The 138,553-nt window shown below is 40.1% G+C and overlaps 5 protein-coding genes across 9 annotated transcripts in view; 2 read left to right on the top strand and 3 right to left on the bottom strand.

Moving 5' to 3' along the window:
- The window catches only part of si:dkey-206f10.1 (adenylate cyclase type 8), a 14,664-nt gene extending 1,365 nt beyond the window's left edge, over window positions 1-13,299 (bottom strand). The window contains exons 1-22 of the mRNA XM_029279979.2: window positions 13,110-13,299; window positions 12,896-13,010; window positions 11,312-11,523; window positions 9,831-10,574; window positions 8,342-8,491; window positions 8,031-8,161; window positions 7,748-7,859; window positions 7,531-7,658; window positions 7,144-7,302; window positions 6,195-6,429; window positions 5,846-6,016; window positions 5,633-5,733; window positions 4,512-4,713; window positions 4,046-4,138; window positions 3,687-3,847; window positions 3,429-3,510; window positions 3,108-3,266; window positions 2,641-2,787; window positions 2,287-2,379; window positions 1,974-2,088; window positions 1,571-1,773; window positions 1-359 (exon numbers count right to left, since the gene is read on the bottom strand). The exon at window positions 1-359 is cut by the window's left edge and continues 1,365 nt beyond it. Of these exons, the coding sequence (XP_029135812.2) occupies window positions 144-359; window positions 1,571-1,773; window positions 1,974-2,088; window positions 2,287-2,379; window positions 2,641-2,787; window positions 3,108-3,266; window positions 3,429-3,510; window positions 3,687-3,847; window positions 4,046-4,138; window positions 4,512-4,713; window positions 5,633-5,733; window positions 5,846-6,016; window positions 6,195-6,429; window positions 7,144-7,302; window positions 7,531-7,658; window positions 7,748-7,859; window positions 8,031-8,161; window positions 8,342-8,491; window positions 9,831-10,574; window positions 11,312-11,491 (3,582 nt within the window). The 5' untranslated portion in view covers window positions 11,492-11,523; window positions 12,896-13,010; window positions 13,110-13,299 and the 3' untranslated portion in view covers window positions 1-143. The remainder of the gene's footprint in view (window positions 360-1,570; window positions 1,774-1,973; window positions 2,089-2,286; window positions 2,380-2,640; window positions 2,788-3,107; window positions 3,267-3,428; window positions 3,511-3,686; window positions 3,848-4,045; window positions 4,139-4,511; window positions 4,714-5,632; window positions 5,734-5,845; window positions 6,017-6,194; window positions 6,430-7,143; window positions 7,303-7,530; window positions 7,659-7,747; window positions 7,860-8,030; window positions 8,162-8,341; window positions 8,492-9,830; window positions 10,575-11,311; window positions 11,524-12,895; window positions 13,011-13,109) is intronic.
- Window positions 13,300-18,019: 4,720 nt separating this feature from the next.
- Window positions 18,020-49,654, top strand: LOC109994188 (protein EFR3 homolog B). 5 transcript variants are annotated; one of them, XM_065963765.1, is made up of 24 exons: window positions 18,020-18,181; window positions 18,641-18,784; window positions 29,454-29,530; window positions 32,313-32,440; window positions 33,267-33,417; window positions 35,565-35,686; window positions 36,026-36,175; window positions 40,646-40,780; window positions 42,285-42,363; window positions 42,749-42,884; window positions 43,023-43,184; window positions 43,388-43,499; window positions 43,617-43,668; window positions 44,135-44,307; window positions 44,442-44,517; window positions 44,706-44,867; window positions 45,225-45,356; window positions 45,443-45,510; window positions 45,641-45,768; window positions 46,210-46,301; window positions 46,424-46,472; window positions 46,750-46,856; window positions 46,964-47,013; window positions 47,099-49,654. In XM_065963765.1, the coding sequence occupies exons 2-24, from the start codon at window positions 18,778-18,780 to the stop codon at window positions 47,202-47,204; spliced, it is 2,454 nt and encodes an 817-aa protein (XP_065819837.1). In that variant the 5' UTR covers window positions 18,020-18,181; window positions 18,641-18,777; the 3' UTR covers window positions 47,205-49,654. The 5 variants fall into 5 exon arrangements, with proteins under 5 accessions (XP_065819837.1, XP_065819838.1, XP_020503063.2 ...); XM_065963766.1 differs by lacking the exon at window positions 18,020-18,181 and adding an exon at window positions 18,275-18,347; XM_020647407.3 differs by lacking the exons at window positions 18,020-18,181; window positions 18,641-18,784 and adding an exon at window positions 19,238-19,817.
- Window positions 49,655-50,802: 1,148 nt separating this feature from the next.
- Window positions 50,803-54,705, bottom strand: LOC109994176 (pro-opiomelanocortin). The gene is made up of 3 exons (XM_020647384.2): window positions 54,530-54,705; window positions 51,956-52,082; window positions 50,803-51,591 (listed from the first exon to the last, which is right to left on the bottom strand). Exons 2-3 carry the CDS (start codon window positions 52,073-52,075, stop codon window positions 51,007-51,009), a joined length of 705 nt encoding a protein of 234 aa, XP_020503040.2. The 5' UTR covers window positions 52,076-52,082; window positions 54,530-54,705; the 3' UTR covers window positions 50,803-51,006.
- Window positions 54,706-68,002: 13,297 nt separating this feature from the next.
- Window positions 68,003-111,231, top strand: LOC109994197 (protein tyrosine phosphatase non-receptor type 14). The gene is made up of 20 exons (XM_020647426.3): window positions 68,003-68,417; window positions 82,405-82,811; window positions 85,291-85,466; window positions 93,323-93,420; window positions 95,159-95,226; window positions 95,614-95,684; window positions 95,796-95,883; window positions 95,977-96,065; window positions 96,236-96,323; window positions 96,505-96,587; window positions 96,814-96,874; window positions 97,553-97,631; window positions 99,094-99,563; window positions 99,657-100,958; window positions 102,864-103,004; window positions 104,116-104,334; window positions 106,415-106,543; window positions 106,794-107,028; window positions 107,746-107,909; window positions 109,330-111,231. The coding sequence occupies exons 2-20, from the start codon at window positions 82,638-82,640 to the stop codon at window positions 109,456-109,458; spliced, it is 3,864 nt and encodes a 1,287-aa protein (XP_020503082.1). The 5' UTR covers window positions 68,003-68,417; window positions 82,405-82,637; the 3' UTR covers window positions 109,459-111,231.
- A 274-nt stretch (window positions 111,232-111,505) lies between these two features.
- Window positions 111,506-121,479, bottom strand: smyd2b (SET and MYND domain containing 2b). The gene is made up of 12 exons (XM_020647425.3): window positions 121,219-121,479; window positions 120,375-120,438; window positions 119,394-119,504; window positions 119,230-119,290; window positions 116,989-117,113; window positions 116,674-116,741; window positions 116,059-116,161; window positions 113,966-114,076; window positions 113,759-113,879; window positions 112,824-112,998; window positions 112,299-112,407; window positions 111,506-111,908 (listed from the first exon to the last, which is right to left on the bottom strand). Exons 1-12 carry the CDS (start codon window positions 121,392-121,394, stop codon window positions 111,828-111,830), a joined length of 1,305 nt encoding a protein of 434 aa, XP_020503081.1. The 5' UTR covers window positions 121,395-121,479; the 3' UTR covers window positions 111,506-111,827.
- Between the last annotated feature and the right edge of the window lie 17,074 nt (window positions 121,480-138,553).

Consider the following 138,553-nt stretch of genomic DNA (forward strand, 5'->3'; position numbering starts at 1 on the left):
GGGGGGAGGGCGGGGGGACACAGCTGTGGAGGAAACAGCCTAACTCTTCTGTGTCTGTGCAGCTATGCTATTTGGGGAAAGTGTAAGGTACAGTATAGGTCTTCCTCTATCCTGTTGTCATGTGACCTTAAACACCCCCTCCATCAGCACTGCATGGAGCAGGGAGCCAGACTGAACCCCGTGTTGGACTCTCTTATCTTTTCCTTGTTTCTGGCCTGGACCAGACCAAACACCACCCCTGCGAGCGTCATGCGTCCTCCCGTCCGACCCCCCGTGCGACCATCTGTCACCACATTGGCCCGCTTGCTGCGCATGGTGCTGATGAAGTACGTGCGGACTTTTCCCTGAGTCTCGCTCACCTGCAATGACAGCAGAGTTCACATAGGTTGGTTATCCATCGTCAAGGTGTTTTATTGTCAACAGTTTTTCATAAATGTGGCAACAAGGCATTAATAAGTTCACATTCAATGCACTAAGGTGCCTTCCTGGAACAACTGTTGTTTCTTTTCACCTTTAGATGTCACTCTTGTCCCCTTTTGCTGTGTTCATGTGCTGAGTAGAGCTTATTCCTACACAAATCATCGATTTAAAAAAAATATTATCTGGTGGCCCCTCCCTCCCTGGTCCCCCTTACTAACACCTTCTCTCCCTCCCCTTCTCTCTCTCTCTCTCTCTCTCTCTCTCTCTCTCTCGCTTCTTTCACTTTTTGTATCCTTTCTTAGGTATTTCATATAGTTTTGTAGCTTTTCTGTTCGTAGTATGATGTGTGTCTATTAATGTCTTATTTTGCTGTCTTTATTTATCTTATTTATTTTTATATTTTTTTACTGTATTTTGGAGTCGTTGTCCTGACCTTGTCTGTTTGTGCCTCATTTGTATATCACCAGTTTGTCACTTTATTGCACCTAATAAATTTTTTTAAATAAAAGTAAAACATGCTAAGTCACGTCAACGGATTACCAGGATACTTTAAACTGAACAGAGGTGGATCTGTAATATTTCCAGCTATGACATGAAAATCTGAACAGTGGAGCTGTCCAATCCAACCCTTACAAAAGAACACACATGTGTATTAGAATAGACCTTTTGTCACAGAGGACAGCACCCTGAAACTAAAGCAGCAAAATGGAATTCAGCCATCACTTCTTTTGATATTTGAATCTGTGCATTAGGGTCACTACTGTGACATGTGGAAATGTCCTCTATGAGAATGAGCGGTACAAAAACTAAACCTTTCAACAGATGCAGCCATGTAATTTGCAAGTTGTTAAATATGACACCATTGTTAGACAGCTGGCAAAAACAGGAGTATTGCAGGTGTTCTCAATGTTACTATAGGGTCCATGAATAACATAAAAGATGGAAATGACCCATCCTGATCTCAGGGGCATTAACTATTTTTGCTTCTTTCCTAGCCCTCTGTTTAAAAATGTAACCCATAAATATGCAGAATCAATTACCCCTCAGCTAGCCCGGGCATGGGATCGTTCAATAATAGAATTAATTAAACACAGAATATCAACATCACAGGTAACGGCAACAAAATCATCCTCGTCCTTCAGTCACTCACGCCTTTGACAAAGATTTCTCCTCTTAGCTCTAAGATGAAACCCCACTCGGCCAGGATCTTGCGTGTGGCCTCGGGTACCTGGATCCGTCCGCTCACACCTGTGCTGTCCATACGGCTGGCCAGGTTCACCGTTGACCCCCAGATGTCGTACTGCGGCTTTGTGGCACCTATCACCCCCGCAACCACCGGACCATGGGCTATACCTGTAAACAATGCAACACAGTTACATTCATCATCCACTTCAGACAAATCACTAAGACACAAAAGATGCTTGATCAGAGTGGTTTACAGCACTTTTCCATCGCTCGTGTGTGTGTGTGTGTGTGTGTGTGTGTGTGTGTGTGTGTGTGTGTGTGTGTGTGTGTGTGTGTGTGTGTGTGTTGGAGCCAGACACGGCACTTACCCACACGCAGCTTAAAGTTTTTGGCAGACAGCCTGTTTATTTCTCTAAGGGTCTCTTGCATTGCCAACGCAAACAAAACCAGCTCACTCAAGTGATTCCATTGATCCATAGATGCCTGAGAGAGAGAGAGAGAGAGAGAGAGAAAGAGAGAGAGATGGATGTTAGATACAGAGAGAGAGAGAGAGAGAGAGAGAGAGAGAGATGGATGTTAGATACAGAGAGAGAGAGAGAGGCAGGGTGGAGAATGAATGATGGGAGGGCAAATGAAGTCAAAACAAAGTAATAGCTGAGTGTGCAACAGAAGATCTCCCACCTGTCTGTCTGGAGCTAAGCCAGACGCTGCCATGTAGCAGCTCCCAATGGTCTTTATCTTCTCCACAAAGTGAAAGTAAGACTCCTCTAGTAACTGAGAGAGAGACAATACCACACATCAAAGTCATATATTGCTTTCAGCTAAAAAGGCAGCAATGTAACGGAATAACACATTCATATAGCACATACAAATAAAATATGTAGATGAACTTTTATAGCCTTTATACAGTTGATTAATCTTTATCCCGTTTGCAGAAATGATCCTGTATTCAGATTCTATTTTCTAGTTAAGAGTCGATACATGTTCTAGATCTACTACACTGGTCACACTTTGATTTTCTGTTCTCGTTCGTACCTCATCAAAGCCAGCAATGATCTCATTCAGCAGCCGAAGACAGTCCACTCCCTCGTGTTTGATCTCTTTCTGCTCAAAATACTCGTTGAATCCAGCGATGGAGGCAAACATGACACCTACTTCGTCATAGGACTGTGAGTAAAGCTCCTGATATGAAAATGGGGTCAAGAAATGTCCTTGTTTATACAGTTTATGGACTGAGTAGTCAGTATGCCTTAAAGGTAAGAAGGTAAGAGGTCAGCTGTTCCCACAGATTCGCTGTTAGGTTAATGAAAATACATTTCAAAAATATGAAACACCCAATGCATAGCACTTAAAAATGTCCACACACACACATCTGAAATGAATAAAATGTGTTCTCATGAAAAATGTCTTAGTCATGGCTTTGGTTACCTTCAATTTGACTCAAGTCTTTTGTCATTTGCTTTTCAAGTACACACAATATAGGACGAAAAACTTTTTTTCACCTCATCGTATTTGCTCCTGTCAAGAAAATGTCGTGCCACATGCAAAGGCAGGATGTTGTGCAACAGACACTCGTTGTGTTCCCGCAATTCCATCATGTCTTCCACTTCCTGTTGGGCCTGCAGACGCCACAGGAAGTCCAGCCTGGCAGTGGCCTCCCACTATACAGTAAAGGACAGGTAAGAGGACACACACCTTTACCCAACTACTTAGGCAAGGTTCTCAAACGATATGGTCTCAACAATGCAGGATCATATTTCGAGCCTGCATTAAAATACTGAACTTGACAGCAGCGTAATGAAATCTGTGGCATTTGTCATTACCTGCCGTCCGTTGTAGAAGACAGCGACAATAAACATGAGCATGAGAAGGATAGAAATTGCTTTTCTCCTGAAGTAGTGAGACCTGTGCAGTAGTTAATGAAGAAAAGAGGACTTTAGAGGCGTAACATGAATATGTGATCAACAGTACAAAAACAATACATACAGGATACTATCCACACCAACAGTTTGAATTTGTTTTCATGTCAAAGCAAAACAATGAATTAAAATTGTTTTTCAATAGCCTGAGCTGAATCTGACCCGTGCAGCACATCGTGGCGCGTGAGTGAGAGGAAGGCCAGATGGATGAGGTAGGAGTAGACGGCCACCACCAGCAGCAACACAGTCAGCTTCAGCAGAGAGTTTAGACGCAGGAACACAGCACAGGTCACCATGGCAATCACGCCGCTCAGTACAAACACCTGAGGAGACAGATTTGTTTTCATTGCATTATCACTTTCTCAAAGTTAAAAGTCCAAAAAAATATACATGATAACTTTGTGTCAAGAATGTGTGATGACAATATTCAGTTTCATGAATACTAAACTTTTTTTTTTTTTTTGTAGTATCGAATAATTCTGTTGCATTTTGTTAAAGAAGATCTTTAAAGCGTTGCATACCTCGGGATGATTGCAGAGGGTGAATGGACGTGAGGCTGTATTCATCCTGTCTATTATATCAGCTTCTCCTGCGCCTGTGAGGATGCACCACACCTGGAAATAACAAAAGAACACACAAATCACACAAAACCTACAACCAAAATACTGAAATATTTACATATATTCATTGTTTTAACTGTTTTGTGTAAATTATTAGAATCCGATTCTAGAAGTGTGGTGTAATTTTCAAAGCTAACACGTTAGTAGGTTTTTTTTCTCTATGTGCATTAACATTAAAGGGCAGATTATTCCAGTAACGTGAGGACGTATGGTAGGAGTGCCTTGATTTACTGAAACGCCTATTTCAATATGTAGGACTTCACATCTATGACATCAGGCACAAATTATAAAGCTGTATAAAGAGGAAAATATGTCAAGAAAAAATAAACTTTCATCAACATTTTCAAGCACATAAATCTTTGATCACCATGTCAGTGGAGACTAAGCCAAAGTTAATTAAGATGGCGGTGAGGGTGAGGAGGTTACGGGCACTGTTGTTTTCGTGGATCCAGCAGCAGAACCGCTGCAGCGCTGCAGGAGCACACTTGAACTCCTCAGCCAGAGCTACAAGTAGAAGCAGCATGTAGGCAAGCAGGAAGACTGAGAACTGAAGCACAGCTGGAAACAGCCTGCAGCGAGGGAAGAAGAGAGGGGAATTAAGTTAAGTAGAAAATAGGAGGGTGAACTCAAGAACCAACATGTGAAAAGAAAAACTGGTGTGAGAAAGTGTGAAGTTCATTTAAGAGGAGATAGCAGCATTATTTCATTCCTCCTCAAGATGGCAGCAAAGCTAAATAAAAAAAAAAGTTCAGATCCTACACACAGAAGTTTCAAAGGGAGAGTCACAGTGTTATCAGTTCATGTAGGGTTATGACATGGACCCTCAACAGGAAATGGCCGTGTCATCGGATTCTAAAAACATGACATCAATGCAGAAGTGCCTGAATAGCACCAGAAGCTGCTCTAAATGGTAATTGTATGAGAAAAACCAAACGTTGTTTTCATAACAGCATGTTCATTTGGTGACAAATCAAACCCATTTAGAGTACCATAACAATAAACAATGCTTTTAGGGCATGGCTACTTTGTAATCGACAAGATGCTACCACAAGAACTTGAAAAATGTCAGGCGACAAAAAGAGTCTCCAAGGAGTTAAGTGTACTTTGTTTTAAGCTTGCTTTTTTGCTTTGGAAAAATAGCATTCTTATTATATCACGGTTACCATGAAGTTTCTCGTAACCCAGCTACTTTTAGTGTTAGCTGATTGCTAAGCCCTCGCTCCTCTACAGCTCCACCGTCCTTTTCCAATTGAGGCACCCTGGGAAACCAAGATGGTGACTTTAACAGACCAAAATCAAAGCCTGAAAACAGTTGACTGGTCACACCTTCTTATTGAGTCTATGGGTTTAACCAATGAGTGCCAGAGAGCTTTTTTTGGTTGGAAGCGCTTGGTTTTGTATGTTTTAGTATCATTAAATAAAACGCATGAAAATAAAATTCACTGTATATTTTGGCTTCAATCTAAAAAGATTGCTGAGGGTGCCTACCTGGGTGCAGGAACGAGGGCCTGCGTAGCCATGAGGAAGAGCAGCAAGATGAAGGAGCAGACCAGGTTGGAGTTGAACATTTCATCTCTCATCTGGCAGAACTGGAACAACCAAACAACGTCAAAAAAAAAAAGAAATGATAACAGACCACATCAAACCCTCCGACACGATAATTTATTAATGCCTACCACCGCATCCTGATAACCTGCTTACCTTGTCCTCTATGTGAGTGTCTTTGAACACCAGGGTCAGTGGAGTGATGTGCTCCCTGTGCATCCGCTCACTGCTCTGAACCTCAATCGCTTGTTTGATGCGTTTGTTGATCTCCTTGGAGGAAGACTGCCATATGTTGGGCAGCGAGCCGTTTGTAAATGAGGCAAGAATCTGCAACACAAGAAAAAGATGTAAAAATAAATCAGGTTGGTGTCAGTGAAATCTGTCTTTTGTGGTTAAAGCGTCTATGATATGCCCTTGTGCCAAAGGTATCAGGAGTGAAACATCTTAACAGAAAGAAAATAAATGCTTTTTTTTTTTTCCATTTTGTATCCCAGCAAGCACCTACACTGTTCATGTCCATGATGTTTCCAAATGGCATGTCTTGGTGCCAGGTCCGATTTGTTTTCTGCACTTTGAGGGGCTCGACATGTTCAACCTTGTTTTTTTCCTCCTGAGCGCAGATGAGGAACGTGTCGATGTTGTGCTTCTGCAGAAACTCATTCCTGTCCCGCCCATGACCATCTTCTGTCTTGTACATGCCCCCAAGACAGTCCAGTGTGGCCCTTGAGATGTGGATGCGTCTGTATGAGAGAGCATAAAAGCATTGCAAATCATTAGTGCTGTACAAAGAAACATTCTCTCATCGTAATGGTTCAACTAATAATCAGACATTAACCAAGGGAAATAGTCCAACTAACTTTGATATCAAAATCGGCAACCAATATTCACGACAAGATGTATTTCTAATAATATATGAATTGAATTTGGTCAATATTAATGATCCTGAGAGTTAGTTATGCTCCTGACATCAAAATGAAAAATAGATGTATGTTTTCCAGGGGGGTGGGGGGAAGTAAAGGGGGAACATTTTGTAATATATGATGTAATTTCTTTGTACATTTCTAAATAAATAATTGATCACAAAAAAAGAAAAGAAAACTGGATCAGGAGTTGTCCTGTTATCCTGCTGAAAAACAAATCAAATGACGAGAAATAGTCGAGAAAAAGTAGAGAAGATTACACTATTTAACTTTTATTTATGGAAGAAAGCCCAAAGTTGACAAGCCAAAAGTCTGTCAAGTATCAGCTAACATGTTGTATACACACATTAGGGATTGTTGTCCAATCAGGGGACTGTCTATGACTTCTGGACTTCAAAAAAATATTTTATGTGTTTACTAGTTTTAGCTTTGTTGTCAACACCACAACCACATTAATATGAAACTCAAAAGGAAAATACATGACAGAAGAACAAACACGGTATGTGCTGTTGGTTGACACTAGAATAGGCTCACCCTGGTATACCCCCAGCCTCCAGCATGTTGGCAATGCCCACGTCCCATGACCAGACATCAAACTGCCATTTCTGCAGGCCCAGCACCCCACACAGGACAGAGCCCGAGTGGATCCCAATCCTCATGTCCATGTCAAAGTTCAGCTGCTGCCTCACATACCTAGATTTGAGCGGTAGTAAAGTGGCTGTGTTAGAATACTACGCGCCAGACATTAAACTCGGTCATCTTTTACTGTGAGCTTTCGAGTCAGGATTCAAGAGACCAACAGAATTTCTCATGTGATTTTCTTCTAGCACATATGCAACCGCACATGGTTTATTGTCCTGACTCGGAGTTGTATCTGTTAGGAGATTTTCTTTCATACCATTCCTGCCTATCGGGACTTACTGTATGGTGCTGATCATAGCCAGGCCCAACTCAACACAATGACGGGCATGTGCACGCTGTGGCTCAGGAACCCCTGACACACAGTAGTAACAGTCTCCCAGTATCTTTATCCGAAGGCAGTGGTGCTCCTTTCACACAAGACACAGAGGCAGAGCGAAATGAAGTTGCTGATGGATAAGAAGTTGTGTAAAAAAAGAAAAGACATTTAGATTCTTACTTCTGCCAGTCGGTCAAAGCGTCCAAAGAGCTCGTTGAGGGTTCTGACAAGATCCTGAGCTGACAGGTTCATGGACAACAGAGTGAAGCCTTTTATGTCCGCAAAAAGGATGCTGCAAAGAGAAGAACTGAAAATGTAAAGCTCTGAGCAGCTAGACGGAATATAAAGGGTTTTCAATTTGAAAAGGACAACACCAAACCCGTGAAATCAAATTTTAAAGAAGAGACATCCAATTCCTTTGAAAATGGCTCTGTAAATACTCACAAACTAACATAATGTTTACCTGACATCTTTGTACTGGTGGATATAAATCTTGTGAAACTCATGAGGATTGAGTTCATCTTCCAAAGAGCTCATGTCAGCAATCATCTCCAAGGCAACAAAGCGAGGCAGGATCGACAGCACAAGACGCTCCTGTGTACCAAGATAAAAAAAAAAGTCTATCTTCCATTGTATAGAATAACTTGCAAGACCCTAAGTTAAGGTCTGTAACAAAGTTAAATCAGTGAACAGTGGTTATATTGTGTTTCCCCCCCCTCAGTTCAGATACCTCCAACTCCAAACTTTAGCCCAACACAGCAGCAGTCACTGTACCTGTCTTTGGTTCTCTTGCTCTAGTTTGACACGACCTTCGATGCAGCGCCTCGTCTCAAGAAAAACTTGTCTCTGGGCATGGTCTGTGAGGTAATGAATGAACAAACCAGCTGTGTTCATACCCAGGTAAAGCAGACCTTTTGCAAACACCTGCATCCAAGAGAAATTTTGCATTTAAACAACAAATTTCAACCATGAAAAGCCAATATGTGTAGGCTGAAATAAAAAAATAAAAATGGAGATTAGTCGTGTTGGCATTACCTTGGCCTGTTGTTTTGTGTAATAATTGCAAATTAAAAAAAAAAGACCAGTTGGCACTCATCAACATAAAATACAGGCTGAAAGTATCTTTTGTCGATATAACCCTTAAAGGAAAACTTTTACACTTTGAAAAATTCAAAGTTTGTGACAGTTAAAACGCTAACACGCTTACATTCTGTTAGACGTTTAAAAGCAAAGTAGAACCTGTGATGATGTTAAAAGATTGTACATTCTGGTGGACTGATTCAAAGTAATACAAACTGTAATGATAGTCTTAAAATGGTTAAAAACTGTTAAAACAGTTGTATGCTCCAAAAGGGTTAAAATGACGTTTATTCACATTCCTAACTTTAACTTTAATGTTAATTGAGCTACCTGCAATAGAGTTGATCTGTGATCTGCAAGGTGGTCTTAATCTGAGTTGGATTGCTTTTGTCTTCTACTACATACTTGGGAAAATCATTGACTTAAATTGTTCAGGAAAACATTCGTTTTTCACATTCGGGATTATTTCTCCAAATTTTTCTGGTTTGCTAAAATTTTAAACTGAGTAACTGAGCGATAGCAACTTCCTTATATGTCAAGATTTTTTAAGAGTGTGTTTGGATTACATTTTTAAAACTTAGCAAAGAGTAGTAAAGCAGGAGTGTGTGCAAGTGTGGAGCCCCTGCCTGGTTGCTGAGGTAAACCTGTAGCTGAGACAGGTGCACTAACGTTTCCTTTTGAGGGTGAATATACCTTTCACATAATATAGACTTACCATATTTTGCCCCTTAGTAGTAGTTGTGTTAGTTTTAATTGTGTTTAGGCCACATAAGGCTTTGTATGTAAAAAAATGTGATATATGTATTTGGTAAATTTTGTGTGTCCGAATTTAGGTGTGAACTAAATATTCTCACTACCTTATTTTACATTTTTAATGAGGCCTATGTGACTATTCATTTTACTGAGAACCCACGAGCCTATCAATAATTTCCCCATTTTCAGAACTGTAATATAGGCGAATATTAAATTATCCTTTAAATGAAACCTTGAGCACTGCGGGTAGCTCTAGCATAGCAAGATAAAGGTACAACCCAGAAAGCTAAGAAAGTATCACTGTAATGAATCTGATAAAATTAACTGTATAGTTACCTTGACAGTAATATAATCTTGTTAAGAGATCTTTTTTTGTTTCATTGTGATACATTTATAGGAATTTCACGACACAAACAGCTGATTTTCTCACCGTTCTCAAAAGCAGCGCATCATTGTAGTAGTGCACTATCTCCACCAGAAGGTGAAGTATTGAGGTGAGGGAGCCAGCGCACATGGCCCACAGCAGAGGTAACGGCAGCAGGGTGTATGTGGCGAATAACGTGTACAGAACATACCACGAAGGGTCTTTTTCCAGTCCATATACCAGTCCTCCCAGCACCTGTGTGGTCTGTGACAACCAGCTAGCCAGGCCAGCGAAGTGAAGCCACCGTGGGGAAATGGAGTCTTTGCAGGTTAGCACTATGTTGCACAGTGCTATAGCTAACACCATGAACACTCCGGTGAGACAGCCACGCAGAGTGTCAGTGACCGGCTCAGGGGTCAGCCCCAGGTACAGCACCAGTACATGTAGCTTTGCCACTGCGTCAATAACATTACTGATGGCCAGAGAGTTGCGCCGTTGGTGGGAATAATGTTGCTGGTAAAGTTTCTCCAGGTCACGAGACTTGAAGGTGTGCCTCAGGGTGGGTATGTAGACTCCTCGAATTGTGTGGCCCCAGTGCAGGAAGAAGTCGGCATCGCTGGCGTAGTCATGAAAAGACGCTCTGACGCTGTTTTGTGTGCTGGTGGAACCACGGGGATGGGATGAGTGCATCCTGAAGGTGGAGGAGCGACGTTTTGTGACCCCGCGTGAGGCCTTGTTGCGGATTTGCTTGTTGATTTCCTCCATGTAGGCATCCGTCACAAAGATCTTTTGTGCCGGCTCCACTCCCACCTATCAAATAGCAAACAAAATGTTTTGGACAGGAATGGCTTTATTGTTGAAAGCAAACTGATTATGACAACAAATAGTTCCCTATTTTAGCTTAGTTTAGTTAACTACCTGCTTAGTTTTACATCACTTAACTGGTTCTTTTTGGCCACTGATCCTTGGGCAGTGTGGGCTGGCCCCCTTTTAAAGGCTTGGATCCGTGTAGTAGTGTAGGGTTATTTTGCTCAGATTTTGTGAAGACTTTTCATATATCTAAATGTCTGATTTTGGCCTTGCAATTAGAGAATTAATGAATTTTTAGAGCATTAAACAAAATTCGATTAACTTGTATTAAACTGAAGTTATGGCAGGCAACTCAAAACACTTGAAAAACAATGAAATATGAATCCAAAAAAGATATCTGTATGAATGGATACTGGTGTTCAGTATTTTCTTCTGCTTATTTGGATGAACTTAATTAATTAGCAACATTTCTTTGGTGTACAGGCGGTGTTGACTCCTGCCTCAGTGGCCTAAAAGTTCATGTTGATGCTGTCATCGCACACATTGTCCTATTAAGGCATCAGACATGAGTTCCAGCTTATTACAATTTTCTCAGTTTTGTGTAACAAGGAATGTTCAGAGTGTAAAGTGTTACTGCACGTACAGTCATAATAATCCTGCAGAGGTTTTCAAATAAAACAGCTATTTTCATCTGGGTACAACACATCTGCTGATTACTATGGGATACATCTTTTTACCTGGGCGCTGAGCTCCTGCTGGATCATGATGTGTTTCACAGCATTCTGCCACAGCATTTTTTTCCTCCGCAGCCCGGGGGACAGGGCTGCCGTCATGCAGGGTGGCTCGCAGAGCTCCATCGGGGAGACTTGCGTTGTCTCAGAAAAGGTCACCATGGTGATGACCTCTACTGACCTCATCCGCTGGGGCCAGATCAGGAGGAGGCCAAAGCCTGGACATATGGTTGAGGGGGGAAATAAAAGAGGAAAACATGTTGATGAGTCACAGTTACGCCACACCACAATGTGTTTTTCTGACAATACAAACATTAAGAACATTCACTCCGTCAAATCATAGATAAAATAGTCAGGGTTAGAACAAGTCAGCCTGTATTAACAGCTTGTATGTCTCCTCTGCCTCTAAAGGACCTTGGTCAAGAAAATAACCCAGATGATATCACAGCTGTGTCATCAGGCTTGTCAGAGCTTGAACTCATATTTATAGACTTTCAAGGTCATGTATAGAAGATGTGGGTGTTGTGGGAGGAATGGTGAATGACACATTTAAGTTGCATTATGGGAAATCTGGAGCATGTCTCATAGTAGAGAATATAAGGTTGGGATTTCTCAGCCTCTACCCCTACCATTTGTTTAAAATATGACTCGTGAATCCCTAAGGATTCCCTGTTCCTTGTTTTTTTGTTTTTTTGCAAATTCTGTATTATTTAGATCTTCAATTCCCAAAAATATAGAAAAGAAAGAACCTAAACATACAAGTTTTACAACTCTGGGATTTATTGTTTATATTGCTTTGTGTTTAATTCTTGATGATTGCTTGTTTGACATAATAGTGAATTCTTTTTTAGAATTTTAAATGCACCAACCCCACATCTATCAATCTGTTCCAAATGACTGCACTGTATATTGGATTGAAATGCTAAATCCTAATTGTTGTAATTGAATGTGTTATTTAACACAAATTGATTTTAGGGCCCATTTGGCCTTTTATATGATCAAATAGGAACGTTTCCAAATAAATATTTCGTAAAATTCAAAAATTTGTTGTATAACTTAACATTCATATAAAAACATGATGAGGCTTATTTATGGTTATGGAGCCTTTTCCTGCACATGCTCAGCACGTTGGAAAGAGCCACCTGCTAAGCTCCACGTGTTGACACTGTGTGTGCCAGAAGAAAGGCGGCTTTCCAACAAATTATCTAGTGGACAGATTTAGACCTGAGCTGGTTAATGCGTTAAAGTCTTCCAGGTCCTTCTGGCTCTGGCTGTGGACCATCCTACTCGCAGCCACGTCGCTTTACATTCTCTCCATATTATTGTATCCACAGAGGACAGGTGAGAAAAACTCAATCATAACAAGTTAACCTATCAGAATAAAATACAAATACATGCAATTTGTGATTTTAATCTTGAGGTGGATTACAGATTTACAGCAAAACCATCTGCTGTTAAGATTTAATGAGGGTGGATAACGCATTAAGAAGTCAATATGGAGTAGACATAAACCATATTGTTCTGGTGGACTTTATCAGCATCATACTGAAACACAATAGTCTGACAATTGTCTAGGTTTCCAAAACTAACCTGTTTTGTTTTACATATTTTGCATCTTCTCCTCGTGTCCAGTATGTGCCGTAGGATACATTCAGCCAGCCCCTCATAATCCACTTTTTCCATCGCACTGGAATTGTACGCAGGTCTGAAAGTTAAGGCATAATCCATGAAAAGGGAAAAAAGAAAACAAGATATAGTCCCCAATGTGATGAAACATCTAAAAATAAGGAGCAGAAGGGATTACAATTTCCAGCCAAAATGTGGGAAGTCGTCTCGGCTGGATTGTAGGTCATCCCCACCTCGTCTGTTTAAAAAGAGCGTAAACTACAGCCGTGAAGGAGCAGATCTACAGAAGCAAGGAGTGCAAAGAGGATTAGTTAGTCAGCAGCCACTCTCACTGGCCTGTAAATCTCAGATCATTGGCATCAACACAATGGAAATATGAATGCAATGCTCCCATCCTTTGGCCACATCAGCCATGGGTTTTGAGAGCTGGGGTTTATGCGGTTACATCATGATCAATGCTTTTAGTTGCAAAAAGAGACATATGGTTGAACAGTAAGAAGCATTGCCTAAAAAGCCTACAAGTCCCCAGACCAGTAGGGGGCCCCCAGAGGGCTCACAAACTTAAACCAAAGCAGTGGCCCAAAATGTGCAAATTTCGCAGTGACAGTAGGAAACCTCCCTAAGGGCCCCCCCCCCCCCCCCCCCATCTGACAGCACTCCCTCTCGTTGCCCTGCTATTCGTCACGTGCATTTATTGCCATGAAAACCAAAGTTTGTCAATGACTGTCACCGAAGAAAATCAAAGAGGACTTTGCTGTCTATGGTAGAGAAAAAGAAACAGGAAAAAACTGGAGGAGGAAGGAAGCGTCGGCTGGCAGACATGATGGTGATGAACACTGGTTGGAGGGCCCCCCAATTTATTTTTGCCTGGGGCCCCGACAGGATCTAGAATCACCACTGATCAAGCCATAGAAAGAAGCTGCAAAGCATTACAGTCTTTTTAATGATGGAATTTCTCTGTAATATATACAAACTCTAACTTGTTAAAGTAAAGTTATGTAAACCATCTTTTATCTTACCTCTTGAGAAAAAAAAATGAGGAAGCAAAGTGATGATAACTTCTCATGTGGACTTAGAGTTGTTTTTGCTTTCTCAGGCTGTTGTTGTCATGTCTGTATTGTTTTCTAGAAGCATTATAGAATGAACTTAAATTTGCTGTCACACTTAGTTGTTTGTTCATGTTGATATTCTTTCAACAAGTTATACTAAGCTATTAAACTAGTCCAGATACAGTTAAGAATCATATGTTTATAAAAAATATGATGTACTTTAACAAGAAAAATTGTAGTCCCCTACAATTCTAACTTTCATTAAATGGACGATTTTATCCAAAGGGACGTCCATCAGAGAGCAAGTCACACAAGAAAGGATCTCGATAGGAGGAACCAACGTCAGTAATTGAAAACAAACAGCTTTAAGTCTGATCAGACACACAGGGGCTGAAAGGCACAGAGGCAAAGCAAAACACTGACAGCGTTATAATCAGCATCAAAACTATAGATATCGTCATTGTCATTAACAAACAAAACCATCATCATCATCATCAATGTCGCCATCATCAATATCATTAAGTGCACAAGTGTTCATGAAGTGTTCATCAATTCTCAATTCCCCCCAGTTAACTTCATCATTAATTTTGTTCTTGTATATACCCCCTGTTTTTATTTGTATTTTTACTTATCTTATCTATTCTGTTTAATGTGTATTTGAGCTTTCTTGTCTGTGCTGCCGTAACGCCCGAATTTCCCCTCTGGGGATCAATAAAATATTATCCTATCCTATCCTATCCTATGAAAGAGCTGGGTCTTCAGCTTTTTATTAAAAGGTGCGGTTCTCATCAACCACGCAAAAAATAAGACACAGACCAACAACAGAAATAGCGAGAAGAACAGACACAGACCTAGGTATTGTTTATGATGAACACTGGGCTGAAAGCGTCAGCAGGCCTACGCTTCCTTTGGTCGTAAGCTGGTTTAATGTTTTGAGACGTGCTTTGCTAATTGTGTCCAGGCAGAGCACAGGGCTTGTAAAGCTGATCTCATGAGTTCCCATATGTGCAACCGTGACTACGGCTCAGACCTTTCTTGCTGATTAGTGAGCATCTAAAAATAGTGGCCAGGTCTAAGGCAATTAGATCTACTATTACTGCCACCACATCAGCATAGCTCACTGACACTTGGCAAGCATGGAATAAAGCACCTTTGAGTACATTTAATGAGATACCACTGTTAAAAGCCATGGGAGAGGATGAGTAAATAACACAGGCTATCAAATTCTGATTGCCTTTTTGTTCATTAAAAGCAAATTAAGCGAATGCCTGGGAATGAACGTCTGTCTGTCATTTCGCCATCACATGCAATCTGTAATTTTATTAAGTGTCTCCATTCTGAGTTTGAACTGTTGTCCACCTGAGGGAGTAGTTAGGATGAATTAGTCTGCCGAGGGCAAAACCCCAGAAGCTAATTAGTATTAAGGCTAACCTCTTCGGCTGTCCACTCATCAGCTGATTCTTGTATGCACTCAAGCCAAAACCAACAGCAATACTGACCTTGTGGCCTACGTGCTCTTCAAACATTTCACTTATGGCAGACACAGAGATCTATTTCTGTCTGTGGTGTGTATGGTATGTCAGTCTGCAGTAGGACTATGACAGTCTGCCAGCTTTTGTTGTGGCAACCACATGAAACTATTTAAAGTGAACACGAACACAGGTCAGTAAGGGTCAAGTGTAACAAAGATGCTAATCAAGGCAGCTATTGTGCTCAAACATTTAAATATTGTTGATTTAGCATTTGAATTCAACAATGTGGTTGAGTTAACGTGACTTGGCATTTAAACCAATCATTAAATGCTTCCCTTGAAAGTTTTTCTTTGCTAAGAAACTGTCTTTAATGATTATCTCTCAGAATGGCACACAATTTTGCTTAAAATCTTCTATCAGTTTACCATACGGACTTTCCAGACTCACTGCTGCCACCTACTGGTAGAAAAAAAACTATACAACAACAATAAAGTTCCATCCGTAAATATAGGCTAAAGAATACTTATGCAAAAAAATATATAGGTTATATTGTTGCATGATACTTATATACTCCCCTTTATCATAGTCATTTATTTTGCATCGCTGAACTAATCTGATATGTGGGTTGCAATTAATGTGTCTATGACTATTCTATATGTTTGATTCAGCATAAAATAGGACATATAGTACATTAAATTAAATGAGAATAGACTATTAACAGGATAACATGTTATGCCCTTGACCCAAATAAGCGATGCTGCAGGGGGAACAAATATAGGCCGATTAATAATACTTTATGAATAAATACACAAGCTGTGAGTGAAATTGCCCTGAAAGCAATACATTACCAACACAACATTATAATAATAATAATAATAACTTTATTTATATAGCACCTTTTAAAAACACAGGTTTACAAAGTGCTTTGACAAACAAGAACAAAGCAAACTAAACCAAACACAGAAGAACATTAACAACAGCAAGAACATAACAAATGCAAAATACTAAAAATAATTAAATACAATTCAACAGAAAAGAACCCAAAAGTGCACAGTACCCAACAGACATATATAACCCGACCATCACAAGAACCATGATAAGAACCCAGGCAACACAAGAACCCAACAACACGAGCTGAGACCAAGAGGAACCAAAGATTTAAAAATATGTAAGAAACTAAAAGAGCTGAAATAACATAAAAAGATAACAGCAAGAAGAAGGTAAGAGCAGTAAAAGAAATAGAAACAAGTGGTTAAAGGATCAAAAAACCCAAAACTATAATATTAATAAAAATAAAAAGTAAATATAAATATGAAACATAAATAGACAAAGTAAGTAAGATAAGAAATTACCAAGTTAAAACATAAGAGGAGTTAAGATATGAGCATAAATAACACATCAATGAAACAAACACTTTTCGTTGTTTAGAAATTAACGTCACATCTCGTAAATTTAAAATGTTTGTTGCCTTTACACACTTTCTAATTTAACGCAAAAATAATCATGATCAACCAAACAACTGTTATATAATAAAGTTAGTTAAAATAACATTGAACACAGGAGATTTTTTTTAAAATAGTTTGTAAAGTGCACTATCACTCATACTGCTTTAATTAAACCATTAGATTCAAGATTTTTATTTGTCACATGCTCATACAGATGTGCAGTGAAATGTAAGGGCTGTTCCGCAAGGCCATGCAATAAACACTCAAATTACTAATACACATATATACAGTAAAATAGAATATAATGTAAAAAATAAAAAAAGAATTATTTGAATGTACAAAATATAAAATATAGAGTAATGTAAACAGTGTAACATGTCAGTGTGTAAAGTGTCCAGGGTGTCCAGGGTCCAGTAAAATAGAACATAATGTAAAAATAAAAAATAAAAATTATTTGAATGTACAAAATATAAAATACAGAGTAATATAAACAGTGTAAAGTGTCAGTGTGTAAAGTGTCCAAGGTCCAGTAAAATAGAATATAATGTAAAAATAAAAAATAAAAATTATTTGAATGTACAAAATATAAAATATAGAGTAATGTAAACAGTGTAAAGTGTCAATGTGTAAAGTGTCCAGGGTGTCCAGGGTCCAGTAAAATAGAATATAATGTAAAAATAAAAAATAAAAATTATTTGAATGTACAAAATATAAAATATAGAGTAATATAAACAGTGTAAAGTGTCAGTGTGTAAATTGTCCAAGGTCCAGTAAAATAGAATACAATGTAAAAAATTAAAAAAAGAAGTATTTGAATGTACAAAATATAAAATATAGAGTTATGTAAACAGTGTAAAGTGTCAGTGTGTAAAGTGTCCAGGGTGTTCAGGGTCCAGTAAAATAGAATATAATGTAAAAATAAAAAAAGAATTATTTGAATGTACAAAATATAAAAAAAAAAAAAAATATATATATATATATATATATATATATATATATATATTGTTAGATATAACATTATCTGGTCAACATCTAGTATTTTAGTGGTAGTCTTTCCTATATTTATTCAGACAACAACATGACTACATGATCCATGACTGGACTTGATGTGTGATAACATGAGAAGCAGACACTGTCACAGATCTCATCATTACAGCTGGTCTGCGGGCACACTGAAGCTACCTCTATGTTGTCCTGGCATAGCTGAACTTTAGACAAATTGTTCTGACGTTAACGTTCATTATGCGGCACGTTTAAAGGATTCTTCACTATGTTTTTTTCGTGGTAAGTGAAAATGGGCGTTGACACTAATTGTACGCTGTCCAGGAAAAACACAGGCAGAGATTTCCCTTAAACAAACAGGTTAGCTCGCCAGCGGTAGCATGCTTAGCTTGTATACTAGCTGTGGGAAATATTTATTATCGTAGCATATTTGATTTAATAACCCGAGGTATTTGTTTAAACCTTATCGAAACCAGTTGAATAATAATACATATAAATTAATAATAATAAATTTAAAAAATGAGGAAGCTAGCATTGCTAACATTAATTCACTTGCTTCTTTTGACTTAGAGTTTGTATTGCCATGTGGGTAATGACATGTTAAATTGCTCTATTCGCTTGCTACTGGTTTTGTCAGCGGGTGACGCCGGGTTTTGACTTATTTTCATAGGTTCACACGTGTAGAAATACCTGCAATGTTCATTAGCTCATTGGCTAATTTAGCGCTCTTAACTTTTACAGGCCGAACACAATCCAGCGGTTTTCCTGATTCGCAGAGCCCCCGTTGAAGAACCTCTTTTCCGCGCTGAAGTGCCGACGGTGTGTCCCTGCTCCTGTGAACCTGGAACAGCAGCGCCGCCTTGTGAATAGCATCCAACATGACAGGTGGGCAACACCCCACATTTGCACCTGTTAAATGTCTGAAGTTATGGTTAAGATGTTCTTAAAACCAGGACAATATATACATATAAAAAAAAGGGATTAATTGTGGAATTTGGATTCGTTTTAGAAACTGTCTGAACCAAATCCTCTCTGCAACTCCTCGCTTCCTTAGAAAGTGTTTTGTGTCTCAGTGTGTGTGCACTGTAAGTGTGTGTGATGTGAATATTCTGTGTATGAATTTGCAATAATCACCTACCAGACGTTTTCCCCGTGTTGGCATCTGCTGACGGCCACATTCCTTGAACCTCAAACCCACTGACTGAATATTTGTCCCACGATGCCCCTCTCTCCCTGCCTCTCTCACCTCCTCTCTCTCTCTCTCTCTCTCTCTCTTGCCCAGACAGAGACTTTGGATGGATAGGGAGTTTCATTGTGCCACTTAGACATTTACTTCCGAGAGAGACGCACACAGAGGGCAGAGCTTCTATTGGAGGAATTATTGCTAATCACTTGTTTAATAGGATCATTTCTGTATGATATAAAGCTCCAAGACAGGGACATGCCAGTTGGTTTGTAGCAGGGACTCTTAGTGAATTGTGACTTGTTTAAGTACTTCAAGAGTTTTTGTTTTATTTTGTTTTCAGGCTTGACTTGAGCAAAGTGTACTTTTGCACAAGTATATGTATTGCAGGCAAACTGGGCAGCTGTGGATGCATGTGAGCTGTAAATATTGTCAATTGTGAACCTTTAGTTTTTCATCTTTTGAGTGTTGGAAGGCTAAATTGGCCAGTTTTTAAAATAGTTGTTAGCAAAAATTTACAGGTGAAATCTGCCTCTTGACTGTGTTTCATGCATTTTTTGGCTTTGGTTCCGAGGTTTTCTGTGTCTTTGAAAGAAGTAGTTTGCGTTTGAGTGTGTGGCTGTTGGCTGTTGTGTGTATATTTGCCCGCCATGCCCTTACCAGCGCCTGATGTCCCGGCCTCTCAGAGGCTGGCACTGGACTGTCGTACTCTTTTGGACCATCGCATTAGCAAGGGTAAGTGACAACAGCATCTCTTCTGTTCTCTGTTCGCTCCTGCTCAGTTTCACACTGAGATTTGACTCTCTATGAGCTGTCTCCTATTCAATACAATTGATTCAGCTTATTTCACAGTTTGTAGAGGAGTTTGTAGAGGCACTCGAGTACTCCATGATCAAAAGGAGAATTGGCTTTGATTGGTACATGGAGGCGTTTTCTGCAGAACATTGTTGATTGAAAGGGACATATCCATATCATATTCTTACATTAATAAATTAACTTTGTTAGATTGGAATGTGTTCATCTATCAGAAAGAAGAGGCTTATAGCTTCACAGGGAGTTCTGCTGATCATCCCAAACAGAGTTGGTGCTATGGTAGAGCGAGGAACACAAAGCTTGATTGTGGATTGTTCAAGCACTGATATCACAAAAGGCGATTGTTACTAAACCAAGTAAAAGAAGCAGATTCTTAGTGAATATATGGAGGATTTTCTCACAAAAGAGTTTTCAGTTGGTGTGAAAATCAGTGGATAATAGCATCAATCAGTTTAAATATCCAACCCGAAGAAGCACAGCTATTTCTTGATCTTGTATTATTAGAATTTAGCTGAAAACAACTGCATCTTTAACTCTGTAAAACACTTCTGATGAAGTCCACTCTCCTCCCCTTATGCAATCAGTTTGAACAAAGCACTTTTGGTAATTGCACAACCTTGATTTATAATGGATCTTTGGTTCCTTTCGCAGTGTATGCTGGCACTATCTGATGTGTTTCCAAAAACTCTTGGAGTAAAATGCTGATAGGTAGGGGCCCCAGATTACTTGGTGGTTATGCTGCACGCCCCATGTACAGAGGCTGTAGTCATTGTCGCAGTGGCCGTGGGTTTGAATCTGACCTCGGCCCTTTGCTGCATATCTTCCCCCACTCTCTCCTCCCTATCAGACGGCTATCATACACAACCTCACGATTCAATTACATTTCAATTCCTAGGGTCAACAATTCGATTTGATATTAATCAATATGCTTCGATATCGATTTAATTATATGCATAGATGACAGAAATACCCAGATAACTAATCACAATACCTTCTGATATTTGTTAAATAGTAATGTGTCTATTATTTGTATAAGTTTCGAACAAACTGACTCAAAAATGTATTTTATCGTTGCATTATTCTTTGATAAACAAAGAATAAAACATTAAAGTACAGTATGCGGCAGTACGGTTGCAATCCACAGTGCCCCCACTGGAGTGGGGCGTCATTGCAACGGAAATAATCAATATCAAGATTTCCCTGTACCCCTGATCCCTATATTTTCAGTCTCTCTTTATATATCCTAACTTATTTAGGGAAAAAAGCCTTCCCCCAAAAAAAATAAATAAAATAAAAAAATAAAATAAAACACATTATATAGATAATGCTGATAGGGGAAGATAAGTAAAGTGTAAATGTATAACTGATGTTTGAAATAATGCAAAATGTCAGCCAGAATAGCTGTGTTGTCAAACAATCATTTTCAAGCACCTTATACTGAATAAGAGGGATGCTGCAGCAACATCAGGATTGAACTTGAAGACTTTCTATTAGAGCTTAAAATCACATTTCATTTTTCACATTTTTGGTTGTGTGTGATGTTTCTATTTTTTTCAGCCTTTGAAAATACAAGTAAACAAGTGCATATAGTAATATAAACACATTTTCTAAAAATTATTTGCATACAAAAGTAGCTGATTAAAATCAATCTAACCCTAAAAAAAACAAAGAAAGGGGGAAAAAAAAGTGGAATTGAGTTTAAGACTTGAAAATATTGAAGGAAGTTGCATAAGCATGGAAGGAAAAACTGTCAGTCAGTAAAGCAGCAGGCAAGGGAAGATTAATGACGGAGAGGAGGGAGAGAGTGATGCTGGCAGGGGGTGGAGAGAGAGGGAGAAGAGGAGATTGCGTGGGTGGGAGGTCTTCTCCCTTTCTATCCCCTTGGTGCACATTTCTGTATTATTCTCTCTCACTCCCCCTGCTTCCTTCTCTGCCACTGAGAGAAATGATTAGAAAGAAGGTTGTGTTGCGTGTTTGTATGTGAGCTGCCTGCATGTGAACGCTGCAGTGCTCCCTTGAGGAGGAGCACTGTTGCAGAAGACGAACGGGAAAATCCAAGGTCATCACAGCACGCTTCTCTCTGACGTTTACCTTCCCTTTCTCAGCCCCCTTTTTGTGCGCGTGTGTACATGCCTGTTCGTGTGTGTGTGTCTGCACAGCATTGGAGAGTGTGTGTAATTCATTGCATCAAGCCAGGCTCTGCACCAATCACGGTGCGCATTTTAGCTCCAAGCACACGTGCAGGCATCCATGCCAGAGAGAGTGGTGTGACTGTGTGTATTTGTGTCTGCTTCCAGTGCCTCTTGGCACAGCAGTTTGTCTGTTTAAGAGACTGAAGCTGCACTTAGGAAACAAAAACGTCTGTAGTGAGGGACTCCAACACCAGGAGTGATGTACGGTAAGAAAAACCGTCACTCTGTTTGTGTATTTTTGTGTGTGTGTGTGTATGTTTAGGCTGTGTAAGCATGCTAGTTATGTCAAACATGCAGCGTTCAGCCAGTTTTCCTGCATTCTACAAACATCTTTGCTTTTAGCTCTCATGTAGTAGTCTCCTGCTGTCACTAGTGTTGGATCTCCTATCATCACGTTATGGGAACATGGACTCTTGAAAGGATACTTGTCAGCTGAATTTGATTCACTAACATGGATGACCTGCTTTGAAGATGTTTTTCTTTGGTAATTTAGTCCAACACTTCGAACACAGACTGTTTCCTTCTGTTAGATTTTACATGCTACCATTTAAGCGTTCTCTGCACTTATAACATCTAGCCAACTGTTAACTCCGAGAGGTCGTGAAGCTTACTGTGCAGAGTCTAAATTTGTATATTTAAATTCCTGCTTCCTTAAAAAAAATAATTTGGATATTTTCGCTTAGGTTTTCAGATCTCGAGAAAACACCTTTAATGTTATTGTCTTTTTTACTCTGGTGTTACTGGGACATGTTGATATTTGGTTCAATGATTAGGGCTAATTACAAATGATGCTATCTTTGCTTTGGGTTTGGACTATTGATGGAAAAATCTTTGGTTTGAGGGCTAATGAACTATCGAAGTAGAGGCAAGCGCTTGTTGAGTTTCTGTATAGAATATGTGCTTTGGGTTTGAGTCCCTCATAGCTCAGTTTCAGTGCCTGTTTGACTAGTCTTCGCAGTGTGTCGCATCTGCCTTGTGTCATGAGATTTGAAGGCAGCTGGGTCTGTTCATCCATATTTTGGCCGCATTAAAGCAACCACTCCCATCGGATCAAGTGTGTGCTTTGAATGTTAGATATAACATGTGGATTGATGGCTAAAAAAGATGTATGTATGTCTCTGCAAGGTGTGTGCACTGTATGTTTGTTTGTAAAAAGCCTTAAGACACTGAATAGATATGGCTCCTCAGAAGACAAGTGGGAGATAGAGTCAAGTTGTCGTTATATGTGCAACAAATTTGAACAGCTGTCATGCACTCCTCGGTGCTGAAAATATTTCTTACTCTTCAGCTTTTCGTAATGCGATAAGCCTCTTCTCTTCTTTACTCTCCTCCTCTCTTTGGCTCATTCAGTGGCAGCTTCTGTGCATATTGGTCGGCCGTTGAATCAGCCTTCCTCATAATTCGTTATTTGCTTACACTCTCCATTCCCCTGGTCTTGTTCGCTCTGCGTGTTTCCAACTCTGCTGTGTGTCTTTGCATTTAAATGCGAGAAACAACCGTTTAAAGATGTTTCATCCTTCCTTGTTTGGCTGATGTGAAAATAGCAAGGCTTGGTATGCACACACACCCCCCCCCCCCCTCCCCACCCCCCCTTATGTAATGACACCCCTGAAGGACAACATGCTTGGTATCCATCCTGAAAATTGTCATGTATTTTGTGCAGTTCTATCAGCATGTGTTTGCTTTTGGGTGTTTGTATGTTCTTCTAAGTGCAGACTGTGAAACCAATGCTTTGCATGACCTCAGGTGAAGGTGAGGTCTAAGTGTGTATTAAAGGTTATGCCTGCAGACACAACCACTCAAATATACTAACACTCAAGCACACATCTCCAAAGTGTATTTAATACTCTCCTTGCAGGGAGACAGGACTATATTTACTCCTTCTTGTCAGCCACGTGACTGTGGGTACAACAGAGCAGCTTTGGACAGCAGGTGCAGATATGACACTGCAAGAAGCAATGGGCTACTTGTCACACACTTGTTTTGTGTGTGTATGTGTAATTAGTTATCCTAGTTTATTCCATTATATAATATGCTATGTCTCTGATGATATCACAGGCGTTTGTGTTGTGTAGTTGTCAAGTGGTAATACAGAGCAGTACTCTTCATCAACACTTTAGCATGTTTGAAAGTGCGTTTAGGATATTTTGAAATGCTTTCATACACAAATATTTATTTTAAAGCTTTGCTATTTTGTTCGCACCTTTATTTCTCACTTCTTATTTTAGATATATGTTTGGGCTTTGATGTCTTCATTTAATAGGACAGTAGGAAATACGGCTGCATAAAAATCATAAAAAAAACACAGGATCTCGATTCATGCACACGTGCAATGTCATTTTTTAATGATGGCTACTGCTGTATTTCCCTATGCATTCAGAAAAAATCTTGTGTTCTCTTATTTGCTCACTCTACTTACACATCGTAAAGCAAAACACACATTTAATTCATTAACCAGGCCTTAGATTTGTGTGTTTTTAATTTGAGTTCATGAAATGTTTAGTAAAAGAAAACAAAATAATCGTGTGAGAGAATCATGACCTAAATACTCAGGAAGAAATCGTGCAGCCCTAGTAGAAAACCAGGGAAAGAGTGGGAAAGGAGCTGCGGGTCAAATCTAAATCAGGGACACCCATTTTAAAGGATGATATCCTATGTACATAGGGCGCGACCAAACTAGGCTATCGGCTGCTGCATGCAGTTTTGTCCCTTCCCTCTAATTCTTTCTCCCTCACCCCAAAGTAAAAATGACAAGCCAACATTGTGAGGGAAATGGAGAGTGTAATCTGTTTATTTACCAAACCACTGGTACATGGATTTAAAAAAAAAAAAAGCATTGTGATTGGCTGTGGTGTTTCCAGAGATGTTCACATATTCATCTATGTTGATTTTGCAGCTAGGTGTAGCATTGCATCCAAACAATAAAATGAGAAATTACACAGGGCAAAGTTCCAAAACTCCAGTAGAGATGGCTGCCTTTTCTGTAGTGTCTACCAACAACCTATAATTTGTTGTTCCTCTGTTTCATGCTCCTCTGTGCATGTGCACAAGCATGCTTGTGTGTGGGTTTATTTATGTTGCTGCATGAGCTGGCTGTGCAGCCCCTAAATGTGTTGTCAGCTTGCCATGCAGAGTGGGTGGATGTCGTGAGACCCCCTGTGTGTGCTTTTTCACCGCTGTCATCTAAATTCTTCTTGTACACCTACCTGGATGCTCTCAGTTAGCTTTTTTCACACTAACCCATCATTGCCAACACTAGAGACACAATACAGCTCTTTTATTGTTGAGGCAGCTGGAGCAATTCCCAACACAAACATGGTATTGCAGAACCTTTTTGAGGCACGATGGAAGTATATATAAATGAGTATACCCCCTGAGCTATTAGGTTTTTGCCACTGCTTTTTCTTTAAAAACAACTTTTCCTGTTTATATCTCTCTTCCCCTTCCCAAAAAAATCTCCTCCCTCTTCTGGCGACAGAGAGGACAGGACAGATTTGTGCTGGACAGAGAAGATGCAATAAGTAGCACTAATCTATGACTCACTATGTGCATCATAGTCCACCTCCCCCATCACACTACCATCTCTGTCTCTTTTTCCGCCTGTGTCCCTATCACTCTTTGTCCTCCACCTTTTTTTTTTTTCCTCTCCACACATGGGACCCCGCTGCTTCATTTTCATTAACTCATTGGCGAGTCCTACACGCAGGCCCCAGGCCAGTACAGCAAGGATGAGAAAAGGTGGAGGAGGGAGGTTGGATGGTTGCAGAAGGAAGGGACAGAGGGATAAAAGGAGGGGAGGGAAAAGAGGGGTGCAGAGGTCTCATTTGTGTTTGAAGTGATGGAGGAGCAGCACTATGAATAGACACACAGCTCTCAGAGATAAGCCTGCGCTCCAGCAGAGCTCCTGCTGTGGACTTCAACACAAGTTTTAAGAGAGCAGAGAGAGGCTTGGAAACACACGGGCCTTTAAGTGGTTTAAACACTAAAGATGCCTTTCACTAAAAGGCTTTTCAAAGACATCCTGCATTGGCTGAGCGTCCTCCTCCCAGGTGTAGCTCTATGACTGCAAACCAGAAAGCTGTTGAATATAGGAATGCATCCCACGAGAGAGTTTTTGTCAATACTCAACTCCTCCTGCCTACCTGTTTGTGCTCTTGGACAGGACAGTGACCCCCCAAAAGCTTGTTCAAGACTCATTGCTTTGGTATAAAGATTCAACAAGTACCTAAACTGTACAAATCTGATCTAAAAGCCTTATTGTCCTCTGTTTTGAGTACATATGTTTTTGCTCACATTTGTTGTGTTCAGACCAAATGATACTCGGGACTCTCTTTTAGAGCTGGGTTTTTCCTCCATAGACAATCTTTTGCCATTCCCAAAGAGGTTTGAGCCAGCACAGGAGGAAAATGACCAGGGCCTAAATTTGAACTGAGAATTTCCAATAATGCTATAGTGTTACCGTTTAGCTGCATTGTTCTGACTTGGCCTTTATGTTTGCTCTTGACTAACATGCTCATGGAATAGAAATTAAGTGAGCAGGTTTACATTGCTTATTTAGTCTCTTTACTCTGATTTCATAATGGATGTCACATTTAAAATGTTGTCTCAACAGTATTTTCATTAAACCTAGCAGCAGGCAAAGAGGTCTTAAGCCTCCTAGGAAACCTCTACAATGTTCCTGCTTCTAGTCATATCAGTCACGCCCCTAATTATGCAAGATTCTTATCCTTCATAAAAGGAAAACTTTGTGATCTATTTGGACTGAAATAATTTTTTGAACCAGGCAATGAACACGTTTATTTCTGCTGTCAAAATGGGCATTATAACGGCTGTATGGGGCTTTTGGAGCCAGCCTCCAAAGTTTGAATAAGTTATTTTTTAAGCAAAAGTGCCTTAAAAAAACAAGTGTCCCCTCTTTTTATAACTCTTTCTGAAAGTGAAAGGACTCGAGATCTGTACGTTTTGGAAGGACTTATTTCTGACATTGAATCGACTTGAAGATTTAAAGATTAATGAAGAGAGTTGTCGACAGATGACTTGATACTTATGGTTGTAAGTTGCAGTCTTTTGTTTGGGGTCTTGTAGTGCAGTTACTCATCATCCTTAGCAGCTTTCCATTTTATGGCTGTTTATCACTTGAGAATCAGTTTTGTCAGCACAAGATTCTTGTTTATGTGTCTCGCAAAGTGTAGCCTCAATTTGCCCATTTGCGTTTGTGAGGGTGGCACTTGGCAGCTGATTGCCTGAGAAAATTAAATTTGTGATTATTTTTTGGGACATGTAATCAAACTTGATAGCCTGGCTGGGGCAACCTGGCTCTCTGTAGGAGGCTTGGTGTCATTGTTGGAACAGTGGTAATCACAAGGCACGTGGCATGTAGCTGTCGCCTGTTTGTGTTGGTTCCAGTTCTCTTACATTACATCTCTTACACACTGGTGTTGCATTAGAAAGATTTAGTGTGAATCTACTGTATGTTGGCTACAATAAATGTAAAGGGAGGTAGGGTAAGGCAATTGGACAGTTCAGCAAAAAAACAAGGCTGCAATCTGTGCAACAGCGAAGTAAAACAATGAATAATGAAACATTTTTCCTTTGGGAGAGTATCAGGAAAGAAAATGACATTAGGAGGGACGCAAGGACAGAAGAAAAGCTGTTCCCTTACAGATTGTTTTGCTTTTGTGTAACATTTGTTGGAGTGTCATGTCATTTCATTCTTCATTAAACTTGACTGCAGTGCTTACAGCACAATGACCTACTTTTGCCCCCCCCCCCCCCCCCCCCCCCCCCACCCAAACTCATCCTTGTTTGATGTGAGCAGGAAGAAGATAATTGTTATGTAGAGCTGCAGGAAGGGTTAAAGGATTTATTTGGGATTTTTGGAGGTTATCCCTTCCTTCCTGTTTCTCCTTCTTTTCTTCTTTTCCCAAGTTCCCCTTATGACTCACCACTGCTGAATTCCCTCAACCAATCAGAGTCCATCTCTCTCTCTCTCTCTCTCTCTTTCTCTCTCTCTCGCTTCAATGCTTGCTAGTCTTGTAAATAAATAAAAAAAATCACTGTTCTGGACCGTGCAGTTTTCTATTCAAGGCTATCTTGATTTCACTTGCTGAGAGAATGTGTTTTTTGTTTCATATTATCAGTGAGGCTCGTTGTTTTGACTGTACAGTATTTGTCTTTGATCGAATTCTTCCCACATCAGGCTTTCAATAAATACATAATTACATTCACTTAATCAAGCTTATTTTACAAGAAAAAATCTCAATTTGTTTAGCTTCGACTTAGTGGTATGAGTGGAGGCATCACTTCAGTTCTGACACTAGTGAAATCAATGCAGCATTTGGTAACTTTTGAACTCCTGCAGGGTGTCGCCTACCCTATTTAAATGATGTTTGTTAATCTGTTTCTTGATGACCCTGATGAAGGCCACGAGCCGAAAACGCGTCGGTCTAAATCGTTAATAAAGTTGATCTTCTTACTACAAGTGTTGCTGGAGCATTTTGACCTCTTCTAAGCCTTTCATTCGTCATGCATCTTGTCAGTTGGTGAAGTTTGTGCCAGAAAATCCTCTTTTTCTCTGTACACCCAGCCAATTGTTTTTTGCCTGTCACAGCCAGCCAATCAACAAAGCACCTAATCAAATGAATGATGTGTGTTTATTTGTAAGTGTGCAGCTTAAACCAGGCCCTTAAAGGAGTCCATCAAAACTATTGTTAAGACCTGCTCATTCAGTGTTTATTGAATTACACAATAAGTTGTCGGTTTAACAGCTATTACAGGGAAGTAAACTTTTAAAAAATCTATATTCGATGTGACCTACTTTTATAACTCCTATTTCTACTCCTACTCCAGTGTTGGTGTATGCTGTGTTATTATTGGTAGCAGTCTTATTGAAAGTCACAGGTTATTGACTGTTAAGTATCACAATGAATTGAGTCATCAGCTTGTGTTAATAATTATTTTTAACTGTGCTCTCAGTTTTTAAAAGTCTCCAGATCCAGGTATAGGCTCTATTTTAGAATATGTTTCATGCACTTAATAAGACTTTTTAAATACGTAACCAAGGCTGACCACATTAAAAAAAAAAGTTCTCTTTGTTTACTGTGTGCATCATCACACCTAGAGAACTTTTCTTGTAAACTAAACATTACTCAAGGAAAATCTTTTTCTGACTCACATTTTAATCTGGACAAACTTTGTTATTGAAACAGTGTTCCTTTTTATTCTGTGCACAGGAAGGGGAAGTAGTATAACAGAAAAGAATAGATGAGAAAAAAAACATGTTTTTTTTCCTGCATATGTTTTATTGACTGTTTCTCTTTCTTTCTTTTTTCCTCCTGCCGCTCTCCTCATCCCTTGTTTTCTTCAGGGGTTTGCGGTTGTTGCGGGGCTCTCCGGCCTCGGTACAAGAGACTGGTAGACAACATCTTCCCAGAAGACCCCGAGGTGAGAAACTTGATACTTTGTGTCTTCTGTCTAAACTTGAAAACTATTCCTCTGTCTTCTGTATGATTTTGTGGATATTGCTAAAGCACTTATTCAAATGATGATAAGGCTGTTGTCACATCAAAATGAAATATTTTCTTCGTTGTTTGGATTAAAAGAGTGTACATTTTAAAACATTTAAGAGACGTGAGAAATAATGAGTTGTAGCCTAGGCAAGTCAATATAAACACAGTGTTGTGATGAGATGAAGAGTGGTGTAGAGATGATAACAAACTTTGTACCACCTATATATCTGCTTCAAAGCTGTTTGTGTCAAACCAAAGACATCATCTTTGCTCCTGTTTTCTCTGAGATCTGATACAGATGACGCATAAAGAGAATTAATTTGGGCTGAGAAAAAAGAGCTGAAACTTTTTTATGTGTCTCTGTGCTGCTGCAGTAACCCACTTTACCTGTCAGATCTTTGGCCAAATCTGCAATACACAGGACACACTAGTACATGCAGACCTTATTTCCATGCTTAAAGTTTGTTTATGTGTGTTGGGGCACCTGCTCATGGTGCTTCCAAAAGTTGTTTCTATGTTTGTCTCTTTACTGCTGTGGACGAGACTGTAAGTAATGGTATGGAATAATAAATCCTGTGCGTGCGTGTGTGCGTGTGTGCGTGTGTGCACATTTACTTTATTTCAGCACATTTACTTTTTCCCTGGTAATTGGTGCCAAGGGCCTAAAAAATAGGTGTGTGTGTGTGTGTCTCCTGCACACACCAAATGTTCCCTTAATAGTGTACATTCCCAGTTTAAACTGTGGAGGATATGATTGGAGCTTATATCAACAGGGAACATTTTTCAAAAAGTGTCTCAGACTCTCTTTTATCTACTCCACGGAAGCATGCACTGGGAGTCTACAGAGACACAAAGTGATTTACTTTAATGAACAAAAACAAAAATAAGCTTTTCAACTGTTGTTTTATAGCCAGAAGCCATCCTCCGTCGAGAGATCGATAATGGATTCTGCCCACAAGATGTTTTAGAGAAGCAGACATAAGCAGAGCTGTCGCCCTGTGCTGACTGCAAAAACATCCCAATAATGTGATGAGACAACCTCTTCCAAACAACAGGCCACAATTTTTTATTGCACAAAAGCAACAAATATTATAAGGGAAGCCTCTATTTTTTTAGGTGTGTCAGGAAGACATTCTATTGAGTGTATGCTCATTAGTGAGGACAAGAAACTATTTAATTAAATAAGACAGCCATTAAATGTCAAATATACCTGTGCTGCTGATGTTGAATATAAAAGATATGCTTTGAAATGTGTTAACACGGCCATGACAAAAGGTCAAACTGATTTTAGCAAGTTGTTGACAAGTTGTTCTGTCTTGGCAACACAAAGCGATACTTCTTTCTCTTTGCTGTTCTAATCCTGCGCATGTCTACGCGGACTGCAGCTTCCATTGTTGATCCGTCAGATATATAGGGCGCACTCACTCAAGGCCCAGTTGCTACGACTGTAGCCCCCCCCCCCCCCCCCTTTCCCCATCCACCCACTGGCCTGCACTTCTCCAGGACTAACCGGGCCTGAGCACTGTTACCTTTTGTACATAATGTCGTAATACAACACATGCATGGCTTTCTGTAATTATAAAGCATGTTTAGTTTACAACACAGGTGGACTGGAAAAAAAAAAAGGATGTACAGTTGAGTCCACGTCCACCAATAGGAGAACAGCACAGACCCTTTCTTGCTTATTTAACACTCCATAACACTCCAGGATTTCTCGATAATGGAGGCAAGAATGGATTGTACTTCATGCCCACATTGTGTACTTTTGCTTGTGCTTGTGCATGAGCAAAGCAAACACTCTTCCAACCGTGCCACGGATTGGAGCAATCACACTAGTCAAACGAAACTTTGATTCTGTTTAGAGAATAAAGCAAGCAGGATCCAACAATCAAAAACATAAATTATATATTTTTGTTTATACAACATGAAGTCCGGCTTGTCTACAATTGGGCTATTTTGACTTGTTTGAAAATTGAAAAAAAAAACAAAGCTTGTTTGATTGTTGTTGCTGGGTTTCTTTGTAAATGATAAATGATACTCTCCTGTTTCTCACAGTTAGTATTTTTAGAGTCGCTGTGCCCTGCATCACTGTGTAGAGGGTTCTTCGGGTTCAGTCTGTCTGTCCTCATACCCACCGAAGTACAGTCTCAACAAAACCTAACTGCAGTGCTTGCAAACAGTTTCTGCTTCTTTAACAGCATATTGTGGTTATCCTCTTAATGTAGAGATCCATGTACTAGATCTCAAAGGACTTGAAAATGTTTTTAGCTCTTTCCTCCCTCCTGATTGGCTGAAGGGCGCTGAAATGGGTCAAATGGGGAAAGTAGGCGACTGAAACTTCGTGATCTACAAACACCTTTTAGTTTGGGTTTCGAGGGGTAAGACACACTTTAGTACACTCACTGTTGCATTAGCTTTAAAGTTAATAGCTTTGAATACTAACCTAAGTTGCCGTCACCTATTTACTCTGTCAGTTAAATGTAAATTAGGTTTTTTCTCATTTGAAGCAAACCTAGCTTTTTGTTAGTCTTTACCAGCTCTGTCTTTGTTAAGCAAACACACCAGCCTTGTGTGTATCTCTCTGAACTGACAGTGACTGATTTCCATTTCTGTTAGATTACTCCTTGTTATTCTAAAAAATGTAAATAAGACCCTAAAACTTTCCTTTGTTCTTCTTTCCCCTTCTCTCTTTCTATCTTTGTCCATCACCCCCTAAGGATGGTCTGGTGAAGGCCAACATGGAAAAGCTGACATTTTACGCCCTGTCAGCTCCGGAGAAGCTCGACCGTATCGGAGCGTACCTGTCTGAGAGACTGTCGAGGGACGTGGCCCGACACAGATACGGGTGAGCATCACCTGTCACTCGCCACTCATCAAAAAAAAAACATTAAATCAGTCTCTGTACTGACAAATTCTCAAATGAATATTATATTTTACATTTTACATCTTATTCATTCTCAGCCAAACAGTTACCTAAACGCTTTAAAGTTAATTTAAGGCATTCAAGCTAATACATTTGAGCCATCTTGCTATTTGAAATTAGAAAAGTGCTGCCACCAGAAAACAGAAACCAATAGGTGATGTCACTAAGACTATGTCCAATGATTTCTAAAGCCTATAATTTCTCATGGTAAAGATCCCCCTTAAGCGTTCCAAAACAGTATGTGGCATATACTAACTGGATAATGTTTAAGGTATGCATTACACCCAGTTTGTTTGTCTTCTTGACACTTTTTTTCTGTGTAATGAAAAACAATGTATTGTGGGCTGGTGTAATGTAGCCATTAGACGGGAGTGGGAGGCAGGTGGGTCAGGTTGTCGATGTGATGTTTCTGTACGATCTGTACCAACTTTATAAGTCACAGAAGTTGTTGTCTTTTATGACTCATGCTTCGGTTGCACTGCGAGGGTTCTCGCCGATGCAAACAGCCTGTACAGATTACATTTACACTTGGCAGAGTCTTGCGGAAATCTGTTCTATAACCGCTTCTCCAGAGTTTGTCTGGCAGAGATGATCACATTATGATTTCTGTTGCTGTGAGCAGCAAGACATTCAGAATATAATGCCTTGATTTTACTCGCCACATTTGATATCCAGACATATTTGCCAACCAGATTACAGTGCTATTCAGATGTTTCATTAATCCCCCCCCACCCCCCCTACTCCTCAGGTATGTGTGCATAGCTATGGAAGCCCTGGACCAGCTGCTGATGGCCTGCCACTGTCAGAGCATCAACCTGTTTGTGGAGAGTTTCCTTAAGATGGTGCGCAAGCTATTGGAGTCAGACAAACCCAGCCTGCAGATCCTAGGAACCCATTCTGTGAGTTTGAAGAGTTTGAAGATTCCTTTAGTTGTGTTTGTACACAGAGTAAACCCTGCTTGTTATAAACAAGTGGCTTCAGTCCTGCTTTTGGATTGGCGTTTTTCTCAATGTTGAACTTTAATACTATGATACTAGGAGAAAAAAAGAGCAAGAGAGTATAAAGTATATGCATCAAAAGCTTTGTTCAGATTTGTTTACGGTAGCTTTCAAAGGATTATCAGTTTCAGTTTAATTCAGAAGCTCAAAACAAAAGGTTTTGTGTTGTAAATATGATTTAATAAGTTAAAACTTTCCCTGGCTGTACAGTTTTGGTAACAAGAGTCATAAAAAACCGAGGGCCCCTAGTTGTTTTTTATTCATTTAGCTGGATCCTCAAAAAAAAACATCCTCAAACCTTTGGTCACTAATGTGTTTCTAATGCGCCTCAGTTTCTAAGCTTTTCTGTCGCATCACGTTCTGTCCATTTGAGTGGATTTAGAGGTATTATCCAATCAAAAATTGACAGAGCCCATTTACTTCCCTGATGTGCTGGCGCAAATTAAAAAGATGTTAACCTTGAGAGGAACACTGCTTCAGTATTTGAGGAATATTAGAGCTCAGAGAGAGGGATTGGGAGGGATGAGTATCGTCTGATGTGGGGAGCAGCTTTCAGCGGCGGGTCAGCAGAGGCCGTATAAAAGAAATCAGATCAGCTGCACACCAAACTCTCTGCAAAGCTCCGCAGTCATCTACACAGATTGACGAGACACGTCAACCTCCCGCTCATAATCTTCATGTTATCAATCTCCCTCGCGCACTCTCACGGGTGTTTATGTAGGACAATTACAAAGCCATGTGTTTACCCAGTCACACATACAATTCAATCGCATTGCGGATTTGTGCAGTATATGCTAATTTAAAGCTTTTCACTTTATTGTAAATGTAGATGAACATTTTTATATAAACTGGGAGTTGTGTTGCTGTCAGGACAGAGTAAACCCTGGGCTTTCTCACGCATGCAAAAATTAATTAGCTTTAGTTTTCCATGCAAACAAATGCTGTGTGTTCCTGTTCAACATCCTCAAAGCAACTTTTCTACATAGTGTCAGCTGTTGGGCTCATTCGAAGCAGATCAGTGTCGGGGGGGAGAGGAGAAAGGAGCGGATTAGAGACACATGACTCAAGCTTGGCCAGGTTGCCTTGCACTACTTTTCCCCGACCTTAACCTTTCTGTGCTGCAGAACCCTCCTTAACACTCGGCAGCTCTTCAACACATCAGTGACTTGAGTTGGTCTTTCTGTCAGCTTGTCGTTACATGTATGGATGCCTCTGCGGTAGAAAAAGACCTAAGGACAGGGGGTTAGTTTCTCATGATGCACCCTTTGGTTGCAACAGAGAAACATTCATAATCTCAGCTCTCCATCACCTCAGGTTTTATACTCATTTTTAAAGCTTTAGAGGGTCAGTTTCAGCAGAGACAGATGTGAAAAATTGATGCCTTAAAGCTGCCTCGACTCACAGGCAGTAATATTGGGCAGCTTCCAGATATCAACTACTGCAGCAATTTAGCGGTGCAGCTTCACAAGAGCTTTTATGGCTTCACTTCATTTAATTTGCCTGAGGGTACATTATTAAATCTCAGCACCACTTCAAATATCCATTTTGCACTCAGGAAATAGAGCGTCTTTCGATGTTTGAGATTCTGTTTTTTTATCATTGGTTGTATTATGGTTTACTGCACGCATCTCGTCTGCTTTTTTAATGAAATTTAGAATAGAATTTATGTAACTGAATATATGCTATATAATTATCACTACAGGTGTCAGCCTTTTTTTTTTCTGGATTCTGAAGCAATACAGATCATGATTTATTAATTGGAGGGTGTTGTGAAGCTAAATGTCAGTGTGTTTAAATGGTGACATTTTGAGGCTCAGTAGGGGAGCCCTGTTACTGTCGCTCGTAATGAGCTGTTATGTCGCTGACTTTCATTGAGAAAATATTCAACATGGGGATTTAAGGTTTATTCTATTAAAGAGTATTTAATCAAGCTGAATTAAACTTTTAATCAACGTGTGCTGTCGGAGATCAGACTAATTAGTAGGAATCTCTGGAGTTTTTGAGTTTAGACATGAAATTTTAATTAAATTTCCTTTTTTCCCTCTCAGTTTGTGAAGTTTGCCAACATAGAGGAGGATACGCCTTCGTACCATCGCAGCTATGACTTCTTTGTTTCCCGCTTCAGTGAGATGTGCCACTCCAGCTATGAGGACCCTGACATCCGCACAAAGTGAGTTGATAGATGTTCGTTTGCACCAGAGACAGATTTTTATTTTAGTAACTGCTGTTTTTTTTAGAGAATTTCAAGGAGTCTTTTTTTTTTTTAAGACAGCGGCTGCCCATGGACTGCTTTTTTTGTCATGTTTCCTTTTGATCAAATAAAAATCCTTTTTTAAATTTTGTTGCCTTCTACTAAAAATAGACAAAGTTATATAAAGCTTTTCAATATTAAAAGTCAACTGCCAAATAATGAGGGATACAGATTAAAACAAGATACAAATATCATTTTCTAAATATAATGATTCATTTATAGAGTCAGTCAAAGGATGTCTGTGTCTGTTACTTCAAGGATACGCATGGCAGGTATCAAGGGTCTGCAGGGTGTGGTGAGGAAGACTGTGAATGATGAGCTGCAGGCCAACATCTGGGACCCTCAGCACATGGACAAGATCGTCCCCTCGCTGCTTTTCAACCTCCAGAGTGGAGAGCGGACAGAGAGGTGAGTGTTCACAAGGACAATGTCAGCTCATTACGTTCTGTTTGCTGCTGTTCATCAGACATGTTATCATTGTTTTTATTTGCTGTTCACTTTCATTGTGTGGCTTGCTAACAGCAAAGTAAAGCACTGAAAACTTAGTTTATATAGCATACACTTATATTGCAATCGATTTTTCTGAAAATTAGCTAAATGATGTGGTACAAATGGCCCTGTCTGGAGCTTCTGTGCCAGCACTGGTTTTTCAATAAAGGGGCTGAGCTAGCCATCATCTCCTGTGGCTGATACACTTATTGTTAACAAGAACCTCATACAGCCCCACTTGAAAATAAATATATTCCGTTCAGGACAAAGAGAAGTTTTTTATAGTTTGAAAACATTTATACATGTTGCACTTATGAGCATTACTAATTTGCGTTGAATTCAAGGCTTTCTACAGTTTTTATTTCACTCACTATTTCAAAAAAGGCTGACAGTTAATTTCTAGAAAGCAAGACCTACACACTATTTAGTCGGCTCTCCCTCCTGTTCTCCCTTACCTGTATTCAAAAACATTCTAAGAGTACTTACAGAGACCTCCTAACGCATCTTACCTTAGCTTAATTTAGCTGCTTACAGAGCTTAAATATTTCTAGTAAGTAGTCGTTGGTTAGGAATGATTAAGAAAGATTCTCAAGGCTAAGGAAGGGACAGAAACGTTTCAGGTGTGGTTGACCTCGTTGCTATGTATGAAATATTTTTCAAAAGCTGTGATTGTTTTTTTTCCCCAAAAAAGAGAGAAAAATAAACTAAAGTTCTCTCTCGCTCATAGAAGGGCAGTAAAAATCCGTTAGCCTCATCATATGAACAATATTTTATGTTGTGATTAGTGAACACTCTGTGAATAAATTATAAGCCTTATTTTAAAGGATATAGCCTAGAAGTTTTAGAAATCAAATGCCCACATGCAGTGCCCTCTTCACATGCTTATAGTGACATTTATTTACTCATGTTAATTCATCTTGCTGGTTATTTAGTATTTAATCTAATTGACATTAATATGGGGCTGTGACAGCCCTATAATTGTTTGTATGGTCACCCTGCTGATTGACAGTTGCTACAGACGATCACTTCATCAGGTCATCACTGCTGCACTTTTAAACTTGCCAAATAACTTAATGTCGTGACTCATGATCCCTTTCATTTTCAGCGATATTGTTTTGTTGTGTGGACATCTCTAAAGTAATCTACCACAAACATGATCCCTGCATGATCCAATCTGTAGCTTTGGCCAATGCACTGTTATTCAGTGTTCGGAGAATATTTCTACAATCTCTCTGTTTTTCTGCCATTGTCTCGTCACTACTCCTTACATGTTTTCACCTTAGGAGCCCTCCTAAGGGCTAAGATTCTTTTATTTTTACCCAGATTACTCTTAACTTTGAGGGGAAATTCTTAGAAAATGTCATGTATCGAGAAATATTCTTAGAATTCCATCAGTAGGAGCAACTCCTCAGTACTTTCTGAATATGGCCCCTGGAGTTTTTCCCCAATATGATAAAAATCCAATTTCTGGTCATCCAATGTATTTATTACACCTAGTATTATTGTGTTTGTGATGTGTTTTTCAATTTTCAGACTTTCAGACTTTCAACATATGTCATTCTTCTATTACTGCTGCACACACAAACCAGTATGGCAGGAAAGTGTAGTTATGTGGAATTGAATAGTCATCTGAAAGCTGTCTTATGGGGATATTAATATCCTATAACGTTTTATATTATAATGGTATTTTGCTTCCATTTTATTCTGTGTTGTGCCTTTTGTTAAAGAACCATTGACCTTCAAAATGACAGATAGTAAATGTGGCTTGAGTGTTTTTGTCCAGTGCTCACAGCACAGGCCAACAGACTGTGCCAGAGGTCTACGCAGACTGTGAAAGTTGACGACCTTAAATGGGTCACTTTTGACTCAGCCACATCAGCCCAGTGCCAGTGTATCATGGCCAAGTCCTTGTGTTGTGTTTGTCCTGCGTTAGGCTATATTTGTCCTGGCACCTATGTCATTCATCATCATTGTCATCACAGAGAGAACACAATGACAGCTCTTCAGCACTTACAGGCATCTGTTGGTCCACCTGCAGCAAGAAAGACAAAAACACCGGGAGAAAAGGGGGGATATTGAAGGAGAAAGATGGAGATTGTATGAAGGGAGAGTGTATAAAATGGGTGGTGAATAAAGGCATTGTAAGCATTGAGAGCTGGAGGTTTTCAGAGTGAGAGAGTGAGAGAACGCTGCAGAGTCTGAAGCCTCCCTATCTTGGCTGAATTCCACATACTGACATTCACTTTGACGTCAGTGCTGAGATCTGAAGGTTAGGGGGGAAAAGTGGGACAGCAGTGAGACGAACACTGTAATACTGGGCAGAGGGTGGATAATAGAGAGTAGAATGACAGAAATGTGGAGGTTATTATAAGAGTGAGACAGATGGACAGAGATACACATACACACTCAGCAGAGGCACATTTGCCTCTCAGCTTCCCTCCACTGTGTGTGTGTGTGTGTGTGTGTGTGATGAGCACTGCCCTTGCTGTGTGTCCTCCAATCCTCCCCTCACTGTGTGTAGCCAGACATTAGCCGCCATAAAACCCACAGCAGTCAGGAAAGAGTCTAATTAAACTCACAGATGGTGCATTTTTTTCTCTGCATTAATCCCCATGCACATGTACAATGTTCATTTAAAGATCAGCTTCAGACGCGCGCTAGTCTCTGTGGAAATTGTATTTCTGGAGATACTTAAATATCTGCTCATTGTTTGGTGTGCTAAAGAGAACACCTACCAGCCTGATTGATTGGTTTGAATGTGGTGTGAAGGTGCTTGCAGAGGCTTTATATTCCCAAAATGTTTTTTTTTTTCCTGCAGGTATCACCTCAGCAAAACATATTTAAAAGAAATGATCCTCGCCTTAAATATTCTCCTTTATGCTCTCCTCTGACTCACAAACAGCTTCTGTGAACCGTTTGATGAAAGCACATATGAGGTCAGATTGCTGTAGCTGTATGGTCTTTAAGATGATGGTAGTTCCTTGTGTCTAACATTGTTGTAATGATGATAAAGACTGCACACAAAGGCTATTAGGGTGCCTTTACAATGAGGTCTACTGCGGCTGCTTTCAGTGCACTTTTTTTGTAAAACAGGTGTTAGTGATAGTGGTTGGACAGATAATAAATCTTTCCATAGTAGGTTTTTATTTGACCTCAGTTTTTCCTTTTTTTGCAGCTCTTAATAAAAGTGACTTCTTATAAGTGTGATTTCCAGAATTTAAAGAATTGACTCTATTTTTTTTTTGCCTTCTTTCTTTTACATTAATTGAAATCTTAATGACTCAATTTGTAAGAGCTCCAGCAGATCACCTTTGCCTGCAACCCAGAACAGGCTGCCAATTGCATGAGATCAAAGCACCTCAACAAAAATCCATTTTTACCACTGAGGCTCAGATTGTTATTCTGTCTGCCAAGCCGTGCTTTCTAAACTCAAACACAACAAGATTCAAACTCTTACTGCGAGTCATGTTACCACCTTCATGTTGAAAGCAAGACTTTTATACTTACGTGAGACTTGTCAAGAAAATGGTTTGTATTCTTTAACCAAGAAGTCTCTTCATATATACTTTCAAGAAGTCTGAACCTTTAGTGGCAAATTCTTTTTTTCTTTTTTCAATTGTCCTCAAGACCTTAACTTTCAGCCTGTTTCATGGCCGGCAGCTGTTTCAAAACCTTTTTATCTAAAAGTCGTTTACATCCCGAGAAATCTCAAAATTGGAACCTGGTTTAAAAAAAGAGTAATCCTTTTAAGTTCTTCTTCTGAAGTCAAAGCAGTACAATAATCCTGCATCGAACTTCCATCTTTTTTTGGATTTGTCTGAAGTTAAAAATGAGCCACTGACAGGCAGGAAGCCACATTTCCACCACAGCGGCAGCAGTCACAGCAGGCAAGATGAGAGAGTTAGGCTGTTAATAAATAATGTCATCATTGGTGGACCACCCGAGGCCGGTCATGACCAAGATAGAGTTGTGGCGGAAGTTTTAACTATGCATGAGAACAAAGAAAGGCAGGACCCTATGTGAGTTCTCATACACTTTCACGCATGTTCAAATGTAGCCACGAATATGTATCCAGCAGTCAAAACAGATGTGTAATACACACATGTATACACACATGACACCTTACACGGTCACCTTGTTCTTACTGCAGACTCACTGCAGAGGGGGAAGGCTGATGTAATAAAAGCCTGCAGAGTGTTTTTGTGTTAAGAATTGAGCCTTTGTGGAGATGTTATTGAATCAATTTAAACTCATTCTCTCACTCTCTTCCTTTCTGTCTGCACCTCTCTCCCCCTTTCCGACTCGCCCTCCCCCTCCCTTGCCTCCTCCCTGCTCTTTCCCTCTCCTCTGCCTCTTTTCTGCCTCCTCACCTGCATCGCTCCCTACCAGCCGCTCCCCGTCTCCGCTGCAGGCGTCGGAGAAGGAGAAGGAAAGCCCAGTTGAGCTGACGGAGCGCTGCTTCAGGGAGCTGCTGGGACGAGCCGCCTATGGAAACATCAAGAACGCCGTCACGCCCGTGCTGATGTGAGACAAACCTCTAAACTCCTCCATGCATATGGTCTTACATGTTTTTAGGAATTGTTTCTGACTTAAGCTGAAGGGAAGATGCATGTTAGCGCGATGATGCAGTGTTTTTTTCTGCGCATTGATTGGCATGACAAATCAAACAAGGTCAATGCAAGGTTACAGAGTTGTTGTTGCCAAGACCCGAGTGCATGATTTGCAGTCTGAATATTTAGATAGTTTATTTCTGCTTTCACTTTGTCTGTTCTGCAAGGTTGTTATTACATTATGGTCAATGTTTTCTCGATCAGACAGACTCCCTGCTTTTCTTGCTGCCTTTTCCAGCTTCTATAATCTTATGCATGACACAATAATTAAATACATTCAATCAATCAAATCATCTTAGGTTATCATCATCTAACTTTTGCAGTCTCTATGACTCCCTCCAATGAGTGTTTTCTTTTTAGTTGTTTGTTTTTCTTTACATCTCGCCCTTTCTGCGTCACTCTATTACTTAAAATCAGTTCACCTCATTTGTTGTTATCTCAGCTGTGTGCGAATGTGTCTAAATCACTGTCCCCTATACATTTACACCCATTCCTTATGATTTTGTGTCTTTTGAATATCCACCTAATCTTTGCATCTCTTGGCCTCCTTGCATCCGAGTTAGTGTTTGCAATCATCCTGCTTTTTATTGCACAGAGACTCTGGGCATGTCTGAGTATCAGGCTGTCCTACAGTTTTGTTTTTCATAATAAGTCAAATTTTGTGAAGTTCAGAAATCTCCTATGGATGAAATATATAATGTATGCATGTGTCTTATAAATGCAGGAATGCATTTTAAGATAATAATATTTAAAGGCATTCAGATTTAGGGTATTCTCCCTCAAGCATTTCCCCAAAAACCTCATCAGAGTTGGATTAACACAATTTCAGAGTCTTGTAAGCCTCTAATGCCTTTATTGATTTTTTTTTGTACTCCCGAATCCATCTGAGTGCAAGTCTATTGAACATTTTCCTGTGCAGTTGTTTATAAGATGTGTGTTTCTTTTGAACACTCTCCGTTTTCAGTTTGCTCTGAATTTTCCCTTCAGTTCCCTCACTTGTGATGACTTGTTATGACTTGTGTAAGAACAGCTCTCATCCATCCATCACTGTTTCTTTTGACGGCTTAGATATTCATCGCAATCTTTCAGCTACTGTTGTATTTATCATGATTAATTTAGATTCTTAAGTATATATCTATTGCCCTTTTATTACACTAACTTTGCACCTTATACAAACATTTCCCACAATTGAAATGCTCACATGTCTCTAAGGTCTTGAGTTAGTGATGTGTTAACATTGCAACACATTCTAATACAAGTTATGTGTTATGTACCATTATTCTTAAAAGTTCAAAAGCACAGATGGAGTCCTATCGTAAGGGTTTTTTGATTATATAATAGTGTGTTTTTCTTCTGATCGCTGCTACATTATTACATCTTCTGTACCCCCCCTCCTCCTGTCTGTGTCTCTCCTTCAGGCACTTAGATAACCACTCTCTATGGGAGGGGAAGACCTTTGCAGTGCGTTGCTTCAAAATCATTATGTACTCCATACAGGTGAGTGATACATCGCCAACAAATCCATAAGAACTCTTCCTCGTCTTGTTTTTCCTCTCTCTTTCACTCAGGCAGCCAAACATCCAGGGATGAGATGGATTGACACAGTGCTGTGTATTTCAATTTGAAAGTGTTTTTCACAATTTGGTGCATAAAACAGAAACATGCTCATTTATTCATGATTTACAGCCAAAGCAACTGACAATGAAAGAGATTTCAAATGAAAAAAAAATGCGTCATTGGCATGTTTTATCTCAAATTTCTAGATTGTTTAAAAGACAAAATGTTATTTAGAAGCATTATACCACTCATACTTCTCTCTGTTTGCTCATGTGTTTTCTTTGGTTTGGTTGTAATCCTCTTTTTGTCTCTTCTTCCTCTTTAGTCCCAACACTCTCATCTGGTAATCCAGCAGCTTCTCGGTCACCTGGATGCAAACAGCAAGAATTCAGCCACAGTGCGAGCTGGGATAGTGGAAGTGTTGCTGGAGGCAGCAGCCATTGCAGCCAGCGGCTCTGTAGGTGAGAGGAATGACAAACACACACACGCACACACATACACACCAGCTGACTTGTTGTAGGAGGAATGGGATACGTGTGTCATCAGATTTTAGGATGCCTTCACTCCTGGGGTTTTGATTATTCACTGTTTGTATGCAGGTCCCACAGTACTGGAGGTGTTTAACACTCTGCTGCGGCAGCTCCGCCTGAGCGTCGATTACGAGCTCACCGGCTCTTATGATGGCAGCACCAACATCGGCACAAAGATCATCAAAGCCCACGAGGAGAGGCAGCTGCAGGAGGCTGTCATCAGAACCATTGGTAAGTCTGTGGGCGGTGTGTGTGTGCGTGTGTGTGACTCGTTGAGTTTGTCTGTTGGGCTTGTGTTTATCTCACTTGTGTCTCTATTACATTTTTATGTGTGAACTTGTGGGAGTTTTTATTTTTTTTTTACAGGCTTGTATTAATCTTCCTCCTTTCTGATGCTCATGTCTCACCCTACGCTCTGTTTCCGTCTTTTTCAGGTTCATTTGCAAACACTCTTCCAACATACCAGAGGTCAGAGGTCATGCTCTTCATCATGGGCAAGATCCCTGTGCCTGGGGTTCACCCAGCTCTGACCTCCACAAGCTCTGGGTAAGTTTTCTCACAAATCCAACAAACATGTTTCCTACCACATGTGCCATTTTATATTTATCAAACTACTGAAATAAAAAGGTTTCAATTTGTTTCTTTATTTCATTTTCACTCCAGGCCTGAAGGCACCAGGATGATTCAGGTTATGTTACTGAAGTCCTTGGTTCAGGTAAACCTTCATCCTTTTATTATTGTTAACTGATAATGTCGTTCTTTACATTGTTTTAAAGCAGAAGTTTCAGCTGCAGTCCATCAAACTTCATCAGAGCATACAGCTCTTGAGACAGCACATAAACATAAACATTGCAGTCCTCTTCTTTTTTCCTCCTTTTGATATTCTTTCATCTTTTGCTTTACCTGCGTAGCTCCACATTCATCTTCCCATTATCTAAGGAATGTTTTTACGCTACAAGGATAGGTGTAAATTAAACCAGCTGAGCTCATGAAAACACACATTCATCCATCCAGGTGGCAGTAAAGGCTTAACGTGACATACCAACAGTCAACAGTTACAAGTATCTCAATTAATGGAAAACACAAGAATTGTTGCAACTGGTTAAAACCACATTGCTGCTCAGTTAGTTCCTGAGAAAATTGTTCTTAGATATAAAATTAACTTTTCTTGAATCTCTCAGGTGACAGCAGGTTACCAGACCACCAACATGCTGACAGCACTGCCCAGCTCCTTCCTGGAGCCTCTGCTGTCCTTCTCTCTAACAGAGGATCCGGAGCTTCGGCTGCTGGTGCTCCAGATCCTTCTCAGTCTGATCGACAGGCACGAGAACACACCCAAGTTCTCCAATATCAGGTGTGTGGGGTGTGTCTGCAGGGACAGGATGGTTATGTGTATGTGTGTTTTAGAGATTTTTGTTTTTTTATTGTGTCTTGGACAAACTTCACTGAACTGAAGAGACGATTTGTATTTATCATGTTTCTACTCAGCATCCTCGCAGACATCTCTGTGCTCAAACTCAAAGTCGACAAATGTTCCAGGCAGGACAACTTGTTCATGAAAAAGGTGAAACTTCTACATTTAACTTGGACTACATGGTATTTAAAGTTGTGTATCACTGTATCAACCACTCTGCTTTGAAAACAGTCCTTCACTTACTAGCGATGGAGAAAAAAAACAATACAGCACTAGGAGGATATCTTGGCTCTCTGTCTGTTCTGCCTCATAATCGTTCTCTTGTTTCCTTCCCCCAGCATGGCCAGCAGCTGTATCGACACATCTACCTGGGTTGTAAGGACCAGAGCAGCGGTCGGCAGCATTACGAGACCCTGTTCACTCTGCTGGGTCTTCTGAGCGTGGAGCTGGCAGTCGAAGAGGTGGTGGTGGACCTCATTCGCCTGGCACTAGCCTTGCAGGTACTGATGCAAGTGAAAAATGACATTTACTTGTTTAATCGTTGTGGTAGGAGATTTTGTCATTGTTACATACTGTTGTTGAGCCCAGACCTAAATTGGTGCCTAATTTTTTTTTTTTTGAATCGGGTATGAAAAGGAAGTATTTTACATGAATCACAATAAATATATATCGAAAGTTTAAAGGATCAAAGGTAAATCTGACAAAAAAATAAAGGCAAGATTCTCAGATTCGGTCTAAAGCCTGCAGACTGATTGCATACTATAACTTAATTTGATAAGGAACTGAATTTTGAGCTCCTCAGTCAGTGTGTGTGTGACGAAGCTCTCCTTGATGATATTGCTCTGTGTTTTGTGCAGGACCTGGCGCTCTCCACAGACGAGGCTCTGCCTGTTTATAACCGCTGTGCTGTTCATGCTCTCGCCGCCGCCTACCTCAACCTCATCTGCCAGCTCACCACCGTGCCGGCCTTCTGCCAGCACATCCACGAGGTCTGACCCTACTCTACTCTGTGAATACGTCTGTGTGTCTCAATAACAAGAACCCCTTTTAATAAACCACTTCTTCTGCCCTCCAGGTAATCGAGGCGAGACAGAAAGAATGTCCCCATCTTTTGCCTGAAGACGTCTTCATTGACAATCCAAAGTATGTCCCAGAATTCAATGCTTCTTCCTCCAAAACTATACAAACAATACTTTTTTTTATGGTTTAAGTTTGCAACAGTTGCAGCCTTCTTTTTACTTTAATTAATTGACAACACTTCTTTTTTTCCAAGGCTGCCTTCTTCACTAGAGAAGGTGGAAGGGGATGTGTTGTTTCTCCAGTCGAAGATCACCGAGGTCCTGGGAGGCAGTGGCTATAACACGGAGAGACTGGCTACACCTTATGTCCCGCAGTTTACTGGTGAGGAGCTCAAACAAACGATCTCTTGTGTTGTGATGTAACGCTGAGTTCAGAAGTCTTAAAGCTGTGAGAAGTAAGTGGTGGAATTTCTGAAAGTGAGTAATGTTGTCCGCTCTCTAAGCGAATATTGATAATGTTCATTGACCTACCAGAGTGTAACAGCTTTTGCTTGGTACGTTATTGATCCCTGTTTGGAAATACAGAGCTAAAATACTTCCCCAGAGCTGGTGGGGATTTATTGTTTGTTTGAAGGGCACTTCATCACGGGGGGAACCTTGAGCCAAGATCACTGAGTTAGAGGACGATCCTTCCCTAACTTTGGCAGACATTTCTACGGCTGGCTTTTGTCAGATTGTTAAACCAACAAAGTCTCTCTGTTTCAAGTCACTAATTGTAAATTGTTGGTCAAGAAAATTAAAGAATAAGCCCTTTTGTTTCCAGATGAGGACCGACTGTCCAAGAGGAAGAGTATTGGGGAGACCATCTCACTACAAGTGGAAGTAGAGTCCCGAAACAGTCCAGAGAAAGAGGAGGTAAAGATGCAAAAAGCACTTACAACAATTTCACACACTATAAGGAAGTTTTACACTTCAGCAAATACAGCTCAGAGCTCTTAACAGCAGCACAGTGTTATTCATCTGTATTTGTTTTGCAGCGGACCCCAGCAGAGGAGATAACATTTGAAACCCTGAAAAATGCAATCGGTATGTTCTCTAACTTTTGTTGTTTGTGAAGTATTTATTCAGCGCACCCTTTATTAATCTTACCATTTATCTGTGTTATATAGGTCACCATACTAACTAAAGCCAAAGAAAATACATTTACTTATTACTTTTATACTACATGTGAAATCAGAAAATAAACTGCCTCAAAATAAAAAACATTCAGGGAAATAAATTGTTGATCTTCACATGCAAGAGACTAGTGCATCATGCATTATTGAAATGTAAACATTATAACCTTGTTTGTTTCTCCCTCTAGTGGACAGTGTGGGTATGGAGGAGCAGGAGAGGGAGCGGAGAAGACAAGTGGTGGAGAAGTTTCAGAAGGCCCCCTTCGAGGAGATAGCTGCCCACTGTGGTGCCAGGGTACATTATTGTATTAGCCTTTTGGCCGTTTTGTTTTCTTTCTATTATCATGTTAACACATTCAAGCTCACACTGTTTTCTATTATGATGTATTTTGTCCCTCCTAGGCTACACTACTGCAGAGCAAACTCAATCAGATCTTTGAGATTACAATCAGGTAAGGGATGTTACTTTGGACATTTATGATGGGCGTTAATGACACTGACTGCATTAATTGATTTCTGGTTCCTCTTCTCTGTCAGACCCCCGCCGAGCCCGTCTGGAACCATTTCATCAGGTTATGGCCAAACCCAGAGTCGATCTGTTCCCATCTACGAGATGAAGTTTCCTGACCTTTGTGTGTACTAGACCTGAAAATCCATTGCAAACCTACTGAACTGTTTTAGTATTAGAGGAAAGGAACAGGATTTGGGTGGGGGGGGGGGGGGGGCACACAGTTACTCACTGTAAAGGCATCCTGACCATTAAATAGAACAACAGCAGACTGAAGAACAAGCCCTGATTAACTTAGCGGAATGAAATAATGGCTAATCAATCTTCTGAATGCAGCCAAAAAAAGCTTGCCAGCTTAAGAAGAAAAGACAACAAAGCAGTAAAACATGCTTTCATTTTAACATTTTAACTCTTTCCTCATTAGATGTCTGTAGAAACTCCACTGGTTGGATTTTCAAATTAAAAGTTGCAGGGCAATGTGAGGATAAAATGAAGTGACAGAACTGGAAGTTACTTTTTTGCTTTTAGAAAGATACTTAAGATGCATGTTTTTTAACTGGACATTTTTTTATAGCTCTGCAACTTTCTGACATCCCCCCCCTTTAAGGTCTTTAAAAGGTTGCCATAGTAACACTTGATGAGAAACAAGATTGTCCATTCTATTAATTTATCTTTTTTTTATGCTAAACTATGTTCTATTGTTTGTTGACTTTATGACCGTAAAGAGAGTGTATGATTTAGGTGAATCTAAATGAACTTTTTGTGTACATTTAATTGAAATATTGATAGATATATTTAAATATGATGCTATTCCTTTCGTTCCCCGTGTTACCACACTCTAGAAAATATTTCTCCAGTGTTTTAATGCTTTCATGTTTTTCTGTTTTGCCTTTTTAGCATTAGCCAAAAGTGCTTTTTCTTTTATGACTGGTATTTATTTCTTGCACCTGTTTAGTTTTCTTTTAATTATTTATAGATTGCTAATTCAATGAGGGATAACCGTCAATCTGTGTGCTATCCTCCCAAAGTGAGTGTGCCTTACAGGTGACTCAAGTTAAAACAGTACCATACACTGCACCAGTCACGTTCGGTCACTAAACTTCTGAATCATGTTTACCAGAAACACTAGGAGACAATTAAGCATCCTTTATTTTTCTCCTTTCCATATAAATGTGTATATACAGAGAACTATATAAATCTTTAAGATGATGTACAGTGTAGGGTTGTGTTGGTGTGTATATATCCTGTATATGAATTCTAATTTTAGACTGCCACTGCACTGATTGTGTCCATGAATTATGAAAAAAACGTAGTTAGAATTCAGATGTGAAAATTTGTCGGCAAATAATTAACAAGCACCTCATGAATCAAAAGGTGAATTCTCAATGGTGTGAACAGCTCACAGCAGAGGCCTTAATCATCTCGAGGCCAGTAGATAACACTAGTGAAGGCTGAAAGCATCCTGCTCAACTATGAATTAACCAATCTTTGCAGAAAAAAGTTTTCTCTCGCAAATTCTAAGACAGCACCCACAGCCATGACTTTGATTGATGACATCACACCCTAAGTCCTGCTGCAACAACTTTGCACTCTTTTTACTCCACACTGCTACTGCTGCAGCCTCCGAACTGTCCATCTTTCTCATTCAGCAACATATAAATAAGTCTAAAAGCCATTCTGTGTGCATGTACACACACACACACATACACACAAACACAGATAAAGAGAAGTACCATGGCAATAATTTGGCACTAGCCTGGCTAATAGCCCAACCGTTAGTAGCAGATGCTTTTCTGTGTTTGAACTTGTACCTTCTGTGCTGTGACGGTTCGGTTTTGTTAAGTTGTGAGAAAAAGTCCCTCCTTCTTCGCTCCTGGGCTTCTGTGAAATAACTGCATTTCATGTGAAAGTGTCTCAAGCATCTTGTTTGAAGTACAAAGTCTGTCTGGTTTGTCCCTGATTGTCAAGTGTTGCAGTCCAGTTTGTTTTATTTTTATTCTTTCTTACAATGCGATTTCCCGTGTATGCATATTTATGTTCACACACATGCCGGTGTATCTGATCGTCTTCATGTTTACCCTTGTTGTCACTGCAGGTGTGTGTGTTCACATGTCCATTTGAAAAACTGTATCATCAATGTCCACGACCAAACTCTTCAAACACAGTTTACAGTTTTTTGTGCGGCCACATTTGTAAAGAGCGAGCTAAGTGAACGCAACATGCAGCTGTCTAAAACCTTCCAGTGACACCTTGTTTGTCAAATTGTCTTTTTCAGCATCTTGCGACTTGGCGGTGAAGACCTGTAAATCTACCAGTGTGCTCGTCGTCATTGCATAGCGTAATGTAATATTAACTGACAGTAATCCAATCTTACTTTTGTCATTACATGTCTGGTTAATAGATCTGTTTACAAAGTAGTGCTGTAGGTCAAATCTATTCATTCTGTGAACTTTGCACTTTAAAAACTGGATAACCTAGTGACAAAGGCAGCTTTTACATGGAGAAAATGCCTTATGAGTGCCATACCTGACTTTGCATGCTAGTAGTGTTGATGTATTGTACAATAAAATTGTCGGTAACCGTAAGCAATCTGATCTGTGTCTGGTTTTATTTTGTTTATGATGATGGATAAATATTATAATTATCTACCCTAATCAGTAAATTAGCTGAAATATCAGATGTCATTGTTTTGGTAGACTACGCTGAGAAGCCTTGAGTGCTATTCTTGATCTGCCTGTTACACTATACACTAGTGCTTGTTATTATATTTGTTCTCCAGTTAGAGGGTATGTAACCATATGGTATTTATTTAAGTAGTGTCATTGCTTTGCTTTGATTCAACAGAATACAGTAGCCACAAAATTTGTAATTAGCTGAACTAGAAACATTGAAATTAACCAATTATTCAACAAAAAAAATGGAAGGAATATATATTGTTCAATGAACAACTTGCTTTGTTCAGATGAATGTTGTGTTGTGCTTACTGCATTTACTGTAGGGATGGCTGTCTTTGAAAGAATGTCCATATTTTTCTATTCTGTGGTTTGTACCCAAAACATACAGTATCCCTGCAGTAATGCTCTGACATGCTTCTTCAGAGACCAGCTAACTCTGCTGCAGACTTTTTTTAGTCTGGTTGAAATGTTACTTTCACCGATTTGCTTTGCAAGATCTTTGAAAAGCATAGTTTTGGAGGAGCGGTAACTTCGGGTGGCTAAAAAATAAAACCAATATGAAAGAGCCGAAAGAACTGACTTGAGTAGCCACTTGAGGCTGGCTTTAAAACAGTGAACATTTCCATTGGTCTACAAGACATAATAAAACACATTTTAAAGCAGGCTGTTTAGTGGCAAATTGGCTTGTAGTTTGTAAATGGTGATGTTGGTGCCTTATGGTGTGGATATATTTTAATACAGATTTCGTAAAAAATTTGTTGATTCGTTATTTAAGGTGTTCCAGAGAGAGGTGAGACGGTGCCTTGCCCCCTCGCCTCCCTGCCACCCAATTTCAGGCTCCACCTCCAGATCCGGACCCCAGGTTGGTGGTTTATTGCACAAACAACTACCAAAAAATCTTTGACCCTTCTTCACAGTAGGTGAAATTCTAGAATTATATTATTGATATGTTACTGATATACACTAATTAGCAAATAACAATGTCTTTGGTGATTTGAAACACTAAGTTCCCCAAAAGAAAGCTTTCAAGTCATGCAAAGAAGACAAAGAAGTCAGTGTGTGCGTTGAGGTTTTTATTCAGCATAAAAGTGCCTTGTCTCTTATGTTCAGTTAATGTTTCATTGAGACAAACCTTTGGCTAAAAAACATTGAACTACATGCTAATGGTAATGACACATTTCTGTAAGTTAAGAGTAAGACCTGTGAGAACTAACATGCAACACCTACCACTTTGCACTACCCGGCCCCCCCCCCCCGCCAATTCATTGCATTGCTCTCTGTGCATTCTTGTTAAAAATGTTCCTGAAGAGCCCAGCAAGCTGCCCCTGAGGTTTCTTCCATGTCTTCATCAAGCTGCTGTTACGTTTAGAGGGAGGTGGGCTGCCCCATCTGAAGTGACTCATCCGATAGGTCCCATCTTTTCTGTGCTGGGCGCTCAACTGAGTCTGTGGTTTGGAGGCTACCCTCGCACTCAGCAATACCGGGTTTTGTTGACTTTCTCCATTAAGGCCGCCATTTGCTTCCTCCTCATTTATGCTCAGCTGCCTGCGGGCCTGAAAGGGAAACGTGTCCTCAAAAGAGCTTCCTCCTTCCAAAGAAGAGGCAAAAACCTTCACAGGCCGACGTTTACGGCCAGTGGGTTTGCCCCAGCGGAAATGCTCCATAGAATAGGAGCGTCGCTGGTTGCTGTGAGATTTTAGTATTGACTGTGAGATCTTGTCTTCAGAGACTATTTTGGACAGAATGATACTGAGTAAAAGGTCTTTATCGTTATTGCCCGGCATGCCCGATGCGTCAAGCTCTGGGAATTCAGTCTGGACCACAGACATGCAGAGGTGAATACAGTCCTGTGGGGGAAAAGACATATAGAAAACATTTAAAATGATCTGTTATCAGTAAGGCAATCGCAGCAAAAAGGCTCTAAGACAACACTCAAATGAGCTATCTACTGTAATTTTTCATAATGTCACTTATCTATTGAAGAAGATGCTTCTGTTAGCTGACTGCATGCCAACAAAAAAAAGAAAGTAAACTACTGTTTATGTCCTTGCCTTTTCTTTTTTTTTTTTGCTTTTAGTTTGCTGCCTTGGAATTTAACCACTTTGAATTACCCTGTGCAATAAAGTCAGTGTTTCCTTGCATTGTGCCAGAAGGAAGTGAGCAATAGAAAGAAGTCAACACGCAGAGTACGGACAAGAGATTTTGACCTACCATTATGTTCCCCTTGTTGCTGAGGTTGTTGCAGATAGAGCCATCCAAGCATAACGACCCAAAACCGGGGACGCACACGCATGCCATCAGCACCACGAAGAACCAACACACACACACCATCTTCAACCTGGTGTGGATGACAAAAAAAAAAGTGAGGCTGTGAGCGGAAAAAAAAGAATTTGAAAACACGAGAAAAAAAACCTGCAATGAAACGTAAGTCTCCACTGACTCAAGTATTCACTTAATCACAGCCAAACTGGATAAAGTTGGCACTTTGGTGAGGGAATACAGTAGGTGTCTCTCATTGTACTTGCATAACACTTCCTTCCTTCCTTATGTAACTTGTTATGTTTCAGCACCTCTGAGATAAGTTTTGTATTTGTAGCCCTGTGTGTCATGGCTGAATAACAACTGTGAGCTTACATACATCACATCTATAAATCTGGAAACCATGTATTTTAACAGGTGGTCTCGTTTTATTACAGACGTCCATCTCTATTAGAAGAGGCTGATTACAAATGGGCCGGGAATGTGACTCCCTCTTAAGAGTTCACAAAAGTGGGTTGTTGAAGATTCCTAGCTTTTTAAACGCTAAAGGACTGTATCCTAATGATTAACGAACAGACATGCATGTAGGCTTCAAAAAAGTACTCATTCAATGATTTGGGGAAAGTAGGTCAGGGACTTTATGATTTTCTCATCCATCCTCATCTGGAGTTAAGTTACACACACACACACACACATCACAGCTGTGTGATCTAGCTTCATTTATCTTACTTGCATCGGCCTTATTGTCTACTGTTCACTTATTTTGAGCCTTGGCTTAAGTTTATTAAGTTCTAATGCAAAGCTAGCATTACCTGCTATACATCACATTACAACGTATGTGTGTTCTGTGCCTGTATTTATTCACCTAACAACTTAACAAATGTATTTCTTTTTTGTGCACAGGGTATACCACAAGAAGACAAAAAAGCCACTGTGAACTGTTGAATAGAAACATATTTGTCCAGTGCCAAGCACGAGATCAAATAGTGGTTTTTCATGAAGTGATACAAAAAAAAAGGCTGATTTTTGACTAAGTTAATTGTTCAAACAATGTGATTTGGTTTGGCTGGTTTCCGAGAGAAATCAGCTGCTTTTCAGCTCTTCAGAGGACTGTTGTTGTAGTATAAAACATGCGATTCATCACAACAAATCCTGGTCTATTTATGTTAGTGTAGTAGAAATGAAACCAATGTGTGAAAGCTTATCATTCAGTAGCTCTGGGTTTATATTTAGAGAAGTTCTGAAAACAAGAAACACCATTTTCAGTTGATTATTGAATCATTTGTGATTTAGGCTGAATTGAGAATTCAGGGTGGAGGATGTTGCAGTTTTTTTTGTTTTTTTTAAAGTAAGCTACACAAGTCAAAATTTAAAAAAAATTGTTTAAGTTTAACAAAAAGCTCCCCATTCCTTTTCTGGCCACAATTGTTTGTATACAGTCCCTTAGCTGTGTTGTGGACACACTGTATTCCAGATATGTCAGAATTCAATGGCGTAAACTGATGTAAACAAGAATAACAGACAACAAAAGAAGAATGTAACAGTCTCTTTTCAAGGCCGAAATTCAGTTATGGTGGTGATGATTATTCTTGACGTCAGTGAATTTAGACTACAGATTTCCTCTCTTTTATTACCCTTTCAAACAGTAAAATTGATCTGCAGCCAAGAATCAAAGGGTCAGCGAGGTCACTGTGACTGCAGAGTCGCTTTGTGCTCCAAGTGTCCCTTGGTTCAGGGACAGTGATCAATACACAGCTATGAGTACACGCTGTAGGAAGTACACATTGAAGGAAAGATTCATAGCGGTCCCACACAGTTCAGAAACGCTTTATTCATTCTTAATTGAAGAAGGTGTACAAAGCAACTCTTTGAATAGATAAAACCACCTTTATGACAAGTTTCTACTTTGTTAACATCAGTAAATCACCTCCCGGTACCCTTTTCAAAACATTTTCCACATTAGAGCATTTATCATTTAACACAGGCTGAGATTGTGTTCTCTCCTTTGTTGGAACATCTTTGTTATATCTCCCTCCCTTCTTCATTATTATAAGGAGTGAGTCCTTGGTGGGCCATCGCTTTTGCAACTCTGTCAGAGACTTGTCTCCGCTCTCCCTCTTTGGGTATGACTCACTCAGCTGAGATCTGCTCTCCACAGAAACACTCACTGATAAAAAAGATGCCTGAGAGCTGCCATTAAAATAGACTGAAGCCTTATGTGTTGATAATATACAGAGATATTTAAAGGATCTGTTAAATAGATGAGTTTCTTCAGGTGTATGAAACCAGAAAGCAATGCAAATGTCACTGAAGAGAAACATGCTTTTTTTTTTCGAAGCTGTGTGGAAACTCAAAATAAATCAAATTTGAGGACAATTAAGAGCTGTAAATGTCAGAAAATGTCCAAAAAGCTTACAAACAGTCATCAATGCAATAGAGCTCATTCACACTGAAAACAAGACTCTCACAACAATTAGACACAATTTTCATGCAAGAAGCCCAACTTCAGGAATTTATTTTCCTTACCTTTCTCAATGGCTTGTTCTTTCCTCCTCTCGTTTTTTCTTCCTCCGTTTCTTCACAGACCTTCTTCACTGTGATCCCTCTCTTCCTCCTCTTCTGCCTTCTCTCTGCTCCTCTGTGAAAATGTTCAGCAGGAAAAAAAGGTCTCTCTGTTGCTTCCTCAGTGAAGGAGAGGCTCTTTTTATAGACATGTGAAGCTGGGAGTTTCAAGGCCTCAGGGTGTGATTAAGGTAAGGGGTCTCCTGCTCCTCTCTGAGTGGGGAGGTGTGTTGTGTTAAATGCTCGGAAAAAAGGCCACCCACACACTTTTTAATCAATGTGGCATGAGCTCACGTCAGCGGACAACAGGTGAAGCATTAGCAAAACTAGTAGTTAACTTGGTTTTCGTCTGGATCTCTATAGTATCACTAAATAAGTAGGCTAATTATTGGTTCTTTCAATGACGTACTGGTCCAAACAAGCACAGTTCATTAGCGTTATTTTGTCAATCCGGACTCTAAATCCGCGAAAGGTCAGTGAAAATTGCTAACATGTTAATGCTGGGAGCAATCTCCGCCAAAAGTGACTGAAGTGTGCAAATCAATTTGACTGATTGGATCCTTTTTCAGTGGTTCTGTTTTTACAAGGTGTGCATGTTTCCCCGCATGGAAACTTCATTAGAAAGATCTGACTCACCGGTGTGACGTCATGACAACACCTCGAATGGAGAAGACAAACACACCCAGAGCTCTATAAAAGGATACAGTTAGAGAAAATCACTCCCCTTTCACCTGTTTAAGGCCAGTACCGTAGACATTTCGCTTTGTGTTTGCGCCTTGAGGGTATAGATTTATTGCGAGAATGGAAGACAAGGACAATTATACAGAACAGATGAAACACTGTCCTGCTGTAAGAGACACTCATTCACTCGTTTCCTGGTATTGGTTTATTGGTTTAATAAACTACTCCTTTATATTAGTTTGTGTCTCTTTTTAAAGACTGGAAATGGGTCACTTTGCTGTTCTTTCATTCTTCAGTCACGTTGTCTTTGAAAGGACTAAATAACAGAATCAAATGTAAGAAAAGACCTTCACTAAGGTGCGCAGAGAGTGCTGGTGAAGTAATGAAGCAATTTTCCAGCAATTCATTCATGTTGCACACAAAAGCGTAGGGTTATGATATAAAAAATATAAATTATGAGTCACACTGTGATCATTTAATATAACTGCCCCATCTTCTCTATGAAGGGCGTTACTTGAAAAACACTTTCCTCTTTTTCTAATATGATGAAAGTTATGTTTCCATTTTCCAAGCAGCCCTAATGATGAAATTATTGTCTTTTTATTTTAATATAAATTTGCTATGAAACAAACAGCAATCAAACATTGACACTTTAAGTTTGGCTCCTGCACTGCAGATTCCCTGTATCTGTGGCTGCCATGCATAGCACTGCCATTGCATTGCTTACCCTAACCCCCTAACCCTAACCCTGACCCTAACCTAACCCTAGCCCTACCCTACCCTGACCCCCTAACCTAACCCTAACCCTATAAGCACAGAGGCTGAAAGACAAGTAAACAGTAGTTTAATCCAAAAATAGAGAACAGGTAAAAAAAACAAATTTCCACAGTGCAATAAGGAGAGTTAGCCCCTTCTACTCCGTCAAATGCTTTTTAAGCAGTGGAATACAATATCTTCAATAACCGAATGATGTAAAAGAAAATAACCTTTAAAAAAAAAACCCAGTTTGGCCAGGGATGGGAGGATATCCTCCAACCTGTAGGCCAGGGACTTTAGCAGGGATCTTCACATCTGTATATAATAATGATATTGGTATGGAAAATTTAGCTGCAGTTATTTCCTCTTGCTTCAGGATCATTCCACAAGTCTTGAGAGTCTTGAGGGTAAGACCATGTAGCTAAAATGCTTTTCATGACATTGGTACAGCCTGAGGTATAATAATATTAAGTTAGGAGTAAATCTGAACTTCAGTGTCATTGGTTGTTTGCTGATCTAATGGTACACATCTGTTGTCTGTCTGTACTCATGCACAGTGGTTCTCAACTGGACTAGCCTCAGGAACCACCAGCAACTCCTTCATTATGCTACCAAACATGTCACAGATCAAAGTAAGGAAACAATACAAATGCTTAAAAGTGCTTCACAGACTTATTTGACCTTTTTCCAGGTTCACTTTGCAACTTTGCCACTAAAAAACAGCTCCATGACCCACTTTTTGAACCACCATATGAGAACCCATGCTTTCACAGTGTTGACAGACCAGCTCCCTGTAGCTACGTGCATGTAGCTGTAAGTTCAAGGGTCAAGCTCCTTTCTTTTGTCACATGACGACGTGCTAATACACTAACTCGATTGTTTAAACAAAGGTCTTCTGTTAAGAACAAATGTGTGTTCTATTCTTTTTAGTTTTACATTTTTAAGGCTTTTTGTCCAGGTGGGCAGCAGGCTTGAATCCAAAACTGTGGCTCTTTTCCCGCACGTCGTTTCCCTCTCTCTTTACATGTTTTCCGACTCTGTCCGCTGTCCTGTCTCTACAATAAAGGAAAAGCCCAAAAATGCATCTAAAATAAATAAGGACTTAAGGACTATAGTCTCTGTGCATGGGGCGTGCAAGCTTATCACTTCACCACTATGGAACCACTATGTTGATTGACATTTTTGACCACTATGTTGATTGCCATCTCGGATAAGTGTCTTATATAGATGTGATCAAGAATTAAATAATTTGGATTCATGATTGTAAATAATAAGTTATCTTTTGGCTCCTTTCCCGTGTGTCGTTCCCCGCTCTCTCTCTCCACGGTTTATGGCTCTGTCCACTGTCCTGTGTCAAAAGTGGAGGCATAAGGTGCCCAGAAATAACCCTTTAAAGTATTATATTCAAATCCTGGCTTGAGGAAATGCCTCACCTTACAATCACATCTGGATGCCAAACGTGACTGATGAATTAAAGGCGAGCATCCACATTCCTTTGACTATTAAACCTTTAATCTGTAGGATGGTCAGGCAGCAGACATAACAAATAGCTCTGGTTATTGGTATAAAAGAAACAGTGTGTTTACAACATTCCTTCTATGTGACTTACAGAAGAAATGGGATATTTGGAAGAAGACACGAGAACACTGAATTCCTTTCTCCTTACAAAAGGATTTTGTTTTTACTGCTCTTCGGTTGTTGGTGCAAATCATCCTGTTTTTTATTAGGTCTAATGAGATTAGTCACTTCCATTAGGGTAACTGGTATTTGGGAATGTATAAATCAAACAGAAAAACACAATATAGTTCAAATGTTGTTGTGATTTGATAATGATCTCCATTTTAATGCCTATGACATAATGATTCATAGTAATTGATATCTTGTTGGAATGTTAAGGGAGGGACCATATAGTTTCCCCGGACAAACAATAATAATGAGAAATTCCCTGAAAAGGGTATTTTTCTCAAAAAGAGTTATTTCTTGCTCAACCCTTTGCCCTTATGTCATCGTTTGATGCACAAGCTGATGTAGATTAAACCACAAATTACCAATCAGACAGTTTGGAATGGTCCCGCTCCTCAGCCCTTCCTGTATAAATAATAATAATAATAATAATAATAATAATAATAATAAAAAGAATGCCTGACCTTAACAAAAACACACTTTGTCTTCACAGCAGGAAAGTCCCTCAAGTTATGATTTCATAGTCTGGGAGGTTTAAAGTTTTCTTTAAAACCTTGTCATGTCTTGCTGTTTTGCATGCTACGAAAAATAAAAAATATGGTTTCTCTGGCATGTCAGTGTTACGTTCCCAGGATTGCTAGGAGATTCGGGGAGCAACAATTAATAATAATAAACCCGGGATGAAAAAGTAGAGACCAGGATTTTTTAACCAAAAGTTGTAAGGATTTAATTCCAAAAAGAACAAACTCCTTTAAATGTATAACCGGAAAACAATTATAAGCCGATGGATATGTTGCTACATATAGGAATAAAGAAACTCTCAACATCAATTTACTCTTTCACTAGAGGGATAATATTGCACTCCTTCAGCCTGAAGGTCCAGCACACGAATGAACCCCTTCACAAACACTGGCCACACTGCATTTAATCCCTCCTGCTGCATGCAGCACTTTATTGCCAACCATAGTCAGATGAGCCCAATCTGCCACTCTTCCAGAGAGATGGGCGGAGCCTCTACCTGTAAACCACACGAGGAAAAGAGAGGGAGGGGAGAGACAACACAGGACAACACACCACAGCCCATAACAGTCAGTGTTTTCTATTTAACTGATTAACATGATATAGCTGCATAGATTTAGAACTCACGTTTAATTCATAATTTACTACTACATATTACCTTATTATTAATACCTTATTATTATTTTGAATTTTTAACAAATAATAAAAATATACTCAAAAAGATTGGATGCAAAGAGATCACATAAATGATAGAGGAAACCATTTGTTAATGCAGACTCACTTAAAAGATGCAATGTCATATAAAAAATGTATTTTCTTCTTTATGGGAGGGAAAGTCATTAGAGCCTTGTCCTGTCTTATGTGATCCAATTATCTAATAGCTGCTGCAGATATTTTATTTTAAATTAATATGGCTCTCACTCTGCATCACCACTTTATGACTCCTTACAGTGGTGTTTATAACATGAATGATGGTAACATGAACATAAGTCAATTGGCTGAAGAAGTTGAAATCAGGTTAAAAGAAGAAGAAGAAGAAGACAGCAGGATAATGTTAGACAGCAGTGAGAAGACGTTACTGTAAGAAAAGAAGTGATTGAAGTGAAACAACACATTCCTCCTTCACTTTGTCTTTTAGGGGCAATTCATATTCTTCAGTTTACCTGAAATCATGTTGCAGATTATATTATTGTCTTTTTATGTATTATTACTGCAGAATTGCTGCATCATACAACCATGGTCTTGGGCCACCTTAGTTATCCTGCCATTCACACCCCTAATACAGATTATATAAATAACAGAGATCAAAATGCACCTGCCTCCATGCATTGAGAAAAAAGGGAAATGCATATAAGAAAGGCATAAAGAAAATCAGAACAAGAATATACAGCCAAATGCTACCAGCTATACATAGTAATCATGTTTGTTTGCCTTGTCGCTGTTTGATCTTTGGTCTTTTGTTGCCTTTAAAACAACAGGCATCAGTTACAGCATTAGAAGAAGCAATCCAATGTCTTCAAGAACACGAGTGGTAAATCCAATACCTGGGAAGATGACGGTCATGGATTTAAGATGGTTAAGAAATTAAAGGAGAAATAAGATTTAACACTTGAACATGGACAGTCCCAAGTGGGAGAATAATTCTGTTTTCTCCTCAAGGATACGTGCCAGAGTCCCTCTTAACCCACTTAACCTCCACATGGCCTCTGGGCTGCAGGAAGTGTTTGTTCTGTTCTGCCAAAATAAAACCAAAATGCTTGCTCAGCCTCCTCTTCAATGGATAAATAAAGATTTAAAGCAAATAGAGATGATGCATTTTTGTGACACATCAAAGTGTAATTCATGCCCCTGCCTATGTTACTTACTTCCACCACTTGATAATAACAATAATAATTCCCCGCCCAGACAAATCTGTGCAGGGTGTGAATCACTGCTTAATAAAGCCTCTGCCATTTAACCAACTGCCATGTAAACGAGAATTATCCACTGATCAATCTGTGGAGGTTTAAGAGTCTATGGAGGAAACGTTTTTTTATCACGCCTACTTGTTGCACTGAGCTGTAAATGTGACGGCTAAAACAAAGCAAACCAACACTGAAATGTTACGGAAAGTCAAAAACAAAAAGGTAGACCCAAGTGCAGATTCATAGGAAAGATTTAGAGTCCAAAACCCATCTTCAGCAAAAGTCCAAAGAAAATCCACAAACGGTTAAACAAATAACAGGGAGGCACCGGAAAAATCAACATTAAGAAATCACAACAACAAGAAAAACACAAACTAAAGAACAGTAAACCATGAAAAAAGACACACACATTGAAATTACAAAATGGGACCTAATTCCTGCTGTCTCAATGTTGATAGCATGGAGCATAGATGCCCTAAGTATGATATGAATTTGTCTGTTGTATTTAAAGGACTATGATTCATTTTCATGGGGTTGTATAAGGTTCTTGTAATAAGTGTGCTCCCCTCAGCGGACACTGGTCAGCTCAGCTCCTTTATTGAGAAACTGGAAGCTAGGCTAGGAGAGACAGTTCATACTGTTTTTTCTACGGACTCAGTAAACTGTTGTCTTTGCCTTTTTGTTAGTTCCAATAAATGTCAAAATGTATTTGTCAATGCAACGTCAGTGTTCACACTATTATTTCACTGACGGCGATAACATTTCCGTTTGGCTAGACAGGCTTCACAGGCTTCACTTTATGAAACTTTTTTGGACAGTGTTTTGGTTATTGTTTGTTGACCTTGGCTGACTCAGTCTCTAGGCTGATCTTATGTTTGTCTTGTCTGGAATGTGGCTGTAGAGGAAAAACTCCAATCCTCAAATAAATGTCCACAGTCTTTCACTGGCAATCAAGAAAGATGGGGAAAATACGTCTTTTTAAGTTCCATTCACACATCAGCAATACAGATCATTTAAAGGTACTAGACTTATGCAGAGTTTTATCATTACCATGCAGCGCCACAAGTTTTATTGTATTCCAAACAGGGCCAGGGCCACAAACAAAATACCCACACGAGGGGCACTGACGGCCTGGTGGTTGGGTCGCACCCCATGTTCATGGTCCCCAGGGTGGTTGGCCCAGGTTTGGGTCCGGCCCGTGGCTCCTTTCCTGCATGTCATTTCCCACTCTCTCCCAATTTCCTGCTCTATCTAGTGTTCTGTCACGTGAAGGCAGGAAGCCCAAAAGCATTTTTACTGGTCTTGTATTTTTTCTTTCAGAGGCTGGGCGTGTCTTATAGGCTGCTGGAGCTCTCTGCAATCACACACCTGATCGTCATCAGTAATCACCAGCTGCTGCATTTATAACCTGGTTAACCTCTCCCAAGCTGCCGGAGTATTTCCACCTACTCCGTGGTAGATCGGACAGCTTTTCAGATTTAGTTAAACTTCTGTGCTTTGGAATTTTTACCTGTGACTAATTATTATTATTATGACTTTTTATCTCATAATTTTGAGTCAATATGGGCATAAAAAAAATCCCAACAAAGCCAAAATTTCAATTTAATTTTTTTAACTGGAGAATATGGGCATCCATGCTATTTAACACAAAGGGCAAGTAATTTGGAAACATGTTGCACATTAATGGACCAAGACAGCTACCTCCAGGCACTCCACAGCTTACTCAAGATCAGAATGACTCCCATTAAAAATATACCTTTTCCATCTTATTAGTTAAATTAATCTCAATCCATAGTAATGCAGACTCATCAAAGCCATAACATTGTAACTTTAAGTACTGTAATAACCTGTGATCAATTATGTCAAATGTTGCTGTGAAGTCCAGCAGGACAGTGTCTACATAGTCTCCTCTCTTCAGTTTCTCTCTGCCAGTCATTTGTCATCTGAGTCAGAGCACTAGTTATCGAGTGCCCCTAACTACATCAGATGTTTTCTGGGAGAATAACCTCAAATCTGTTCATATACAATACGCTCCAGTATTTTGTTAAAAGCAGAAAGAACAGCGTGTGAAAACAGGGACTGGAAGCTGCTGAAGAATGACCATCACTGTGCAATTGCTACACTAACAAACATCTGAAAAATCTGATTTATTTAGCTGAATGAGCCTCACATTCCTCAATTTTGTTCTGTTTTGGAGTCATTTGATGTTTGTGCAGGATAAAGGAACCATAAAAGTCAGCATCACTTTTCTACACTTGATCATTAGCCAGTAAGGCATCAGTCCAATTACTTCCCACCAAATCTGCCGAGTAGGAAAATATTTTGACTATTTGTGCTTTAATTGGCCATCTAAGCCTGAGGTGAATTGACTTACTGAACACTAACCTTTTACAAGCCAATTACAGACTTTATGTAAAGCATTTGCCGCTTCTCTTATCACCAGGAACAATCCATTACAAGCCTAAGTGTCATCTTATGTAACATCGTGCATCGTCAATAGGTTGATGTCACTTCAAAGTATTGCAGGAATGAGGAGGAATGTCCCATTTGGTAAATATGTGTTGCCTTGAATCCTCTCTTGGATTGTAGGAGGAGGAAACTGTGATCATAGAAACTGCAGTGAAAGGAGGAGAGAAATAACTTTGAAAAGCTAAATTTCCTCCAGCTAGTTTGAGGAGTTTTTAATTACAATATTTCCTTGGAAGGGCATTTTAGAAAAAGGTAAGTATTTTTGGATGGAAAAGGCTTAATGTGGTTGCAATAACCACAAAAGGTGAAGTTATATTGTCAATGAAGTTTCTCAGCTAGCAGACAGAACTTGTCCGTTTTGTGTCCCAATATGTATTTTTTCGAATTTTAAGAAACTCCGCACATTTACAAGAAGACATACTTTATTAATTCCAAAGGGGATTAATGAACACGCTACACACACAGTTCAAGAATACACAAACGTGCACAGCAGGTTGTTCAGTTATTATTTCCAGTTTTAAAGATGCATTTAGGTCATTCATTAAGATTTTTTGTGTTTTATTCATGACAACATTAACCAAAAAACAATGTGGGTTAAATTTCAACTCCTAATAAAACAATTTAAAGATTTCCTTTATGGCACAAGTCTTCCTTCCACCAATTGAAAAACATAATTGAAAACCAAATGATAATTGATGAATTAAGTTTGAAGCTAGATTTTGACATGGGACAGCAAAGGACGACAAGCTGACAAATGTCAATAATGTGAGACACAGCTAAGATGAAGTCCTTTTTATTCAATGTTGATTGAGTGATGAGATCACAGTGGACACACAGTGAATCGAAGGTTTTTGGGTGAACTCTGGGGCCAAAGAGAACATTGGCTTTCATAAATGTTGTCCTGATAAAACAGAGTTTGATCAAACAATGTTCCCATGTCAGGCTTGGATAAACAGAAAAGAGAAAAGAGAAATGCACTGGCTGTGTTGATCTTTATCTGCATGGGAACATGATTACAAATCATTTCTTATCTTTAAACCAGGTATTTGCGGTTTTTTTCTCCAAAAGTGAAGCGTTATCTTTATTACTCCTTCATTTATACCTAAGGCTTTTGGTGCTGTTTTTAAGAGTGTACTAATAATTTAAGTCATGGTAGCTGTAAACATTGTGTTCAGTTTGTACTCTTTATCTTAGTGATGGAAGGAACAACTCTTTATCACATTTTATGAACTTATCATGTTGACACAGAATACAAGGAAAAGTTACAAGGGTAATCCCGGTTCTCTGAAAACTGAGTTAGATATCTCACTATGGGAAGTGCCATCTGGTGCGACCAATAATGGAATCTACTCTACCACTACGTCGGTCAGGGGAAATCTTTGTTGCCTATCCCCCTTTTTTAACTGCCCATAACACTATACAAATAAAGAAAACGTGATTGATTGATTGATTGATTGATGGATTGATTGATAAACATAGGGCTAGTCTGCAGTTCTATGCAACTCTATGGACAGAGTGCACAACAGAAAGCTCTGCCACATCTAGATGGTAAAACCAAAAAAAATGTGGAGGGGGATGCCCAACTGACAGCAGTACATATATCACTCACTGAAATGCCCTTTTTAGTGGATTGAGCCTGTAGCCCCCCTGGGGACTACAGACACTGACTCATGTATGCCAACACAAAAAGCTGACTGCCCCCTCTAGACAAAACATCTCGACAAATCTAGTTCCGTCCAAATAGATGCATAATGCTCAAACAGGACAAAATATATCAAGTCGCCTCTCGCTCTTTTAACTCCCCGCCCTTTAAAAGCAAGCAGCTCCAATATGGGGCAGCTATCAGACCATTCACTAACCATGGGCACAAAAGCGAGGGTTAGAGTGCAATATCACTTTTTCATAGCCAGGAGAAAAATTGCAAACAGGATGAATACACATACAAGGGTTATAACTCACGTATCCGTTTTGTTTGGCTGAGGTCAGAGCCAGTAACCAGGATAGTTAGAGTCTGTTTAAATTCAAGTAAACAGACTCAAGTGGCTTCAAAGGCAACCCTTAGAGTGAATGCCTCCAAAACTGTAGGTATGAAGGCTGGAAGGGGAAATCCATGATAACTTGTTTTTCCTGGTCTAGCAGGCTAACCACAGTGATCTCTCCAATGCCACGGCTAAGCCCAATGATGGGGCCACAGCCCTGGAAGGCACCTCTAGAAACATGAAGGAACATGACCCCCCTCTTGGTGGCTCGTGATCCTAACTCTGGGAAGCACTGCTCGTTTAACAGTCAACTATTTGCCTTTCATGCTCTTCTTGCAGCTGCTTTAGGGCCCAATCATCTAATCGTCCATTTCAATTACACTTTTTAGCATTAAGGACACAATTTTGCTTTTTAACTATTTTTCACAGTGTCCTTACATGCCCCTAGAGATTTAGACACATGGGAGAGCCTCTGAATCCACCCTTGATGTCAGTAAACAAGTAACACTGAAGGGGTTCAAGTCTTGTAACAGCAATGCCTGTGTTTCAAACTCCCATAAAGGTCTTCCATGGGATTTCTTAAAAAATGCCCCAAGTCCCCAAGCCTTTTTCAGAATACCTCAAATAGAATATAAGAAACATATTGTTTCTCTTGGATCTTGGGCACAACCACCAGTACGAGTCAATAGATAAACCACTACCAAATGTTTTAGGTTTCAGATTTGGACAGAAGCTCAGCAGCTGCAAAGGCATGTATATTTTTCTCTATAAAAACAAAATGTTTTTTAGGAAACATAATTAGAACACACTTCCATCTTTGCCTCCTAATTTGTTATTTTCTTCATGCATGCAATGAAGAAATCCACAAGTTAATCTTCACTCCAATGTCCCTCCGCCCTTTGACCTTTTTGTGATGTCAATTTGTGCTTCTAATAGTGTAAAAGTTAAAAGTCATTTGTAAAGAAAAACCTACAAACATGCCAAGAGAAAGGCCCAAAATGCTATACTCAGTCTACAAGTTACATTATCAAATAATGTTTCTTTCAGCTTCTCAGCAAAATGCAGGATAATACAGAAGAGCTTTAATTATTATTCCCATTAAATGCTAGTAAGAATATACTTAAATAATGCCAATTATAATCATTTTGTGCTGTTTTGCTGCAGCTGTGACTGTCATGTCCACCACAAGAGGCTGCAATTTAGTTACAAATAAGGAGGGTTGTCTTAGCCTATATCTGCTGAGAGCTTATTTTTTTTACCCATGTTTTTTACATAGTGCTCAATCCTTGTGTATTATAGTGCATGGAAAAAAATGAATAGAATAACATTTAAAAGTTAAATCAAGGTGTTCCATTAGTGATTTTCACAGGAATAATCAAGAACAGTAATACACAACATTTTCATTTTCTCTTATGGAACACTTCTAAAGGGGAAAATTGAATATCTGTTGAGAAATTTCAAGGATCCTTGATGGTAACTACATTTTACCCTCTGATGCAATGAAATGTTCCTTTGTTGTTCTTGAGATATAAGATTTTTTTTGTGGAATGTCTTAAGTCTGCTGGATGTTATGAGATCCCTATGGACCTTAATCACCCGAGCTCATAGCAGCAGAACAGCGGGGAGTTGAAGGGATACTGGAGCAGCAGCAGCAGAAGAAGAAGCAGAAAGACAGTTAAAAAAAAAGACTAGTTAATATGTTTTATTGCATACATACACCATATCAATAGGCTAACTGTCTGAAGCTACAAATACTTAAAAAAACAAAAAAACAACAAATAAATTTAAACTACTCTTACCAAATGGGTTTTCTTTGCAATAATTATTAGAAGGCTTTAAACGAATGACTAGAGAGATGTAACTTTAGTTAGGCCTAAAACAGACTTTTGGACACTTTTTTTTTTTTTAAATTAAGGTACTTTAAAAAACAATGTATTCATTAATTAGTGAAATGTCTAGCATGGGCTAAGCACTATAAATGTCTTCCTTATATTTTTAAAATAATGTCTGAATTTGCCTAAATCCTAGGCTACATGTTGTAAAGATGTAGGTTATGCAAATAAATTGCCCCACTGAGGCTGTAACTCATCCCGGGCTAAAAGGCAAAAAAAGGGGGGGGGGGGACATAAATATGTGAGGGGACCTCCTTTGTTCGTCGTTTAGTCACCTCTGTGGCCCCTGGAAAACCATTAAACGAGCAGGACTTCTCCCAGGAGCCCGGAATTCCTTAGATTCCTCCGGTCTGATGTCAGAGCAGAGGGGACGGCATCTGGACCAAGTGATGCCTTCAAGGCCCCCGGCAAGGCTGCGAGATCTGAGCTTCACCGTGTGCAGGACTGGTAATCAGGAAGAGATCTTTATTTGTATTTCATTTGACTCGGTTTTTGTTGACCAATGCTTTTGACTCTGATGTCTGTCTGCAAAATACCAAATGACAGCCTCCAGCTGGTTAGCTTAACTTACAGAAAGACTCGGAACAACTAGCATAGTTATGACAAATCCACTCTTCAGCGCATGTCAAGTTCATTTAATCAACAAGTTACATCTTTTGGCTATATTTTGAGAAACTAAGGAATAAAGATGTATTGCTAAGGTAAGCTATTAGCTGCAAGTTGTGGATTCATTCCTAATCACTTCAAGTCACTCTTCTCGTTTAGGCCTTGCCAACAAAGTAGCCGATAGGATAAATCCCATAACATTACTTGCTGCTATTCATCATACCAAGTCACTTTAATCATCACTTGTCACTTTATCTTGTCATTCTCTGCAAATACTGTCTCAATTCCCTGCATAGTTAACTTCATCATTCATTTTGTACTGTATATACCCCCTGTTTTTATTTTTATTTATCTTATCTATTCTGTTTAATGTGTATTTTTGAGCTTTCTTGTCTGTGCTGCTGCAACGCCCAAATTTCCCCTCTGGGGATCAATAAAGTACTATCCTATCCTAATGTTGAACTAGCCTAGGCTACTTTAAAGAAGTTGCAGTGTAGTTGATTTGTTACTTTTACAATCAGCATTTGTTTTCTTTGCAACAATAGTTCCAACCTTTCCAGATTGGGACCTATTGCTAACAATTGCTGTTTATTCTTGCTGTACCTACAAACCCCTTGCCCTGATATAGCCTATAGGCATATATCATTAATTAATGATATAGCCTATAGGCATATATCATTAATTAATGGAGGGAAAATGTCATCCAGTCATTCACAAAATAAAGTTTTTTTAGAAAAGTGAAAATAAGCTTAATAACATAGCTTTTTATCTTTTCAATCCTATCATGACCTGTTGTAGTGATCTCGCGACCCTTTGCGAGGGTCTCGAACCAAGGCTTTATACCTCCTAATAGGACGTCCAAACTCAACTCTCGTGATTCCAATATTTTATGCAGTATGTGAATGCAGCATTTTGCTCCTCTCTCCCCTGTCCTGAACGCCTCCATTGGACCAGAGGGACCACTTCTATAAACATACCCAGAGTCCCAGCTAGAGAAGAAGACCACGTCGTAGTTTTTTTTTTTTTACGGCCAAGTTTGGGGACCTATGTGATATTTTTCATGCTTTTCCTGCCGAGTGGAAAAACTCCGTAAATTGACACAAAAAAAAAAAAAACTCGGCTGAAGCTGAAGAAGCAACAGGCACGACTGAGCTCACGACTTCTGAAAGTTACGCTCATATGAGTCCAGAGGCTCAGATTTTTTTTATTTTTAAAAAAAAATTTTTTTACAAAGGGAACATTAAAAGGGTAAAGTGAAGAAAAACTATACGAGGATTACCATTTTGCTTTGAGATTTAACGCCGTCGAGTACAGAGGAGTTTCTCCAGCGGGGAGCAGAAAGGCATGTAGCGCAGGATCGACGGTGAGTTCTCTTGCAGAAGAAAATAAAATATATTCTCAATAGGGCCCTATTGTGTGCTTTCTTATTGTTTCAAACCGCCTAGACATCACTGAATTGGGAGAAGACTGTCAAAAAGGGTCAGACAGCAGGGTTAAAATGTAGGCCAAATGGCTTGGCCACGTAGGGCAGACAGGGGATCCCAAAAAAAAAAAAAAAAGAAAAGAAAATCATGGTAACCCCCCCCCTCCCTCCTCCTCCACAAGATAAACATGTATTAAAAATACAGATCCCCAAATCCTCATTTACATTTCATGTGGCCTAATATCCGTTGGGTGCGATTTCGTATAGAGGTAAATAGTTGAAGGTTGCCTGTCAAGAAAACCTAATGAAATCAGCTTACAACATCAACCAGTCAATGAGGTAATGTAATTTCTACTCTTGGCTGAAGAGATTTTATGGAGGTCCCTGCAGGACACCCTTAAGGATCCAGGTTGGACATCTTTCGCGGGATGCAAATGGACCCTGAATGATCTAGATCCTGCTCTCATATTGCACAGAAAGATGACATGTTTGCACTGCAACTACCAGAAGCTTGGTGACTGGGCTCTTTGTGGCCATGCAGTTGATAACAAGGTGTGTGTTTCATGTGTGTGCACGTCCCCTCTCTTCAACCTGGCCATGATGACATTATTACTTTGTTGTTGAGCTGTTTTTTTTTTCTCACACTTATCCTGCGTCTCCTACTCTGTACATACATGTTTGTGTCAGAGTATGTAAAAAAAGATGTGTCTGGACTCGCACCTTTGGACTGCAAGCATCACTGTAAAAAAAAAAAAAAGGGGGGGGGGAGAGTTTTGTAAAGGCAAATATAGCATAGCATCAGGAGGCGTAGGCCATACACACACATATACACACACATCTGGCTGTCTTTATAAGCCCAAAGGCATGCTGTGTAAATTATATGGTGCCATAGCAAGTGGCCTGGGAGTACACAGCACTTTTTCAAACACTGGTAGAAGATTTAAAGGACTAAAGGTCGGAGTAGTAGGTTCCCCCCTTCATCCTTCATTTACTCGTAATCAGAGAAATAACACATCATTTAAATGTTTCTGAGTACTGGCCATCAAAGGTAGTGCCAATTATAGATCACATTGTATTTGTTCCAAAATATTTCAAAATAAAAGCATCTTGTGCTCCACAAGTGTTGTGAACCAAAGGCATGTTTGGAGTAATGTCAGCAATGTATAATAGGTATTTACTGCATAATGCAAGCCTGCATGTAAAAGGGAAAGTAGCTATTGTCTGTGTAGCCAGCAGTCAGTTGAGTCTGAAGGCAATTCAAACTGACACGCGGGCCAACACACCTGTAATTGTGGTTGAGTGCTCACGCTGCGTAATGTAGGGAGAGAGGGAGGAAAGAGAAGTTGTTGTTGTTGTAGCAGTTTAAATTGTGGGCAGAGAGGATATGTCAGTGTTTCTAATCTTATGTGTTTCAGATATTTGCCTATAGAACTCCTTTTACAGAACACATGCTCAAAACAACACTGACACCTCTCCAGCTACCAGGCCAATTTCTGGACATGGTCTGCACCGGGACTTGAGCCGACTACCCTCCGATTCCCAACCCAAGTTCCTACAGACTGAGCTACTGCCGCACCCTTTGTAGTTTGTCTGAAAGGGATGCACTACAAATCCATAGTTTATAGGAGTGGGAATCTTCAGGTGTCTCACGATTCGATTCAGAATCTATTTTAGATAAAAAATGATTCTGGATTCATGGATTCAAAGTCTATTTTTGAATTAGAACATACTTCAGGATCTACTCCAGTCATTTGTGGGGCTGGCTGAATTTCTTGTTGCTCCTTTTGGCTTTCTACTGAGTTATGAATCTGTTTAAAACCTCAGAAGATAAGAATCTCGATTTTTACATACTGTAAAAAATTCCCACCCCTATTGATTTACATTATTGTCTATTATCAACTAATACCAGCATGGACCAACGTCTGCTAAGTTGTGATGCTCTGCTACACATGTTGCAGACAGTGCTAATAGTTTTGTAAATAATATACAATTCAACTATTTTTCCAAGGAAAGGGCCTTCTGAGGACCTTAAGTGATGCAAGACCGATAAAGAAAATATTCCTTAAAAATTAGGCTTTTGACCACCATATTGGTAATGTGTACATTTTACCATATAAAAGAGGTGTATAGGTATTGGTTACAACAATCTAAGATCAGACGGGCTCTTTAGTAACACTCTCTCTTAAAACATTGTGAAGTTAATTGATTTAATAATATGTTTTTCAGACAACTCAGGAACTTTTTAAAGAGAGGATAATTTGGCAATGGTTAATGGAATAATTAAAAAAGATTAACAACAGATTAACTGATATTTAAAAAAAAGCTGTTTATTTCTGCCCTAAATAAAATGATTAGTTTGAATTATCATGTTAGTTTTATTTGTGCCTTACATTTTAATTAATGAATGTAAGCTGTTACATAGTGAAATAAAATCTGACCATCAGTGAAACAGCAAGTATAATTATTAAAATCAAAATGTAATAATATGATATTTCACACACGTACACTTAGTGTATCTGCTTGTGAGGAGTAACTTGTGTGTGTGTGTGTGTGTGTGTGTGTGTGTGTGTGTGTGTGTGTGTGTGTGTGTGTGTGTGTGTGTGTGTGTGTGTGTGTGTGTGTGTGTGTGTGTGTGTGTGTGTGTGTGTGTGTGTTTAAGTGTGTTGTAGAGATGCTTTAGTCAGACGATTGGGAGTTGTGTAAGTGTTGTGCTCTCTGGCAGCCGTCAGAAAACAACAGAGTGGAGAGAAACAGGCTGCAACCTGCCCAACTCTCCCACACTCCACCTAAAGCTCCTTCCAGGTGTGAAGGGTGAGTTGTCAATCACAGCTTGGCCCGCCCCCATTACAGTTCAGACCCATCAGCCCAAACATTCAGAAACATGTGACTTTTTTTCACGAAATTGCGTGCGGAAGTGAGTGTCACTTTTTCTCCTTGTAGAGCTTCAAGCAGAACAATTTTCCATTTGATCTCAAGTTTTAAAGTTTGTGTGAAGTTTCCCTTCCTCTGCAGTCATTATGTTTGTTAGGTACAGACGGATGTAAGCAGTAGCAAACTCAAAGTGTTGCTGCTTTTCATGGGCCTGTAAACTCTATTGAGCTCACTGTGCCTCAGGGTTCAGCTGTGAGAAAACACTCAGTGGCTTTTTGGTAATTGAGAATGTGTGTGTGTGTGTGTGCGACGAGTTGTATTTGTGTGCATTTATGTGTGTGTGATGTGGTTCCCAGGACGAGGGTGGGGGTGGGGTTCATGGAAAATGTGAACAGAACTGTGGCTTGGCTGGAAAAGACGTGCTGGTGGCCGACGACTGATGGTCCCACATTTTGTGTTAGTTGATGTGGAGGGAGCCGCTGCTATCAGCCTCACTGTCCGTGTTTACTCACCCCTTCCCTCCATCACCCCACCTCCCCCTTCCCTCCCCCTGCTGTCCAACTGTACCAACATGATAAGAGCCTGAGAACCAGCACTGTCACATCTCTTCTTCCTCACTTATCTTATTTTCTCAGTCAGGTGCTGGGAATCCACAGCGATTTGAGACACACAAACTGCACAAGTCCTCGCAGTTACATGGCAGCAACGGCCGTCGTGTCGTCTATCCCCGTATTTTGCCTGCTGAATGAGAAAACGGGGAAAACATTGATTCACTGAAGTATCAGGATTCTTTATTAGACGATTTAAAACAAATTAGTTATTGGTATTGATTATTGTGACGTCTTATTTGATTACAGTAAAACAGCCGACGTTAGCTGACAGCAGCCAAATGAGAAAAATAGCAGACAGTGTATTCCCTGTTTTCTGAAAATCCCAGAGGTTTTAGGTTATCAACAAAGCTATGACTCTGTGTCATCCCCCACCGACTCATAACTCAACATAGATTTATCAAGGAAGAAATTATCTGTTGTCCATTCTAACTGAAAGAAAGAATATAACCAGTAGAAAGTTGTTGTTGTGTTCAGTTTCATTCAACTGTCTCACCTCTGTGAGCAAGAAGGCTAGCTAGCTACTTAGCTTATGAACTTCCATAAAGGATATTCTGTTTTTTAAGGGAAGACTTCAAAACTTCAACCGCCATCCACAAAAAGCCGGTCCTGGTATTGGGCTCCAGTAAACTGTGGGTATTTTGTTTCAGGTCGGTGAATATGCTTGTAGCAGAAAGTCGGTGAGGTGATCCTGGAGTCATGTTAGCCTGCTAGCGTAAGCATGGGTAAGCTTGCCCACTACTCAAGTCTGTTGATCTTTTTTGCAAAGCTGTACCAAATGAAGAGAAGTGGAAATCAGAGTGGAGGTACTTTAGAAGGCAACTGCTGCACCCAGCGTCTTTGTCAGAGTTGTTTGCCGGGTGTTTTTTCAGCCGCTCGAGGCACTACGCTAACATCACCACAGAGAAGGTAGATTTCGGGGGAGCAGATTACCTGGATGTTGGAGCAGAGTGTTTGATAGATGGTAAGAAAATAAAAAAAATGATAAAAAAGCAAAGACAGACTGACTGACCTGTGATGTGCAGCGTTTTTTTTTGTTGGAAATATTACTCCTAATATTCAACTCTCCCCCCTAAAAAAAAATCAAAATAATCGATACTATTGAAATAGCAATACTTGCAATACTGCAGAATTGCAGAATATAAATCAAATCTGCACTCAAGAATTGGGATGAAGTCAAATCATTCCAACCCTGGTACAGCGCTTCATCATTGTTGCTGTAGGGCTGCATTCCACTTTGATCTTTGTTTTCTGGTTCCACACTTTAGATGTCTCACTGTCAACTTTGGCAACGTTGCTGCAACACATACGGTTGTATGTCTACAGTTTTATGATGCATGGGTACACTATTGATAATCACAAGCAGGGAAATCACATGAATTAACTTAAGTTAAATCTTTTGCTAATCCTTCAAGATATTCCAATAAAAATACCACTATAGATTCTGTTCCCAGTATTGGTATTGGTGCTTTAATGTGCCTTAAATGTACTATTGGCAGATATGCAAATTAGTTCACCAATTCCATACAATTACTAAGTTTTGATATAGTTTCATGCAAATTAATAAGCGACAACATTAACGACACAGTGGCAGAATGTAGTGTTAGTCAAAGCTAGCAAAATATCAGCTATCAGTGTTTTGCACCTAAATGATGTTTTTGTTGAACTTGTGACACAGGGGTGCTCAGAATGAAAACATGCCCTCACAGCAGCATCTTTTTTTTTGGGACACTTTTAATAATAAGTCTTTGTTGACAGTCTGCCTTGCACTCTATCATGTCCCTCACATCTGTCTACACACATAACCCTGCCCAACTATAACTACAATGCAGCAGATGTTCAAAAATCAGCTGCTGCTGCACAACATCTCGATGCGTGAAGAAACAGACCTTGAGGTTTATTTGCTGATGTTGACAGATGGCTCTTGTTGCCCAGGATGGTACAAGGAATTTCTAAAGCATCTGGGCACGCACAAAACTTTGAATCGGGATTTCAGGCTAAATGGATGTAAGACGAATCCTTTATGCTTGAGCTGATGTTAGAGAAGATACTCCTTACTTCTGCTTTTTTTTTCTTAAAGTACAGCTTTGGAATCTGCTCTCGTTACAATATTTAAATATCAGAATTTAATTCAAACTTCACTTTGCTTTTATTACAATTTCCACCACTGATCTTTGCAGAGCTGTGTGTGTGTGTGTGTGTGTGTGTGTGTGTGTGTGTGTGTGTGTGTGTGTGTGTGTGTGTGTGTGTGTGTGTGTGTGTGTGTGTGTGTGTGTGTGTGTGTGTGTGTGTGTGTGTGTGTGTGTGTGTGTGTGTGTTTGTGTCATTGAGAGATAAACAGGGCATGAGAGAGTGTGTGTGTCTGTGTCAACCTTCAGACAAAGCTTCTACACTGTCTGGATGTCACCTTTCTGTGAACACTCATGAGTTTGTCACCAACCCTGCGCGCTCATGTAGCTTGTATTTGAGTGTGTGTATAGAGTGTGTTTGTGTACGTCTTTGTCTCAGAGATGGAGCTTGAGTGCAGGGGGAGGTGGGGTGGGGTGGGGGGTCTGGAAAGTGAAGAAGCAGATGCGCTTGTTAGAAACACACACTGTCTGGCCGCCTGGCTCCACCATCTGTTTGCAGCTGTTGGTGTTGTTGTGTGTGACAGACATTATGTGTGTGTGTGTGTCTCTGTGTGTGAACATGCTGTACATACAGTAAACTGTGGAATGTATTATTAAGTTCATTTTTTCAAGGTGAAGAAACACAAAGACACATTTTGAAATCTTTTTGGTCAGACAGAAACACACACTGCAGAATAACAAAGAGTCTCATTGTGTGTGTCACACTGCTTCTCAGGCATGCACGGTCTAAATTGCTGGATGTGTAGTATGCATGAATGTTCCCCTACGCTATGTGCTTTTATTCATTGCAAATAGCTATTAATGCTCTATAAGTTGGGCAGAAATGTTCAATCAGGTTGTGTCTTTGTGCAGCAGGAGGATAAAGTCTGATCCAGGGTCAGTTCACAGCAGCTGCTGCTCCTCAGACTCGGGCTGTATGCGTCTGGGAATACGAACAGACTTGAGAGCTGTTTCCCTCAAAACATCACACCACAGAGCCTGTCTCAGCTCCATGGTAAGCCAGTGGCGCAAAAGAGGATCAAAGTCCTGAGAAGATTTTGGAATATGAAACAAAACCTGTCTGTTTTATAACAGATGTTTTTGTAATTTGTCGTATTTTTATAATTTAACTCTGCACTGAGAAACAGATGTCTTACAGTAGTTCCCTGATTGAACGATAAATAAACAAGTCAGATGCTTACAGAAGAAAACTCCTTAAAAAAAAAAAAAAGGGAGGACTCTTTGTCTTCTCATTTGCTGCTGATACACTTTTTGGTCATGATTCATTTTAATGGAGTCATCTTTAAGTGAGTGATACACATGCCAGCGGTTTCCAAAGTATTTTTGGAGAATGTAATCTGCAGCTCAGCTGTCATGGAAAATGATTATTATGACAATTATAATGCCTTTTAAGACAAAAGCAGTTGTATCCAGTATAAGCTAAATGCTATTTTAGAATTTCATTTGAAGCATCCTACACCCCATAAAAACAACTTGATTTGAACTCCGACGATGTGATCCCCGTCTGGTTTAGTATAGCAGACTCGGGTGTAAAAAAAAAAAAAAAGTACGCTGGTGAAAAGACCAGTTACGAGCTGTGAAACACTTAACCCGTTTGTTTTGCTACAGCGCTCATGTGTAACAGGAGGGGAGGAGGAGGGGTCGGTGTTGGTATTTCAGACAGAGACGAGCAACAGAGATCAGATTGATTGAGTTACTCACGCTACACTTGCGTCCTCAGTTCTTGGCGGTCTGCGTCTAATGGTCTTAGCAGTAGGCGACAAAGTGCTGTTTTGTTCTTGCTATTGTGTGCATGTGAATGGAGCCCGTCCCGAATGTGATGGACAGGCTGCCCTGAGAGAGAGAGACAGAGAGAGACAGACTGAGAGAGAGAGAGAGAATAATAGCAGCACCCAGAACAGCAGCTCAGATACTGTTGGAATTGGGAATTTTTTATATAGGCAGCTAATGTGTACAAAAGAAATATAAAATGAAGCACTTCAGGTTTTCATTGTGATTTACTGTTTTGCCTGTGGCCTACATTCCAGCATCAAGATGCATATGTCTGGTTGTGGTTATGATCTGTAATGCTGCCAGGATGACTGTGGTGTTTGTCACAGCTTGTTTTGGTTTGGTTTTAGTTCTCACTGAGTTAAAATCTACACCTGTGTGGGTTAAGAGAAAACACAACCTCCCGTGGGGGGGTGGGGGGAGACCTGTGTCAACATTGCTCTTTAACAGGTTTTTTATATCCTTCTTTTGTCAGCTGTTAACCTGCGGCATCAACAAATTGTTAGCCAAACTCTACCCCCATTAGTAACTGTTGCTACACCTGTCAAGCTTTCCATTCCCACATGGCACATTATGCAGTTTACAGTGATCAAGCCAATGGGGTCATTCATGTCAAACACAAGTCGAAGCAGGCTTCACAATGCTAGCGATATTTAGCCATTTAAAATGACAATGCCTGTGTATTATAGTATTGGTGGTTGGCTAATTAAGCCAACATTAGTTCCACGAGTCATGTGCTGATGGATGCACATATTATTGAATTATAATCTTTGTGTTCAGTAAGGGAACTGTGCAGGTCTGTAAAAACTTAATTTAGCCTTATGTTCAATTTATTATTCTCAACTAAAATCTTGGTTGTTATATGCAGTCACCAAAGAGCACACTGAAAAGAAATGTCACTTTTTGATGCACTTTCCACATTATTTTCCCTTCACCACTGGTGTTGGGGGATAACGAGAAAACACAACAAAGATGGCAATGTTTCATGTATATTTAGCCCATGCTTGCTTCCCTGAAAAAGAAAAACAACCTCTTCCCTCAGTTTTCCCTCTCGTTTTCTCCCTGCCACAAAATTACTATGTGCAAATTCATAAACGTATATGCTGTTTTTGCACGCTGGAAATAAACAAGACGGTCAAGAGAGAACTGTAGCAGTGTTTTTTTATTTATTTGTGTCAAGTGGTTGGGTTCAGTCCAAGCTATTGTCTGTCTGTGTGTTGGTTTTTGCTCAACCACACACTCCTAACCATGCCACTGATTGCTAGTTTAGAAATGCTCTAACTGCTGTCTGATCCTTTGGCTAACCTGAGGGGAACCTGGTGGGCGTGTTTGTGATTCTGTGTGTTTGTGGTGTGCCCTGTTCATGCATGTCTATGTTTGTACACTACACAGTGAAAGTATGTAGTCTTTATTTGTGTCTTTGTGTGCTTCTCTGTGTACTTGGTGTCAGTGTTCTTGCAGAGGCCTGTGTGGGAAATTTTTTTAGAGGAATATTTTGGGCACTCATTCCGACAACCTGCGATGTCACTTCCTCTTAAACTGAGGCAGAGGAGGGGGTGCGTGTGGTTTAGGTGTATGACTGGGGTCACTGTGGCCACATATCCAGATCTACTCCCAATATGACCAGTCACACAGCGGCCATTTTCTCAGGGTGAGTGGTTCTAATGTTATTCTTATGCTTATTCCAGGTTTAAAAATCACATGTGTGCCGTCCCTGGTTTTCTTTTGACTGGGGTACTGACTTATGCACAGGTGGTCCAAAGTATATGTGCACATAGACATAAATAGCAGTTATTTATCCTTTCTGTATCCTCTATTCATATCTACTTTAAGGGGACATATTATGAAAAATCCACTTTACAGTGTATTTGAACATATGTTTGGGTAACCTGAGTGTCTACCAACTGACAAAATGTGAAACAAACCCATCCAGCAATTTGTTTGTGGTCTACATAAGTCTTACAACACAGACAAAAATGCTCCGTTTCCAATTTCCTCTCCTTGTGACATCACAAGTGGGATTCTGGTTAAAAAGAAAAATCCCGTCCCCATCCCCTGGTATAGCTCCACTTACGGACTCCACCCCCAGCCTAGAGCAAAACTTTTGCGCAGGTCCGCCATTTTTATTCTCACAAGCGAAGGAGTGATGTCTAGCGGGAAAACTCAGGGGGCGCTCATTGCATTTAAAGAGACACAAACACCAAAACAGAGCAGTTTATACAGGGTCACAAACCTCCTCTGGTGCTTGATTCATGTTATATTCTGACCAAAGCACAGCACAGATGTATCATAGACCACAGGGGACTGTTTGAAAAGGTAGAAAAAAGGTATATTATGTCCTCTTGAACTATTAACATTGAAGCATCATACAGATGTCATATTCAGTGTATAATCCTTTAAAGTAACACGACATAGAGGCAAAATATTATTAGTTTTAGCTTAATTGTATCAAACTTAAAAAGATGTCCAAAGTCATAATTTAAAGAACTAACTCGAGGATATATATATGCCAAATTGAAATGCACATCTACGAGCCGCCTGTTGCAACACAGCTTACTAAAAGTCCTGCTTCTCACACAGCCAATAGCCAATCATAGTTTAGGATTTTGGGGTGGCACCAAGGGCGGACAATAACATTTCAAGGGGGGCCATGCCATCCCTGGCCACCCCTCTTGACATGCTCCTGCATATGTGTAAGGAATCTGCCATTCTTTTTCATATCACTGCCTCCTGATTGAAAAAATGTAAATGTGAAATGTGTATCGACAAAGGGCCACATTTAAAGTTCAATTAACTAATGTTTTAGGTAACTCTGGCCCAAGAGTTGAATATGGCCCCTTGCAACTCAACTCAACTTAACTCAACATTTGATGACATATGCTACCACAGCTAATGCTAGCAGTATACCACCAATAATAATATTGATGTTAGCTATTGTTAAAACTGCATTAAAGGGGCACTGTGGAATTTTTGTTGAGAAATGTGAAAGTTGGATAAATGTACAGATTCTGTGGTATATGTTCATAACGCTATACACAAACTGTCCTCAGAGAGAAAATTTGGTCCCAGGAACACTGTTTGAAGATAAAATGCTACGCGAGAAGTTATGATGGGGGGGCCCCAAACAGTGAAAGTGTATCTCTCCTGGTAGCTTTTTAGCTCCAAACAGTGTTCCAGGGACCCATTCTTTCCCTTTGAATTAAGTTTGTGTATTCAGTTCAGAAAATATAGCATAGAATTGTTTCACTTCTCCAACTTTCAAATTCCACTACCAAATCTACATAGTGCACCTTTAAAGGTGCTAGACAACTTGGTGTCAAATGTGTTTTTTATCTTCAAATATAATCCATTGTCCATTTCCTTATCAACTGAGAGGCTGTGATTTATTCTGTTCCCAAGCAGGAACACAGCAATATGACAATATTACAAAACATTAGCTTCCCACCCTGAATGTGAAATCAAAGGAAACTGGCAACAATTGAAATGTGGTAAATTGCAGATATTCACTTACTGTGGCCTTTTTGCTCGATTTTTCTTGTTTGCATGTATGCCCTACTAAAAATATAAAAGCATGAATTACATGATGCCACACTTAAGTGAGCTGTATGAATTCAGGACTCAGGAATGTGTTTCAGCTCCCAAAAGGGGCACGGCTGTTACAAAAAACAAGTGTGATTCAATCCGTTGCAAACAACAAGGCTATACTTAAGTCAGCAGTTTGTAGCTTCTTCTCCCCCCCCACGCCTTCCCGGTGTCTTTCTCTTCAACTCACTCAGCCTTGTCACACACACACACACACACACACACACACACACACACACACACTCACATGCACACACATACGCACACACACACACACACACACTTTCCTTCCTTGTGGTGCATACTTGTGTCAGGTGTGCTCTGTTTTTCCAGTCAGGGTAGAGAGGAATCTGGGCTGGGGTCCAAGCTGACTATCAACAGCACATTGCCCAGAGCCCGGGACAAGAAGCAACACATCCCCTCCGTCTTTACTCCTCCTCCTTCTCCCTCTCTACTCCTCCCCCACTTTTCTCCTCTCATATTCACTGGAGCATTGTTCTGAAGTGTTTTGGTCCTTGCATTCTTTTTTTTTTTGTGTGTGCTCATTCTCCCAGTTTGTCCATGCTTCAATTTTAAATTCTTTACATACACACTTTTCTGCATTTCCCTGAAGATGTTGGGATTGGTTGCCGGTTTTTGTGGCTCTTGTTAGTGTTTTTGTCTGCAGGAGAGTTTGTGCTTTATATGTAGAGGTGTGGAGACCTTTCTTTGGTTTTGGGGTCTACATGTAGTTCCAGGGTTGGATATTAACTTTTTTTTTTTGCCTATCTGCCACTGTATCTAGTGGATTCAAAAAACTTCCAGCTACTCATATTTTTACCAAGCCACTTTATTTTAACCTGTTGTGTAATGACTTTAACACAATGCTTATTATATCGAAGAAATAGGCTGTTTTATGAAGAGAACTGATTCATTTATAAAAGGCTGACATGCTCTTTGTCCCACTCATAAACAGAAAAAAACTTTATTTTTGTGATTTTAGTTTGAGGCTGGTTAGAGTCTCTATTGCAGCAATGTCTTTAAAGGCTGATTTGAGCTGCAGCTGAACCTTGACTGAGAGGCAAGATAATCAGTTGATTGTTTTAAAAGTACATGAGCTTATATAAAGAGAGTCATCAGTCATAAAGGTTTCTGCCGAAAAGTGTGTTTCAAATTGTTATTGCGCACTATCCGATGTTTCACCCCCCCACAAACAAGCCTGTGCTATACTCAACTCATGTGTGCATGAGACCAGAGAAAGATGGGTTTTTTTTATAAATCACTGTGTGTTCAGTTCATGATAATAGACAAATACTCTTTTAAGTCACTACATTGTAGCCTCCAACTGGATCTGTGTGGTTTGAGGTTTCGTTTCTCTCCGTTGTTTATATTCCAGATGTTTGAGTTGTGTTAAGCTGCTGCTGAAAACACTGTATATCTTGATATGGATATGGTTTCACAGTTAAAGCAATGACATATAAACCGGTAACTTTTCAAATGAAAAACTTGTGGGAAAAAGAGTGTGTTTATTACAGAATTAACTGCTGAGCTGCCATAAGCGGCGAATTCTATAACCCTGTAGGGAGTAGCCATATAAAACAGCCGGTTCCTTTGACCATGACCAATCATAACTTTGCTATTTATAAGTTCTTTCAGACACTTTTTTTTATTGTATAACCGCCAGGCCAAACCAGTTGTAATGGAGATGCAAATCAGTGCTGCACTACACTCAAGGGACACCAAGCCCATCCATTCATTGTAAACGGCGACACTTGCTCCGACAAGAGGAAGGGGCGGAGCCCTGTGATCAGTGTGCGTGTAGGCCGCCTGGCTCTTCTCATAAAGTCAGAGCAGAACAAACGTTTTTCTGTCACAAATCACTCTCATTTACCTGCCACCGAGGCCGATGGTCTGCGCAAACTCCACCACCACTGCATCAAAACACCCGCATCAGGCGGCTGGTGGGTGCTATTTTCCAACCCTGTCTAGTTCCAGTCAAACAAGGCTTATAAATGCCATCACCCCTAAAGCACACTGCTTTATGCTGTTTGCCTTTACATTCACTACAGGTGTGAATATACGGAGTACAAATACAGTTCCTTTTGGGTGTCTTTGCCAACATCAAAGCTCTTTCCTCATTACAAACATCAAAAGGTAATAACTAATGACTAACCAAGAGATGTTTTCAAAGGCTCCCTGAAGAACTGTCTCGACCTTAAAACCACAGTGTGTGTGTGTTTGTTTGTGTGTGTGTATGTTATCATCCTCAGATTGATACACTTATTCTGCTGTAGTTAAACGATTTATAAGTTTCCTGACGACAACAATATTTCTGTTTTGTGGCAGTGGCTGACAAGAAGTGTGGCCTTGTAAGCACATGTGCCACCGTTACATGTGTGTGTGTGTGTGTGATCTTACACACATGCCTCACTGTACGCTACAATGTCTGGCACTGGGCTGCAGCGGGGCAGGGAGAAGGGGGAGAGGGGGTAGATAAAAAGGAAAGGAAAGGCCTCCCACACAGGCAGATATGAGACTTAGAAGCTCCATTAGCTCCTCAAAGCCAGCTGCCGGGTTCAGATGGATGTCTGCGCTCGGATGTTTGATGTCCATTCATCCGAAGCCTCACATCTCTGCCTCTGTCTCCCAGCTTTGCCTGACGCTGGGCCTCATGGGGCTGCAGAGTGTTGCAGCTGCCATAACTACAGGATAAAGCTGTCTGCTACCGTGTGATTCCTGCCTCTGCTAACATCGTGGCACCGCTGCTGCTGTTGTTATCCCTGGTGATACTGATAGTCTCGTCTGTGTTTTGTGTGTGCTTGTTTATGGGGGTCAGGCCCAATGATAGTAGCGTAAAATATTAAGTGGGAGGCTTGGATATGACAAATGTTTCCTGATAACAGCAACATTTAGTTTTTGCATGTTTCCTTTGTCCACAAAACTTTGTGTTGATAAATAATCATTGTTTTTTTCCATCTTTCCTTCCAGCAACTGGTCTTACCCCCTCTCCTCATCGTCCTTGTCCTCGTCCTCCTCCTCTCCATCTTTGGGAATGGGCCAGCGCTTTGCCAGGGTGCATCTTTCCACCCGGTGGTGTGGCCGGCGCCGTGCGAGAGTGAGGAGGGCAGCGGCCAGGTCGTAGAGCCCGCCCATCCGTCTCTCTCCGCTTGTGTGGATTTTGACTTTTGACCTTTTGACTCCGCCGTAACCTCCAGCCAGCCATGCCCTTCCGGCTGAAGCTGCGGCGCACACGGCGCTACAACGTCCTGAGCAAGAACTACTTTGTGACACGGATTCGCCTGCTGGACAGCAATGTGATTGAATGCACTTTGTCGGTGGAGAGTACAGGACAGGAATGTCTGGAGGCGGTGGCCCAAAGGCTGGAGCTACGGGAGGTAAGGATGAGTCTTTCATTTCATGACCCTCCCTCTGTTTGACTCAGATGTCAGCTGATATTTGGCTTTCCAGGAAATGTTGAGTTTTTTTGGTTCACAATTTTAATTAAAATGCTAATTAATTCTCCTATATAAGTGAAATGCTTACCTTGAAGATGCCTATCAGGGTTTTCATGAACAAGGATGAAATGCTGATGGACACATTGAACTCTTGTGATTTTTAGGGCATTAAAACAATCTAATTGTATAGACTTTGAACATTTCAGATATTTTCAGCTTTAACATACAAATATTAGAAGTAGGTGTGGGAAGTATGGAAAATAAATCAGCGTATCTAAATTTTGAATATGAAGTTCTTCATCAAGTTGTTGGGCAAAAATCATAATAAAGAAGACTTGGTCAAAACAGTCATGCTCTGTTGAACACAAGGTAGTCTAACTGGGCCCTTGTGTGTGTGTGTGTGTGTCTGTGTGTGTCTGTGTGTGAGTTGTGTTAATCGCCACACGCCTCTCCCTATGCCCTGTGTGTGTCGGCCTGCCCTCTGCTGTCTCTCTCCTGCAGGGTCCTTGTCCATCTCTAACGAAGCGTGGCTACCTCTTACCCCTTTTCTCCGCGGAAGAAAGAGATACAGCTCATCCCCCCCCCTCTCTCGTACTCCACCCCTCTCTCTGTTCTGTTTGTCTCTTGTCCCCTTTTATTCTGCCATTTCATCCACATTTCCACTTACTTCCACCTATAGAGTCTTACTACAGCGCAGGAGTGTATTGTTTGTGATGAGGGATTGTTTGGCGTGTGACACTGACGGGACCGTTTGTTCACACACTAGAGAAAGAATGGCCGGTCAACGACTGATTTGTGTTTGATGAATACGAGTGTTCGACTGCCCTGACAAAGTGAGTGAGGAGGGGCGGTGCATTTGTGCGTCCTCACACAGTGTTGTGGTATTTGCCAGGTGTCAGTGATGATATAAATAAGGTGTTGTGACGGCTCCGTTCCAGTCACTGTCTGCTCCTTTTTGTAGGCATGCTAGATAAGTGAGTGTTTGACTGTGTGTTCGTGCCTGAATTTCATCAGTATTCCTGTACCACACACCTTATTTGTGTGTGTGTTTATGTGAGGAAGGAGGGTATGTGTGTATGTATGTGTGTGTTCATGCCCTTGCAGCTGCGGCTTGCATCTTTATGACTTTCTTTACAGTGGTATACCACAAGGCAGATGAGCCAGGTGCGCTCACCTCATCATTGTGACACTAATAAGAAGATCACTTGCACACAAAACCAATAGAACATCATTGTTTTTACTAATAAATGGGGTAAGCCATCAGTAGTAGCCTATAGGGCCTGACACTATACACAATCATGCTTAAACTTAGCAGGATCTTTATGGCCAACATGCTACCCCGTGCACACGTTCTCAGGTGCGTACAGTTAAAGGAACATACCACGAAAAATAAATCAAGACTCTGTGGCACACTGAAAACAACTTTTCACCTGTTCCTGATGTTGAGTTATTTACATTTATGATGAAATAAGTTATTTTCAGTTTGCGACAGAGTTTTGATTTCTTTAGCAGGATCTTTATTTAGGAAAAATACGTCATTTTTGAACATTGCTGCCTACAAACACTAACACATGTGGTAGCAGTGTCATGGTTCAAATTCAAAATTGCTGCGTGTTGAAAACTGTCTGAGATCTAAATAAATTGCGTTTTTGCTTTTCTGTCAACAAAATTACCAAAGCAAATCAGCTGAATTGTGTTCTTTAATAGGATTTGAATCTACAAAATGAATGGCATGGGACTAAGCCTTGTTTCCATTTCTTTAGATAGGTGTATTGCCTGTTCTCTCCAATGGGTTTTGTCTAATATTCATGTTAAAGGTGCACTGTGGAGTTTTAGTTGACAAATGTGAAAGTTGGAGAAATTAACAGATTCTGTGGTTTATGTTCATAACTCTATACACAAACTGTCTTCAGAGGAGCATTTGGTCTCTGTAACACTGTTTGAAGATAAGTTATGATGGTGGGCCTCAACATGGAAACCGTAACTCTCCTGGTAGCTTTTTTAGCTCCAAACAGTGTTCCAGTGACCCATTTTCTCCAACTTTCAAATTTCACTACCAGATCTAGGTGCACCTTTAATAGAGTTACACGGCTGGCATCAACAGTTAAATACGTGTTCTTGCAGTATTTGAGCTTTTGTCTACTCTGCTTAATTTTCCTAAATGTACTTAACTCCACTCATTTCCCTCTCTCCTCCTCAACCCACTATTGATCATCCATCGCTATTTACCATCCCGATACTTTGTCTTATCTAGTTTCTCTAAATGTGTTTTCTTTATCTCACTCCAACAAGCTTATTTTTTATTCAAATCTCCTCAACCCGACTCCACTCTCTTATCGTCTGTCCTTACCTTATTTTCCTTTTTCACTTTCCTTTGAGTGTTCACCAAACTCTCCCTCCATCTTTGTCCCGTTTTCAGACCCATTACTTCGGGCTGTGGTTCCAAGGAAAGGCCCAGACCCCAGCCCAGCGCTGGGTGGAGCTCGAGAAACCCCTGAAGAAGCAGCTGGACAAGTTTGGCAATGAGCCACTGCTCTTCTTTGGAGTCATGTTCTACGTGCCCAGTGTGTCCCGACTGGAGCAAGAAGCCACCAGGTAAAGACTTCAAACGACACCTCTTACTGTCACACACCATACGCTGTTACTTTACTTTCCATATGTGGATTTCTATTACCTAGAAAACTTAACCTTAGAATATTATTCTTTCAACAAAACTGCAGTGAATCTCCAAAAGGGCCAGCATCATGCATTTCATTATTTACTTTAAGGAGATGGTCGGTTTAAAAAATGTCCAACATTTGCGTCCAAAGGTGTTGCATTTAATTCCAGCAGGATGTCCCAACTGGAGAAGAACTAAATAGAAATAGAACAGAATTAGATATAGGTGACTATTTAGTTTAATAGTTCCCCATTTTCTCTAAAACACATTAAAAAAAAAATTAAAAAGAAAAGAGGAATAGTTGGGCTTAAAATACAATTTGTCTGTAAACACTGGTTAAAGGTACGCATAATATAAGTGCACTATCTGAACTTTAAGCCTCTAAAGCTAGTTATTCCTTTAAACGTTTTGTTACAGACAGACACACTGACTGTGGTTCCAAGCCTTGTGTTTGTTGCCCACATGAGCTATATGTTCAGCAATGTCTCCATGGGTGGCACCTTTCATTGGTTGGACAAGCAGTTTACCAGTCACATGCGTACAGCTGTCATTCATCGCAATCATTATAAATAATAACAAAAAGTTAAGCATGAATGAGAATTACATGCACAAGACTGCCGCCTCGTCAGTCTGGTGATCGCAAGCAAGCTAAGGTGTATTTTTCACCCTCAGCAGCAGCCATTTTTTTCTCCTTCAATCAGCCTGAGTTTGTATGTGTGGGAGAAAGAGTCTGAATGAGCATGTAAGCTAGCTGTGAAAAGGGCATGCAGGGGTCAGTGTGTAGCGGACAGTCTGTCATCTCAGATTCCTTCTCACAAAAACACACGATCTGCAGGTCTGCATCGCACTGAGCTGCTGAATTTGGGGCTTCTGCTCGGTTGGATGTGGGAAAGGTCGATTGCAGGTCACAGATTGACGCGAGAGTCAGTTCTAAGGTGTGTTTGTGTACGAGTTTTCGAACCATTTACGCTGTTGGATTTCCTGAGTATTTTTGAGAATCATATCCAGACATTGATAAACCGTGAAATATTCATATATTAGCGACTGGCTTTATAGACTCGCCGTGTTAGTTTAGTGGAAAGTTAATATTTCTGCTGGTTCATTATAAATACTGCTCTGGTAGAGGGATGGTTTTCCAGGAAACCCCTGCAGGCTTTTAGTTTGTGTGTGTCAGTGTAAGTGTGTGTGTGTGTGTGTTTATACAGGGGTTATAGAGTTGAAGGGGTTATGATGGGGCCTTAGGGGCAATTTACGGAACAATGGTCACCTCTTTTTCTCAAGCCCCCATTATTTTTCTAACATCCCTGTACAAAGTGTCAACCCAACTTCTTTTTTATCAAGAGTAAATCTCTTCATCTATCTGGTCCCTAAATTTTTAATCTCCTTCTCCTGGTCCTCTTCATCCTCCTTTTTCTCTCTCTCCCTCTTTCTCCTTCTCTGTCAGTCAGGAATGTTGGCACAACCGTCCAGCGTAGGAGGCGGACCACACATTCCTCCCAGCAGAAGTGCTGGGGGTAAAGGGGAGGTGGGTGGTGAGGGGGGATGTCTGGTTTACAAAACACGCACACACAGTCACACTCTCTCACCTCGCACACCTCGCACACTCCCCCAGGAATCCTCTCAGAAGCCAGCTGCAGCCCTGTCAGAGGAGTTAGTCACAATACACCACATTGTAAGAACATACACGCGCCCTGAGGCGAGCTTTTCTGAAAGCCCCTTCCCTTTCTTCTACAAATCAAGTTGAGAACTCTCCTCACAACTTTTACGATGAAGTTCAAACACATTTTCTTTTACAACCCAGGCCTTATCAAAGTATGTTGTGTTCTTAGACAGTCTCTACTCTGCTTTTAGATCTCTGCCAGTCAGCCGTCTTTTGAAACATAGATAATTTATTGACTGGAGATTGTTTAGGGTCAGGTCCATTGATGCAGATCTTTGCATTTTCTACGCACCCGGTCTGAAGAAGAGCAGAAGAGCTGAACTCAGGGAAAAGAACAGGGAGACATGTAGGGAAAAAGTCAAAGTTTGCCACTGAGGCTTGACTTTTGGTTTCTACCTTGTTATTTATATGGCTCTAGCTCACTGTTTGCATGTTTTTTTTTTTGCGCAAACCTATACATATATATATATATAGGTCCAAACATTAAGGGTAAAAACAGAGAAGGATTGAATGGATTTGTTTTTAGTACATCGTGGTCACAAAACCCTTTTTGGAAATGAATGATCAGATCCTAATTTTTTGCTTACAGTACATCAAAGTGTAAGTAGATCAATATCTTGATACATGACAAAAACTGATTTAAAGAGCTTATTAAACTAGCGGATCATTTTATTTTCGGAAATCAAATAATTGGAACTTGTTGCCAAGAAACCAGAAAGACAAACTGTCTCCTCTGAGTAAAACCAATGTATGTCTTTGAAGTTCAGTGTTTGACTGATGTGAAACCTGAAACTAGATCTCCCTTTCTTCCTGTCCATCCATTCATCTGTTTCTCCTTCCCTCCCTTCACGCAGCTGTGAAAATTACCCAGCGCAAGGGACGAAACTGTGTGTATGTGTGTGCATGTGTGCGTGCATACAGGCTACATACTCACACCAATAATCCAATTAAAAAGCAATTACATGGCTAATTCAATAAAGTTGGAGCCCATGTAGACACTACAGTATGTAGTTCTTCAGCAAAACACATCTGATCCTGTTCCTCAAAATATTTTCTCAAAAATTATTTGAGCTCTGAAGGATGTTTCTTTAATGTCTGTTCACCTCCACACATGCCCTGTGTTCTTTTTAAACAAATATCTTTGCGAATGACCTACAATGTTGAAGCTATTAAAAAGGAATTCTGTAGATGACGGTTTTGTAGCGGCTTCACACGAATGAAATACCTTAGATTTACACACATTTTCTTTTTATTATACTGCAGCAGCCTCTACAAACTTCTTGACATGTAGTATTCATACACCTGGGAAATACTACTTTGTCATAACTTTGTGATTTTAAATGGTAAGCGTTTTATTCATAGGCAGTCTATAGTGCATAGTCTGTTCTTTTAAAACACTGTTTAGAGGATTGTTGCCTTGAAGATACAGAACAACATATTAAGTTGTCCAGTCTTCATATCACTGTGCAAAGGACGTTGTGTCAAAATAGTGAAAAATAAATATACATACTGTATATAAAAAGATAATTTGACATAACTTGCATGAAAAAGTACTTTTATGGTATGATACCTATTATTTTTCTGTTGAAGAATTTTTCTGAGATGCAGCTTGCATTTAGAGTTGAAGGAAGAGTTTTGAAATCGTGACAGAATCTGAAATGTGCATATTTAGCATGAATGCGACTTTTCATTTGAGAATGTTAACCTGTAAATAAGAGTCATACCTTTTTTCACATTAATGTCTAACATTAACTGTGTTAGGGGGGACCACATCTTCTAACAGTTGGAGAGAATGTCTAATAGTCATGTCTTTGTAGTGTATATGTGTTTGGGTGTATCATCTTGAGACATTTGAACTGTGCCGCTGTATACCACCACCGATTTGATATTACTCACTATTTCCCCAGTTTAACTTCCTGTAATACGTTTCCCAGTCTAAAGAGCCTGTCTTTGCAGTGAAACATTTTTTTTTTGAACACACAAACATCTTGAAGAAGGTGTGTGCGGTTGTAGTCGTCTTCCTCTCTGATATAAATGGGGGGCAAAGCAGCCCAGAGAGAGAAAGTGAAGTACCTAAACAGAGAGCTGTTGACTGGATAAAGGCCAGCTGGTCTCAGCAGCCCCCCAAGGCTAACGGCAACAACAGCCTTGAAATCTTAGCTTTGTTCAGCTAGTTGTTGCTTAAAGACACACACACACACACACACAGACACACACACACACACACACACACACACACACACACACACACTGATTCAACACATTTCAAAGTGAAAATCCTTCGCCCCGCACAAGCTGCCTGGATTCATCCAGGGTTGCGGGGGTGGTTGGGGTCACACCACTGCAGAAGGGGAAGGGTTGGAAACATATGTACACACACACACACACACACACACACACACACACACACACACACACACACACACACACACACACACACACACACACACACACTCACACATACACATACACATACACTCACACATACACATACACATACACATACACACACACACACTCACACATACACACACACTCACACATACACACACAAACACTCACACATACACATACACACACACACACACACACACACACACACACACACACACACACACACACACACACACACACACACACACACACACACACACACACACACACACACACACACACAGGCATGCATGCATGCTTCACATATGCTCACAGACATGATGTCCAGGCCACTTGGACATCTGGCAGCATGTCTTAAGCGGGGTTTGAACATGCGTGGGCATATGAAAGGCTCTTTGTGTCTGTGAGGCTGCCTGGAGTTCCAGCAGAGCACTCACTCCGCCATGCTGGAAGTCACAAGTCACCCTGTGAGGAAACATCTACCTCACGTCTGTGTATGTGTGCTCACCTGTTAATATAGCAGAATGATGTCATAATGACATATGTGCCAGATGTGTGCCACCTAAATGACGTCTTTGTGGACATGTCCTTTGTGAGCAGGCTTTAATGTAGTATTCAATGGTGACTTTTAACCAACTAACTTAATAACCTTTCAACAAGATGGAAAACACTTTTACATTAAGTTAAGGTTAGCTGTAACTGAACATCTTATGATAAGTTTCAGCATAGGGTCAGATGAAATATGAATTTTGAAGTAGTTATTGAATGGTTGTATATCTTACTGTCATTAAAATCCTAATTATGCAGCATTAAGACTGGACAGGATTCTTTTTTTCAAAATTTCAGACATCTATCATATTGTTTTTTAGCCTCATGCATTACTCAGGGCCTGTATAATTTGTCATTGGACTTAAACTGAACTTAAATATGTGCTGATGCAGGTGTATGGACTGGACCATTTACCACTTTGATACCAACTTTATAAAATCCCTTAACAACACTAATTTATCGACAATGATGATAAATGTCTATTACGTGACAATTTCAACATGCAACAAGTTGAAGATTTGTGTTTTCAGTGGCTAAATTATAACCAAACTGAACAAACATGCCTGAAATGAGCCAATATGAGGAAGAAAATACATAAATAACATTGTTTCATTTATATTTGTCAACATAAACTTGATCATCAATCCTCCCCATACGTTTATGTGTTTGCTTTTACTGCCCAACAGAAATGTTGAATATGTGGCTGATATAGACATCCAACATCACAGGCCTTTCAAAAATATATTTTTGTTATAATCGCCGTTAATGCCCCCAGATAAAAGGAAAAATAAAGCAGCCAAAAGCTTGAAAAAATGCTTTAGTTTGAATAAATATCCATCACTTTAAAACAAACTAAAATCTAAGGCTGGTAACAATTTGAACTCCCTCAACATGCCCAATTTAAGATTAAGTAAAGTGTATCTTGAAATTCAACTTATGAAGCAATGTAGGGTCTATTCAGAAGTGAGTCTTAACAACGTACCCTATCTGAATATTTACATTCACATTGCTCCATACTATCTGTTCTACTACACAAAAATGTGTGTTCATTTAGTTATAACCAAGTAACAACCTATAGATGTACTCAAGGTGTGCACATTTTTAACCTCTAGACAAGTTTTTTTAATTGTCAGGAGCCTGAAAGGTTGAGAACCATGGTTCTATAGGCTGTTTTGTTTTGCTGTGGCTCTCCAATTAAGAACACTCTGAGACTTCTTTTTACGGACATTCACCGTCCCGCTTTCACTTGTTCCTGGTATCCAACATTATATCATCTGCCTCTCCTCCGCTGGCCTCTCGTATGTATAAACATGATCATGTTGTGACCATTAAAATCAGAATGAGCACCAATCAGTGTCAACCACAACATTTCCCCAGACCGCATACAGAGAGAGCATTGGGAAAACATGGTGAGTTTGTAAAAACAAAGTCCACAATCATTTGAAGGGTTTTGTGTTCAGTGAGGCTCCTCCCCTCCAGACCGCATCTAGCTCCTCCCCCTTGCTGCAGCCACGGCGGTTGGGGTTGGCTAATTAGAGGGTTGCCACGGGAACGGAATGGCAGCTTAGCCAACGGGTGTAATGACAGGGTGAGGGAGGAGGGCGGGGTCAGATTATAGACCCTGGAGTATGCTGAGTGGAGCTCAAAAAAGAATAGAAGGAGAAGTGGGGAGAGATTTGAGGAAGAGTATGAGCATGAAATATGTGGGGAGATAAAGGAGGGCTGCTTTTAGTGCAGAGATGAAAAAAAACAAAAGACAATTGAGGAATAAAGTGTAAAGGATGTGTGTTGCATGAGAGAGAAAAAAATCTGTGTGAATGACTAAGCATGTATAGCTCAGTGGTTTCCCATAGAGCTTGGAGAGGATGCCAGAGTACACAAAGGTCTCTCTGACTGTGTATAAGTGTGTAAGTGTGTGTTTGCAATACAGAAAAGGTGTCTCACAAACCTCACATTGGAAAGACTTAGTCCACAGTCGCCATAGCAACAAACAGGAAACGGTGCGCGAGGTTTTTGTGCAGTTGAGTCTGGTCACCCTGACAGTTTCTCTCTTTCCCCCTGTGTGGCCACTCCATTCTTCAGAAGACAAACATCCAGTCGGAGCGAAGCTAAAAGTGGACAAAAGTAGACAAAAAGTGGACAAATTTGAGGAGCTGAGTATTTCAGTATATTAGCCTCTTGGTTTTGGGGCTTTTACCACGTTTTGTGAAAGCTACAAGTTGGATAAACAATCTGAACTGTGTCATCATATCAGCTTATGTTTGGCAAAACCAGCACAGCCCAAAACCGCAGTTTGCTGAGTTTGCCTCAATTTCACACTGCAATTGCAATGTTCTGCTTTCATCCAGCTGGTGGGCCTGGGCCGACAATATTTAACTCAGTTCTTTTTTTTGTGTTAGCTCCATGTAGCGTGCATCGTGTTAGTCAAAAATGTACAAAACAGTGAACGATATTATTCCTTTACTGGTATACATTTGGGATTCCTCTTTAGTCAGGAGTGAGTCAGTGGTATTTCAAATAGAGGTGATTCACTCATTCCTCTCTAGGATTCTGCAACAGGCTTCTCTGGTATTTTTTTATCCGGCTAATGCTGTTGCCAGTACTGTCCTGACGCACACTTTCTGTTGCACAAACCAGAAGCAGAAGAATAAGTCTTTGTGGTTTCTCAATGGATGTTTTGCAATCCTTTAGTTGCTAATATGAAACGCCATGAGCTCAGCTCTTCTTAGTCTTTTTGGAGAACGGCGTTGAACTGGAACAAGTATGTTTTCCAACTTTCATGTAATTGGTGTTCAGAGACAGTATGGCTAGCTGGAAAATGATTTTAACCACCAACCAACCAAGTTTTGGCGAGTTTTGAAAATCTTTACAGATTAAGCTATATACTGTAGTAACACCCAGCGTTAACAGCCATGCTAGCAGGCCTGTATTTAGCCACATCGCTACATTGGTTCAAAAGCGACTGTGACATCAGCATGCTAATCAGTAGTGATTAATGTGTGCTAATATAGAACGTAACGGAAGATATAACCTTGCCTACAGCCTGCAAGCTAGCAGTGCAAAACAAGTGCATGTTTTTGGGGGCCCCCAGTGTAGCATCTCACACTAAAAAGTGTCTCATTCCAATAATGCTTTCTTTCTGCTTTTCTTTCTTTGTTTTTCTGTTCCTCTTTGCTTCTTTACTTCAAGGTATCAGTATTACCTGCAGGTAAAGAAGGAAGTGTTGGATGGACGTCTCCACTGCACAGTTGAACAGGGCATCAGACTAGCTGGCCTAGCAGTACAAGGTAAGATACGCTCGTACACACACACACACACACACACACACACACACACACACACACACACACACACACACACACACACACACACACACACACACACGTGCATGACAAACATCCCTGTGAATATTCTACTAGACGGAGACAGGCGCTACAAGAGAGAAAGACTGAGCACAAACTCACACTTTCTAGGGTCATCTTGACTTTACTTCCTAATATGGCTGCATACCACTGGCAGAGCCCAGTCCACTTGAGTTCCTATGGTATCAGTCTTAACACACACACACACACACACACACACACACACACACACACACATGCATTATACACACACACACAAACTTACTCCATCTCCTCTGTCTTGTTCTGGGTGCTGTCTGTGTCTCAGGGGGAATGTAAACAGACTGTTAGCTTATCACTAGTTCCAAGGTTAGCACCAGGAAGACTTTTATCTTTCGGGAGGCAAGAATCCTTTGCTTCAGTAACTTCCTTTTGTGGGAGAGACAAAAGAACAGTACTTAGCACGTGTTTGCTAAATCTCTCTGGAGACCTGAGGATGCGGTGAAGGTGGTGTGCAGGTGGGGATATTACAGGTGTACTGTCAACATTTTCTCTCTCTAGACTTTTAAAAGTAAGGTGCAGAATCGTGACCTGTTTGGGAGCTTGCTGGTAACGTGAATGGAAAAAAAAAAAATCAGGAAACAATTAGACAGTTAGCTACTCCTTGCTAATTAAGCTATAAAGTAGTCACTGGCTACTCTAAATACAATTATTAAACTATTAGCGGAAAAAAATCAAATTAATTCTATGCCACTCAAATATGGCACCAGTGCCTCTGTCATTCATAGTAATGTTATAAGCCAAGCAACATGTAGCTCATGTGAAGTTGTAGATTTCATACTTTACAATTTAAAAGTCAAAAACCTTCTAGATCAAAAATATCATACGTAGAACAAGGTAAAGGTGTTGTTATTATTATTTACTGTTGGCTCTTGGAAAAAATGCAAAGGGACTTTCTAATTGGAAAATACCCTTGGCTGTTTTAATAACTGGAGAGTTTTATTTATTATGTTTTTGCATGTTTTTGCCATATCGATGAGCTAAGTAGACAAAAAACTTTTAGATGAAGGGCAACAGATATGTTTTATTTCAACAACATATATAAAGACCCAGCTCTTTCACAAATACCTGCTAACTTAATGATGATGGTCTCCATATTATTGATGATGATGATGGTAATGACGATGATTTTTGTTTGATAACGGCGACTTATAAGATGGTTTCTATTCTGATTAGAGCTCTCAAGAACTGCCGTCAATGTTGTGCTTTGCCTCTGGTCACTTCCTGTCAGCACCTGTGTGTCCAATCGGACTCAAAGCTGATCGTTTCCTCTTACTGACATTGTTCCCCTTTTTTCTAGATCCTTGCTTGTGTTGTACTTACTCTCTGATGTATGTCGCTTTGGATAAAAGCGTCTGCTAAGTGAATTGGAGAATTGTGGAATTTTCTGGTTTCTCACAACACCTGGAGAGTTATTTTATTTACTTACTTTGGGCTTCATGGCTTTTATTAGACAGACAGGACAGTGAATAGAATCTGAAATCGGGGAGAGAGAGAGTGGGGATGACATGCAAACTTTGGTTTCAAAGTCTTAGAATGAAAGTCAACACACCAAAAGAAACATAACAATTTTGGTTTACTTTATTTTATTTTATTACAAACGTATGTCTTTTGTGTGTTTCAGCTGACTTTGGAGACTTTACCCAGTTTATGTCTCAGGACTTTCTCAGGGAGTACGTGCTCTTCCCGGTGGTAAGTCCTCAAATTTTGACTGTTTGAACATGTTTGCGTGTCTCTGTGTTCTGCCTGAACTCACCTGTGGTACCTCATCGCTCTGCATAACTGATTGACAGGCATAAAATGGAGAAATAATAAGCGAGAATTGGCACTGGAAGGATAAAGTTGTAGTGGAGTGGATATTACATTTTTTCCTTGGTACACTGGTTGTTGCTAAGGCACTGACTAGAATTTAGATGCTGACATTTGATTGGATGTTGGAAAAAGGAGGAGGAGATGGTTTACTCGATTCGGGTTTTCTTTCCCATGAAAGTCTTTACATTTCACCTTTACATCATGTTAACATCATCATTAATCCTCCATCACATTTTTTAACTTCTATTTTCTTTTTTTGTCTCTCAGAACTGGTCAAATGGAGACGAGGTGCTGGAAGAGTGGACCCAGAAAGTTGCTGAAGAGCACAAGAGTCATTGGTACTGTTAACTTTATTTTATTCTGATTGCACTTGTGTGAACATGTGAAAGAGAGAGGGAGAGAAAATGAAATTCCTTGTACCTGGTACTATATGTGTCTGTACTTTCCAGTCGAATGCAGACTGCTGAAGCAGAGTTGCTGTACATCAAGGAGGTGGAGAAACTGGACGGCTTTGGCCAGGAGAGCTTCGCTGCAAAGGTAGGAAACACTCCAACACAAACGCACTAAAAAGTTGCATATGTATTTTATTGTGAAAGGACTTTTCTTATTAAATTCTTTCTTCTGCTGCAGGACAACTACACAAATGATATTTTCATTGGCGTGTCCTTCATTGGAGTGTTTGTCAAACACAGAAATGGTAGATCCATCATGCTCCACAAGTAAGTCCCAACCCTTATTTGTCTGTTTTTTTTAGCCTGTATGAAACCATCTGCTCATGGGAAGTACAGTTTATACAAATACATGAATCAGCAAGTAAATATTATGAACTATGTGTGGGAAAAATATAAATCATTTCACACATTTTTGTGTGTTTCCATGTTTTTTACAGGTGGAAGGACATTGGCACCATAGCACACAACAAGTCAGCCATCACAGTGGAGATAACAAGCCGAGACGACACCATCATTTTTCACACAGTGAGTGTTGTGTCTGCAGGCGGGCCTCAGCACAAACAGTACACACACATGCTTAACGCAAGGTTCTCTAGTGGGAAGTTAAAAACAGAAATGTTACCAGATATCCTTGCAAAGAGACAAATACCGAGGCAATGTTGGTCTTGATTTTCTATAAATACTACGGCTGTTTTTGTTTTTGCAGGAGGATATGGAAATGGCCAAGTACATCGCTCGCCTTTTCACGGCCAGACACAAATTCTACAAACAGAACAAGATCTGTGCAGAGTGAGTGTCGAGGCCATCAGACGGCACGGCTGAAGGCCGATTTTATATCCAGTTTTATCTCTCATTTACTTTCTCAAATGAAGTGCACCAACCTTTTGAAGGTTGAGGAAAACAATTAAGAGCAAGATAAACTCAGTAACAATAACCTTTTAATTGTGAAAGAGTGTTTTGGTATTTTTAGTTGTTTCAATTTTTTTCCAATGCCCATGTGTTTGTTTCTCTTTAGGCCCACTCATTCACCTGCACCAATCAGGAGGAGACCCACCTGGACCCACCGTCTATCTTTGGTAACGTCAGAAGAATTGTCTTGCTTTGATAAAGTTCACTGAGACTTGTTTTTCCTCTGTGGTTTGACAGAGGCCTGTGTATTATTGCCTCTGGCCTGTATAAATGACACCATTAGCCAGGACACAGATGGAGAATTTGGGAGGAAGACAGAAATGGCCGTGGTTAGAGATTTGACCTTGCTCTCCCACTCAGGGCAGCTCTTAATTGTGCCATGGAGCCTTTGGTTTTAACGCGCGTTGGTGGTGCAGTGGGTGTTGTTGGAAAGTTTGCAAGGGTGTTGCTTGGAACTGATTTCCGGTGCAACAATGAAGGCAGTGATTTGTGCGTCTCCCTCCCTGCTGGCCAGACAATGGCTCGGCTAAATGTGGCACAATAGCTGTACAGTCGGTCCACCAGAGTGCTCGAAATTCACCCAGATGTCTGTGTGGAGAGCCGCAGGCATTGGCGGTTGACAACTCTGGGGCACTAGAGTAAATCTGAGTAGGTCAGAGTCACCAGTTGTGTAAAACAGAAAGAAAGTAGCTTACTTTGAAATCTTAAAGCATAGAAAATATTGAGGACATGTGCAGTTTATTGTTCAACTAAAGACTGGCCACGTAATAGATCATGATAAAGTATATTTCTAAGGAAAAACTGTATTGCATCCTCTCAAGTTTGTTGTATTAAATGTGTTGCAGCCGCGTCCACAGTCCTGTAACTTCCAGTCAATGCATTCCCAGTATGGAGAGCATTATCAGGACACACAGAGCTCTCAAGGTACGTGTTAAAGAACTATACACACTTGCACACAAACACACACTTTTAAAGTTGTTCCAACCCCCTTGGTTCACTCTTTTGACCACAGTGTGACAGAAGATTTTGAATGGAGCTAATTGTGTCTTTCCCATCAGGCGTGTGACTCACACCCCATTTGTACTTTTAACGATCTCCCAGCCAATTAGAGCCCAACGTTTGGGGTGCAGAGTGGTGACCTCATTTGTGCTCCACTCTTTCATTGACACGTTCACACACTCGGTCGGCCTTATAATCCGAAAGCTTGACTCACAGAAAAACAGAGCGAGTGGAAAAACATTCAGGGTGTGCTGCTGTGCGTGGGTGGGAGATCATTCTGTCGTGTGACCTCAGGCTTCACACTTGGATTGTGTGGATGGAGATTATGTGTGTGTGTCTGCTTGTGGGCTTGAGATAGTTTCACACGAGAGAATCCTCTGTGTGAGAAACAAAGAGGAATAGTATGCATACCACAGTTGCCTTCAACACGGTGGGAAGAAGTTTTTCCAAATCAGTTTTGTCCTAAGAACTACCAGTGAGGGGACTTTTTTTTTTCCAGGGGGGGTTAAATGCAATGCACCCAAAAAATATCAGTTAAGATTGCTTACACCTTGAGGGTGTTGCAAGTTCTACCTTTTGCTCAATGCTCTTAACAGCTAAGAAAATAGAACCTAAACACTTGAAAACACTAGGAACAACTTAAGTACAATTGTGGCCAATAGTTTGGTCTCCTTCACTTCAAATAATCACGTTATCTGGCTTTAAAGAAAATTGTGTTCCTACTTGATGCTTTGAGTAAATGGTCCATGTTCATCCTGCTTTCATACAATATATGTTCCTTCTTTGTTTTGTGTCTTTTTTTGTCAGCTCGAACATTTTCTGATCAGGGCAAAACGCTTTCCCTGGCTACATCTCAAGATGTTACAAAAAGTAGAAAAGTCAGCACACTCAATGTCCTTACAGTCTTTTAATCTGGGTAGAGCAGCTGTGTACTCCCCAGCACACTTTTTCAGAGAGCCTTCATCACATCTCAAGATGTTACAATACTGATTTTACTCTCCACTTTCAGCAGGAATAAAAAGAAACTCATCCATCACATGCAATCACTAACCCTTACACCTAACCCTAACCCGGTTTTGTCTAACCTTAACTCTCTTCTAGTGCTGCAGTGTTTTTGTTTATCACCCCAAGACAATTTACCCAAAACCTGTTCGATTTTATAGGTGCGCAAAAAAATATGTTATCAGTTCTGTTCATTGATTGGCCAACTTTCTCATTCCCAGTATAGTATTTTAGGGCGATACTGATACCGGTATTTGTACTGAAACAACTCTAGGTATCATCGTCATCTGATATCCACTGCATACTGCTTGTTAGAGATGAGTCAAAAATATATGTAACAAAAAACATCTTGATAAAAATGATCTTCTCTGTCTTCCATCTGTAGACAGTATCTTACATGACGACCCCTACTACAAATCAGAAACCAGTCTGGACCACTGCCATATGGACTTTCCCTTCAGAAATGGCACCGTGCCAAACGGCAGCATGTACAGCAGCCCCAGCCTGAGCTCCCTCAATCATTCTCAGACTTTTGTACCGCCATCCCCCATGTCTTCAAACCTCAGCATCCCTGGCAGTGAGCTCATGCGACCAGACTACATCCCCAGCCACCGCCACAGCGCCATAATCGCTCCGTCCTACCGGCCCACGCCTGAGTACGATGCCGTCATGCGGCAGAAGCGGCGCATGCTCCCTGCTCACCATGACCTCCACAGCCAATCTCTGCGCAGCCTGAACATCAGTAATGCGTGTGCGTACCGCCAGCCTGAGGCTCTGGTCTACAGCCAGCCAGAGATGAGGGAGAGGGGCCCTTATCATGGCCTGGGGCCCAGCCCCGGGCCATACACACCACAGGTATAGGTGGATGCTCTGTCTTTGATTCTTTCTTTTAAATTCTTACGCTTTACTACACCTCACACCGTTTTTTTGTGTATGTTCACTTTGCAGATCAGCTACAGTAAACCAGTGTCTCATGGCCCCCATCAGGGAGGACCTGCCAGCAGCCAGGGCCCCTGTCACTCCCCCTGCGTTAATGGAGGGGGAGGCAGTGGCGTAGTTGGAGGTGTTGGAAACTCCATCTCTCACACTGTCAGCACCCCCGAGCTGGCTAATACCAAACAGCAGGGGACCAACGCCGGAAGCTATGCAGCTACAGCTAACATGCTGAGAAACCACATGTCCCGGCCACCTCCACCTTACCCTTCTAACTCTTTCCGCCCAGCCACCAGCACCCCTGACCTTGCCAGCCACCGTCACCGCTGCATTGGGGGCAGCAGTCCAGAGCTGGTGACCCGCATGGTGCAGCTGTCTGTGAAGACTTTTCAGCCGGACAGCTCAGCCGTAGTGCACCAGTCTCTACAGGAGGTGAGTGAACCGCTAACTGCAGCTGCCAAGCATCGCTCCACCCTAGGGAAGAGACACAGCATGGAGGTGATCAGCAGCATGAGGGGAGGTGGAGGGATGGAGGGCATAGTGATGAAGGGGATGAACCCCCCACTTCATCGGAGGAACACTCTTAGAGAGCATGTGATGCCCCCTCAGCCTCAATCTGTTTCTCAGCCTCAGCCCCAAACTCCTCAGCCTCCACCTCAGCAAACCCAGGAGCTGCCCATCCAGATGCCTCCACAGAAAGCCCCTGAGGCCTCTGTATCACCATCTGCCTCAGTGGCCTACCAGCATCAAAAGACTCTCTCCAATGCTACCATGCTCATACACAGCAGTGAGAGTGAGGAAGAGGAGGAGGAGGAAGAGGAGCGGCCCGAATTGGACGTTCAAATCCCGAATCTCAATGAGGACATCAGTATCAGTGCTCAGCTTCAGGCTGCCCTGGCCAAGCTGCCCAACAAACCCCCTCCTGAGTACCCTGGTCCACCTAGACCTCCTAGCAACACCCAAATCCGCACCCATCCTCACAACCACGCCCACCACCACAACCACAACCAAGGACAGCAGAGCAGCAACCAGGGAGCAATGGACCCAAGCCAAGCTCTGGGACGAGCGCTCAAAGCTGGGCAGAGCTCAGGAGGTGGCGGGCCTGGAAGTAGTGGTGTTGGTGGTGCAGGTGCTGGTGGGACACTGACCCGAGGGGACCAGGGTGGAGTGAACGGAGCCGTTTTGGGCCCTTCCATTTCAGAACCGGACCTGACCAGTGTGAAGGAGAGGGTGAGGAAGGAGCCAGTCAAAGAGAGGCCAGTGTCAGAGATGTTCTCCTTAGAGGACAGCATAGTGGAGAGGGAGATCGCTCAGAGGGTAAGACAATCACTCTGAAATCTATTCTATTTGATGGGGATGTTATGGTTTATGTTTCCTCTAGATGCAAAAAAATAATAACAGCATAAAAGGTCATCATCCCCTTATTATGTACTTGGTTTTACAGAAATATATAAAAACAAAACCCTCTCCTTATTAGTGCTAAAATAATTTAGAGCAATACCGGCAGACATATATCAACTAAAATCTGTAAACATTCATGTTTAACAGATGTGAGGGTGTGCTCCTTTTCTATTTCTTCAATTATTTTGAATCAGAATCAGAAATACTTTATTAACCCCGGAGGGAAATTCGGTCATTGCAGTTGCACTAAAACACAAGCAGCAGAAATATAGTTATATACAATCAAATATTCATAAAACAGTAATTAGATTAAAATATCAAGCAATAAGAAATAAGTTGTGCTTTAGGAAAGCGCAGAGAGTGAGGACAATGTGGACTATATACACATTTGTAAGACTATTGCACAGTTTATATGAGATTACATTTTGTATTGATGGACATATTATTATTATTATTATATTGCACAGTTTAAATAAATAATGAATAATGGAGGAGGTTACAGTTTTTTTAGTGTGAGATAGTCCAGGGTCAGACGGGAGGATAATTGAATTGTATATTTTGTAATCAATAAAGTTATCTTTGTGTTGTAAAGGGGATTATAAGATGGTAACTATATCTCGGGAAGTGTGGTCGTAGTTTAATTTCAAAATGTCTAACTTCACTCCAATAAAGTAAAGTAATCAACAAGTTATGGCCCATACAACTAAAATACTGCATTCTCTAATCAGTATTTGAATTAAGTATTAACTGGCTTGATCATGCTATAATGTATATTTGTGATATTTTCAAGTCATCCATCACAAATGCAGAACATCATCCTATACTGAGCAGAACTCTACCATGTTGTTTTGTTTACAGTCAGTCTGTTGTTTGCTAGCTAGTTTCATGGCTAATCCGGGGTTCAGTACCTGAGAGGGTAGCACTAGGCTCTGAATCCCACCAGGCAGCTAAAACCATTATAAGTCCCTCAGATTACTCTATTTGTTGGGTGTTGTTGTGTATGTTAGCGTTCTAAGGTGAAAACGTTGGACAGAGTCCAGGCAAAGTTAAATAATGTAATAGCCTGACTTTGTTGCAGTAAACCTCTCTCTTGAGAAACGAACTGGTGTGGCTAATATTGAAAACATATTTGAGTTACTTCCATCCCAAACTCGAAAGCTGTTATCCCTCATTTATACCAGCTGGTTTATCTCATACCTAGAGGCCACCCCAAGCTGTTGTTTTGACTGTCAGACGGGGGATAAAGGAGGTGTGGAGGTGAAGGGTGGAGTTGTCCTGGAGGCTTAATAGCATCAGATTAGGAGAGGTAATCCGTGGAGGAAGGAGGGACTGTTCAATGTGGGTCAGAGTTTGGCTAGAGAGGGGGAAAAAAAAGACAGAGGGAGTGTGTGTTCTGTGAGGAGAAGGAGCCCAAAGAGGTAGGTGGGAATACACAAAGGACTGAGAGAATGAAAAATATTTGAGGAAGGACAAGATGAGGATGAAAGCAACAAAATAATTTGAGAGCGAAGTGAGACGGATAAGGAGCTGCAAGTCCGCAGGAGGATTGGTACAGCCAGGTTTGTCCTACAAGCTGGACACATGCACACACACACACACACACGCACACATGCACGCACACGCACAAACTCTTACACACAAACAAAATCATTCACAAACAGCTCATTCACACATACACTGAACTGCACGCCAATGTCTCCACACCCACCTCAACACACATATGTGCAGGCTCAGTGTTTTGAAGGCGTTGCAGGTCAGTCAGTCGTATAAGTGCTATCCGTACCTGTATCAATGATTCCAGGATTTTCCTCTTTCCTAAAGACGCTGGAACGACAGAAGATGTCGGTGGACTCCATTAAGGGGCCGCTGATGATGGCCACCCTCAACGGCCTCTACGTGGTCCGCATGCCTGTCCCAGAGAGTCCTGCAGAGGATGCTGCCAAGGCTGCGACTGATGAAAGGGTAAGATGCCCACTTTTGCTTATATGGGTCTAGTTGCATGAGGTTTTTGGATATAATTTTTTTTAAACGGTGTTTAAAAAGAATTTTGAGTTAGAGCAAATGTCAATTTTTCCTTGTTTTTCCAGTTAAACAGCATGTGCAACTGATTGATATTTGACCTTAAAATCTGAGGTGAATGAGAGGGTCTTTGTCTGTTGTATCTTTCAGGACTAGAGTAGACAATCAATCTTTCTTCATGTACATTTTTATGGCATAAAATCATTGGAGCATTGTTTGTCCAATTGCTTCAAAGCAATGTGAACAAATGGTGTGGAGACTGGAAGTATGTTAATCCTACAATCATACAAACGCTGGTATTCTCAATGACATATTTTCATTCAATTATAGATTTTAAATACCTTCAAAACCTTTTGATAATATTGATTGAAGAATCAAGGTGGATTCTTTTTACTGACAGGTGTCTCAGCTGTAACAAGAAAGTCTGGCTGAAGATAAGTCACTGTAAAACTTAAAAAAACAGTCTCTAATGATCCCTCTTTTTTGATGCATTGCATTTCACCAGTACTGTCTGTCTGCTCCTTTTTGAATGTGGAAGTGTGAAACCCAGCCTTTGTCCCGACCCGTTGCTAAGCTAACGGGGGCAAGCACTAAGTGGGCTGTGGAACGCGTGGCATGGTGGTGCTTATCGCCTCTAGGCCCATTGGTATGTTAAGAATGTGACCCGAGAGAGAGCGAGCAAGCCCCACAGAAAGAGAGCGAGAGAGAGAGAGAGAGAGGAGGAGAGAAAGATGCTGCCCTCTCAAACATGACTGGCCTAATAAACATGGATGAATACCACAGCTGTACATTTTGCTCTTTTACAGCTATGTTGATTCCTTGTAGGTACTTCAATGGTTACTCAGAGTGAGTGATAATGAGAGTTAAGAGATGTGGATTTTTGTTATAATGATATATTTGGATTCTCCCGGTCTGAATAGTCTGAGGTTTGGTGGAATGTAAATGAAAAAAAAAATCCCCCTTTGAGAGTGAAAGAGGAACCTCTGAGTGATGTGTTGCTTGGCGTTCAATGACAAACAGCCCTTTCTCTTTCTTTGTCTCTCTGTCTCTGCAGTGCAAGACCTTGGAGTTGAAACTGGAAGAGGAGCGGGTCTTCACTGAGTACGAGCAAGTTCCCAAGAAAAGGACGGATTGTGTTCTCACCACAGCGACTCTGCCTGAAAACACTGAGCGCAACCGTTTCCGCGACGTCATTCCGTACGAAGAGAATCGTGTCGAGCTCGTACCAAACAAGGAGAACAACACGGGCTACATCAACGCCTCTCATATCAAGGTGTGCACAAGGGGTCAAGGGTATAATGTTACAGGTTTACAATTGTCAGGGCTTCCTGGTAGCTCAACTTGAACAGTGTGTACCAGATGTACCAAGACCGAGTTACTTCTTAGAATCGGCCCCTGGTAGGACAGAAAGCCTCGGCCCTTTGCTGCATGTCATACACACTATCGCTTCCCCCATTTCCTGGCTGTCTTATGCAGGCTTCATCAAAAAAATGCAACATTGGCTGGAATAAAAAAATCATTTTTTTATTTTAAAAGGAACTTTTAGGATGACCAAAGTGCCCATTTCTGTATAATACAGATTATTTTGGTAACTGAAGCAAAACTTTAAAAGTTTTTTTTGTGTTGCAAATTTTAAACACTAAGAAAACAAACATAATTTTACAAGAATAAACTTGATCTATAAAGGAAATTTTAAACTAAGAATATATGGAAAGACATATTCTATATATCACCTTTATGTGGAGAAATAAAACTCAGGAATAGCAAATACATGAGTACAAAAATGAAGTTGAATGTGAGATCATATTTGTAATAATAAGGAGTAAGAGCCTTAATTCAAAGCTTTTTTGAGAAGTTTTGAGTGATGATATTGTGAGCCTCTCCAGTCAGGGAGTTGCAGATATGAGTAAAACCTTTAATTTTGATCCAGGCTGAACCCTGCCTGAGGATCTGAGGCTGCGCTCTGGATCATAGGGTGGCAGGAAAACAGCAATGCAGCTGGGAAGTCAACTTTAAAGTGCTTTCAATTTATCAGAACATTTTTTAAACCATATCTAACAAGTGAAGAGAAAACTAGAGCTGCTACAATCTCGTATTTCAGATTTTGTCAAAGGCCAAGATGGATTTTGTAGAAACCAACTGATCGGAAATGTATGCAGGGTTTAAGCTAATAATATCGGAGTACTATAATCTTAACATCTATATAAACTATATAGAAACTACATAGAAACTATATGACCCTCCAAGATAAAGTTCCAGAGAAAAAAGAACAGAAAAATATGGAATCTGGTCCATATATATGTGAACTAGGTCACAATGACAGCCTGGAGTCAGACTTAACAATCTGTGAGTTTGCTATGTAAATTCTTTATCTCATTTAAGTTTATACGCAAATCTTAATGAAAGCCACAGTCTCAGAATGCTTTGCAACACACTTCACACTGCAAGAATAAAAACAAAAAGCTTAAAACCTGAATTGTTCAGCCCTCTGCTAGCCTTTGTTGTGGTCTTTCCTAAGCAGCGTACAGCTCTGAGGGATGGAAGAAAGGCAGCTGCTGAAGGCTGTTTGGCCCTTTAAGCTTGCAGAGGAATTCCCAAAGAATGTGGTCCAAACTCCAAACCCTCTTAAGTCAACCTGAGCTGCTCTCACTAGCTCTCTATTCATGCTTACAAACAGCGTGTATGCATGACTTTGCATTTCATGTGTTTGCCTAATTGCAGTCTGCTGTGTGAGAACGATCACCAAAGCGGCACTGAATCGCTGCCTATCACCATGTAACCCTCTTACTTCCCCTTCCCTTCATTTAAGGTAGCTGCAGCAGAACAAAAGGCCTTGTTTATTCCCCTCATCCATCTCTTAATGCAGTGTTTACAGTCACGAGGTGGTCTCAGGAATTAGCTGGGAAATGATGTAATGGCAGTCAGAAGTCTGGGGGTTGTTGAAGATGGGACTTTTTTTAAAGTGCTTTGAGGTGTGTTGTCTTTGATTATTAATGAGGGAACGGTAGAAGAGGCTTGTTGGTTTTCAAATGAGGGAAAATAATTAGTGTTGAAAATGATGTTAATACTGCCCTCTAGTGGCGAAGGAGATAATTGTTTATTTACGTGAACAGCAAATTCTAACCTGGGAATTTTTGTGGGGCTTTGTATTTAAGTAAGCTAAATTTGTGTTTAAACAAGCTTAGGTATTTGATTGTGGAATTTTAATAACTAAAATCTCTGCATGAACCAATTGGTTCTTTGTGTGTGTGTGTGCGTGTGTGTGTGTGTGTGTGTGTGTGTGTGTGTGTGTGTGTGTGTGTGTGTGTGTGTGCGTGTGCTCGTGTGTGTGTGTATGGTTGTGCGTTTCTCAGGTGATGATCAGAGGGGAGGAGTGGCACTACATTGCCACCCAGGGCCCGCTGGCCAACACCTGTGCTGACTTCTGGCAGATGGTTTGGGAGCAGGGGGTCAACGTCATCGCCATGGTTACAGCTGAAGAGGTACTCGCTCACACATAGACACAGACATGTACTCACATGGCACACACAGATGTGGATATTTCTAGCTGTGGACAGGTAGCATCTATGTATATATATATATATATGTGTGTGAGAAAAATATCAACATTGAGAGCTTGTTTGTTTAATATCACTGAGTGTTAAATTGTTAGTGAAAATGTAACTTTTTCACTCTCCCAATCCCCCTTTGTTCTTTTTTTCCATCTTCACCATCAACCTCTTTTCAATCCAGGAGGGCGGCAGGTCCAAGAGTCACCGCTACTGGCCCAAACTGGGCTCCAAACACAACTCAGCCACTCACGGCAAATTCAAGGTGACCACCAAATTCCGCACCGACTCAGGCTGCTACGCCACCACAGGGTTAAAGGTCAAACACCTGCTGTCGGGCCAGGAGAGGACAGTTTGGCACCTGCAGTATACTGACTGGCCTGAGCAAGGCTGTCCTGAATATGTCCCGGGATTCCTTTGTAAGTTGGATTGTGTTGCTCTTGTCATAATCTGTTACTGTTACATTACATAGTCAGCTGCCACAAAATCTGATTGACATATTTGATGTGCCCTGGATTTGTTTGACTGTTTTAATGATATTGAAAGATGTGTTATGTATCTTGTTTTATTTTAAATATTGTATCAAATCGCACAATTCTGACAAGAAATAGTTCAATATTTGTGCAGAATCCTCACGTCTCTTGCACACTGTTAGTAAGAACTGAAGAGTCCCAACACTCTTATGTATTTGAAGTTAACATGAAGCTAAAGCCAGCTGGTAAAAAGCTCTGCCTAGCATTAAGACTTAAGAGCAGGCAAAGACACATGCCTGACTCTGTCATTAAAAAAAACAAATCAACCCACCAGCACTTCCATTAACATGTTTATCTCGGTTGTTTAGCCTGTGCAATAACTGAAATGTAAAAGGATAACTTGTGGTTTTACCTTTCACAAAGTCAGACTAGCTGATTCTTCCTTTGAATCCCGTCTTTGAGCTACATTAAGCTAGCCACCTCATCTTCTATTGGACAAATATGAGAAGTTTAAAAAAAAAAAAAAAATCCTACCTAATTCTTAAATGACTTGTCTAAAAATATGTTATAATAAGATAACTTGTTAGCTTTAAATCCTGTTCAACTGATTTTTTATTCCGCCTGAAAGAAACACCCACTTATTCTCCTTCTTCTCTCTTGTAGCCTACCTAGAGGAGATCCAGTCTGTGAGGAGACACACTAACTCCATGCCGGACACCTCAAAGAGCCTCAACCCCCCTGTGGTGGTGCACTGTAGTGCTGGGGTGGGTCGCACTGGAGTGGTCATCCTCACTGAGCTCATGATCAGCTGCCTGGAGCACAATGAGGTGGGTGACAGGGGGGCTTAAAGGTAGCAGTCAGCGCAACATATTCATTCATAAATATATGATCTTAATGTTTTAAATAAGAATATTGTCTTTGTTGAATTAAAACGGTGTTTGAAGTGTATTTATCTAAAGTGTTGTCACATAGATAAGTGAGTGTGTTATACAAAAGATTTGAATGTTGAAAACTGGGGGAACACCTGAGTACGGTGACTTGGAAGTACAAACCAAGATTACAAACTGTGAAACACTTTACAATGCTTGAGACAAATTTGAATTATGGAAAACATTTTTACTTTTTATAAAACAAAATTACAAAAGGAAAACCACTTTTACCAAGGACAAAATCAATTTGAATATTAGAAACAAATTTGCATGAAGCGAAACATTTTAATGAGACAAATTTACAAGTGGCTGAATAATTTTAACAGTCCCGAAACAAATTTACACTGATAGAATCGTGCCAGAAATCATATCAAGGTTTGCACAAGGGGCCTGAAATGAATTGACTTTTGGTCATAGTTTGTTTTGGCAGAAAGACTGTGCCAAACTAAGTTTTTGGGGGCTGAATGATTTTGTTTGTCTGCTTTGTGACACCCACCTGAGACAGTTAACAGAGTCTTTCTGTCAAATCAAATGAATTGACCGCTCTCAGTGTTAGGTTCGTAAAAGTGTTTTGCACCTTGTAATTTTGTTTATAAAATTAAAAAAAATATTTTCCAAAATGTAAATTTGTCTCAAGCTTTGTCAAAAGTGTTTTCACACTCTGTGGTTTTGGTTAACACTTCCCAGCCACCGAACCTGAGACCATCCCAACGCACCATGGTGTTGCCAGTTTTCTAACATCTGTATTTTAAGGCTCTGGAAAAACGTTTTTTTTTTTTTTTTTTTAAACGTTTTTTTTAAAAGTAAAACTTCTTAAAGGGGCTATATGTAACTTTCAAAAATACTGCGTTTGTAGCGATACCGCATGGCCGTTAGGCGAACTGCACCGGTAACCTGTTGCCCGCTCTCCCTCACGTGCTCGTCAAACGTCACATGACCTTCAAGTTTTTTATAAAGATAAAGATTTTTATTCCATCTCTAATCAACCAGATCGTAGGAAGCTCCAGACTGTGTGACTGAAAAATGGAATCACTGTGGTTTTAAAGATAGGCCTTATTTGTAAAACCTGTTTAACTATTTCTGCCCCAAGTAAATAAAACGAGTGAATCCAGGTTTAGAATTTCACTCAGTGAATCCTCTTAAGTCAGCAAATAAATGGCACATGACGGGGTAGGTTAATGAAGTAATGAGGCTCAACAGTATAGTATACTAAACAAACTAAAAAGATTCCCTTTCACTTTGTTCCTTTTCCAGATGTATTTATTTATTTTATTTTTTAATTAACATATTTGGTGTTTTTCTTCTTCCTCCCCTTCAGCCAGTGGAGGTTCCCACCATGTTGTCGGGGCTGAGGCAGCAGAGGATGCTGATGGTGCAGACCATCAACCAGTACAAGTTTGTCTACCAGGTCCTCATCCAGTTCCTCAAGAACTCCCGCCTCATTTAGGACTTGGATTGTGACTTTTGACCTTAACGAGTACGGTACTTAAGATTGCCACATGTACAGCACAACCTTGTTGGACGCAGATTCAGAGGTTCATGCTGAGACTTGTGACAGTATGTTAATAGAAATTCTTGTGGATTTTCATACAAACTCACCTCGAGGGAGGGAATAATTTGTGTAGGCCTGTATACAAATTGACGACCATTTGTCCTAATCAGTGTGTTCAGACCCACCCGTTGTTTTTTTTAATTCACATTGCGGCTGACTTTGACAGGAATATCTTAAGACATCAGATGTCAGTATCAGTTTGAATGATTGCCTTCCTGCTACATATCTCATTCTTTTTTTTCAGCCATCTCTACAAATGGCAATACGATGCATGAACAGTAGGTGGCAGCAGTATTATGACTATTTTCTCTAAAAGAGTTTGCCAAACAAAAGTATTCATGAAATCACAGAAAATGTTCCTTTATTTCTAACAGAGTTTTGATCAATACAGCAAACATTATCTTCAACATTGTGACAAATGTTTAATTTATTTTCTTTTAAGATTGTGGTCACCTCTGCCATCAAAGAGAGGAGCAGTGACAAGCGCGTTGATCCTTCGTCTGTCTCTTTTTTTGTTGCTTTTATGATTCAGTCTTGTCTTAATGTTAACTGTACTTTTCCAAAAGCCTTCTTTTTCAATGTCAAAGGGTTGATTCCTCTTTGTTCTCATTCTATACATTTCTATTGAGGTCCCTCCTGCACATACAGACACATTTCCTTGTTACTAGAATCAGAGTCCCTTCCAATCCAATATGTCTTACCACATTTCTGAACTAAAACATTTCAAGAGTCAAGAAACGGTCCAATAAATTGGACATATTTTAGAACTATCCAGTATTTGTTTTACTGTTTTGCAAATGCAATGGATAATTGTGTATTATCTAAGTAGATAATGTCATGTGCCTTATTAAAACATTAAAAAGAAGGAGAGAACTTAATCCATGTTTAACCTTCAAAGATAAAATCTTTAAATCAGTATTTTATAGTCTTTTGTTTTGATATAAGATCAACAGTAACATTTCAGATCTCTTACCTAACTCTCAGGTAAGGCTTTGTTAGCAGAAGAGCGCCGATGTCTTTTATTTTGAAGGGCAACAGTATAAAAGTGACTCACAATGGGCTCTGCTTATAAAAGCAGCCATTTTAATGATCTGATCCAAACACAACTGTAAACAATGTTGCCATTCCCCTCGATCAATGCCTGTTTATAGAAAAAACATTTCTAAAGATTTCATTTGACGTGCTATTTTGAATATTCCTTTTTTTTAATTTTGCTGAATTGTAATTCAAATTCTGCAGTGTCCAAAGTAACTTTATACATGTGAGAAAAGATTTCTACAAATATTTTATATAGTTTCTCTTTTTTGACTTGGTACCATACAAATACCGCAACATAATAAACTATGCATGCATTTTTATATTTCAATGTATATATTCTCAAATAAGTATAAGCTTCATGCTCTCTTGATATACAAGTGTTTTGTTGCACTTCTGTTCTCTTTGTGACAGTATTTCCTCACATGGCATTCCACTGTTTGTTTGTTTATATTTAATTTTTCCTTTTTTTTTGTGGCAAAACTCCCAAAAAACTTTTCAGAGTATGTGTACATATGTTTTGTATATGCGTTTTCAGTACATCAAGTCTTTTTGTTTTTCTCTCCCCAGACGTGTATGAAGCTGTCGTACTTGCTTATTATGCAATAAAGCCTTATTTTCTTTAATAATGTGGCCACAGATCACGTATGTTTGATCTTTAAAACCTTTTTTCTTTAAGTTGTATTTATCATTGTGTTAAACATTCAATGCAAACCCATTGTTTCATCCCGGCTGTCTATGGGGAGGGGCGCATTCTGCAGCTTTAACAGACCTCCTGTGGTGAGGCAGCTGCTCTGATTGGACGTTATAGCTTTAACCCTACACACATGTAAACAACTTGACTCAGATGGATGCCAGTGTCCAGCTGACATGTCATTCACAAGCTAAAAGAAACACAAAACCAGACTTAACTTGGAAAACACCTTATTGTCTTGAGTAGAAAGCAGCTTTCACATTGTTGGATGTAACAAATCTGAACAAAACTGAACATTAAATATGCTTGTTAGAAAAGAATCTCAAGACAGTCAAAAGTTCCTACATACAAAACAGTTATTATAATAATATGTTATATAATGGTTAGCCCCCTCCCCCCCCCAAAAAAAATAGAAAAAGAAAATTTGCTTTGGTACCAAAGGGAGTAGAAAGTGTTGACAGTTTTGTAAAGCTCCTTCTTAAATGAGTTAATACAGTTACTAAAGGTCGGCTCTGGTACATTAGCTTTCTCCATTCTATTTTTGTGTCATCTCTTTGCGCAGCTCCTTCACGTACAAGTGATCCTTCCCATGAGCCACCTCCATAATGGCCAAAGCCTGTGTGAGCACAAAGAAATATTAGTTTTAAACATTTTACAGCATGGAAGTACATGAATCCTAGTTCTCGGTATATTGAACCTCATTGATCATTGAAAACTTGTCATCCCATTCCTTTATTAGACACTTTCCTATTTCACTTTCTGACAGATGTGTAGTTTGTTATTCCTACTGACGAGATGCTTCTGTTTAGACAATAATATGTGTTTTACTGAATAAGTAAGTTACAAAAAGTAAAACAGAAAAAAAAACAAATTATTTCCAGGCACTGTTTTTGCTCAGGATTTTTATCAGAGCAGTTTGAACTGTTGTTGACTTGGATGAAAAATCCCTGTAACTAATGTATTTGAGTGTGGAAGTGTAACGTCGCAGTTCAGCAGGTCATGTTACCTTCTTGAGAGCGCTAACACCCTTTGAGTACATCTCCAGTGCCATGTACAGTCTGCCCAGCTTCAGGTACATGGAGGACACATTTAGAGAGTACGGTGGATACAGCTGACTGCATTGAAAAGAGATCAACCATAATGATTACATTTACAGTATACATTGCTCTAAAAGTAGTTTGATGATGAAATGAAACAAAATATCTCCACAAAGTAAGTAATGCATTGTTTTTCTTTTTCTAAATTCTTCCTGCTCGTATGACCTGCATCAACAAACCACCAACTATTCAAAGAGACACAAATGTGACAGAGGCAGAACAAATCCTGACTTTTAGTTCCTAGTATTGGTCAAACTGGAGCCTACAATTCCCACAATCAACCAAAAGAAACTGTAGGGCATGCACTGAAAACTTGAATGAATAAAACTAATAACAACAAGTACATGAAATAAAAGTACATGAAGCGCGTAGACATTTCTGACTTAAGAAAGTTCGAGAAAATGTAGAAAAATCTGATTGTTTTTAAGACTCACCAGTACGGTTTGAGGATCTTCTCTCCGTATCTGATCGCTCCGTCTGCATCCTGCATGTAGAGACAAACCCCCATGGCCTGGTACATCATGTGGAGCATGTAGACGTTAGAGTCGTCAAACACGGCTCCCATCTCATCCAGGCTCTGCTCACACATCTCCAGCAGCTCACTGGGGGGTGCTGAAGAGTCAAGGCTGCATCGACATGAGCTGGAGTTTTATTACATCTTGAAGGGGCCTTTTCTAATACAATCAGATGTTTTACACTTTAGGAAGATACTACTGAATAATGATGTCCGTAGTGATGCGATAGGATGACGTGTTTTGTCATGGACTACAAGTGCTGCACGCATTCAGCTGCAGTAGAATTAGTAAATGAAAACGACAGAAACAAACACAATCCCGTGTAAACAGAAAAGCAGATACAAATGCGAACCAAAAAACAAAACAACAAATATTGCATAATACCCATATTGCACCAGCTCCGCGTAAATAAACAACACAAGTAAGAAAATATAAGAACCCCATGATGCTGTGCAAAACACACACAGCCTTAAGAAACATTATTCAGAGTTTTGATCGAGGTGTGTATAATGGGAGTTTTAAAAACGGTTCAGTTTGCTTCACACTCAGCGTGGAGGATGTGAGACGGGTCAGAGAATACTCAGTGAGCTCGTCTGACCGGGGTGTTGTCTTGCTTTACTCTTAAAAAATGGTATAAAGGAAGAATGTGTGACTTTTTCATCCAGTAGATGTCGCCCTTGAGCACAAACATAAAAAAAAACAAACTGCTGTTCTGAAGCCTCCGCTCTCCTCTCCATGACGGTTTTGTTAAAAGTCAAATCAACACAGTAAAAGAAATAAATCACAACGGTTCATTGGCACATTTTTCACCTGATATATCCAGCAGGTGTGATTGATAACGAATGAAAGGATATTTTTTATGTTCTTGAATGCTCTGAACTCTCTGATGGTTTTCCTCGCGTAGCGCACCATGTTGTTGATGACGTCTGGCTCAATGGGGTCGCTCTGTTTTCGTACTTTTATCTTCACCTTATCCTAAAGTTGGGGGGTAAGGACACAGATCACGATGAAAATGCAGCTTCTACATACACCATGTCTCCCTTAGAACTTCATGTTCTTACCTTGGACTTGCTCTTACACTCCTTGCAGTCACAGGTGAAGTAGTAGGACTCTCTCAGCCTGTTGTTGCGGTCGTCTGTCGGGTAGAGGAGGTCAATGTAGCTGATGAGCACCTGCAGGTGGAAGTAACATCCAAACACATGACACATGAGATTTCAAAATAATGCACTCTCCAGCTTCCGTGTTTCCTGCTGTTTGAAGCTTCCAGTGTGCAGGTTAAAAGGTCAGTCTGGAAATAGCCCCCCAACAGCCTCTTAAACCAGCTGCTGCAGCCCCTTCCTCTCAACTACGCCCAGTCTTCTTCGACACACTGACTATTACAATTAAACTGTCATTGACCTGGTACTGTACACCAGCAGTGATGTCACACTATGCTCATGCCGAAGCCTTCACACGCCTGACTGTGCATTTCAGTTTCACAGTCTCATTTCAAGGGTCAAGTCTCACAGACCTTTCTTTTTTTACGCTAATGTCTCTTATATTCTCCACTGTGTTTTTCACAAAACACTGCTGAGAGACAGAGAGAGAGAGAGAGAGAGAGAGAGAGAGAGAGACAGAGAGAGAGACAGAGAGAGAGACAGAGAGAGAGAGAGAGAGAGAGAGAGAGAGAGAGAGAGAGAGAGAAGAGAGAGACAGAGAGAGAGAGAGAGAGAGAGAGAGAGACAGAGAGAGAGACAGAGAGAGAGAGACAGAGAGAGAGAGAGAGAGACAGAGAGAGAGAGAGAGAGACAGAGAGAGAGAGAGAGAGAGAGAGAGAGACAGAGAGAGAGAGAGAGAGAGAGAGAGAGAGAGACAGAGAGAGACAGAGAGACCACAATCAGTCAAGGTTGTTTGGAGATATAGAGTCTATTTCAAATTTGGGAAAGTGAGGTTATTTGCTCTCTTGCAGAGAGTTTGATGAGATGATTGATAGCACTCTCATCTTTGTATGGTCAACACAAAGAAAACAGTAGCAGCCTTTGAGCTAAGCTTAGCATAAAGACTGATAATAACCATTGAAAAGTAATAACCTGACCTCTTTGGATAGTAACCAGTCTCCTCTGGTTGCCTGGCAACATAACAAATCTGGCAAGGCTCCAAGAAGTAACTTTACCTGACCAAAAGGAAGTCGAGCAAATAATCCCTTTTGAAACCATGACAGGTCTGTTTCCAGTCTTCATTCTGATTCATTTTCTCCAAGCTTTAGCTACATTAAGGACAGATGTGAGTGTTCTGACTGTTCTCCACCAGTACGCTAATAACACAACTATTTGTCTTCATTTAAGGAAGCAGAAAAAACATTGGCTTACAGTTATTTCAACGTTGATACGTTCCTTTTTTTTGTGTATTCACACAAACACACACACACAAAAACATACAGTACACACACACACACACACACACACACACACACACACACACACACACACACACACAGACACATACAGACAGACAGACAGACACACCACACACACACAGACACATACAGACAGACAGACACACACACACACACACACACACACACACACACACACACACACACACACACACACACACACACACACATACATACACATTCACATACAGACACACATACAGACAGACAGACAGACAGACACACACACACACACACACACACACACACACACACACACACACACACACACACACACACACACAGACAGACAGACACACACACATACAGACAGACACACATACAGACAGACACACACACAGACAGACACACAGACAGACACACACACACACACACACACACACATACATACACACATACACACAGACACATACAGACAGACACACACACACACACACACACACACACACACACACACACACACACACAGACACATACAGACAGACACACACACACACACACACACACACACACACACACACACACACACACACACACACACACAGACACATACAGACAGACACACACACACAGACACACACACATACACACACACACACACACACACACACACACACACAGACACATACAGACAGACACACACACACAGACACACACAAAGAAAAAAAAAAACTAAACAAGACCCAATCCCTTCTAACGGCAGCTGTCCCCTTTCCTCACTTCATCTCCGGGCTTCATGTCCTTTACAGCCCGAATCTCAGCTGACGTGCCGTTATATGTGACTATGACACTGGGAAGACAGCTGTGGTTTATGAGAGCCACACTGTGGAGACAGAGACAGGAAGACGAAAGGAGATGGACGGGATTAACATTTCTCTTTATCTTTTCTTAAGAAGCATTAAGTTATAGCGGTGAGAAAAGTGCAAACTTATTATTGCACATAGCTGTGACATAACCACATCGCTTTGAAGTGGTACGAGCACCATGCTACAAATAAACTTACAGACCTCTTTATCACCTTGGTGGCAGGCTGGAAATTGCTAAAACTAGCTAAGAGGGCAAATTCACCTTCTTACTTAATGGCCACAGCAGGAGGGGGAGATGAACCAAATGACCAACAGGTGAAGAAAAAACACTAACCTGTTTAGTTAGAAACTGATAATATGTGTAATGCAGATAACTGTTGCATATTGCTGACCTTTTGTGTAGCATGCAATGGCTTCAAATGGCTCTCTTTATGCTCTATGTTTTGGAAAAAAAAGAACTGTTCACTATTCTATACTTTTACCGCAAGGGCACAGAGTGAAAATGTGCTCAAGAGTTTTCCTTACTTACTCTGGGTAGACTGCAGTACCCATGTGGGACAGTTCATCATCCTCTATAGTGAAACCATTACAGGCAACCTGATGAGTAAAAGTCAAAGAGAAGGGAAAGAAAACATCTCAACAATCTTTACTTGTTAAGCACAAAGTTTTTTGTAACTCACAATGTCTTTCTTTTTCTTATAAACTCCAAGGTTTCATGGGAAATAAGGGACATGCAAATTGTCAGGATTACACAATCTTTACCTACCTCATAAGAATCAGATAGAGGAGTAAGAATCAACAGATAACATCATCACCAGCCATTCAAGGGAGTAGGTATAAGTACCTGGGAGAAGAGTGTAAGCAGGTCTTTATGGTCGGGCAGGTCCAAATTTTTGGAGCAATAACGATGCAGTCCGGCAACATCTGCCTCGTTCATCTCTCTTTTCTCATTGTCTACGTCCTCCATGTCTGTTGGAGGAGAAGGAGACAATTTAATTTATGATTTTGTATATTGCCCTAGCACTACAGTTGTACTAGAGTCAAATTTACTCCACACGACATTGTTAGTCCACATGTTAGACATTGATTCCCTATAATATAAAACAGGTGAAAAAGAAGCTAAGCAGTCCTGATGTGGATATACCCTCTTTGCATAAATAAAATGTAAGTTAAGGTAGAAAAAAAACGTAACTTCATGAAGCAAGTGAGCAGTCACGTTGCAAAGGCTTTCAACTAACTGAAGCCACCTTTGATAAAACTTGACTTTAAACCCTGTAAGATATAAACTTTTTTACATCCTATTTCTCTTTTACACTGACTGCTTTTCATCAGGTTCAGTCAATAAATATCAATAGCAACTGTAGACAGACTTGCATAACAGCTTTCCTTCATTTGTCACTCTCATGATGCCAAAATAGAAACACACTGTCACCATGGCATCTATTTGTGTGTGTGTGTGTGTCTTATCTCTGGCCTGTAACACTGGAGTCAATTTATTTTGGTAAATCAGACACTCATACTGACTCAGTGTTTCATAGTGAACATGAACTTCAGACACAGACTCACAACATCACAAACAAACACAGGAATGCTGAAAATACTGTTTCTTTTTTTAAGTTTACATTGACAAGTGCTTCTTTAGACTTTTGGCAACAGGGTACCCAATTTCCTATATTATTTAAAATGCTTTAGGAAGTTGTTTTTTTCTGTTAGGGAGAAATAAGACACCAAGAGGAAGCTGCAAGGTGGGCCAAGGTGGTTTCCTTTGGGTAAGCAGGGACAGTGGACACAGTGGGACAGTGTGGAGGAGGAAGATCAGCTGGAAGGATTTATGGGAGCTACTTATGACATCCTTCCAACACCAGTAAATCTTCACAAGCGGTTGGGTAAAGATCCTGGATGTGCTCACACTTTCAGGCCAGCCTCCATCAAACACACATGGGTGTAGAGTCCGCCTCGCCCAGGGACGTTACATCAAACCCCCTCTCTGTTCCACAGTTAAGCATACTCTCTTACGAGGTGCTAGCACATAAAGGATAGTCACATGTTGCACTGTGTTTTACGAATTTCTGTGAAAGGACAACTTCATGTAGCCTTGTCAACCAATGTGCCATAAAAGAAAAAGATGTAACAAAACTTCAGCTCATTTTGACTTATTCTATCATGCATATAGGATAGTACATCAGCAAAGGGACACACACTTTTCTATGTGTATAGATAGATATTTAGTATCATCACAAGAGTACTCTTCCACTTCCATAACAATATAAGAATCACAATGGGCAGAAATCATCCTTACAAAACACATAATTAAACTAAACCGCCAATACTATTGTTAGAGATTTGTGTGTGCTAGCAGTAGCTAATGTAGCCCATAGCTGCTAGCTTCGTTCCAGGATGATGAAAGGGCTAGAGAAGTCTTGAACGTCTATTATTTCTAACTTCCCGTCCCTTCTTTTAAACCTTAGTTATTTTCTCGCATTTAGCACAAACCAAGGCTCACTCCTCATGCAGCATCACCAGGAGCAAACAACACTTTTTACTGAATGACTCACATACAGTTCCCAATAGCACTTTGATCTGTAACCAGCGGTGGAGTATACATACACAGAAAATCCAATCATATGTTTTATTAGTTGTGAAAATTTGGTTGAAATACTTTTTTTTATGATTTAAACTGAATCTATAAATTATTTCAATACCATCAACCACATCCAACTCAATTTGACAAACAGGTACTCATGCAGTCAGCTCTGTGTGTGTTCGTCTAAAGTGCTGCTGCATCTTGTTCAAGTTGTGACACTTGTTATGTTGTCTAATGGCCGTTGGACCCACATCTATATGATATATATAGATGAGAACAAGGGGGGGGTTCTACTTCTTATCTGAATGGGCCATGCTTTTTTAAGAGGGATATCTCAGGACACTTAGGACTGAAGTACAGCCATAGAGTCTCTGAATACTTCACTCTGAATCTACACAGACCCATTCCACAGAAGTTTTTTTTTTTAGATGCCCCCAAAAAAGAAACCAAAAGAAGACCAAAAAAAATAATGTGTGTGAGTGAAAAGATGAGAATACTCACGTGATTGCATCTCTTCTATGAGCAAAATCTTCTCGGAATCACACCTTTCTTTCTGTGTTTTCTGTGGAGAAAAAAAAAAACAGGCAAGATTGACAGAAATGACCTGAGTGAACTTTACAGTGTGTAACAAACAGCACTTCAGAGGTACACTGTGCCTGTCCAACCTTCTTTGCTAGGATCCGAGCCACCAGGCGGGACATCTCTGACGGACACCAGTTCTCTCCGAATGCAGTTATTGCAGAGCACTCCAGCTTGTGCATGGCCCAGTCTGATTTCTACACAAAACCCACATACATATTAAAACCAGCAGATAATAAAAAAACAACTCTGTAGTCTAAAGCCCATTCATTTATTTACAATTTAGTTTCCACTAGAACGAGAAGCCTAACAGGTGACATGATCATCATGAAGGGAAGTGACTCCACTCAGAGCATCTTGGTACAACACAACAGAGTCAGGGTAGACCAGTCAGCTACTATAAAGCCTTATGCCTGACACAGCTTTACATTTTTAGACCTCCGTAATTAACAGTCAAGCAAGTTTTTAATGTGGGTACTAGTAGGGGTACTTTGGGATAAAGCAGGGGTTTATTCCAATTGTTTCTTATATGATAGTATAAACCTTATATGTTGTACAACCCCCCCCCCCCCCAATTTAGATATATGAAGCCCAATGTAAATGAGGGTTTGATGATCCATCTTTGTATCTCTATTTTCAATGCAGGTTAATTTCTCTAAAGTGTCAATGGTGGCAACAAATATAATAATCAGTTTACATTGTGCTTGCCCACTCTAAACAGGAAGCCATATCAAATACTGGATGAAATGTAAATTAAGACAATGGATTCAATGTTGAAACAAGGAAATAAAAATGTTCCCCAGGCCTATAGGTTTTATTTTTTCCAGGGAAAAGTTGGAAACAGTGGTTTGAAGCTAGTGTACATATGAAAAAAAAAGCTGAGGAAAAGCTGAAAAAAAAGTTATTTCTAAAAGCTTTACTCTGAAATAAACTGTATTGGAGATTAGTATTGCTGAAGGCTGCAGGTTGCACTAAAGGGACATTTTAGATATAATTTTAGAGCTAAACACTTAGACAGTATTCAATTCATTACAAAGCCATCTGCACCTTCCCATACTGTTTCCTACCTGACATTTCACATTGCAGTAGAAGGCTTTTTTGCACTTCCCACATCTTGCCAAGTGCTCTTTCCTAAAAACAACAAACAACATCTTATTAGGTTATGGATAATGACCAGAATAGGATTAAAAAGTAACTGAAATCTTTACGCGCCCCTGTATATCCCCCCCAGACACACAAACAAACCACTCATGAGTGTGGTTGGTGTGTATATTGGACATTGAAACATAAGGCTCTGTTACAGGAAAGCAGCTGGCGGTGGCCTGTCGTAACTGATAGCAATTGAGACCTCTAAAACATTCTGTGGTATTAATAGAGCTGACCTCGTAATTAACCAGCTGTCTTTATACCACACTGAAACGGTAAAGCAGTCCATAAGTTCACTCCACCAAAAACTGGGTATCTGTTTCGAGGCTTACTAAAGTCTATAGCTGCATGTTTAATCCATTAACCTGTCATTGTGGCACGTGTGATGGCATAATAAAACAATATATTAATTGTAATTTATGATCAATTCACTAATCAAAACAAAATAGCTAGACTTGAAATACATTCTATTGAGTTGCCATGATGCCAGTCAGACAACCAAATCAGTTTCCCATGTTCAGCATTCATAATGGGGCCAGAGGGAGGGATTTAACTAGCCTATGTGGAATATGATATACATGAACCTCCATTCAGAAAGATGAGCTACCAAAATAGAATTGAAGGAGTGACACATTTATGTCAAAGACTCTACATAGCTTGGGCTTTGTGTTAGGTGGTCAGTAAGGAACTCAGAAATTAAAATAATGCAACTTTGAAATACCTTGTCACGGTATGCTGAGATATTAGACCTATACAGTGACTTACCTGGTGAGGCAGCATTCACAGTAGCTGCCTCTCTCCTTCACTGACAGCACATAAGAGTAAGCCTGGCTACAGAACAGCAGCTCTCCCAATTTAAAGGCTCTGGTAACGCGAAGTCCTCGCCCTTTTCCTGGACTTTCAAACCTCTCGACCCCTGCGATGCCACTGCCACCCGTCATTGTAGGCTACCTCTTTCGGGTCGTCTTCTTCCAAAAGTGATCCCTCACTCTGGAGGACCCGGGAGAGAAGAGGTGGGATGTGGCACTGGCACCCGCAGCTACAAGTTAAGGGGCGTAACCCTCCCCCATTAATAGTCCACACAGCCACATTCAAAAGGCAAAGGATGCGCCTGGTGGCTGTCTCATTCTGTATTCTCGTGACAGACAACTTTTTCCCTGCTGGCCAATAACTAAAAGAAGCCCTTAACAAAGATTAGGAGCCTGCAGTCTTTCTCTGTTACCTGCCTATAGAGACAACAGATGGAAACTAGCACTTCTGCTATAATCTGGCACTTTTTACAGCTGTAATTGTTACAGCTGTTCATTAATATGCACTGTCCCAAATAACAAATAAATAAATGAATAAATAAATAAATAAATAAATAAATGAATGAATGAACAAATAAATAAATAAATAAATACAGTTTCTGGGAGTTGCTTCATTTAGGTTATGGCAACGAAACATTTACGTTTCTATATCATCGTGTTTGGATTATTATTAGGCCTACATCTTAATCCCATAATATCGATTTTTAAATATTAGGATGGTTTAATATTTTTTTTGTACTACTCTGGGAATACATTTAGCCTACCATCAAGGACAAGTTATCATCAAACCTTTATGTTTTACTGGCAGAAGTTTTCATACAAATAGCTATCACTGTCATGCTAAAATATTAATAATTTACTTGTAACATTTATTTTCCTTCAGCTGAGTCCACAGGTCAAACAGCGCCCCTAGCGGCTCATTATCAGTACTTCACTCACTGGCTGGTAAACCTGCCCTTAAGAAACGTGAAGTCTGAAGTTAATGTTAGTTGTCTCTTTACAAACAGAAAGTTAACCATTTAAATAAAGATTTAAAAAAAATAATAGCTGTATTTATTTACTCCCGTAACTTTACGATGTAGCAGAAGTCCCCTTTGCAGTTTTTCAAAAATAAAAGCACATTTTATATGAAGACCGGAAATAAAGAGACTGAGGCATAAGGCAATAAGAAAAGCAAAATAAAAGTATCACAAAGAGCAGTTTTGAATCTGGTTTTTAGAGCTAACTGGGTTACTCTCACAATGGACGTTCATAAAGTTAGTGCCTAATTATATTTTGTAACTTTGTCTTGTTGTATGATGTGTCAGCTAACATTAGTTATTGGACATTAAATGAAATGTGTTGATTTCCAAGAGGGTGGTAATCTACTAGTATTAGAACACCCGCACTTTTAAAATCGCTGCTCCACCCCATCACTTTACTAGCAGTGTTGTTAAACTGTATATATATATTTTTTAACTTAACAGAGTTAATAACAGCAGGTGCAGAGGGATATCACAACGCATCTTCATGAAAAGGTGGTCTCAATCGTTAAATAATGTAAGTCAGATTAACCTATCATTTTCTACATGTTTCATGTCCTTATGTTATGTTGCTGTTTTTCTTCTGAAGTTTCAAATTTGTGGTTGTCTCTGTACAGGCCTATTTTTGTGTTTGTTACAGTAATGCATTTGGTATGCTGCAGCTTATTAAAGCTTGTGTATAATACGAATTAGCCTATGGTGAGCCTGTCGTATGTCATATCACATAATAATTATAATTTTGATATATTTTGAAGGGGAAACTAGCATTTACACCTGTAATGTGTGTTGTATTGTAATCAGCACAACTTACAAGTTTCCCCTTTCTTGTACTGTAATCTTTATGCTTGGAGCATTTTTTAAAAAAATGTTATATTTGCATTGCTTTGCCTTTTGATCTGATTGAACATGACAATTTCAGAGTCACATAAATCTGAAACTCTAACTCTTCAAAGGCACATCATGTAGATTTGAGAGTTCATGTTCTTGGGGTAATTAAAAATGGTCACTCTGAAAAAAAAAGTTTGCCTAGAATTGGGCCCTTGAAGTTTAAATGGGCAAGGGGGACTATCTAGATGTGGTGTCTTATTAGTGCAGACAAAGGGAATGAAATATTAAATCAAGGACTGTGTCATTTTACATCATGGTCAGCATCATAAAGTGGAAAGACTGAAAAATCTCAAGGGAATTTTCTGATTGAGAAAACAAGGCATCTGTGTCTGTCAGTGTTAAGATATTGTGTTGCTTTGTATAGCTGATGAATTATTTTGTTTTATACTAATTAATAATACCAAGTTGTCCTTACCAATGCCTATTTACATTCTGAGAGGTATTAACAGTACCAAAGTTATGCATTGGAATGTCTTTGCTGATAGATATTTCTATAGTTTCACAAAACAGTGTGATAGTGTCAACCTTAATACATACAGAGCTGCATTTTTTTTTATATGAAGAACTATAGTACAGAGGAATTAGTAGCAGCTTTGGCTTAACCTTTAGAAATAAATAAGTTTTATTTTACCTTTGTATCCTAAAAGGAAGTGGACAGTACCCAGATTACAAAATATTAGAGGAGAAAAGTAAGAGAATGACTCAAACTGTGGTCATCATGGTTCACACCCTAAACTCCAAGCCACCATAAAACATTGACCTGTGTTATCTTTTGATTTGTTAGGAAAATGGTTGCACACATGGCCTCTTAGGACATCCTGAGACAAAATCTGATACATAGACAAAAAACGTTTCTATTTATTAAAAATCACAAGCTACCATATGAATGAATAGTCTGCAGTTAACCTCCACAGCGTTGGTACTTTCTGCTGTAGGTTAATAAGGCCATCTGGTGGTGAAGACCAATAATGACTCAGCAGCTATTGAGCATTTTCATTCTTTGTGTTGTGGCAGCAGTGTGTGTACATGTCAGGGAACTCAATACATTAATAGAGTAGAATATTATTTTTATGATATGTATTGTTTTTTCACATGTTTCACAAGAATACAATACAATACAGTAAATGATAGCGAACAATGCCAGAAGAGGGCAACACTATAATTGAAAGACAAAGGAACAGAACCGACAAAAACACAAATCATATTCAGATTAAATAAAGAAATAAAGTAGAACAAAAATCAAAAAGTAAAATGTTTATCTTTTAAAATAGACTGCATGGGAGTGGTCTGTTGTCTACTGTTTACAGACTATAATGTTAGCATCAGATTACAGGGGGTCTGTATGTCTACATCAGCTGCACGATAGTTATTAGAAAGTCTTTTAGAAGTCTAGCTGCTCTACTATCCTGTATGTTAATTCTTCAAAGGCTGCCACTACACTTACGTAATTGAGTGAACCAAAGGTTTGATAGAGGGAGATCTGCCGCTTTCAATAACAAGGCGCTTCCGATCGGCCCACCATTGCTGTGTCTTAACTCAGATTCAGGGATCCCCCTTAATGGTGCGGAGTCCCCCAATTTATATAGGCAAGGTATTAGAGCTGTGCATCCTCTCTGTTCTCATGATTCTCACAATCAAAATGCACAACCATGATTCAGTTTCAATTTCCTACATTACTGCACTACTTTTTAATAAACAAAGACAAGCAGTCTTATAAATATGAACTCCTTTTGTATCTTTTAGAAAGTGCTTTAGACATCAATGCCATTATCAATGTATTTTCATTGTAAGATAAGATAAATCAATTATATAGGTAATAAGTTTCTGTGTGTACAGTTTATTAGACCAGAGAAAGATGTTTTTGAGTCACTGTGTGTTCACTTCTCAGGACTTAGCTGAATCTGTCTATTTAACACTTATTAATAACGTAGTCGTAAAATATTAAACATGACAACTGAAGCACTGATTACACAATAGATTCTATATTCTGTATCCGTCATGGAGATTTAAAAATTAGCTCAGACTAATAGGAAGACCCCTTCAAATTTTCAGCTGGTGTCCATTTTGTCATATTGTGCCATCGTGTGGTTGTTCATTGTAAGTGCAGTCTCCAATAATTGGGAATCCCATCCATGATGCATCAGTCCCCTGGTCACCTCAGAAACAGACAGATTATCTGACGACACTGAGTGAGTTTTAAGAGATGACCAGCACTATCAGGACTGTTTTTTGTAGAAAGGGACGCTCAGGTCAGGGACTTGATCTTGAGTAAATTGAACAGTAACATAGCACACGCACACTGCTGCTCCCTCTCTATCTCTCTCACACACACATAAATACATACAAGCATAAACCACAGTGAAGATTTGTCCCTCATCTGTATCTGAAGCCTTTATCCAACCTTGCCCCAGTTTCCCCCGATTTATTATAATTCCATTTTTTTCAGTCTTTCAATCTAAAGATTTGTTCCTCCTCATTTTTTAATAATGTGCAAGCAAGCGAGGCATGTACCGGGGAGATTATGTGGTCGTCTTTGGCGTCTCGTCTTGATTACATCAGAGGAACCTGATTTGATTAGGAAGAAACCCCCTGTTTTGGTATGCGCTCTCTTTAGGCCTACCCACTGTGCTGATTTCTTGCTTTGTCAGAGGGGATGATCTTGATGAATATGATCTGAAAGAGAGGGAGGGAGGGGGGGGGGATTAGGTGAAAGGATTATAATTTCCAATGACTAGAAATAATAAGAAACAATAAATCCTAAGTAGATTTAGTTCTCAAGGAAACCCTGTTAGGGAAAATCAACAGAATAAGAGACAGGACAGAGGTATTAAATAGATACAGTCAGACTGACCTGTTTGGTCTGAGATATAACTTCTGGATTTCTCTTTCTCTTTCTCTTTCAAACCCAAATTTACTGCAGCCCGTCATAGCATTTGTAGTGGTTCATAATGAGTTGTTACCAGTTTTTTTTTTACAGTTTATCTGGATTTGTTAAACACTTAAAGTTCATATTGTCTGTTTTTCAACAAATTTCAGGATGTTTTTTCAACCATGATGATGCATTAAACAATATCTGCAGTTGTAAAAAACATATCAAGACATGTATAACACTAATTTGTGGTTGCACACAAATTGCACAACTTTATATTTATGATCTAGTCTTTTTGTCCTTTTTGTGTCTTTTTCAAATAATTTTATCAACATGTGGACTATAGTGTTTCGGCACTATTTTAGCCCTGCAGAACTGGTGGTCCGCCTAGTTGGTAAACACTTTTCACTACATGCTCCCCCAGGCCACACGCAACCCCCTGTAATGTCTCTGGCCCGACAGAGACGCAGGGAGGATTTAAATCAAAACATGTTACCTTTAATGATAGGTAAGGCAGAAGGCATGTGTTGTTAGGCGACTGCTTTAACTATAAAGCGCTGTGGGAAACAACGGGGATAAAGGGAACATGACCAATGATAGGCAACAATAAACTGACAATTACTGAGGATATAGTAAAAGATATTCTGGGTTTTAACAATGCTGAAAACATTTTGAATCATGGCACAAGTCATGAAAATATATAAAACCTCTAGACTGTTTTATGTCAAATTTGACATTTATACCTCTTAACAGATTATTATGTTATCTTCATATCAGAGCTATGAGAAGGAATTGTCTTAATATTACAAACAATAACTTTTCTTAGTAACCAAATAACAATTTTGCTCATCCAAATCCTGCAGTACTGCAGTAACAAACCCTGGGGTCATCACCAGGGTAGGCAGTGTAGGTTGTAACCACCATAGGCCACAATCCAAAACCCTTTCACACCGTCTGCCATTTTATTGTAAATTTTTCACTTTTTTATTCTTTCTCTTGTTTGAGTCGATACCCTCTCCTGTCAGTCCAGACACATACAGTGTGACCACTGACTTAGGTGACATTGTGAATGACAATTATTTTCTTTTCAAAGATTTATTTTTGGGCTTTTTGTGCCTTTTATAGGAGAGATAGGACAGTGGATAGAGTCAGAAATCAGAAATCAGGGAGAGAAAGAGTGGGGAATGACATGCGGGAAGGGAGCCAAAGGCTGGGTTTGAACCTGGGCCGCCCGCTTGGAAGACTATAGCTTCCACACATGGAGGCACTAACCACTGCGCCACCAGCGACCCCAATAATTTTCTGTTTTCCTGTCCTATCTATGACAACATAAGGGATGTTCCGTTAAGATAAATAACTTCCATTAAAGTTGATTTCTTCTGGTTGGATGATTATGAAATACTTGAGTTGTGTTTTAGAAGAGGAACATTTTTTGTAGCCAGTTTTATTTGCAAAACCTGGAAAAAAAAGACAGAATACACTATTGGTATCAAAACTGATGTGTGGAAAAACAAGCATGCAACTTTATAATTTTATTAAATGTTGAACCACTGCAAATGTATTTCTGGTGTCTTAAAGTTGATAAAATACAATCAATCATTCAATCATACAACTCCAAATCTGCCTTACAAGTGAAAAATACAGGTGACCCTCTGACTGATTATTTGTCTCTTAACTTCGCCTTGATCTCCTTGAAAACTATAATTGCTAACTATTGCTCTGCAATCCAACTCTTGTCAAGCCATGTCAACTACCATAGAGATTTACTGACTTATAATTTATCGGCATGTTGTTTTGAGCCACTGACAACACCTCTTTAAGTAACAAACTACATAAGCACTCTGTCTGTTTTTACACCCTTTGAACACACTGTATGTATAACTTATTGCGAATGTGTTGATGGATATACGCACTACATTGTCACATTGTGGACCTCATAAAATGGCAGCTGTTAATGCCTCGCTGCCACAAGGTCGCGGATGAGGGTTGTGTGTGAAATCCAGAGTGGTTAAAGACCCCTTGCTACTTCGGGTGGTGCAGTGGTGCTGGATAGAGGCCTCCTCACCTCGTACTCATGACCTTGTCATCACATGCTGCTGCCAGGCTGCGGTGTTAACTATGGGTCATCAGTAGGGCATAGCTTGAGAGATGCAAGGTGATGTGTGTGTGCGTCCAGTGGAGTGGGGATGGAGTAATTGATCATTCTGGGCTGTGTTTGTGGGAGGGGGTGCATGCCAAGACCCTATGTAATTGTCCATTTATTCTACTGAGCTGAGCCCAGGCAATATACATAAATCCACATTCTTTCTGATGAACTCACTGACTGAGACAATGTCTGCCATCCTGCCATGTCCCTTGTCGGGCAGTTAGGGAGCCAAGCCTTAAGCCTTAACCCCCCATGTCTCCACTCCTGGCTGGGGGGGGGGATGTGACGCCTGCCCGCCCCCTCTGCCGTCTTAGCCCTGTGGGCTTTGCAGGCACAGAGATTCATCTCCCACTGTTTATCCATGTGTCTTTGCTTTGGCTCAGACTGTACGCTGTAGGCCACTGTGGGCTGAGTGGGGTCCGTTGCCCTGTGTCACCCACCTAAGCTCTGCTTTCACTGGAGGGCTTAGCGCCTCACCCCTCGGCCGCTTTATGAGCAGACAGCTGGGCTAATCTGTCTCCCTCTTCCCTCCTCGGTCTCCCTGTTTTTCTCCCTCCTTGGGTCTTGGCTTTTGGCTCCTTTGGTCGTCTATTTGTAGTCTCGTTTGCTCTCGTGACTTTCAAACACAGACACTGCTGTTGCTGTTTCCACTGTCCACAGACACTCAACACTCTCTTTGCTACATTTCCTTAGACTGACTGAGTAGGGAATTTGAGCTCTAGGGTAAAAGTGTGGTCCTCGTTTTCCATGTTCCATTCACCTTTATGTTCATGTCTATCTGTATTCCATCACTCCATAATGAAATACAAAGTTATAAATATACAGTAACCCATTTTAATTGATTGCTAAAGGATACATTTCATCCTCTTTGATATCACCATTAACAGCCTGAACGTTATCGGGATTTAACCGGTTACTGAAGTTTGACTTACATTTTGTCACATACAGCCATCATTCTGCTTGCTTTCCGTCTTTCATTTACATCAATTTTATCCTCCATCATCCCATCTTTCTCCTTCCTTCCCTCTGTTCTCTTTCTTTCCTCCTCCTCCTCTTCCTGCCTTGCCTCCTCCTTCTCTCCTCACTGTCCTCTTAAGCAGTCCAGCTAAACTTAGAAGTGACAACAGTTGCAGGGTGACACCAAAGGCTAAATAAGACCAGAACAATAGCCTCCCTCCTCCCCTCCTCTCACCCCCTCATCTCCCCCTTTAATAGACTGCCATTGTTCTCTCCGTTCACTGTTGCTCTTTTAGGGAGTTTGTTAGCTATGCTAATGAAGGCTGGGCTTGTGTGGGTTTAGCGAGTGGGGATTTGATGCTCTTTAACTGGGCACTTTTAGAAACGAGAGGCGATCATAAGTGTGCCTGGGCGGCTATTTACCAACAGTCATATGCCACCGGAGTGAGGATTTTTTGGGATACAGAAGTGGAAGAGATCCATTTAATTTATCTTAATTCAATTTGGTATTTGTGCACTGCAACTTTCATAACCAGAACAGTCATCAGGATGTAACAAATAATGTATTGCTTTAGAAAATGTATCACTTAACCTCAACTATGTGTCAGAATGTCTGAGTCCTTGCAGACTAAAGAAGTTAAGAAGTTGAGTAAGACAAGATGCAGAGACTAGAGTAAGTATTGTGTAGTCAGTCATCCAATCAGTCAGTCAGTCTGTAAATAGCCGAGCTGCTGGCTCCTTTGAGCTTTCCTCTAAGAGGAATTCTCTTTCTCCTTGGTTTATTAATAGCGCCTGTGCATTGTTTCCTACACCCGCACTGCTGCAATCAAAGGAAGTTGGCCTGCAAACAATACAGATATTTTCCTTTGTCCCTAAGTTTAGCAAGCATGCAAATGTTAGATGTGTGATTGTGTGTGTGGCTGTATGAGCAAGCGTGTGCATGCTCTTAGGTATTATGTCAGGTTGTATGTTTATTTATATGTGTAATCATATATGTACACTGATACATCCTTTGATTATATGCGAGTGTGACTGTAATCCACTCATTGACAGTGTGACCTTTTATTAGAGTCATGTGCCTTCACAGGTTGTCACTGCATTGGCGGATGTTCACATCTTTTGTACAACCCACATTATGTTTTTGCACTATGAGGAGATGATTATTTATATATAGTTTTTGCCCCCTAGTAAATAATTAAAATAAAACTCCAAGTTCAAATAATGTTTTCAAAGTGCCAAACATAACCTCAAACTCTTGTTACAAAATTGTTGTTAAATGTCATTCATTAAACGTGGACATTATAATCAGATTTGTCTGATTGCTTTATAAATGCATTTAATGAAAATGAGATATTGTAGCCCACCTTTTTAATAGAGTAATAAGCTTTATTTGATTAGAAATTGTCGCATATGGATGCTCTCCTTGGACCAGTATTTTGAATGTAATCGATGGTGCCGGCCAAAATATGATGGCCTGAAATTTTCAATGTCCCAAGGACTGATTCAGGAGCAAATCAAAGCCTTGACCACTGGCCACTGTATTGAAATCACAATACACTTATTAGATGGAAGCAGGCTGTTTTTCTTGTTGCAACATGGTTAGCTACGGTGGCTGGTAGGGGTCAAACGCTCAGCAACTGATGAAACGATATACATTTAGGAAAACAGGCAGCATATATAGAAACGCTGCACATTCAAAAGCAAATGCAAACTACCACAACAAATGCAAAGGCTGAAACGCGCTGCAAAGACACAAAGGCGCTGCAAAAGAAACAAACGCGCTGCAAATAGGCAAAACAACTGCATAAGCATCAAACGCGCTGCAAGTACAGAAACGAAACTTAAGTCAAAAAACACACAACCAGAAAACAACAGCAAACACAGATACACTGCAAGTTCAGCCTTAAACGGAAGTGTAGGCCTGTAGGGGCGCTGTGGAACTGTTTATTTACAGGAGAGAGTAAGAGAGACAGCTAGGAACAGAAAGTTATGTTTAGATAGGGGAAGTTGTATCGTTGAAAGACACAGGATAACTTCAATGTTTCTGAAACGCGGAGACAAAGCGAGTCCGACCGGGATTTTGCCATCGGGGATAAGAGCGGTGTTTGGGTCTGTGGCTGTAGCCCCGGGATGCCTGGAGCTTGTGCTAGCTCTGGGTCTATGAGCTCCAGCTGCAACTCATCCCTCTGCACCCGCTTTCCCAGCCTGACACTTCGTGCTTTCGCCGTCCCCGGAGTCCGTGTTGAACTCGCTACTCATCTCTTTGCTACAGTTTAACATTACTCCCTGTCATCAAACACTGACACTTCACCCACGGAAAGCCCTCTGCCCCGGCCTGACAAGTTCAAAATCCTGGCAGACTGAAGTCCCCTACTCAAGCTGGGCAACGGTGCCGGTAGCCAGGCAGCCAACTTAGCAAAGCTACCGGTCAACAAGATCTGATTTCTCAAAGTTGTGTTTTCCCCCCCTGCATGTCCTCGTGTTTGCCTACAATAGAAAGTGGGGCATAGCCCCGGCGAAACACAGCTCTGAAGTTATCCTGTGTCTTTCAACGATACAACTTCCCCTATCTAAACATAACTTTCTGTTCCTAGCTGTCTCTTTTACTCTATCCCGTAAATAAACAGTTCCACAGCGCCCCTACAGGCCTACACTTCCGTTTAAGGATTAACTTGCAGTGTTTCTGTGTTTGCTGTTGTTTTCTGGTTGTGTGTTTTTTGACTTAAGTTTTGTTGCTGTACTTGCAGCGCGTTTGATGCTTATGCAGTTGTTTGCCTATTTGCAGCGCGTTTGTGTCTTTGCAGCGCGTTTGATGCTTATGCAGTTGTTTTGCCTATTTGCAGCACGTTTGTTTCTTTTACAGTTTTTTTTCCTTTGCAGCGTGTTTTTGTGTCTTTGCAGCGCGTTTCAGCCTTTGCATTTTTGTTGTGGTAGTTTGCATTTGCTTTTGAATGTGCAGCGTTTCTATATGCTGCTTATTTTTTCTAAATATATGTCGTTTCATCAGTTGCTGAGCGTTTGACCCCTACCGGCCACCGTAGTTAGCACACACTCTCATACTCTTCCAAAAATCACAACGCACAAGTCAGTCATCCAACACACACAGATGCACCCCGAGTGAAGCGGGTCGGTTGTCCTGTGACCAAGTGGTGGCGTTGAGGCATCATCGGCCACTTGGAGTCCGTCAGTGACTCACCAAGGGCACAATGGAATTAGTGAGATTCTCCGCAATGTGACAGCTTGCTCTGGCTAAATGGTGTAATAATCTACCCCTCCTCTCACGAACCTCCAGCAGCACATACACACATACCCACACACACACTCATCACTCCCCCCGTTTCAACACCCCCCCTCATACCAACTGGCACAGATAACATTGTCTTAAGCTATAAAAAAGATTTTTTCCCCTCCCTCCATTGCGGTAATTATTGAATTAATGCAGATGGAGAGAGACATCTGCATGTTAAAGTGTTGGCCTCTCTCTTATGCACAGCAGATGTTCCCCTGTCATTTACTCAAATTATGCTGCTTAGATACACTGAGGGACATAGAGAGAGAGGGAGAGAGGGAGAGAGAGAGAGAAAGTTACACGCTAAGGCGACATTGTTTTTTTTTCTGTATTCTGTATCTGTGCTGTCCTTCAAGTCACAACTACTCTCTTTATAGAGGTCTTCCTCACTGTCACTCATACGGCTTTATTTTGTCAGAAATATTTAACCGTTTTGTTATAATAGCAGTGATTTGAATTTGCACCTTTAAAAAAATTGAGACAGCCCCAAAGCCTTCTATTGGTTGTGGATAAATGATGATGATAAAAAGTACATTTAAACCTTTTTTTTTTACAAAAACTGTTTGAAATTACTTAATGCAATACGTACATTTTTTTTTGAGATACGTGTCACACTGTTGCACCAAAGGACCCAAATAAAGGCTTTTTCATTATTATTTTATCAAGTTTGATTTTTAAAATGTTTCATTTGTCAAGGAAGACATACAATGGATTACCTCTTGAAGAAATGACTAAATATGTAACAGCACAAATAATATCTAATATGTGTAACATGGTTCTCCAGATACTTAACCTGTTAAGTAGAGGGCAATAATCCACTCAATTATATAATGCATTATACTCTGATAATCCTACAGTAATAAACATACAATTATTAACATTTTAACATCTGTTGTTGTTGGACAATTTGACACTTTCTGAATAATTGAGGGCTATATTAGAGTACTTGTGTACTGTTATTAGGCCTCAACTCATAAACCTTGTTCTGCATGGACCCCCTGTCAAGCTCTCTCTTTGTGCCCTTTCTCTCTTCCTTATTTCTTTCTGCTCCAAAAAAGAGTGAAGTAGAAAAATCCCACTTTGTAATATGTTAATTCTTCTTAATTTTTTGACCAAAAGGGATACTTTTAAAAATGTTGCTAAAAGTCCACTTCATTAGTCATAAGAGATTAATAAGGATTTTTAGAAATCTTAATTAACAATTAAAAAAAAGATTTTTAAAGAATAACTGTCTTCTTGCGAGAAATCTTTCTTATCTGGTGTGAAAGAAAAGGTGTCACAGCCAAACAGCATCCTCTGGTCTTGAAAAATGAAGCCAATGCGGAAGTGCAAAATCCTGCAGTTCGTCAAGTGTCCACTTGAGGTTGGCTCCAGGAACTCGGAAGTCACATACACATTCGCGGTCAACATATCACTTTGAACTACAATTAGGATGGGCTTGTCTACAGTTATTTTAGACATTAAAGTGTAAGAATACCTAAACATAATGGACCTGCTTTCTTTATGTGGCTACACTACTACCTTTTCATTGCCAAGGTTTGTTTATCTATGTAACCAAGCACATGGCTCATTCAGGCAGTGAATATTCATGTGATAAGGATGGACGACATCAAACAAAATTTGTCCCTGGGGTAGTTTAAAGTTACTGAATAATATGCAGGAAAATCGATTGCATGGACGCATAATCACGTCATGCTGAACGACATGGATCTTTGGGCTGCTAGCGACAACACCCTCTCACCAATTAACTTAAACTGAGTGCATTTGTTCTGGGTCTTCTGGCTATTCCAGTTAGCAGCAACAGCAAACGTATCTTTAGCTTCGACCAGAGGGAGACAGCTCTGAAGGCATCCACAGTGACCAACCATGATTGGGTTATATGCATAGTTTTAAGTTCATAGTGGTTACAGTTAAGTTCATCAGCTCAAGAGGATGAAGAGGGGACAAGCGTCAATGGTGAGATGCTGTGTTTTTACTTAGATCATACTTAAGACTTCTGGTTAGCTATATGTTATATTGATATGTTGGTGTATTCTGTAAAGGGGGTTAATTGGCTATTGTAAACTGTAGATTTAGGGTAGTAGTGCTATCAAGCTGACGTAAATCTAAGTGTTGTAAGTGTTCAACGCTGATGTGTGTGTTGCAACTGACTGTGTGTGTCAGGCACAGCTAAAATGTTACAATTCACTTAGCAGACGTTTTAATCCAAAGCGACGTACATCAGAGAGTAAGTACAACACTAATCCATTCATACACCGCCACCGAAGCAGCAGGAGCAATGCAGGGTTAAGTGTCTTGCCCAAGGACACATCGGACATGTTGCTCAGCTGGGGATCGAACCCCCGACCTTTTGGTTGAGATCACATATTATACATATCATACCTTGAAGCACAAAAAAGGACAGTAACGATAGCAGTAACAGTAGCAATTGAAATGGGAAAATATTAAATTAAAGTAGACAAATTTAAAGCTGTCTTTCACCAGCCAAAAGAATACTTCAAATCACTAAAATGTGGTGTATTAGACACACTTGTCATACCTATTTTATTCATCTATTAAGTTGGCTGCGAGCAATATACGGTATAAAATGCTGACACACGCACTGTCATTACCGCGAGTGCAGCCGCCACCGTCCGCTGAACGCGACCTTGAAACTGAAGGGACAACGTCCTCCTGAAGATTATCTGTTGATTGTTTGAAGTCTACTGTGTATGAGTGTAAGTGTGTTTGTATGTGTGTGTCCCAGATGACAGATAACCAGGGGACCTTCTCCTTGGGATTATTTTCCAGGTTTCCGGCCTCATCTCTCCGGATTACGTTGAAAAAAACATTCTTGTATTATATTTTCTGTGCTTATTATATTAATACTCTCAGGCAGTTCTGAGAAAAAGCTTCGTCCCATGCCTGCTTTAAGGTAATCTTCTTCCACTTGAGCTTTTAAAATGTTTTTGGGGGGTTGGTTGTCTTTATAAACCCTATTCTTTCCCACTCTTGAGGCTGGACTTAACCTCTTGTCTTTAATTTTATTGTTTCACCACATAGTATATCATAAACCTTTCATAAAAATGTGCATCTGTTTTCTTCCTGTGTCTTGTATGTAAAAGCCTTAAATCATCTTCCTTATAATAGAATAGCACAAATCAGCTGGTTGTCAGCTTGTGAGAACTTGAGTGGCAGAAGATCAACAGATATTTTGTATGACTGAGGATTGATCTTATGTTGTAAATTAATTGATTTTACATAATTTTCATACAACAGTATTTTCAACAGATAATCCAGTTTTAGAAGATGAAGTCAGATTTGCAACTCATTTGGAGATCAATAAAGGACTATCTTATCTAAGGAGTATCTTAGATAGTAAAATTCTGCATTACACGCACACACAAAAATCTAAATTCTTCAAGGATGTAAATTCATGTAACAAAAAATGCAGGACTGTCAAAGGTAAACCATAATAAAGACGACAAGATTTGTTAACAGTGTGAGCTTGATTCCAATATCACACATTAGCAAAACTTTAACATTTGAAGCAGTCTTTGACATGAGGTGCCACTAAGAGGGGGGTCATAAACCATATGGAATGAACTCTGGCATTACAAAGTTTTGAGATATGGTTACTCTGGTCAATCAGACAAAGAAAACGTTGATGACTATGGACTTAAAATGTAAAATTCATGTAACTAATAGAATGTTCAGATAAAGACAAATTAGTTACACCATCAGCTAAAAGGCTTTTTGGATCATTTTTAGGCTGAGGTATAAGAACAGCAACAACATGCAATTATTGCCAGATGTACCACTAAAGTTTACAAAACTGAAGATCTTCATTTGATTTATTCGGGAGGACTATACCACTTTCTGTGTTTGAAATCTTCTATAACTTTTGTGGCACTGAAGGTTTTTTGTTTTTGTTGTTTCCTTAAATCAGTAATATCAAGAAAAGATTTGGAAAGGGGGGTTAGGGTTAGAGAGACTTCACACCAGGATTAAAGCTCCTGTAAGAAGTTTTAGCTGGTTATGAAACAGAGTTAAATTAATACCGATGGCTCTTTATGGCCCACTAAAGGAAAAACAAGGCCATAAGTGACATTATTGCTTATTTTTCTATCTTATGTCTTTCTAGGGTAGGTGTCAGAAGAGGTGATTAACAACATGCTTTTGAAACGGTGTTTGTTTACATTTTCCACTGCAAATATTCACAGTGAGTGATAATACCATTTACACTCATCAGGAGATGTTTTAAAATCAGAAAACAATACTTAAACATATACAGGCCAAGGTTAGCAAAAAGATTAGCAAAGGAGTTCAGCTTTGTCCACAGGGGGGCACCAAATCGACACACACCAAAAGATCCTTACGGGACGTTTACGTCATTTATTTTACCAAATATGCTTCAAACTTTTTAAAATGAAATATCACAGGTTGCCTTTTAAAAAAAAGTTTTTATTTTTGACAAGATTATTCTTGTGATAGCTGCTTTACTTTAAAAAACACAATACACTATGTATTGGATGAAATTATACATTTTATTGCGCTTACTGAAAAAATAAACAGCACCTATTCTGATCATGTATAAAATGTGTAATCTACTTGTCAAGCATACAGGCAGAATATTTGCGGGCTCCAGTCTGGCAATTTGAAGATTGTTTACTTTTATATTTTTTTATAATTTTGAGCCATCTTGAGCCATTCTAAGTAATTTAAATATTTCATTTTGGGCGACAAGAAATAGTAATGGGCCATTTCGTATTTGCTGACATTTCAAACAACAAAAAACAAACTTGCAAAGGAAAATCAACACACTCATCACAAGTAAAAATAATCACTAGATGCCGAGGGAATGGTGCACAAGGTCTGCCAAAGTTAGTCATATTACTCTGTTTTGAGATGGTCAAAAATAACAGATTGTGCCCGCTCTTATATGTCCTGATGCAACTTGTGCCTCATTTCCTAAGAAGCATTCTGTGATTCAGCCCTTTCAAGCACAGTTACCCACACACAAACACACACAAAAACACTCGGTTCCCCCACTGCTCTAAAAAACCGAACAATCCAGTGAAATCTGTACAACTTCCTTCTGTTCTCAAACCAAAAGCCTTAAAGCCAACAGATGCTTTCTCGTTATCATTGCCAGTTATCACTCTTAGCTCCCTCTGATAAGACTTTACTTTCTGACCCAGATGTTAAGGAGTTCAATTTACCAGATGCACCAGAAGAGCGGATGGGGAGGTGGAGGGATGAGTGAGCATCGAAAATACCCTGCAGGCTTGAGAGATGAGACGTAATATGCCTTTTATTTTTTTGGCCTGGTGTTGTTTCTGAAGCGGCGTTAGTGCAGTAAGGAGCTCAGCGTCTAAAGAGGCTTTGGTGCAGGGGGAAAGTTGGGCCATATTACAGCGAGGCCAGAAGCCTGCTTGATTAATGGGCCAGGATAATCACCTCATCAAATCACTCTCACTTATTAAATCTTGTTTAATATCGTAATGAGGGCCCTCCTGAGCTGCTTTGGTAAATTCGCCCCATCTCCCCGACTCGCAATCTCTCTAGCTTTCCCTCTTCTCCCTTTCTGTTTAAACAGGACGACTCTTGATGCCATGTTCCTATATGTCCCAATCTTCCTCTCTATGTCTATTGCTTTCTCTTTTTTTCTGTCTCTTACCCTTGCATTTCCCCCGTTTCTTTCTCTTCTTATTCCTGGAATTTTTATCTTACTTTTGTTGACTTCACATTGGCACATTTCACATGTCTGAGGGTGGCATTATTATATACACAGCCGTAGTCTCTTCATTTAATCTCCTTTATTTATGATGGATGATGTGCCAGATTGTATCATCATAAATCACTGTGCGTGTGGGTCAGGACCTGCTTGAATAGTGATACCACTTCCCAAGGCTTTGGTACACTGGCGTTTATGGAAACACTTCAGGTGAGGTAATATCTCTCCTGTCTCCTTCGGTATGATTTGTGATCTCTATATGTAGTATCACAACGTACGCTGTGCTACTTTATGTGCGGGTAAGGTTTGTGGGATTGGCTTGGATCTCCTTAACTTGACCTCCAAGCTACTACCCAATGTGTCTCAGAAGAAAACAACATACCATTGTCTCATTTATGGTCTTT

This window comes from Labrus bergylta, chromosome 15 (genome assembly GCF_963930695.1).
Source record: "Labrus bergylta chromosome 15, fLabBer1.1, whole genome shotgun sequence".
Taxonomy (NCBI): Eukaryota; Metazoa; Chordata; class Actinopteri; order Labriformes; family Labridae; genus Labrus; species Labrus bergylta.

Excerpts from the sequence above, each read along its gene's own strand:
- LOC109994188 (XM_020647407.3), top strand. The coding sequence starts at position 19,733 with ATGCCCTTACCAGCGCCTGATGTCCCGGCCTCTCAGAGGCTGGCACTG. Across the intron at positions 32,441-33,266 it reads GTGGCCCGACACAGATACGG|GTATGTGTGCATAGCTATGG; the intron begins GTGAGCATCACC and ends CCTACTCCTCAG. Across the intron at positions 44,518-44,705 it reads ACAACTTGTTCATGAAAAAG|CATGGCCAGCAGCTGTATCG; the intron begins GTGAAACTTCTA and ends TCCTTCCCCCAG.
- LOC109994176 (XM_020647384.2), bottom strand. The coding sequence starts at position 52,075 with ATGGTGTGTGTGTGTTGGTTCTTCGTGGTGCTGATGGCATGCGTGTGC. Across the intron at positions 51,592-51,955 it reads GCAACAAGGGGAACATAATG|GACTGTATTCACCTCTGCAT; the intron begins GTAGGTCAAAAT and ends TTTCCCCCACAG.
- LOC109994197 (XM_020647426.3), top strand. The coding sequence starts at position 82,638 with ATGCCCTTCCGGCTGAAGCTGCGGCGCACACGGCGCTACAACGTCCTG. Across the intron at positions 99,564-99,656 it reads CCGGGCCATACACACCACAG|ATCAGCTACAGTAAACCAGT; the intron begins GTATAGGTGGAT and ends TTCACTTTGCAG. Across the intron at positions 107,029-107,745 it reads ATATGTCCCGGGATTCCTTT|CCTACCTAGAGGAGATCCAG; the intron begins GTAAGTTGGATT and ends TCTCTCTTGTAG.
- smyd2b (XM_020647425.3), bottom strand. The coding sequence starts at position 121,394 with ATGACGGGTGGCAGTGGCATCGCAGGGGTCGAGAGGTTTGAAAGTCCA. Across the intron at positions 116,162-116,673 it reads GGTACTGCAGTCTACCCAGA|TGTGGCTCTCATAAACCACA; the intron begins GTAAGTAAGGAA and ends CTGTCTCCACAG. Across the intron at positions 114,077-116,058 it reads ACATGAAGCCCGGAGATGAA|GTGCTCATCAGCTACATTGA; the intron begins GTGAGGAAAGGG and ends TTCCACCTGCAG.